Source organism: Aquila chrysaetos, chromosome 10 (assembly GCF_900496995.4).
Source record: "Aquila chrysaetos chrysaetos chromosome 10, bAquChr1.4, whole genome shotgun sequence".
Classification (NCBI taxonomy): domain Eukaryota; kingdom Metazoa; phylum Chordata; class Aves; order Accipitriformes; family Accipitridae; genus Aquila; species Aquila chrysaetos.
The window spans coordinates 6949800-7093978 of NC_044013.1; the positions used below are offsets into that span (position 1 = coordinate 6949800).

Genomic DNA, 144179 nt, shown 5'->3' on the forward strand with positions numbered 1-144179 from the left:
AATTTCTTCAAAAGGCAAGTTAATTGTTAGTGTGTGTTTTAATTTTTGTAGGTGATCCTAGTGAATCTCATGCTTTAGAAACTATACTGCATGCAGCAAGCATCAGAAATCCCCCCCTGCCACTTCTTCCACCTTGTCGAGCCAAAATGTGGTATATTCACGGAATAAAGTTGACTCTCAAAGAGTCCTGAATAAAATACTATGCAGATCGGGGCCTGGGAGTCTGTGCATTACAGATGGGTATTTTTGGAAAATAGCAATGCCCTTCTCCATGACAGAAGCTCCTTTCATGTTTGCTTTGTGTTGTTTCATGGCTGACTTCATCTCCTGACAACTGCTTTAGTCTGGGGCTTTCTGGAGGCTAAAGGGCGCCGTAGCCAGGTGTTGGCCTAGATGTTTCCGACACCTTATGGATTGATTTGGGCTATGGCCCCTCTCTTTCTCTCTCTCTGTGATGTATTGATCTGCAGCGTAACACAGGTTTTCCGCCCTACCTGATTTCTGAAAAGTGAAATGTCACATCTTATCTCGGATCTGGGTCTCTCGCAAAGCTCCGCGATGAGACTGGTACTTCTTTCTCAGTGCGCTCGGCTCAACTTGTTCATGTTGCACAGACAACTGTTTTTCACTGGCAGTGTTGCTTTTTTGTTCCCTAAGATCACCCGTTTTCAGTGCACTTTATTCTTTTTCATCATTCTGGGTAAAAATACCCAATTTTGCATTAAATATTGCAGAACTGTAAGCCACCTTGCATCAAATCAAGAGTATTTGCTTAAGAGCCTCATGATTTACCAAACTGTGTGTTGTCTGTGACTTGATGATCCGTGGGGAGCAGTTTTTCTGATTTAGTGTGTGTCTGCTCATCAAAGATGGATGATTGCCACTATGTGTCATAAAACTTCATCTGACAAAACCAACTCCATAGCAAAATAATGCCATCTCCGAAGGGCAATAATTCTTCGTTTCTCTGTCCCACATGTTTAAGGAGCTCAGGCTAGCTCAGATTTTCTCAAAAAGATTTCTTTATACTTACTCTGTTAACAATGAACAAAGGACCATCAAAGCTTTTGCCAGTTCTTTCTTAGTTTTCAAAAATCTTTTATGAGAGCCTAGGAAGATGGTCTCTAGAAGCTAAAAATCTGTAGGATTTAGACTTCTATCTGTGATAAATAGATGATGGGAATTAAGTGGCTAAATACCTTTGAGGTCCTGGATTTTTAATTAAATCTTAGGGCTGGGGAGTGGATTTTTCCTTTCTTTCGATCTTTTCGTTTTCAAGTCACCCTTGAATGAGAAAACATCATGAACTGAATGCTGTTTTCATAGGGTGAGGTTATTTTGTTATAAAGAAAACACAGCGAACAAAAAGGAAATGCCAGCCTTAGAAGAGACCGCGCGCGTCAGCGGGCGATGCCTGTCAAACATCATCTGATAAGGGGATCTCTATTGAAAAGTAGGTGCGTTGCTTTGCTCACTGATGACAGCTCTCAGGGGATTTGGGAACCCGTGCTCCCTTGAAGACCAAAGCAACGTAAGATGTGCCTACACGACAGACTGCTGCCGTGGGAGTGCAAGACGTGCCACTGATCCCTAACCAAGAGATTTGCACTGGGGAAGGCAGGTGCAGTTATTCTCTTCCCTGGAGTGTTTGTGCTTTTTTAAAAAAACAATTGCCATCTAGTGGGGGGAAAAAAAAAATCATCCTTAGGGCACAGACAAGAGTGAAGGACTTCACATTCTTAACCACAGGGCAACAGCTGGGCTCTCTCTTTTTTATTTTTTTATTTTTTTTTTGGTTCTCTTTTCACAGTGTCGTGTTTCTTGCACTTGTAGTTGTCGCAGCCATAAGGTGCGTGATGCCACTTCTCACCTATAGATCGTACCGATATCTGTACTGTAAGGCATTAACCTGGAAAGAAGGCAATGTGAGGCTGAATTCTTCTGAGGATGGAGGGATCCTTGTTTTCAGTGCTTCTTGGGTGATAATCAAGCCAGCAGGATTTAATAGGCTTTGGATGCAGAATATTCTCAGAGCAGAAGATACAGGCCCCTTTTTGGCGGGATGTTACTATTTAAATAAACAAGACAATTTAAAATAAGCCTTTCACAAGGCATTTACTCCATCCAGTTAAGACTAATGAAGTGCAGGAGTGTCTTGCTAAAGACAACCCATAGTGAGGGGAAGGCTCATTAAGTGGAAAGGTGGCTTTTGCTGACCTATCTATCAAATATCTACAGTGTTAATTTTCTTGTTTGCTGTGTGGCCATGTCTTTAGGGCTGGTAAGGGACAGTTTTGTATTTCCTGGTCTCTAATGTTGCTGTGTACTTTGAGTCCTCTTCATTTTTTCCCTCCTAGCTGTTCTCAGCCTTTTGTTCTTTAAGTAATTGTCTTCTACTTGGTATAAGTAGTCTTCAATTAGTCCAATCTGCAATTATAAAGAAGTGGTGTCAGAAGCATGTCCCTTACACTCTATAAAAACTTCAAAAGCTTTTGTAGTTAGTTTATTTCAAAACTAATTGTCATCAGAAAGAAAAATACATGAAGGCACCTCTCATACAATTGGCTGAAGTAGCAGTACCTGATTTCATAATTTTTTTTTTTTGTCCTTTTCTATTTGGATTCAGTTACTTTACTCCTGCGCAATAGACTCTTTCATTGAAATCTGTACATTGAAAACGGGAATTTATCACAACTCTGTCTTTAAATGGCATTGAGAAACAGCCACTTTAAAAGGAAGGGATGATGAGGAAATTAATCTCAGGCAAGTTTTTCTTGATAAGGAAAGAGAACAGAGGCTTCTGGCATTTATATGCCGAAAATCAACACATGGAGAAAAATGAGTATTCCACACTGCTGTGGCAAGAACCATTTTTCTATTAAATCAAAATGAAGTTCTGAATAAATATGTTTTCCCATGAATATAATACACTAGAGAATACAGTAAAAGAATAGATGACCTCAGTGTCCCCCCAGAATAAAAACGTAATTATTCTAATAAAGAGTACGTTCAGATAGACACATCTTCCTTGCAGGGGTGACTGCAAAGCAACCAAAAATATAAGTTAATAGTGCTGTGTGCAGGTATTCTGTAAATACCAGGCATTCATAATTTTATGGCTATGTCTCCCCATACCTTACCTTTATTCATACCCTTTGTCAGCTTTTGCGATACGCAGCGTTTCTGTAAGGTGAAGATGAGAATCATCTCCCTTCGCAATGAGTTATGCTCAAGACCTAGACCCTATATAATGCGAGGATCTAAAGAATCAATCTTCCAATCGCATTTTAAGGCGAAATATTTAAAAAAAAAAAAAAAAAAAAGTCCGAATCTATCATCCTGACACGCGTTCAGTGGAGCGTTGCTTTTTTAGGCACAACACAGAACAGCTGACTGTGAATTAATCTGAGCGTGGCTTCCTATTGTATTTATTCATCTATTGAGCTGTTACTAAAGTGCTCCTCAGCCCTGAGCTTGAAGCCGCGCCGTGCGCTCTGGCCATGGTTTGCGTTGGTAGGGGTGTGCGCGTGTGTGAGAGAGAAAAAGAGGCAAGCAGAAAAGTTTATGGGCAATTACATCTGCCTCCCTGGGGTGCCGAGGGCTCAAGAACGTCTTTGGGAGAGGAGCTCTGCCTCCTCCTCCCCGGAAAGCTTGCAGGGGTGACGTTTTCAGCGGATCGGCTTTGCGTAGCACCGTCCACGATGCCATGGGAAAGAGTTTTCTACCGCGCTGGTGAACGTTGACGGGCGCTTGCTCTTGGCCTTTGCCAAGAGATCCATCGCAAGAGGAGCGCGGGGAGGTTGGGGCTCTCTGAAGACAGCCTCACAGGCTGGCTCCGCTGTGACGTGCTCACCATATAAACATGCGGAGGATTAGAGAAAGGAATCATTATGCTAGCCTCATTTTTAAGAAGCTGAAATAAAAGCTTAGGAAACCATTGATCTGGCCAAAAGCACACGGGAAGTCTCAGAAAGACTAATCACCTAGTGCCAAGCTCCAGTCCAGGGGCTTAGCCATATTAAAAACCACCACTAAACCCCCAAGACTCTTCTGCAACAGACCAAATTAAAATGTCTGCGTAAGTTTCTTCTGCAGATAAAAGTAATCTTTTCTATTTTGGGGGTAGTGCTTGCATTTGAGTGAGCACAAAGGGTGGTAAGAGGAAGGGAAACGGGTCCCGGGAGGTGGGTAGGGTGTGGGGTGAGGGCAAAGGGGGCACCAGAAAAGCCACAATTTTTACAGCAGCTCCTTTCGGACCATCCAGCGGTGCCCGCGCTGCTGGTGATGCCACCAGAAAGCCCCAGTGGAATGATGTTCCTATCTCAAACCATGGCTCGGCTGCTGTTGTGTGCTTTTCATATTTATGGAATACCTGTCAGCTCCAGCCCCCAAAATAAGTTCTAATATGGCATATCAGGGGTGGAAATAATAGTTGCTTACATAATTGCAATGTTACTGACACAGCTGATGAGTTGATGATGTTATTTGTGCAGCAGTGATGGCATTCAAACCCTTGCCGACTTACAATTACACTGTATGCTCTGAGCCCTAGCATGATTTAAATTACCATACGAACACAATGAAAATACAGTCTCTTGACAAGATAAAGGAGCGGGGGGGGGGGGGAATGGCTTAAAAAATCTCTTTTTCGTGGCTGCAGTGTTCAGTAGTGCTTATTCATGGCTTTTTAGCTTGAACATTTCATTTTAAGAAAGTAAATTGGAAGCGTTATGTTCTGCCTTTTGGACTTGATTTAAAACCTCCCTGTGCCCGCTCTTGTGCTGTCAGACTGCGGTAAGCCACCTTTGGGGCTCTCATTGGGAAATGCAAATTTTTTAAATCAATAGCTTCATTTTTTTTTCTCCCCCCAATAACATTAAATAAGAATCTGTGCGGATGGGAGTAGGTAGAAGGATGTCGTTTGTAGCCAGCCCAAACGTGATTAGTGCTACAGCAACAGCTGTTGTAGGAAAACGGATTTTGGAAAAGACTTGTGACTTATTCCCAAGCAGAGCAATAGCTGGCTACAGACTGATGCTGAGACCGAATCCCAGGGTTATACAGCTGAACCCTGCAGCGCCTATATAGGCTAAAGCAGCCCCGAAGCCGAAGCGAAGAGCTCTGCAGGACTTGGCTCACAGCAGACCATTTGCTACTGGTGTTGCCAGTGATTCACGTGAGGCTCATTTTGGGCCCGATCCCAACCCACGCGGAGATCGACAGCGTTGGGTCGGTCCTTCGCGCTCGTTGGACTTGGGTTATGTTTCCCCACCTCTAATCCCCTGACGCGCTTATGTCCGCGTGGGCCACGTTCTGTGCTTGGGAGCTGGTCGGCAGCGTCGCGTCCCATCTGCAGGGGCTGTGCTCAGCTCTCGGTAGCTGAACTTGCTGCTTGACATCCTTGGAGTGAAGTCCCTTAAATACTCTCCTGAGCATGTGAAACCACGCTTCTTCCATCTACCCAGCTCTACAGTGTCTTTGAGGTCTTTTTCTCAAGTGCCTGGTGACCTGAGAACTTATGAAGACAAATTGGGCTTCAACCTATTTTTAATCCTCTGCTGCTATGACATCTTACTTTCAAGATATCCTGAGTACTTGCCCCCACAGTTACTCCCAGCAGTGCAGTGGGAGCATTTCTACTTTGAATCAATGTCTACAGCCCTGGCCCAGCTAGAGGCTCCTCGGTGCACGACTGCCCATCTCTTCAAGTTCCTCCTGTTTCTTCCTCATTAGCTCCCAATTTCAGGCTGCTCCCGACCCTATTTCTTTCGCTGGATTTTTGTCTCCGTCTTTAGTGTGGCCCCTGTGATCAGCTGGAGGGAGCAGGAAAAAAAGGGAATGGACAGAATGAAGACCAAATGGAAAGAGGGAAGAAATAGAAACGAAAGATACCTTTAAAGCAAATTACACACTTAGTCCACAGCACATCCGTGTGGTACCTATAGGTGCTTTGGGATCAAGCTAAGCGGAGAAGTGTAGGGGTCTGAGGACAGAAATTTGAAAATGAACCGGGTACTCAGTAGAGTTTATTCTGTGCTCTTTACGTTCATATTGCATTTATTTTGCTTTGCCCCAAAATTCTCCTTTGTGCTTCAAATTCTTGAATCGATAATATGTTGTGGCAGGTATCAATGGTGGAAATTGTTGATTTGGGGAGAGGCAGAACAAAAAGCAAGGGAATTACCACCGAGAAAATACCTGGGCTTCTGCAAGAGTACAGATATATAGTGTTGGCGTTTCAACTGTCCACCTTCAGTTTCATACCCATGAGCCCATGAAGGTACCTGGGGAATCAAAGCAATGGGCTGATGCTGGGTCTGCATGCCTAATGCTTAGGGGAAATAAGTTAGGATAGAGAGCTCTCTAGGCTGGTGGCTGAATAAAAACGAGAAACAGGACAAGAAGAACAAACTTGTTTGGCCCACCTGAAGGAAACGACGCTATTTTTTAAGCCAGGGGAATGAATAGGAAGGACAAAACCTCCGTGTGTGTCCTCGGAACAAGAAGCTGCTGACCTCGATGGCACAGCCTTTTTTGTGTTGCTGAGACACCAGCACAGAGCTGCAGCACTGACAGGCCATGTCTCAAAAGTATTTCCATTCTTTTATTCCTGGGGAAAATCAGCCGAATGAGCGAGGTTGTGTCTGCCTTTCCTCAGTGCCACACATCAAGGCATATTTATTCTGACGTGGAGTGAGGAGGTGAAAAGCATAATTAGTGCACCAGAAGTACCTGGATGGACTATACGTCAATTAGTCTGCTCTGAATTCCAGTTCTGAGTTTGCTGCAAGAAGAAAACAATCTGTGGTCCATGCGAATACTGAGGTCATCAGCCGTTCTTAACTGAAATGGTTTTACATCGTTCTCTACGGTTGGGCAGGATCTGTAAATACTTACGGTTTTGGTACGCTTATCTAATGCAGTTTGTCTGCAATGAAAACACAGAGCTCTTTGCATAACTGGCAATGCAACAGGATTAGCTGGAGGGATGAACGAACCGTGGAGGGTCTAATCAGGTGAGGCAATATATGGTTTCCCTTTGGCTTAGGATTTGATTCGGACCTACGGGAGTTTTTGAAAATGACATTATATGGATCCACACAAAGATAAGGAACAATACAGGTCTTGTTTGGAGCATATAAAAATATTTCTAATCCTGCCCTTTTGTACATGTTGTCCGGTGATGGATAAAGGGGAGAGACTTGCTGCTGTGAGCATTCTGCCCTGCTCTCTGGATGCCATCCTGATTGATTCGCTCGCGGTGTGGAGGGATATGTAAGCAGCACTTGCTGGCTGCAGCTGAATTACAATCATCGAAAGATTTCAGTGTAAGGGGCCTCTGGGGGTCATCCAGACCAACCTCCCTTTCAAAGCAGGGCTTTATGGGAAGTTCATATCTCCTTTTCTGAAAAATTTACTGCGTTTCTGGTAATGGCCTATCAGTCGCTTCTGAACTTGCCTGGATGTGTCTGGTTTTGCCCTGAAACACCACAAGGCAAGTCTGTTCTTTGCCCTTCCTATGCACTCATTGGGATAAGACATCCCACATACGGTTCCTAATTCCATGATATGTACCAACTACGATGAGGGAACACTGCGGTATTATCCATCATTCAGCGTGGTTTTGTCCAAGTCCTGATGGGCCACAGATGTCACGAAACTTGTCAACCTTTGCTGCAAGGGGGCCGTTCCAAGGAACAGATGTCCGCGTTTGATGGCTTACTGACTGTCCAAAGGAAGCTTCGTGGCTTATCCAACAATGGGAGAGCTATTCCCGTCACAAGCTAACTTGAAAGCACACATGTCTTTTAAAAGATCGGCATGAATTTGAATACAAATGCAAAATATCAGCTATAGTACCTGCTAAAGAGTTTAGAATCAAATGAGAAAGAGCCAGGATCCTACAAGGACAAACTCCTGTAGGAAAATAACTTTGTTTAGAAAAAGAATATAGATGGCTAAGCAGCAGACTCTGTAAACTGTAACATCGTAAAAGTATGTCTCGCATGGATGCATGTGTATGCATTCTTTATATGCCTAAACATCTGAACTTCCTAAATCTCAGTACAAATTGGGGGAGTCGCTCTCAAATAAGAAACAGGGGCTTTTGGAAATATAGGCAGGAGCTATAAATAACATGTAATGGCAAAAAAGGATCTTCTGGCATACACAATCTATTTTTATTACTTGGGAGCTAGTAGTAAAAGAAGGCAAATGAGCGGCCTTTAAACACGAAGTACCTCTCAACATTTTCCTTTGTCTCCCAGAGCTACTGGCTAAAGCACACTTTGGAGTGAATATGACCAAAGAAACAGTGCTTGAAGGGCCTACGAGTAAGTAGGGATGGCTGTATACAGTGTGGAGGAAAAGCTGAGCGTATGCTTGAGAAAAGCTACCGGTATTTTAATAAGAATAAAACCTCAGTCTGTACCTTCCGTTAAGGTCAGTTAGAACAAAGGTTGCTCAGTATCTGGAAAAAAAAATAATCATGATTTTACTGTTTGTGTGTTAAGTGAAGTGCATTTGAGCTGCTATGGTTGCTTTTGGAAGGGAGTGGGTTTGCACAGTAGCAAATGATCTGAACTGCCACGGGCAGGCCAAAGTCACTTCCCTGCATTTGTTTGGCAATGTAACCCAACTGACTGCGCAACTCTTGCCTTGGACCTGCTTCTAGAAATGTTCATAGCTTCGGATGCCGATGCCAGAGATAAATATGTTGCCCCTCATGCTCCATTTCTGTATTTTCACATGCCTCGTTTGTATGCATTGCCTTTCTTTAAAGAAAGAAGTCTGACAGACAGCTCCGTTGCACATTTCCATCGTAAAGGAATGAGTTCAGTGAAACACTGAGAAACGGTGTTTGCCAGTAGGTTCTTAGCACACTAGCGAAGCTCCAATGCTAAAAGCAGATGGAGGAAAGAGTGTTTGTTGATGAGGAACTGAATAAAAATAATATTGATGCTGGTAATGAATTACACTTATTAACTACCTTACAACTCAGACAGTCCTTTTCTACTTTATAAGCTCTCCTGAAATCACTGTCCAGCGCAGTGTTTGCTATGAGCCGTCTTGTTGACTCATGCTATTTTTCACAGCAGTAACAATACCTGGTAGCAAGTGTTTATAGGGCTGGAGACCCTCTCTGGTAGAGGGCAGCAGGTAAGCAGACTGCTCATTTATAACTGACAGCATGATTAGCAAGGGCTGGGAAAATGTTGATCTAAATCCTTATGTGGGGATTCTTAATGCCCGGAATTGCCTGCGATTTAACTGTCAGGCAGCTACAACCAGCTATGTTATTCCAATGTTTAGGACACTTACTGCTCAATTGCTAGATTCGCTGCTATTTAAAATTATTCCAGTGACTTATCGCACCCTATAGCTTGGTGGAATAGATCAAAGCCTTTTTCATCACAAAACACTCCTTCCCAACAGCATTAGCAGTGTTTTGTTGTAGCTGTTGTAGCTGATGGCCTAAGCGTTATGGGTATAGATGATACCTGTTATTAGACCGACCGATTTAGCTGTGAAAAACCCTGCTTTTATGTACAGAAACTTTCCTTCTGTACATAGAAGGAAACAGCAAACTTAAAACTTCCTACATCTGCTTCAGGCTTGAGTAAAACCTTGTACGCCCGAAAGCTCGCTGTTTCGTAGTAGTCATAGCCTCTGTTTTTATATTGCGCTGCTGGTCTAGCTGTGGTCAGGAGGTATAGCTGTTTAGTGTGTGGTCACTAAATAGCTCAGCTTTATATTAGATACTGGTGTCTGGAGCGTGAGCAATAGGCAGGATGCAATTGCTTCTTCCAGTGAGGCTGAGGGCCAGGTAGGCATCTTGCTGGGGCATTTTTTTTCTTTTGTATGCAAGACACAAAGAACCAGAGACTCACAAGGGCAGGAGTTGATTTTAGGGACCCGGAGTATTGATAACTGCCAAAATCCCATTGTCACCTCTCTCTTTACACAAAGAGCTCTGCGAATGCAGTCACACTTTTATTGTCCCTACAGCGGGGCTGAATTTATTAATGGGACTTTTTGCTCACCTACGTTTCTTTTATATCGCCTCAGATTCAATGGGGCAGATCTCATTTTCTGCTCACACACTCTCCTAAATTCCTCTGCCTGGTCTGAAAACTTCGCTCAGTGCTGGGTTAGAAACCTCTGCCACAGTTACTTCTTGTCCCTCTCGAGGCTGTTGCCGATTCAGAGTTAATCCTTTCCAGAATGTCTTAATATGTTTTCTCTAATCTTAGCACGAAGCCAATCTTTGGTCAACTCTAACAAAAATTTTTGCATTTCTATCTGGTTGTTCTGCTCTTAGTTTCCTTCACCCTCAGTCTACCTGAATCAGTGCCACTGACATTATTTTACTTTTGCATTTGACCTTTTCTGACTTCATTACACATAAGGCGTTACACATTAGACTTCCACTCCTGTTCCAGAAAAATGCGCTTTTCCTAAACTTTCCCATCCTTTGCTTTCCCTTTTCACAACGGGTCCATGCGTTCATGAAACACGCGGCTGCATCGCAGCCCCAAGAAGCGAACAAACCAGGAACGAATTTCCTTCTATTAATTCAGGAATAGCCAAGTTTGAGCGGAGAGAGCGCACCGTACCGCAACGACTTTTGAAGCCTGCGTGCTCTGAGAAGAAGCGCGGTTCCCAGTGGCTGTGGCACGGGCTTGGATGACTTTACAAGACGTTACAAAGTCATATACATCAAATAACTGTTGTAGTAGCCGGCACACCACTATTCAGCAACACGTCCCCTTTCCATCAGCATACTATGAATCTCCCTCCTTGCTCCTCTGGCTGACCGAAAGCCTAGCAAGTCTATGGCCCTTTTCCATGGCTTGATTTTCAATTAAGAGATAATGTCAGTGGAAGAGCACAGTTCATCAGATAGTGTTCCCCTGCTGTTGCAGAAGGCAGAGATGTAGTAAGCAGAGGTCAACTACTGAAAATCTGTGTGCCTGGCTAAAAGATTATATAATATGTCAGGCTAATTTTACTTCATTTCATATTCACATATATTAGTGCAGCTTTTGTTATATACTTATCCTTATGTAAGTTACATCTGTTCTTTTATTCACTCATCCATGTTTGCTCTGCTTTCAGATTTATGAAACAGGCATTCCACTGAGCTCAGCAAATGATGGGCATAATAACTTATCTAAATTGCAAAGTATGTGATGCCCTTGAGGTAAACTCAGATGTGAAGGTTTTATGAAGTGTCTCACATGTGGAAGTGTAGGAAAGTGTTTATTTGCCAACTCCTGTCTCTCCTTTGGCTGTTCAGATGATGTTAAGAGGATCCTATGAAACTGCTATGAAAGCCTAGGGGCTAAATGGAGGAGAAAAGTAGAACTACATTATTAACTTCATAGGGGAAGCAGAGCCATGCTGGCACTTGCACTTATATGGCTCTTCCTCTCTTTGGATGTCAAAAGTTTCTGGTTGATAGGCTCTAAAGTATCTATTTATTTAATGAAATGCCTCTCACTGTAACAATATTGTGAGGCTTTATTAATGAAGTTACTCTTATGAGATAGGAAAGTAATCTCTTTTTATTTCTTTTTTTTTTTTTTTTTTTTCTCTTACGAGACTGCAGGGAAGCAAAGGCCCTAGAGAGGAAATGGGGAGCCTCCCTGCCGTTTTATGTATCTGAGATACTCTAAACCCCTCTGCCTGTCTGTAGCCGCTATGAAGTCCTGCAACGGCCACGCAGAGACCTGGTTCCTTGAGTTACTCAGGGCCAAGCTCTACCACTAGTCCCAGCATTCGTGTTCACGTCAGCCGTCACTTCCATTGTATGGAAAAATTCCATCTGTCGTCAAAGCACCTAGTCGATAATGGCCAGACCCGGCTGTCCCCACCTGCTTAAGACCCAGTGGCTGGACCGAGCTTTGTGGGGCCGAGGTGAATTACCAGATTAGCTCTCCTCGATCTCTCTTGGAAGTTTCCTGTTCATCGCTGCTGACCCTTGTGCATCAGAGGTCATTGCTTAAACAACTGGGCTAAATCAGTCTTGTTAAAATAATAAATTCAAACGTAATTTGAATTAAGCGGAGAATTTGCACTTTAAAATCCAGTAAGCAAAAACAAACTTCTACCTCTGTTCACTGGTGAAGACTTAAGCCTCTTTAAAAGAGAAGGTGTGATGCTCTTTCCCATAACATTTCCTACAGACTACTCTAGGTGGGCTTTCCATTCATAAGGGTGGCTTCAGAGAAATCCATTCTCGTGTAATGCTGACGGTGTGATATTTAAGTACCTTTGCAACTCAACCTATAACACCATTTGGACAGAGCCAGTAACTAAAAAAAAAAAGGAAAGGTGGTAAAAAATTTTTTTAGGAATGCCCGTGGTCCTGAAGTAGACTGGGACTCAGGCCCTCCGTTACTTGCTTGAAAGGTCTTAGACCCAGGTGTCTGTTTCCTGAAATTGCTAATACAAAGCTCACATTTCAGCCAGGGGACTGCAAGGAAAAGTGTCGGTAAAATCCTGGAGAATACGGATTTTGGGAGACTGACCCAGCCCGTTTTTCCTGCCTCCAAGGCATTCTCCAGGGATATCTAGTACGTGGGTAAAGCCTCTGTATGAGGCTGGTTCTTAATCTCCCAACGTAATCTAGGATCCCCTTGTGGCTGGAGAGTCCATAGCCCCGTAATACCGAGAAAGGCATCTTCTGTGCAGTAATGTTCTCTTTTCTCCAGCTAATTACAAGGTCATTTTTCACTTCTTTGTATTTAAAGCTTCCAAAAATAATTAGCCCGTTTGATAAATTAGATTGCTTAAAAACATAAATTTGTCAGTGAATTGGACGAGCAGCGCAGCACCCAAACCACTTGAAGCTAAACATATATTACTACTTTGTCAGTCCTGTAAATTCAAAATTGCCTAGATTAATTTCAAACTAATTTGATAAGCCCTCCACTGTGACAAAAGGAAAAGTGTTTGGGTGTCAGGCTTTGTGCCCTTCTGTGTCAGATTTCAGCCTGAATGAATTTTTTTATGGCTGACTCTAGAATATAAAACTCTGAAAACAGTGGTTTGTAATGGCAATTCTGACAGACCCTTTAACCATTTGGAAAATAGGCACTGCTATAATTCTGCTGCATTAGAGAAAAATTTTGAGTGCTTTCATTAGGTGCAACAGCTGTTTCTATTGCAAGAGCCAAACTTCATTGGTGGTAGCGGAGCTGTTCAGCTTTCCAGAGTTTTGCGTTTATAGCTGATTGTATAAACTCTTTTATGTTCTTTTCACTTTCCAATATATGTAAATGAATTCAATAGCAAAAATACAAATAACTACCTTGTAACTAGATCGGTGTGAAGGTTCTTTGTAGGCTCCCACAATCAGCATCATGTGATGAGCGAACTGAGAAATACTGAGTTTTCTGAAATGGTTCTAGCACAAGTGACATGCGGTAATCCACACCACATCAATTTTTAATCATCAGATTTAATCCTCCTTCCTAGTAATGTGTTAGAGTTCTTTAATCTAGCGTAACATTCTTAATTAGAGCTGATTTAAAAAAACACAACCCAAACCAACAAAAAAACCCCAAGCTCCCTGAGTGTTTTCCTGTCTCCTCTATTTAAAGAGAATTTTTTCCTAAGAACATGCTGAATATGCTGAAACGAAATTTTGGAAAAAAGTAAAGTAGAAAAGTATTTGATGATGCTTTTCATTTCTTTGTTCTGATATAATATAGAAAAATATTTTTGTATTATGAAACAAACAGTGGGTTCTGCTTGGAACAAGATGCCTCAAATCGGTTATCCGAGTTGTCAAAAATGAAATGCAAAACTATGTTCAGAATGCAAACAAATTTTGAAGCACAAAAATTTTAAAATTGCAGAGAGCAGATTTTCATGGATTCAGTAAGTTTTATTCCCGAATATTGAATTATGCACAGATTCGTGTGGCATAATGTGGGACACCAGTCCATTTTTAAATGTTAGCTTGGTTTCCGTTAAGATTATACTGAAAGTAAAAGTATCCAGAGAAATATAAAGGGTGTACATACATATATATGAATACACCGAAAGAAAATACTTTGTTTTACAATGAAATATTAGCCACTGTCTGTTGAAATATGTGGGAATCTTTTTGGTACCACCAACAAACTTTTAATGAGCCTTTAATAGATATTTAGATACCTGCGTACTTGGTCTAACTTACAGCCGCGATCCTTTCTCAACAGCCTCTGAACTGTGGTTGTTCAGAGTTGTGAAAATTGGGCTGGCTATTCAAACACCTAATTGTGGATTAAAATCCTGACTTTGGGAAAAACTTTGGAAAACTGTTTTTGATATTGAAGCCTATTGTCTGAAAATGGGAAGGATAAGTGCTTGGGAAGTACAGGGACTAGGCTATTTGTAAATACGTCATTGACTCTTTGCATTCATCTAGTAATCAATGTTTATTATGTATGGCAGGAAATTCGTATGTAATTGTATAAATATATATAATTCATATCATACGTAGTGTTTGTGTTGCAAAAGATTCTCATATGATCTGTAGGCAGGTGTGAGAGTTTTAGAGACTATCCTGGCGCAATGTAAAAGCGGTATGAATATTTATCCTTTGTTTTGCCTCACGAGCGTTTGAAAGAGATGAAACCCAGCCTGTCTACAATTTTGGGCATCTAGGGTTTGGTTCCTTTCTGAAAACATTCTGTACTTGGAAAACTTTATTAAGAGCACTGATCTGACAGCTAACCGAAGCAATACACCTACTCGGATTTTCTCTCAGAGGAGATGCGTTCTGAAATTTTAATTCAAATCACTTGGAAATACGGACTCTGAAAATACCTTGACCCGCCACCCCTGTGATTTCTGTCAGACATCTCTGTCTTACTTGCTCATCCTGGTTACGCTGACTCAGTGCAGCCAGGGTTTGGGTTTTCAGTATCTTCCCTGAGATCTTTCTGTAAACCCTAAATCCCGAAGAGGGCGAATTTCGAGTCCCGCCAGTGCAGAATTTCAACCCCTCTGTTCTCCTGCCTCCCACCGCAGCCACAACCCAGAGCGAGCGTGCGTCCGTCTGGGATCTGACGGAGCCGTAAGATACAGGATAAGACCGATGCTTTGAACCATTAGTACCATTTTCCCTTCCTGGTGATGCGTTGCTATCCTTTTGCTCCGAAGTGGCTGAATGTCGATGGTGTTGAATGCCCAGAGCTGTGATTTGCTCGGGTTGGAAAGACTTTGTAAAAATGTAAGATACTCCTATTACATCCCAGCCTGACCGATTAGTCATTACATTGGGTCAGATTCATCTGTACAGAGAACCAACACAAGACTCTCTGCATTTCACAAATCCTTTAAGAATTAAATTGACCGGTTGCTGTGCAGAGACTCCAGAAAGGCATTTGCATGTCTTTTACCTCTCACATCACCAAAGCCTTATCTGAGCTCCACTAAGGGACCTAATTTGTTGGGCGGAATTTTATTCCCTAACAGCTCCCCTCCACACCCAATTAGCACAACATCTCATATGACAAAGATGGAAAAGAAGTATAATTATCAGCCAAAAATAAGCTATTCGGTTTTTTTGGTTTTTTTTTTTTTTTTTTTTTTTGTATTAGATAACCACATGAGACTATTAACATGGACAAAGATCAACCATAGGGGCTAAAGCAAATAATAAATACATATTTGTGGTTAGGGCCTAAGCACTAACGGAGTTCAAGGCACGCAGTCAGATTTCAAATGGCACCTACTTTCTTTTCTACCTTTTGAACAGATATGACTCAGGTGGACATTTACTCCCCAAGGAACAGTATACTCTCCTGCCCTTTGCTGCAGGTTTTTACCTTCTGAATTTTATTCCACACACGTCCTTTATCACTTCTTCCTTCAAGGGTGTCCATGGCATCTGCCATTAGTGACTGCAGCTGTGGCACCAAGATAAAAATTATCAGTGTGGAATTCACACAGAAATAACTTCTCTAAATACACAGATTAAAACCTAATTAAAAAATCATTTGTACGCTGATGATTTTATTACTCATCTTTCACACAATGAGCACTGCCACCTCATCTTTGCTTCAGCCATTACACTGTATTATTGTGGATATAAAATACTTAACAATGGGAAAAAATCCGCTGGAAAATTTGTATTTAAGCCTATACGTTTTAATGCAGTAAATGTTTATACTTAGTAAAGGAAGACTTGGGTTGTAAAGAATAAAGGCTCCATATTTCATTCTTTAGCTGTCTGGGATATTCTGTGTTGTACATGAATGCTTTTTAGTAGTTTCTCCCAAGGCTAATGTATCATAATTTAAAGCAGCATGTAAAACCTCACAAGAGGACAACACTAAAGCTGAGATGCTTTTACTGTAGCTGGAAGTATCTAGCTCATTTTCCCTGCTTTTACTATCCTTTTTCTTTGGCAAACCCTCCCTTCTCTCCATCATTCAGCATAACAGAGCATAAAAACAAGGCTGACAATTTCTAGTGTAAACTATAAAAAGAAGCTGTAAGAAAATACTTGCTAATCAGTCCTTACTGTTAGAGGGAAGGCTAAAATTCAGGTTAGTTGTAGCATTGCCTCGCTCCAGACCCTTCCAGGTTAGTCATAGCATTGCCTCACTGTGCGCCCTTCCCAAACACTTGAAAATGTTTCAGTTGCTCTTAATTCAGTAACAGAGAGACAAGGGTCGGATCCACGGCGTCCTTCCGTGAGCGGCCGTTGGCATTGGCATTTAGGAACAAACTGGGAGAAACTTGTATTTAATATCTGTGATATTGCTGTGCTCTATTAGGTCTATTCCAGGATGTTTAGTTGGTGAAAGTGAATGCAAACAATAGGTTTTGATGTCTCTTCCCAGATTTGTTACTCATTACGAGTAATTGGACAGTATAAGAGTAAGCATTCATATTGTCTCTTCTTTCTGTACCTAGATGGGCAGCAGTTTAATATAAGTACATAAGATGATGAAACTTAAAACATCAGTGTTTAGGCTCATCTGCGCAAGATATAAAAATGCTGCCTTGAGATTCAAGGAGCAGATCTGTATTTCCTCAAGTTTACCTTTGCATTCAGGTTTTTGAAGTTAAAATTCTTTGCCTGTGTCCCAACACTGGATAAAGGATGCAGGAATCTTCATTTAAATGTCTCAGTAAATTTGCTGTGGTCAGTTCCAGCCTGCTTTTTCTGTGCTTGTGCAGCCATTAAGTTGAATCTTATTGGGCCAAACATTTGATGAAAAGCTTTTTTTTTTTTTTTTTTTTTTGTCATGCATCAGTATTCATGAAAAACAAAACTGCAAATTTCTGCCTCTGACTTTAATGCAAAAGGAGTCGAGAACCTGTCAGAAATTTTCCATCACAATACTTCTATGACAGATAATCTCCTTCTATGAATCCAGAATAGACACAGCCCAGAGATTAAGGGTATTAAGGGCAGAATGGGCAAAGCACAGATCCTATGTCAAACCAGGCAGAGGAGGAACCGGTCAGGGGAAGGGAAGGATTTCTCCATCGCTTTTCTTGGAGTGATTCTGTCTGAAGAACTGGTCGAAGAGCACCCAGCGGGGCAGGGACCAGGACATCAGTCTGTCACCCCTAAGGGGCCGCTCCGACAGCCCAACCAGGCTGGAGACTTCACTGCTTTGGGCAAGAAGTTAAAACAAGAAACCTTTCCAATTAAAATTTCATTGATATTGATACACACCAGTGAAAAGTGCCCAGCATATGTGCTCTGGTTTTAATTTTTATCACCGAAAGTTTTTCACCAGCTCTATTGGCAGACAAAATGTGCATGCTACAAGAGTGGGCAGTTGGCAAACCACAGTAATTCTCCCAAAGCTGATCATTTTTGGAAAATCCCCTCCAAGGAAAAATGCTGCATTTTTAAAAATATCTTGTCCTCATTTGATTTTAAATTGAAGGAGATTTCTGCCTTTTTAACAAGCTTTCATCTTGATTTATGATGTACAAATATGGTGACATTGAAATCATAAACCTTGGAAAGATTTTCTTCAGGGTTTTTCCCCACTTATATTCAACTCTTCAAGCTAATGGAAATCTTTATTTTCCCAGGGCCTATGAATAAATACTGATCTAAAAAGGCCTCAGTTGAAGTTCTCTGTGCCATAGATTAGGACTCCATCTATTTAGTTACAGGAAGACATTTACACAGAAGAGTTTATAACTGAAATGCCTTTGGGATCCTTGCTGTATCAGTGCAAATTGCCCTATTATAAATTCGGTGTGTTTTAAACTTTATACAACTTCTACTGTATGTGATAATAAACATTTGGCATCTTTAGCATTATCTAACTCACACAATTTAACTGCCTTGCTCGGTCATAAAGTCTTATCTCAGTTTTACCAATGTAAAGTCGGAATGACCTCAGAGGAATTACTTTAAATTTTTATTAGTACGTGTGAGATTAGAATTTGGCCAGCTGAGTTTTCTTCATGGAAAAATTTAGATATCTCTTTAGAAATGTTGCTGAAGAGCGAGAAGCACGTGGAGTCAGCATGGGTGCTGCGGTTCTGACCCCATGGACATGGTGGGGCTGCCTCTGTAGCATCCATTGAGAGCCACTGAATCGCACCAGTACAGCCCAGTCCTGCAAATGTGTCATCCCGCCTGGACCCCGGTGAAATGAGGAGGGTGACAGGTAGGCTGAGCAAGCGAGGATCTTTTGCTCGCTCCCTGGATGGTTTGGGCGTGCAGACCCAACGATGGGCAGCAATGTTCTGTGCTTGATGCAGTTGTGATTTGCTAGGGAAACGGTCCCTACTGGCATAAAAGGAGCCCGTGCCATGCGGGCTGGCGCCATCGGGAAAGGTAAATCCCATTAATCAGTCCCCGGTGAAGTCACTCTGCAAGTTCTTGCTTGCAGTCCTGTGCCTTAACACCGTGGTGCCTGAAGTTTACTAAAATATTCTAGCTACAAAGCGTCTGAGCCTCCATTTGCACACACAGACTAAAGATATATTTTATAGCAGGATGACAGGACAAAGAAACAGAAATGAATGCTGAATTAATACATTTTAATGCTCTGGACAGGGTAGCTGGTAGAGATTTTCTGCCTTTATTCTTTTAAAAAACATTTTCATCTTGGGCTCAGTAAACAAAGCATACGTGTTTCGTTGAAAGATTTACAATCTGTCACTTAAATCTCCCAGCACAGACCCTTGTTCTGCCCAGTCCTACCCCTAAGAGACTGAAGACCTTTGCCTTGGGTGGCCTAGAGCCTCCCCCAAAAAGCTTTCCAGGGAGGTCAGGCTTATGATTACTACATGACAAGATACAGGCAACAGTGTAATAGCCTGTGCCTAATGTGTGATGTATTGAAAATATTGTACCCGAGAGAAAAACCTATCACTGGAACGCGTACCAATAACTCAAGACCCTTTAGCCAGCCTTGAAATGTGGTCCTGCTGAAGTTTAATACTAGAAAAGTTGCATCAAAAGGAGAATGTCTTTTAATAACACAGTTTCTTTGCAATGTCGTTTCCCTTATCTCGAGCCCAGACTTCAAAGTCTGGCAACCACCTCCTGCAGTTGCAGGCCGCTGCTCGTCTTCCCTAAAGCAAGCTGCTGTGAAGCTTTAATTCTACAGAGCTTAGGAGCTTTGCAGGACTGCAAACAAATGTCAACGGGACTGGCTTTGGGAAAACCAGGAGTTTTTAGTGAACCGAAGTTGGATCATCAAAATTGGACTGCATTTAAATGCAGGGACTTTTTTTTTTTTTTTTTCTTTTTTTCCTAGAATGAAATACTTGAAATTTGCACGTACGTGAGCTCCCTCCCCCATCAGAAAACCTGACAGCCTCGTGGAAGAATAACCATACGGTACTTTCTGATTGCAGCTTATTGATATGTTATTAAGCTATTAATGACTCTAGTCTTGCAACAGCCCTGCTAACATCACTGCCCTCATTTTACAAAGGGAAAACAAATGCATAGCAGGTAGACGGGTTTATTCAGAGGCAGGGAGCAAGTGGTAGCTGGAGCCAGGAAAGAAAATCTTTTCTCTCCTTTCCCCCCTCTCCTCAGCTTTAACTAGATTCGGCCTGTTTTGCTGCAGGTGGCTTCTGGTGTTAGATATCTTAAAGTAGCACGATCTGAATAATTGCAATCATTTTCCCAGACTGATTTGGGGAGGTTTGGGGGAAAAGAAGAGGTTTTAAAAATATGCCTACAGATGAGTCATGCTGGTTCTATAAAAGTCTTCCTTGCAGGTGATTAGCACCTCCTCTGACAAGGCACTGCAGCAGGGTTTTAAAACTACTTCAGGTCCACACACACGAAAAATGACTTCCAGAGCAAATTGCAGCACAGTGCTCTGCCCCAGCCCTTCCCTCCCTGGCTCCCTGCCTCTAAAGGCCAAAACAAGTATTAGAAATAAATACTTACCGTTTCGGCATCCTGCTGACTGATGTCCTGCAGGTAGGGAATGGTTGCTAGCTCAGCCATCGCTTGATTAATCACTTGGGACTGTTCCTCGACTCTCTGCAAACGGCCGAGGAAGCTGGCGTAATGCAACTTCTCTATCCCACGTGAACACGCGCAGAGATTGTCCTGTTTTCTCAGCAAAAGCAAGTAGGTTAGAGGAGAGTTGCAGGAAACACACTTATCCTTTGAGTCCTGTGCCTTGAGGCTTATCATCATATACATTTGTGCTGCTAATACTATAAGCACTATGGCATTCAGCACCTTTAAGATAATGCTGCTGACAATCTTTATAGAGGGGAAAAAAAAAAGACTTTCTTGCCACAATCTCTCTAGTAGTACTAGAAAAATAAATATGCAGTCGTAATATATGTGAAGGGGAGACAGCAGATAACAAACATGAATGCAATTTTCTCATTGGGAAGTGGCTTCTCCATAATCCCCTCTGTTAAATATTACCTGACTTTTATGGATTGCTTTTAAATTTTCAGTGAAGTGGTTGAGGAAACCGTGCAGTGTGTCAGCTTATGGCTTGTTTGCAGACTAGGCAAATCCATAGTTTTCAAATATATAACCTTGAGGGACTAAAACCTGCAGAGGTGGTCTCTGATCCTCCAGGCAGCTAGGCACGTGGTAAATTTTAAGCGTGTGAATACAGAAACTCAGCCAAGTGCTTGCATAAAATCTCAGCACCTGCTGAAGTACTTGATGGATGCCAGCCTTACCACCATATTTTCAAAAGTATTCGGGTGCCAAAAATGCAAATAAGCACCCTACTGAGATTTTCAAAAGCAATTTGGCCTAGATTCCTGACGAGATGTAGCCATTGCATATCTGAATGCTCAGCCCTTCCGAGTGAAATTTCCATTCATCTAATCAGGGTTTTGAATGTATTTAAGTGCCTGAAATTCCAAGAATTGGCATCAATTTTCAAAACCCCTTCCAGTATTTTTAGCAGACCTTTGTTCTAGCAGTTACATATGGTGGCACACTGATGCTGCCATTTACATACGCTTCCAGGTAGGTGATTCTAGGTCCAATCGTATATTGAATGGGGTAAAAGGAAAGTTTTGAATGACATTTATTTTTCAATAAACGGTGTCCTGTTTTTAAAATGAACTTCTCTTGGCAAAGAATCTCGATCACTTGTTTTGATCTTGATCTTGGTTTTGCAGAAATTTGCACTAGGCAAGCACCAAGTGTTATTAAAATGACTATCAACATAGTTCTTGTACCAAGTCTAAGAATTTAATAACAATGCTGTTCTTGCTTTCTATACATCTTACTAGAATAATAATGGAAAAAAGCTTAGTTTTCTTTTAACTCCAGAAAAATACAACTAATCCTGGTATAGTTAATTTTACCCCTTTTAATATAAAACCTAATATAATTGTAAAATAGTATGAAGTGAAAGACCATGCGCTGGAGACGAATGGCAGGAATGCAGCTCTAACCTGGGAGCTCCAGATATGAAAACAACTGAAAAAGAAAGAGCTGAGCCAATGAACTGGTATTTCCATTAGCTGAAGGAGAGAATCAGGCACTGCACAGGGAAAAGGAGCTCTGGTCAGCAGTTCTCTGCAGTATTGCAGATAGCTCCACTCAGCTGTGTTTGGAGAGGTTAATTTAAACCCAAGCATCATGGAGCAGAGAAGCCAGCATGGTAGGAGATACCTCTTCTGAGAGAAGTGTGGTTTGATTAGTCTATTAATGAAAATGCCAAGAGCTTATTATTCTTCTCAATAAACATAATGCAGGGCTAAATTCCAAAGAGAGCAAACAACTGAAAAGGGAAGGAGAGATAAAAGACAATGATAACAGAAGGACCATTGTGTATAAATAGGTACAAATAAGACCGGGGTGGCAATCTAGCTTCTAATAATTCAGGTTGAAGGTCTGCAGTGTGTTTCACCAAGAGCAGATAAGGCAGAAAACCTAACTAGTTCTAAGATGGATTTTACTCAATTTATGAATAAGATATTAGGTGACACAAAGGTGTATGACAGCAGGTGATTTGACTTGAGGAGCCAGGAGAGCCCTTCCAGGCCTACCTTCTCATGAACTCCTGTTGACCCACTTCTAAGAAGGGAGAGCAGGACAACTTTCTTAAAAAACTGTTTTTATCATCTGAAGAGTCCTTTTCTGAGGACCTGACCTAGTATTGGTAGGAGACATCAGCAGGAAAAAAGATTTCTGTGATCTATGATATGTGACACAGTCTAGTCAGCATGGCACTAAAGGAAGGAACAAAATGGAGCCTCGTCTCCACCTGATCGTGGGTGTTTGAAAGCCAGATAGCTGTGTCCCCAGGTAGAGCTGTGTGCATTAAAATAAGGAGAAGCAATCAGTTAATGAGAGAGAAAGAGAGCTCTTATCAACATGAAATAGTCTCACAACATTTTAGATGCAGCAAAAGGTTTTTCCCTGCTATTCTTGAAATCCGCCCAAAACCTTTTTGTGTAAGCACTAAGAAATGAGTATATTGAGTCATCAGCTAAGAAAGCAGGTAAAAAATCCTCCCTCATCATGCTGTGTCTGTTGGGGGCTTCTCCAATGATTAAGAAAGTAAAGGCAAAAAAAAAAATTTTTTTCTCTGCTTGACTCTCCAGAAAAATAAGAGAGCATGCCACGTAGCGATGGGAAACAAATTGGGCATTTGTGCCAACATGCACTCTGTGGACATAGCGATGCTATTGAAGTTTATAGGAGGTTGGAAGTAAATAAATAAATAACCGACAGTGGGGTTTTTTTTGAAGGGATTAGAGGAGGTTGAACATTGTCAGAGGTGGCGTTTCAGTCACAATGAAAAATGCTGAAAGAGAAAGTAAATAACTGCCGCTGGCAGGAGAAAAAATTCCACGGGGAGCTGAACCACATGATGAGAATTACATGAACTATAGCCGAATTCAAGGGGCTACTAAGCTGCAGTAAAAAACATAATAAAGTGGCCAAGCAATCAGATGAAGATGAAACCAGCTCAGGTAGGCACAGTGAAGGTTAAGTAAAGAGCAAACTTAAATGGAGACTTCAGTGGAAAAGAGTTGGCTCCTTTAACAAAGAGAAGAGATACACATTTGAGGAATCGGGTAGCAAAGGAACCAACAAATGCAGTATAAGGAGTCGCAGTTGCATCCCGGTTAGAAATGCAGTAACCTATTAAGACAATAAATGATTAAATTATGATGCTGTTACTTTCTGGATGGGCCTCACCCCTATTGTCTGGTATTCCAAGGAGAATTTAAAGAAAAAAGTATAAAACGAGCAATTGATGGACTTTCTCTTGACGCCTTTATTCATAATGCGCAATCTCACCTGGGGTGGGGGTCTTTCCCCAGAAAACTTTTTGCTGCACAAATTCCCTTTGAACTAAAAAAAAAAACAAATCCAAAACCAAAAAAGGTGTTTACCCTCAGAGGCATCTTTGAAAAACCTTCTTTCTAGGAGAGAAATAAGGTCTTGATGCCCAAGGATCAGCCCTGTGACATCCTCATTCCTCTGACCTTGGGATGAAAAAGCACCTACAAAAAGCAGATCAGCCTGTTCTGGGTGGAGCTTACTTGCTACTGCTAAATACCCAGAACTATCAACCAGAGCAAAGATAGGACAGGCTTTCATTGCAAAAAGCAGCTGGAAAGCATGTGAGAGGAGTGAATCATGTGTCCTTTCAGTATTGAGAATTTTGGGATGATACCCCCACTTTTTGCTTTTCTATGTACTCAAGAAAGGAGTCATCCCTTATGCCACTTCTATTTATAAATAAAGTTTAATTGCTGAGTGCTAAAGAAAAAGAAAAGTGAAGTGGCTGGTCAGCCTGGATTTAAAGCAGGATCTGTCATATCCAATACTGTGGCATGTTTAACTGTCAGCTTTAAGAGCACCACTTTGCAAAAGTCTAGAATGCTCCCCAGTAGTTTTTCTTTTCTATTGTAGAGTCTTTACCACTATTTTTCAGCTCAAAATCTGAATGAAGTTGTGCCTTGCAAGCAGCTCTGTGGTGTATTGCAACAACAAGTGGAAAAAAATCCATCATAATGTTTCTTTAATGCCCTTGGTATCCTCCAGAAAAATGTGTATGCTGAAATCCGTATGTAGTAAACACTTTCCCTCTACTTAAAAAACAGACAACAAAACAGCGAGATCTGTAAATGTAAGCATCACGCTGTGAATCATATGGTAGGTTTTGTTCACCTTTATAAGATGAGCAGTCTAATAAGACCCTCTGGCCACTGTTTCTCCTGTTAAGTATCATCATGTGCCAGTGACATGGGACTCTGGCAGGAGAAAGGCAAACTTGGTGTGTACAAAGCAGCAGAAATTACCCCAGTGAAACCACTTGATAGAATAACCACTTGTCAGTGCTGGTAATCTTGACCGGAATACGAGTAGCTAAAAGTCTGACCGATACATATTTTTTAAGGCAAATAAAATAAACTTTGTGTCGTGGCATGTATTTCTGGGTAGATGAGGTTTATGGCGTTTCCCTACCAGCAGCAGATGATGCCGCGCGGGGACCAGACTGCGACATTCTTTCTCAAATGCTTCTTGCTTTACAATACGCAAATGTCCCCTTGATTTAAATGGGACTGGCTGTTCTTTCTGAAGAAGGGGGGCCAATGGAAAATGCTCTGCTTTTTTAACCTTTAGCTTCGCGTCTTACCAACAGTGGTGTGTGTATAAATCATACAATTAACTCTACGTTGTAGAGCTGCAAAGCTGAGGTGGCAGAATTGACTAAGTGTTGCCATAGCTTATTAAACTCCGCTTCAGCACTGAGATGTTTTTGTCAAAAAAATTCTGATTAGGACAAGCGTTTTGGATTGTATGTTTTCATCTGCAAATGGAGAAGAGGGCAGAAAGGAATGTTTGTTCTGTTAAAAAACAGATATATTCTTTTATCTTCTTAAAGGAGGTTGTAAAGCTAGAGTCTTTGTATCTCTGTATCTGAAGTTTGTCTTGCAAAAGTTTTTAATTTAGTTTGTGTGTGACAGAAATACAATGGAATCGTATTTCTGGCTTAAAGAAAACTTTGGAATACTTTCAAGGAAGCAAAAGTGGCCAAATCTCTGCCAGGCCCGTAAAGAGATTTTAATCACCAGTAGCAGAGCAGTTCTGGCTCTGTGCCTATCTGTATTATCAGGTATAATTGGCTTTGTCATTTGCGCTTTGGGTCAGAGGTTCTGTCTTGCCTGGATCATGCGACACTATGAAAACTGAAGGGAAAGTGAATGTGTTTCCACCGATAATGGATGTGGAATGGGCAGCTGTTTGTTCTAACTGAGTGATAATTTCTTCTGCCTCCGGGCTTTCCTCCTCTCCATTAAAGCTCCCGTACTGACCCCCCGGTGGCTGGTTATGAATCTATAGGACCACGGTTCAGACCCCTCCCTGAAAAAAAAGGCAAGTTTGCTGCTGACTACAGTGGTGCTGGGATTTCACCCTGTATTTTTGGGAGCCCTCCTCTGTCTCTGTTTCAGCAAGAATATTTAAATGTATGAGGTGAGGTCTGGAGCTGGTAGAAAATATTACTGTGTAGGAGCAGTGTAAATTCATACAGCTAGTGGGGACTGGCTTGAGCAATCCTAATGCACCACTCTGCTCTCCTCTCTTACATGAGGAGTTTGTTTTCTTTTCCCTATACCCTGGATACCAGATACCACATATCCCTGCTTGGACCACGTGGTCCTGTTCCTCCAAATTCATTTACAGAATAGGGTAGTTATGGAGAATCCAAAAGATAGCTGATTTCAAAACTTTTCTCTTCCTGATACTCTTTAGAGACTGAATAACTGCAATAGAAGACTCCTACCTCTAAAAGCTCTATGTTATATCCAAAGAGAGAATTGTGGGGTCAAAGATATTTTTTAAAAACTGGAGTGTTACTGGGGCTTTTCAAAAGACCCAGGGTTTTATTCTGTATCCAGTTCCCAAGCCACTGTCTGTTTATACTTCTAGCTTCTTAAATGTTCGAAGTGCAACGCACCCAGCAGTAACAGATACTTCACTTTCCCAAAGATGCCACTTCTATTAGTCTGCACATCAATAACCTGGGCTTTTGGTCATCCAAAGCCAATAGCACATGGCTTCAGGAAAGAACTGGAAAGAAGCGGCTGTGTGTTTCCTTGGGGATGTCTGCCCTCAGCCTGCTCCACCTGCCTCCCACCGATGCAGATGCTTTATGAGCGCCCATTTTGGCGAAGCGCTAAGCACCTTTACCTCCCACTAAGCATGTGAGTTCAAGCACTTACTGTGGTTTCGGCAGCTGCTCTCTGAGAGTAAAGGAGATATAGCTTCCCCAAATATCTAGCTAATGTTTCTTCCTTGCTAGGGGTTGCTAAGTAGCAGTTTTTGTCAACCTTCTCTCTGGTATCAAAACCTAAGAATATAAATCCTGTGATTTGCTAAGACACCCCTGATGAGGAAATGGCTCTGATTCCTTCAACATACAGAAAACTGAAAAACTGTTATTGCTGGGGGAAAAGCGTTAACATTAGCATTTACAATCTGGGGAGGAGAGGCTTCTTCCACTTATTTTCAGGAGAATAATTTAAGAATTGCATTAAAACAGTCTAGTCTACATGCAAATTTGATTTTTGACCTTTTGTGCTAATCAAAAGCCATGGTGCTAAAAAGCTGTGTACATTACTGCAGAAAGTATGGAGTAGAATTAACTAATATACCTTCAATATGGTTGTAACAGATTTGAAGGTTATTTCACATACTTCACTACATAGGGATCAGGATCTAAATCACTAGAAATGCTTCAAGTACCAATTATTAACTCTTGATGGAGATCCTGGTGATATGTGTAGTATACTACGGGTATTAAATATAGCAAGTAGTTTTGGTGGTTATGTGAAGTAGGGACATAATATAAAAGGCCATAAAGATTTGAGAAAATTGCATGCAAAGTGATTTTAAATAAACCGAGTACGCTGTTAAATAATTAGGGCTACTTTTAAAAAGTACCTAAGCCCCATCTGAACTCTGTCCCTAATGCAATTCACTGAGCATTTCTGGACACAGGGGGAGCGTGTGCAGAATGAATTACCCACCAAAAAGCACACGTCATTCACAGACGCGCAGACTTCTGCCGCCATACACGCTACACACCAGAAAGTGAATTTTATACTCACAGTTAATTTGGTGCTTCTTATAAAATCCATTACTGGCACGATCTTTTTCCCAGTGTTATCCCAATATCTTTTTGTTTCTTCTTTCGTGAGAGGACTGAAAGGTGTTTTCTGGTCTAGAAAATGAAATAAAAAACACCATATAATGTGTTTATTCATATACATTTTCCACAGAGGATCTAGCAAGATGACAGGTAAACTGGAGGAGGAGAGAGGAGGATGAGGAGAGCTGTCTGGACTGTCAGGGCTGCCGGTCCAGAGAAATGGGTCCCGAGAAGCTCCCCAGCCCCCTTCCTTTAGCAAGGATCATGGAGCTCACCCCTGAGCTATCCCAGCTATTTAGCAAGTTGGCGTACCTGAAAAGATTGGCAGTTTTTTACTTGACCACCTTTCCAAGATTTTTCCAATACGTTTGTTTCTGAAACCCAGAGTCAGTAAGTACCGCTGGGGAGGCAGAGACGGCCACTCAGTCGTCTGCGGCAAGAAGTGAAATCCGTGAGGATCTGGAATAGGGAAATGAAAATAATTTCCACTGTCACATTTCTTCTCAGTTGTAAGATAAGTTACTTTTTTTTGAGGAAAAAACCACAAAGTCTAAGAAGGAGTGACAAGTAGTCCAGAAAGCTTGCCAAAACAAAGGCGGCCAAACCAACCCATCCAGCTATAACTGGGTGTTGAAATTCCAAACGTTGCAAACTTTTGCATCAACAGCTTAAATTTTGCTGATGCGTAAGATGAAGCACGTTCTTTTCATTTATGTACTTTTTGGTGCTGCTCCTCCAAAGCATTAATAACTCAGCACTTCAGTAACGTAACATCCTGATCTTTTAACTGCAAAAGGAGCTGTTTTGTTGTTCCCTGAATTTGTGAGGTTTGATTTCCTGCAGATTTGTGCTTTTGCCAGCACCACCACCGTAATCCCAGGCTTCCTGCATGTTCTTGCTGATCCACCCGGCCGGCATGTGAGAGCCTGTGCTGTGGCTTTTCCAGAGTTTGTGACTGCCGCTGCCAAACTCCCAGTGTATCCATCAGCTGGGTCGGTCTGCCCTGACCTCGGCCAGGACAGATGCTCAGAGCAATTGTATAAACCACCTTTGCTTAGGGAGCCAGACCAGTCCTTTCCTCCCTCCCCTTCCCCTGCAAAAAATAAACCTAGATTGAATGTCAGTGTCACTTTTCGCAAAGGCGTGCTCTGTTTTCAGTGAGCTCTGCTTTTAAGATGCCAGGCTGTGCGATCACAGTGACAAATGGAGAACCCCACTCAGAGCTCTCCGGACTTACCCCTGTATAAATCAAAGCGAGTGGACCTGATATTTCCCTTGCAGCATATTCTGCTTCTGAATGGATTCTCAATTTTGCAACAAACTGCACTGCACACTTGGATTTAAATGTGTATCTGCTCCTTTTCCTTGGCAATAAGGAAAACTTTGAAATTAATTCAGTCCTTACACTCTAGCAGAACTTGGGCTAAAATTGGACAGATGATTGTTACAGAATAGGAAGGTTATTTAAAATAACATGTTCATGAGATGTCTGGTATTTCACACCCACTGTTAAAATGGGGCTTAGCTCATATTTTTAATTTCACCTATGATGTGAAATGTGAGATACAGACCTGCGGGTTGAATGCTCAGTGGTATCACACCGACAATGAGCTAAACTTGTTGCTTGTGATGGTTTTTTTGGTGGGCAGTGTGATTTGAGGCCAGATCTGAAGAGATAAGTTGAGAAACCCCTGCTGCTTTGGCTGACTTCACCTAACGCTGTTGTGAGTTATCTCAGCATCAAGTCTAGGAAAAGGAGCTGCATCTGCTCTGTCTGAGAGGGTTTCCAGGACAGAAAGGAGGGAGGTCAGGAGACGTCCCGCCTGCGTGACACCTCTCACACCACTGCACTCTCAAAACCCCGATACCCATACTGTTTGTTCTCGGCTATCGATCCCATTTAATGCCTAGAAACTTCAGTGATCCCAGCACCTGCCCTCAGAGAAACTTGTGTAAAATTGAAGCAATTCTTTTAACCGATAGATTTTTTTTTTTTGTGGACAAACATATTTGAAGGCAGAACTGGCTCTATTCAATCTGCTTTATAACTGGCTAAAGTACTGTAGGACTGGGATCTTTTACCTCTTCTTTTTTTTTTTTTTTTTCTTTCCCTCTCCTTCTTCCTTTTCCTTATTGGGAGGAGTAAGAAAATGACTGGTGACACTTTCCGAGTCATTCAGTGATTTATGAACACAAACTGACTTTCAGTGCAACACTTGCACACTTTTGCTGCTTATGTGCTCCTGAAAGTCTCATCCTTGCTGTAAATCGAGGGGATTACGTGAAATATGAATTTATCTTTTTTAAAATCAGATTCAGGGAGTTTTATTTTATGCTCCTTTAAATACCAATACTTTTGTCCCAGGAAATTCTCCACAAAGTCACATCAGCAAGTAAATGGTAGACAGGGATTTTAGAACCTCTGTGATAGGCAAGTCCTCATTCTCCCTCTTCGAACAACCCCAGAGCTACTGCCAGAAACCCAGTACATGGGTAGTCTGCAACTTGCAAAACACGATCTAGTTTTGCACTGGTTTCCTAAAGCAAAACAAAAATGAAAAAAACAAGTTTACTTGTGTTAAAAATTTGCACAGTTTTGTGGTAAACACTCGGTCTCCTAATTCCTATTTGTGCTTTTCAAATAGATTTTCTTTTCCTCCCCAAAGACGCAATGTGTAATCCTTTTGGAAGCCTTATTTATCTGCAGCGTGCTGGAGCTCAGTGGTGGTGGAAGGACTAAGCCATCATCTCTGACCTGGGTGTAACTCTTGCAGGGGGTGGGCAGCACCTCAGCCTTTCAGACCACCTTGCTGGAAGCAGCAGTGAGCTACTCATTTAGTTTGTGTGACGAAGATAAAGGCGTTCCAGAATTTCACTTGAGAAATTTATTTTTCCCTTTATGTTTCTCAATCACCAGCTCGAAGCCAAGCGTTATCAGGGTTGACTATGTTCCGAGTCACCAGGTTAATGATAGTTAGAAATGCCTTTTGTCCCCCTGCCTCCCTTTTTGCCAAAATGTCATGACCATTCCTCTTGAAATAAGGTTGTGGTCATCAGAATTTAAACACCTGTTTACTCCAGGAGATGCTATTTGAGTTCACTCTGCCAGGAGATGACAACGGGCTCTGCAAAGCCCTTGTTCACTCTGGATCCTACTTGTCTTCAACAGGCTAAAGGAAACCTGGCTATCTATTCCCATCCCCGCAGCTGAGATGCTCTCAAAGGTGGCGATCAGTCCATTAGTGCTCGTAGAAGGGAGGATGTTTTTGGAAAGCGAAGGCTCTGCTGCGGGGATCACCATCGGTGACCGATGGATATCCACGGAGATGGGAATGAACTTGGGTCTCGCTGTCACCACGATACATGGCAAATCCACCTTTGAACAAAAGATTAGTTGCAGTAATGAAATTCAACAATGGAAACATGGGGCTTCATGGGTAAAAATCATCTGTATGGGGATTTGCAGTGTAAAGTCTGTACTTCGTCTAAGTACTGATTTGATTACCTAAATCATGTATAATCATAGAGCAAACCTCAGAAGTTAATTTTCCCCCGCAGAAGTGTAGAAACATCTGGAGCTCAAGCTCCAGACTCTCTCAAACTCTTTTTGAGTCAGACACACACACGCAAACAGTATACAGTGCTTAAGAGCACGTGAAATCTGCTGTTACCTGTATATATGTGCTCCACGTAATCAGGGTGCTTTTTAGCAAACAAGTCCTTTATCTTGTTTATTTTGTCAGCCTTGACTTCTGTCACACATGGTGTGTACATAACTGAAAAAGATACTTCTCTAGCGATGGCTTCTTCAATCATAGCCTAGAAAAAGGCAAAGAAATGATACATTTCGTGTCGGTTAATGGCTAGTTAAAAAAAAAAAAAGAAAAATAATTACTTTCACAGATGATATTTTCCCTTTAATAATTGCACAGTCATGCAAAGATAACATATTTTAGTCTTGAATATTAATTAGAGGGGAATTTAAATTAGTTCCAGAAAACACTGCCTACTATACTCAGAAAATCAATTTAATGGAGAAAGAACATTTGTAAACAGTTTTCAGTGCAGCGAGCCTATGTCTTCAATGAGGAGAAAAGTATTAGATAAATTATCTTTTAGATGAAAAGAAAAAGTGATTCCATGCTCTCTGAAGGTCACATCTTTTATCTGAGGCTTTTATTCAGTCCTTGGGAGCTGGTTAAACAATACTAAGCATTTGTATTACCCCTTGGGTTGGCATGAATCAGACACTGTGCCTATACGGAATATTAGTCTTAAAATATTGCGTTTAAACACCATTTGCATTAAGAGTAAAATTCACTCCTGCGCAGAGGGCAACACGAAGCTTATGAACCTTGTCATCCCTTAAAAATGACTCGGATGATGCATTGCGCTGATCTGACGTGGAGAGGTGGATTTCACACTCAGTGGACCCCAATGAACTGGTGCTGGAACTGCCAGGAGGAGCTACCAGCCTGGAAACAGCCTTGCTCGGTACTCTTATCGATCAGCGCGAGGGAGGTCGAGCTGCAATCCCTCCTGGGTTGGGGTTTGGGTAAGATCACGTTCGGCGCTGCTTTGGCCGCGTCTGTTGCTAACAAAGGTTTTGTCTTCTTGACGTGGGCCGTCCTTTCTGGAAACTGGGGGAACTGCAAGGCTTCATTAATGTATCTTGGCAAAAGCGTAAACAAAGTTAATAGTGACAATACTAACACAAAGTTAATAGAGATGGTCAGAAAAGCATGAGAAGAAGAGATGTATATTTTTTAACAGGGTGTATGAATCTCCCAGATCACCTTATACACTGCAGTGATTCACAGAAGGTATCATTGTGGGACTAGCTTGGTATTTTATTGACAAGTCCTCACTTTTGTTCTCCAGTCTATCCTCCACCTATGTAAAATTATCCAAGACATAGTGTGCCTCCGTGAGTCATTTGCTTAGCTGATGACTGCTCCCACCAACCCAGAATGGAAGGCTGAGAGTGCCAATTAGTTAAGTATCCTTGTCCTTCTCTTTAATGGCTTTAGACAAGAGGTCCTCTGGTACGATCTTATGCCAGTTTATTTCCATCCTGTTTATTGGTATGGGGTGTGCAGAAATACCATAGAAATGCTATAATTGTTTTGAGCAGATATTGGGATAGGCTGCAGTACGTGCACCCTGAGTGCTCTTACACTGAATACTCTGCCTGGATGTCAAGGGTATCACTGGGGATCTCTTTATGTTTTAGAATACTGTATTAGTCAACCCATTATCCTGCATTTACTGGAATGGAAGCAGTCTGGAGTGGCCTGTATTTAGCCCTGAAAAATTAAAAAGCTTCAAATGTGTGTAATAGTATCATGACCACCTGGGGCAGTAATAATGTTCCCCCCTGGTGAGGAGGAGTTCCAGCTTTCCACGGGCACAGCCGTGTTATCCGTGGTTAATGCCACAGATCTGGAGGTATCAGACCAGAAAATAGCAAGTGTGTCCTCCTGCCAAGAGCTCGGGGGCCCATGAATAGATCCGCGCCCGTTCCTCCCCGCAGGAATACTTACCAGTCTGCACTGATTTATAGGAAAGTGATTTTAGGATTTCATATTTCTATGGACTTTAATTATCTTGTCATTCAGGGCCCTTAGAGGATCAGTAGCAAAACAATGGTACCAATCTAGCTTTCCAAGGTACATTTTTAAAAAGGCAGAGGCCTACTTGTTCAAGTTTTACTGAATTTCATGCGTAAATGTAGGCACAGAATTAGGTCAGCCTGATTTTGTGTGAGATGTTGGGTATTCTGTTTATTTTCTATAGTTTGGCAGCCATTTCCTAATGTGGATTAATATGAGCACGTCAATGTGGTTTTGGGTGTATCCACACGCTTCAGATTTAAAGTACATAGAGCGAGGCAGCGAGATGAAAACGTGAGCGGCTGGACCAGACGAGCTCTGTATTCTGCCTGCAAAGTTCACTTTTGGCTTTATCGTCCTCAAGAACGGTTCAAAGTCATGCCTATAATACCTCTGCATTGCCATGTACCCATGGCTACTCTGCACAGCATGCAGATAGTGACTAGCTCAGAGGGCAATAACGGTAAAATGTCAGCCAACGGGGAAAAGAATAGATCTGTAGTTTCTGGTCAATACTGCTACTGAAGGTATTATTATTACCCAAGAGCATTTTTTTTCCCCAAGCTACTGACCCTGGACATAGATGCTATTTGTTTTATTATCCTCTTGGATTTTTATGGGGTAAAGTCTTTAAGGATATAAAACTTCAGCCCATAAAAACTTTGGAGGAGAAAACTTTATATGATGAAATCCCTAAGGATTTTTCTGCTTAAGCCTTTATGCACTGAAGTCCATACCCGTAGATGAGTATCTGGCAATCTGTCTAGGAAACTGGGATGCTACAGAACATCATCTGTTGTGCCGTACATCGTGCAGCTACTCAAGATATAGTGACACTGTGGAGAGGATTGCAAGGGCTCCAATAGACTTACTTGAAAGTCCTTGCAGAGAAGACAGGATAATTGTTTTTTCTCCCTTGCATGCTTTTTGGTGTCTTTACATCTAGAGGGTCCTTTCTGCAATGTCCTCTCAGATACATCAGAGAGGAGGATGTTGCTGTTCTGGCCTCGGAGTGGAAGAAGCGTCAGGCTCTTTCATGAATATGGGGGTAGCTGCTAAACCGATAAAGATGATAAAGAAAGTTTTTGGGTTGGTTTTTTTTTTTTTTGTGTATGTTGCAAGCGAGGTCTGCAGTGATATCTCATCACATGGTGCTACGCTCCAGCCTTCAATTCCAGCAGAGTTAGAAAAAGTGAGGTCCTTGAGATGACCTTAAACTGTAAGAAAGAGCTCCTCTAGCAATGTAAAATAACGTAAGGACTATGATTGACATGAGCCCACTGAATTTGGTGGTTTACCTCAGCAGTGGACAAAATCTATTGCTTCAGCAAAGATGCAAGAACTCGCTTGAGAAGAGGCTGCAGAGTAATCTGGTGATGGGGAAGATTTCTTTTTGTAGTTATGGGACTGACTCATGCTCTGCTATGTCAGGAGGTTTATATCCCTGTTTTGGAAATGTGGGGAATCAGAGAAAGTCTGCAGAGAAACCATCTGGAGACAAAGTGTCTCAAGGAGTATTTATATTGTCAGCACTTCTATTAAAATACCAATTAATTCCTTCATGAAACACAAGCGTTCCCAAGGTTTGAGGGATGTACTTTGCTATTGTGAGAATTAAAAAGCCAAAAGACATTCCTAAATAACAAACTTTGTCTTGATCAAGGGTTTAAACATGTATTTGACCCAACGCCACACACTCCTCTTCTCTGAACACCTTGGCTCTGCAGTATCCTTACATTCTACCCTATCTAGTAATGTTACATTTCACAGACCTTTTAATAAAACCTAAACTTTAGCCTAAACAATCTTATATTGTCCCTTCAACACCCACTAAAATTCTGTTAAGAGCTCATAAAATGAATAGGTAGATGCACAAGAAACAAAGCTTTCCTGTGCCAACTTTTGATGGCAAATGATAGAACTACTTCAATATTTTTATGAAGCTCTTGCCATTTTGCCTGCTTAGAGCAGACATAGAAGAAGAAAAATGGCACTGTAGCAAAAAATTCTTCATAACAGTGACAGTAGCTTTCCCTGCTACAGTCCCTAACCTTAATCCTCTTTAACTACAGAAAGGTTTAATTTGGAAAATCCAATTATCTTGACATCTAGAATTAGCCAAAAATTTAGATATCTTTCTAGTCCCTTATCTTGCAGCTGCAGTGCACACTCAGCCACTGTCTCATTTACAGTACAGCAGGAATTGATGCTTTTATTGATGATTTTTATTAATGCAATGATATCAGTCAGAGTAAAGCCATTAGCCTCTTCTATGAACTGCTTCCGCTCTTAGGCTGGTAGTTAGAATTATGGGTGCACTGCGGTGCAACCTATGCGCTTTTCTCTATATCTTTCCAACCATAAAGAAGTATCTGGCAGTCTAAGTCTGTTGCTGTTGTGATATGAATATCTTCTCACCAGCATGATCTTCTTACATCATTTTTTTTTTTTTTCTGCGGGAAAAATAAGTAGACAGAATGCCAGAGCATATCCTTTTCTCAATATGTTTGTGGTATGAATAAATCATGTATTATACAATAGATGAGAACTTTCTGCTTATCTGCCATGTAATGCCTCCCCATTAATGTAGGTCACATCAAATATCAGCTTATTTAGGTTCTTAAGTTATTAACGTATTTAAGTCTCTGTGAGATATTTTGTACGCGGGGTATTTTGAAAGCGGATTTGCAGAGCGCCACAGCGATAGATCCGTGTGTTCTGCTGACTTCTGAAAGGCAGAAGTATTGCAGATGGGTTACCTTAGGCTTCAAGATCTGTTTGATACTCTAATAAGTATCTTATGTTTTAGGAGAAAAGAAATCCACGCTTTATATCCTTCCAAAGACATTGCTATTCGTTAAAGAAAACCCCCAGAATACGTAGAGAATGGAAAAGGCTGGAGGCTGCTCTTGAAGCTCCCTGTCCGTGATGCCGGCAGGTGGGAAAGCAGGGACTGAGCACAAAGGTGGAAAAACAATTCTGGTTCAGGCAAGCTCTCTGCCCGCAAGCCCGTCCTCCGGTCTCACAAACTCACGTGCGCGGAGAGTGCCGCGGGATCCTCAGCTCTTGTATCGCTTGCTACCGACCGAGGATCTTAGCCTTTCGTCTCAGCACAGGGAAAAACGTTGAGGATTTCGGTGTTTCTTTGCTATGGTGGAGCGACTGTGAGACCAAGGAAAGAGAGGCTATATTTGCTTCGCAGGGTTGATATTACGACCCAGAGCATCGACACGGCGAGCCCCTCTCACCGCTCGGATCACGGTTTGCTGCCGTCGGTATCCGCCGTGCGTATCCGTACCAGGCGGGAGCTCTAGCTCCAAGCATCCCCGCGGAGGCGGCTCCTGGCCTGGGCCACCTACCCCTGCCCCAGCGGGGACCTTGCGACTCCGCGGGACGCTGCGATGGCAGCAGCGCCGGTCCGGCGGAGCGAGCCGAGCTCCCTCGGACGGTCAGCGTGACTGACGTAACGCAGGCAGGCGTAAATCCGCAATGGGGCGGTGGATCCAAGAACCCGTGAACGGGCCGGTTATCCTCTACGCGAGGCTCTCGGCCAAACCCGCAGCTTTTAACCGGTTTTGTTAATATTGCCCCTTTCTTAAGGATAAGGGAGTTTTCACGGTGAGAAATACCCTAATTCGAATAAGGCAATTCACCGTGACCGCTCCGACCAGCGGGACTGCCCTTCCAGTGCTGGGAGAAGCCTTTCGCCATCACGAGTCCTCAGCAGGTGTCGGGTCAGCTCCGCACGGCTCCCGCTATGTCAGGAATGGGTCACAGTTTAAACGGCAGGGGTTTTTTTGTGAAAGGGGATTATAAACTGTGCTGAGTTGAACAGCTTCGGTAGCCTGGGCTCAGAGAGACGTCTTAACTCAGGCAGGCAGAGCTAAAGGTTGAGCATCGCTGAGTGCTTTATGTGGATGTAGTCAGAGCCACCGGCCAACGCATGGATGCTGCGTCCATCTGGCGATTCAGGCAAGTGCTTGAGAGACAAGGAGTGCCCCTGGCTAGGAAATGCTCCTGGCAGAAGTGTGGGATACTTGCTGTAGGGGGGTTTCAGGGCTTTTAGCCCAAAAAGAGGAAAAAAAAGGAAAAAAAAAAAAAAAAGGAAAGAAAACTAAAATGCAGAAACTAACTGAAGGAGATGTCAGTCCTTCCTAGCACTGAGTTCAACATGTTTTGGGAACTTGACTTAAATGTGAAGAGATGAATCAGACAGCCAGAGATGGTGACTGATGTGGTTAGCCTGCAAAATGGACAGCACTGTTCAAAGGGGCAGCGAAAAATCATGCCGGAGTCATTCCGATAGCAAACTACTTTATGTGGCTGAATGGCTGCTAATTTAGTAGAAGGCAAGTTGACTGTATATAGAGACGTTTCTGAAAAGTGACTTTATCTCTTTTTGTGTGATGTCCTCTGTAGTTCTTCAAGAGCAGATGTGCAGATGGAAAGCCACATAACCAGTAATGATCCTGGGAACAGCACAAACTCCTGCCGGTAGCTTCATCTCCCCTAAGAAAGGAGATGGTATACAAAGAAAGGGAAGACGATAATGAATGTTTAACTTCTTAAGTACCTTTGCAACTCGAGGGAACAATAAGGGCCTGAGAACAGCGCAAAGTGGCTGGTTTTCTATGCTGATTTCTCAGGTCGCTTTTGTAAATCTTAAAGCTCTGTTTTGAGACCCAGTAAAAGCCAGAATGAATTGAAAATTCTACTTGTGAAATATGCACATTACTTCTGAGCTGCCCTGTAGGGTTTTTTAAATGGTCTGGAGCTTTGCTGGCCAGGTTGTTCCTGTAGAACATCTTTGAGACATGATTTATGGGCCTCTGTTAACAGTTAAAACCCTAATTGGGTTGGTATTTTGCTTCATATCGGGATTTCAACAGCTACCAACTACAGTAAGGTATGTGTTCCCTATTACATTTAGCTGGTATTAAATAAATCCATCTTTCCTGAAATTAGAGACAATTAATTCATCTGTTTTAATACTTGTGACATTTAAACTAATAACTTCTCTTAGCATGTAAATATAAGTAGGATTCAAACAACAATTATTCTACCATGAATGATCTGGTACCAAAAAAATAGAAGTAGGTAGAAAATATGTGGAGGTAGGTATTATTAAAGAAGAAAGAATACAAGAAAAATGTTAAATTCCTTGGTTTTGTACATGTAGAATTGTTTCTGGAATGGAAATATCAGCAATAACAACAGCAATAAACAGCTCCCGAATCAGTATAAACATGATAGAAACTCTCTGTTATGTTATTTTATTTGCCTTCTCAATCCAGTTTTCAATTACTCCATATTTTTACTAGTGTACCTGAGAGCGGAACGAAGGTGATTTTTTGCAACTGAGAGTTATGTCTTACAAATAGTGTATTGCAAAGCCAGACAGGTCTGAATCCCTAAAATGGCATACACAGGGAGAGGCCCATTCTACCCTGAAAAAATGTTAACAGTTTTAATTTTAACAAGTTGCTTCAGCCGTGTTGCAATGAGAACATAGGAAACCCATGAGCTGGTCAGAAGCTGCACTGCAATCATTTGGGTACCAGTGCAGTGTCTTAAGAATGAACTGATCTTCCTGCTTACGGGCCAAAATCTTTTTGTTCTTCTAATGTGCAGGATGAGGAAAATCATTGCATCCTAATTTTCCACAAGAAAATGAAAAGTTCAGTGCTTCAAGGCAAGTGTTGTCCTTCAAAATGGCCATAGATACAGAAGAAGGAGGATTAGCTATTGGTTTTTATGAAGGGGGATAAGAGAAATGTTATCTCTTTTCTGCCATGAGAAAATTCAAAATTAATTCTTAAAGCAGCAACAAGCTCCACAGACCTCTGAGACAATACTGACTTAGGCATATTAGGCGCTTGCTTCTGCCTGTACACCCAACAGTCATTGACCTCAATGGGATTTTCCCCCAGATTTGATTAAAGAAGGGACTTCTCTGCAGTGAAGTGTGGCACAGCATGATCTGCTAAAATAGCCTCAAGAATTAATGAGAAATACATTTTCTCAGTGATATGATGGCCAGGCTGCCCAGAGAGGCTGCCTGTCAGCTCCTATCAGTCATTCCATTAGGAGGATTGCAAAACATCCCTGCTGTTGCCAGCTTGGAAACCTCCCGCTCCATAGCAGGACACGGGTCAAGCGTGAGCACGCAGGACTGCTGACGGGCCTCGTCACCGGCTGAGACCGCGGAAGAGGTTTTGGCTACCGAGAGCTTTTTCCTTTTAACTTTCTTGCCTTGGATCGTCACCCCGCAAGGCGTGAGATAAAGCTGAGCTCTAAAGGAGTTGACAGTGTTCATCGCTGCACCGTAGGTGTTCAGCCACCTCGCAGGGCTGGGTTATCATTTGCTTTATTGTGCGATGTGCGTATTGCTTCTGTGCTTGCAGCAGCCCAGATTTTTGAAATGGAAGCACCTGATGTTCATAACGGCAAGGAGAGCGCAAAGCAAATGTCTGAATACCCAAACCTCCGTGTCAGCCAATGCATGTGCTACTGGAAGCTTTCTCTGTGACGCTGAGTTTAGCTGACAGAAGTATTCTCAGAAACACGAGTTTGCGAGCTCCGTGTGCAGCAGCCACAGAGCCAATATTTTCAACGTGCTGAGAGCAGCTCTGCCATGGCTGCGATCTTGGCCAAAACACTGGGGTTGTACTGGAACTAAAGCTAAAAGCCCAGTTGACTCCAGCGCAAATTAGAGGTCTTCATTTGAGCTGTAGCAAACACATATTGGCTACGTTATGGAATTAAGGCTTTTAGTACAGGTGGTTATGGAAGCATACAGGTATGAACCTGCAAGCTTCGAAAAGCCTTCCTGGGGTTCTGTTAGTTCCTGCAATGTAAGCGTTGCTGGTGCAATGGCACTTAGTGTAAGACTTTGCCTAGATGGGATTGACTTTGGAGATAAGTGCATGACGGATGCTAGAGCCCAACCTTTAGTATAAAATACACCTCATGGTTTTCACAATGGAATAATAAAAGCAATTAAATTTGTAGTGTGCTAATGAGTTAAGCCTGAGATGTTTATAAATTAGGTAATAAAGGCACTTTATACTAAGATGTCTGTGCCAGATATTGGTGAAATCAGGCTGTGACTTTCAAGATATTTGCAAAGTTCATGTTCAACAACGTTCGGCTTTTTTCACATTGTAGTATAAGTGTGATATATTTTTGCTCATGGAATGAAACATCCAGCTTATATTGCACAGTTTTTAGCCAGTGGATACAGTTTATAAAGGCGTGAGTAAAACTGGACAGTTTGGAGAGGGACTCCTTCTGTGGGTTGAAATATCTCGTCTATTGTTTGTTTTGCTATTACCGGCTGAGAAATTGCATTGCTGACAACAAATGCTAGGGACCTTACCTGATTATAGTAACAAGTAAGTTTAAACTTTGTCTTGCTGCTACCACTCTGAAGATATCTACCATAATACATTTAATAACTTTCACATTATTATTTATTGTGATGAACTCTATTTAACTCGTCTATTTTTAATCTAACAGCCAATACACAAATCATCCAGTTCATATTCTGTAGTGGGTTATGAAAAAAAGCCCATCCATTTGATTATATGTTAACTTGGAATGTATATTTTCAGTCCGTGGCATAAAATATTTGAACAGAGAAGAAGGCCCCACTTACTGAATAATATTATCCGTTGCAAATTACTTTTTCACCTCTCATCAGCATTATACCTTTATCTCAGAGTGGAATGGAAGGCGGGTATTAATATTCAAAACCAACACAGGGCATTAGATATTACATAGCACTGTACAGAAGATCCAGAAATAGATGATTTACTTTAAAGGGGATAATCAAAGAAAGCTAATCAAAAAGCTAATCAAAAAGAATATTTAAAGTTGCCTTGATCATGATCCATAGGTACATATACAGGGAGAAGATAACAAGTACTGAAGGATCTTTAAGCTTTCAGAGATGAATGCATAATATGAATTGCTGAAAGTTTGGACTGGACAAGTAAGATCCCAGTTTGTAAATTGGGGGAGAAACAGGGGACAACCACGCAACAAATCATCTATTAGATGGATTATGGTAAATATTCTATTATTAAACTATTTAAATGGGGATTGGGTAACTTTCTCAAAACCAGTCTCTGCTTTCCTGTTTTGGCACCAATGTAGGGAGGTAAAGGTGCAATTCTGTGGTGTCTTTATGGAGGAATTCAGATAATTCATCAATATGAGCCCATCTGGCCTTAAAAACCTGACAGTAGAAACCTTGCAGTGTGCCTAAGAGGAGGTACACAGTCACACGGAACAGATTACTGCTGAAGAAGAAGAAATATGTAGAAGTTAATAATGACGAGGGAGCGATTTGAAGATGTTTTAAGAAGAGTGTTGAAGAAAGAGGACTTCTGGCAGTTCGTGTCAGGGATGGAAGAAGTTCAAAGGAAAGTATAAAACCAAAATCAGGAGAAGAAAACCAAAGGAGATACAAGATAAAGCCTGCTCTGAGCATGAGGAATAGATCAGGAGAGAAAAAACCAGTGATTTAGAAGTAGGATAAATAATAAAGAGCTTTGCAGATATGAATTAAGGGCCCGATTTTTTTACAGTAAAGACGTCAGCTGAAGGATTCGAGTGGTCTATACAATGTTTTGAAGCCATGAAAGAAGTAGAAGACAGGCTGTGAGGAGGAAAAGCCTTTTCCAGCAGTTAAAAGAACCACGAACAGAAGAAACAAAAGTAGTCAATGACACACCGGAAGATTATATACATGACCCGCTGATCAAAGCAAAGAGTGACATATCTAATCTAAAAATCTTTCTTCACAGAAGTAAAAAACAAACCATCCTGTTCACCATCTATTCCCTTCCTCCTCAGAAAATTTTGCTCACGGTTGTGAGCCAACGCTAGCGAGTTCTGGGGCAGAGGAGTAGTTAGCAAGAAAAGCGTGCATCAATAGCTGTTGCTTTGGTTACAAAGGCACATGAGCATGTATAGTCGTGACAAGTTATTTTCAGCTTTACACCGTGAAATAGAGAGAATATTAATAAAAAAGATTATGCTACCTCGGCTTGGTCTCTCTGTGGTGGAAAGTCCCAGTGCAGTGTCACACGCTACATCATCCTGCATAATTGTTGCTGTGTGCTCTAATGACATTGAAGTCACCCCCGATGCTGAGTGCACAGAACTCATCAGCTCGGAAGGAAAAGGTTGTTATTGGTGCTGAGGATATATCTTCATGAACAGCGTTTCTTAAGTGCTAGCTATTAACTTGAGTGGGAGCGGTACTGGGCACCCAGCTGCCTCTACTGCGTGTGTGTCAGCATATAGATACCGCTGAATCCTTAGCCTAGCCCACGCTAAGGCATACGCACAAAAGGCACAAAATTGCAGAGCAATCGCTGTCACCCAGTGAAAATCAAGCACGGTGGGGGATCAAACAAATGGTTAGATCTCTACTGACATTTCAAAGCTTCTGCAGACAAAGATGACAGCAACTCGGGTTCAGGAGAAAGGCAGAGAAGAAGTGGGAATGGGGCACAAACAGCATGGTGGTGCCTCTTGGTACTACGGGAGTCCAAGGAGGCCCACGCGTGACCTCTCCGACAGGAAGAGAAATGAGCTGTGAGCCCTGGAGCGAAGCAGAGGTGAACCAGAGTCCTACCACTGCCAAAATCTTTTGGCCCTTGCTATCTAGAAGGTGATGGTAATGGCTGGAAGCGATTCGGTAACCCCACTTCTGTTCTGGTTCATTCCCACCGTAGCCCAACCACAGCTTCTGGTTTAGACGCTATGAGGAGGCACCATGATGAATCTTGTCCTTCAGGCCACTTTTTCGGCCCTGTTACATAGCAGGGCAGTCTGAACCCCTGGGGGAGAGGACAGCTATGACAGCTCCTCTTTTAAAGGTTTATTCTTTGAAGCTTCCTGTCCATGCCATCAAGAAAGGAAGTCAATGGATACCAGTGTTAAGAGACAAAAAAAGACATTCCATTCGAAGAAATGACCCCTTCATAAAACCTGTTTGTGAACTCAAGATTTTAAATGAATCTGACCCAGTGGGGAAAAAAAAAATCAAACTGTTCTGTACAGAAGAAATTCTCTGCTGGAAAGCATATAAGAAAGTTCACAGGCACTGCAAACACTAGCCCAGTGGGTAATTCTCTGAATGAGATGCACTTTGCACTCACAGCAGTACTGAAATTCAGCAGCTCCCAGGACTGAGATTTATCCCATTTTACCAATAAGAATGCAACTAATAATAGTTTTAAAAAGGAAGAATTTACCATGTGAGCGAAGATAAAAGACCAGATTCTGATCTTTATTACTCCGGCTTATGTCAGACATATTTTGCACCACTTCACATAAAGTACAGCTGTCACAGATGTTCTCACAGAATAACCCCCCAACAAATGGGATCAGAATCAGACCCTGAAATTTTATCGCAAGGGCCACGTATTGTTCCTAGTATCATTAAATTCCTTGTACAGACAAGGAGGACCTGAGGGCCAGGTCCATTCTGGGAGGCAGAAGGGTCTTCCAACGCCGGAGGCCCAAATGCCGTACTCCCTCTGAAATGCACTTTGGTCGCATTGAAACCGAGGGGGCGAAGGCTGGGACACCGCTGGCAGTGCGAAGCGCCTGTAGCAATAAGCCTCTGCCAGCAAAGGATGTAGCAAAGCATCCATTCACCTCCAAGTTTATGTGAGAGCTCTCCTCAGAGCAGAAGGGGGTACCCTTAAACTTAAATTTGTGCTGATGTGGCTGAACAGCCATCTCAAATAAGTATCACTCAAAGAGCCGAGTCTCATTGAAGTCAATGGTCTACTCCCCACATAAGTAATCTTTGTAGACTGGGGTCTTACCTAGCCATCCTTCACAGAGCACTTTAGGTTCCTCTGAGACCATTCGTTACAGTCATTTTTTCCTCCCCTTCCGGTTGAAGAGTTTGGAAAGGTGTCAGAGGATTAGTATCATGCAAATTGCAAAAGGGAAGTGTCACTAAGGTAGGAAGACTTCACAAAAAATAGCTTAGGGGACTATGCAGTATCCAGAATTAAATTTTATAGCAGTCCATAAAATTGAAGTATGAGCCAAGGGTTAACAACCTTGAATTTTGCCCTTAAAATTAGTCCAAGAAAATCTGCTTCATTATAAATACCGTAGTACTATATAGTGTCCTGTTGATTGATATGCCCAAGAGCTACCTTTGTCGGCAGTCTTTTAAGCTATAATCCTTCATTTTGGTCTTAATAGTGAGATAGGCACCTCCTTCCTCATTGGGCTATCAATTTTTACCTGCCAATACAGTTTGATGAGCTTGCTTGTATGCTGCTCAGTGCCTCCTGTCAGCCAGTACATATAGTCAGCAATCATGGTGCTCCTGATGACAAAAGCAGAATAAATGAGTGTACAGGGAGAGAAGGATGTATATAGCAATATTTAAAGGAGGTAATATTAAAAGAGTGCAACACGAAGTTTGTAGATTACACATAAGTCTCAGTCTTTGCCCAACTTCAAGACAAGCATTAGTAAACATTTTTTTAGGCAGCTAAACTATCTGCAAGCAAACAAGCCTACATTTTCTTTTAGTAGCTTTTCCATATTTTACTCTGAGCAAATGTTTAATGACTGCCATGCAATATTTTAGTCTGGCTTTTCTTTTTTGCTTCAAAGTATTTGTGGGTGAAATATCTTACGTGTAAGTACATTTCTTCTAGGACAGCGTCAACATGTATAACACCCTGTAGCTTGGCAGTCTGAGAATAACACTTGTCTATGGCAAATTCAGACGCAGTTCACCTTTGATTAACTGTATCTTAAAAAAAACAACCCCAAACTAAAAGTAATCAGCTATCTTGCTACCTAATTGAGTATGCTTTAGTACTCTCACTGTCTGGGACAATCATTGCATTACTCTTTCTAGAGTGAGGGATATTAAAAAACTATTGTGCAATGGATATTAATGCAGAGTTTTAACAGACTTTAGAAAATCAGTTTGCTTTTATGGCTGCCTCTCCACACTGCTCTCCGTTTCCTTTCCTCTAGAGATTCCAAATCCAATTAAATGTGACTAGATGTAATTCCAAATTGTCACTTTAGTCAATTAAACATATAATAATCTTGTGTACCTAATTACTAGCACCAAAAGTTTATTTGTTGATGCACTGCTATCAATGTGTACTTCTGCATGTTCCCCTTATCGTTGCCTATATATTAATTGTGCTTTGACATTACTGTAAATTGAATTTGAAATTTCCCCCTAGTTAAAAGTGTCTCACAAACAGGAATCCCAATCCTGTTGTAATACCCTTTCAGAATGTACTTTCCAAGGCTGTATTGTGTTCTTAATGAGATATAACCAAAAATACAGGGATTTAACAATAAACATTTCAAAGCAGGCCCAGTATCAGGGGGTAACATATTGTTACAAACAGGAACTAAATCTTCCCTTAGATGTTCTCATACAGCTCCCGTTAATTTCACTGGGAGAAAAGCAATTCAGTAGGATCCATGGATTTCTGCGTAAGGACTGGATTTAGCCATAAGCTTTATCCAATGCTCATTCACATCATTGGCAAAAATCCTCTTGACTGCACTAGAACAAAGAGCGGTTTCTAATTGAACATCGTTAGCCCAGCCGGTGCAGAATGAACAAAGGATGAAATCCTCATTGCCTTGAAAATCATTGGCAAAACTCTCATTGACTCCAAATGGTGCCAGGGTTTAATCCCAGGAATGACATATGGATCCTGTGGCTGAAGCAAAGAAGGTGAGCAAAGCATCCAGCTTTGCCTGCTTGACCTGCCGATGGTTTTGGGGAAAGACCTTCGCTGTGTTCTGAGGTGCAAAAGGGAAATAACCAGGCGGCACAAAATTGAGGGAAGACTTGGAATGAATCTGTCGTGTTATTCTGTACCTTTGGTCTACTGGAGGTGGTCTACAAAGCTTCCAGCCCCCGTGGCAATGGCAATAGCTAGTCCCTAGCAGCGTACGTGAGCGGCGGTGGCCTCCTGCGGCCACCTCGTCGGAAAGAAGGGGCTTTCCATCTAAATTTAGAGCACTTCTCAAGCCCTAAAGCCTTGTCTTTTTTGGAGTCAAAGGACATTTGCAAGTGGTCATTTACAATTTGGGATCCTATAGATATTCGCCCCCCAACTGCTGTCATTTCAAGGATTAAAGCCGGCAAATCCTTAACCCCGAGCGTCACCCTTTCGCTGCCTGCCGCTGCGGCAGCACTGCCATGGGTGGAATGCAATCAGTCGATACAGAGATACCCGCAGCGTGCTTTGCCATCCCTACCGCAGGCCGCGGACTGGCGAAGCGAGGATCCATCCCACCGGCAGCACAACACGACATCCAATTTGTGACCTCCCGCTCCTCGGAGGTAGCCAACGCTTTCTTCTCCCAGCGTGGCACTGCTTGCAAAGGTGGAGATGTGCACAGAACCCTGGGCAAACCTGGAATCGGTTCTCGGACGAGTCGCTTCAATTTTCTCTGTTTCTCAAGCATCAGCTGTAAAACGCGGAAGATTTTAGTTGACTGATTGACTTATTTAGTGTGCGAATCCTCCTGGCACAATCTTTTGCTAATTCTTTGCGCGCAAAGTCGGGCTGATCGTGGCAGAGGTCTCCAGGCATCTCTGTGCTCCGGACAAACACCTTTCCTCTTTATTCTTCCTTCTTAATTTGTTCTTATTTAAATAACCAGAAGCACACTTACATTTCCAGCATTTGTGTTGTTTAGTTTTTCAATAGCTGCTTTTATCCCTGCTAGATTTCTCCCATGCTGCCGTGCATTACGTCAGGAATAGCGAGGCACATACATAAAGCTCCTCCGAGCCTTTCGAGTGCCTCCATCCCAGTTTTACTCCTCAGGTCCTCGGCCATCAGGGAGCACACACAGGTCAGGACCGACGCTTGCTACTGTGACCTCGGGGCTTACGAGGGACTGACTTAAAAACTTCCACTTCCAGAAGAAGCACGAGCATTAAGGCTCTATGTGTATGGTCTGTGTCCAACCCCAAATATGCCCAAGTCAGGGAGTCTTCTTTGAAGGCCTCCAAGGCTCAATTCACAGATCCAGAGTGACACATGCAGTAGGGAACTATGAATTTCCAGATGCAGGGACACGGGTGAAATTACGCTGCCTGAATATGGTTACAGGGCTGGGCACTGAAAAATATTTAGAGACCTAAACACTCAGAAACCAAAGGACCGACTGAGATATTTAGGCATGTTAAAAGCCTGGCTCCCTCTGAAATACATGAAGGCATAAAACACTGAGAAGGGTTCCTAACTCTCAGTGAGTACCTATCCCTGTGGCCCATAGAAATCCAGGTAACGAAGACTTTCAGTAAGAGACTGATGAGCCTGTGAGACACTCTGAAATGAGACTTAAGTAAAATATTATTTAAGGAAATAATATTTATGAAATTATTATTCAAGGTCCTCAGCCAGTGACCCAACTCATTAACATCTTTTTCTTCCTCCTTCATCTGAGTGAAAGCCTGTCGCATGCACGTATCTCAAGACACTATACTTGCTTCTATCTCTTTTTTGATGGCTTCATGTCTAACAGTATTTCAGCAAAGCTGACCAACCTTCCTTCAATGATATGGCTATCTGGAGGTTTTCTTCTTTATTTGGTGGGCCCTTCTTTATTTTAAAATAGACTCATTTGCAATAATTTTTTACACTGTACAATGCAACGCTTCCATTTCCTTCAGTGCACTGATGAAGAAGAGAGACATTTGCTTTCCCCAAACTGAGACAAAAATATAAAAAAATGAGGGATGGAATTCAAACTGTCTGACTCTGAAGCTTCCCTTCTTATGTCTGATGAAATTGGCCAGGGAACAGGTAAAGAAGTTAGAAGGAATAGTAACTCTTACAGGTAACTCAGCAATTCAGATTATTCTTGTCATTTCTGTTTGCGCGTATACATTAATCTCTTCTTGTTTGGGTTGGCCCAGTATTACTCACCCTTTCACCTATACTAACTACATGCTGTTTGGAAAAAAGTTTGAAAATTAGTTACAGAACCAGCTGTAACCTTCTTTTCTACTTGCACATTGAAAACATCGGCCCAATCTGCAGAGCGATAAATACCAAATACAGATCAACAAGGGAATCTGTAATGACTAAATTAGCCATCCATTGTGAATTATAGTCAATTTTGTACATAACATTATAGGTGGAATGAAGCATACAAAAGTCTAGGACATACTGTAGAACTGCATTTTTATTAAAGGTTTATGGGGATAATACATATCTTGAGAATGAAGCTGAGTTGCTTTGTTGTTCACTGGAACTCCATAGGTGAAAAGAAGCTTTCTGGTGAGTGCAGGAGGGATGGGTGGGATTAATTCCCCTCCCCGACAGGGATTTAGGAAAGGCAGAAAGCAAAAGTCCTTGAAAGAAGAGATTTCCTGACACTGATATTCCCAGAAACAGAATAAGGGACCACTCCCTGCCCTGCTACAATATCAATACTGTATATTAAATGCGATATGCAGTATTATCAGTTGGGATCAGCTGTTACATCATGTGGAGATTTTGGACAAGTAATGCTGGCCAGCAACAGACCTCGCTCTGATTTGTACCTCTAGAGTGACTACGTAAGAGTTCAACTTTGAACCCTCCTGAGCACAAGGAATGTAAGGTACAAAAGAATGGGAAAATAGCTCCCATTTAGATCATGTAATGCGTTTTCTGGATGAGATGCCATCTTTTTTTTTTACAGTTTTTAAAGATAGTGGGATTAAACTCACTAAATGGTGAAGAACAAAGATACGTGCATTCTCTTTCTACTTCTGAGACAACCACTTCACTGATTTTCAGAAATATTGGCCTCACATTTACAGAACCATCCACCGGTAATTTGAAATACTTAAAACATGCCCGAGTTTCAGGTGCACAGCCCACCAAAGAGCTTTGTCTGATACGAGAACTGAAGTAGTTCTGACAATACACCTTCAGGAGCACCTTAGGGCACGTCGGAGAAAAACGTGACACTTCCTTCGTTCAAAACGTGAGGCTTTATATTCAAATGGTTTTTTTTCCTAGTTGCTAGTTTGGGCCAGTATGAACTTCCATAACGTAACCAAACCCATCTGGGTTAATGTAGTAAGCCTGGATCCAAAGGTGTCTCGCAATATCTGCTCAATCTGGCCACTTGGTGGTGCAGAATAATAAGATATATTTCTATACATGCAAGCGAGGAGCACGCCCCGGATCCTAAACCATCTCCAGAGATGCACAGGACTTGTAATAAAAGAGTCAAAGGTAGCTTTTGCTGCGTGACAGCTGCTGACACTAACAGCCAGCGTACAGCCAAATCCTTCGCAGCAGCCACGCAAGTCTGTGACAAGAAAATGGATGGGTACAGGTATAAGAAATACGCAGAGTTTTCTGGAATGCACCAAAGTGTTACCTTTCCAAAGAAGACAAGAAATTAGCATTGTTGCTAAGTACTTATGTGTTCATTTACCACTGTAAATACTGGAAAATATAGGAGGGTGAGACTCAAGGTCAGCTCCTTAAGCCCTGGCTGCTCCCCTTGAGCTGCACGGAAAGGCAAGAAGCCCTGAAGGGGAGAGGAGGATTTCTCTGCAGATGGCAGAGCTTTAGGAATAATCACAGCCTATGCACATTAGAGTAACTTTCACTCTTCTGTGCTGTTCAGCCCCAATTGCTGCTAAGATCAGGAGGCTGATAAGTGGCAGAAGATTACCTTTGCTCCCCACTTCAAGTGGTCTGACCTGGATCTGCAGTAAGTGGTACTAATAGGCGGCCTCGGCCCCTGCCCTGTGCTGTTAGTCCTGTGCAGACCCACGGTTTGGGAAGGGTAAGTATATTTCTATTTTTTTCAGTCTAACAGGAACTTTAATATTCTGATTTAGATCAGCTCTGATGCAGACACCTGGGTATTTGAGACCTCTAATGCAATAGTACTGAGATACAAGATGCAAAATAAACCACTGCTCTCTTCTGGATGACCTTTCTTATTTTCTTCTGAGATTAGAAAAGGAAAGTGATGTTTGTAACTGGAATAAGTAGGAGGTAGTCATTTTCATGCAATTATCCTATTTGAAAAGTGAACAAAATAATGACAGTTAATTTTTAAACCTCTCCATATATACTAAATAAATGTAAACCCATTACTTTGCTACGGAGATCCTTGGAAACCATTAGATGATGAGAGAAAAACAGAACTCCAGCATATTGAGCAGAAATGAAATTGCTAATGTCAGGGTTTGCCTGTATATAGACTAGCCCTAAAATGGGGCAAAAAGTTAAATTATCTATGTATAACACTTTGACGTTGCTAATTCCTTCAGGGGACTGGCTAAAACTTCCTTTTAAACATTTCAGCAGTGAACTGGGAAGCTGCTACGAAACTCTTCTGTCCTGCCAAACCCTTCCAGTTTGGTGATGGGGTACGCTTGCTGTCTTTGCTGAAGTTTCTGGGTCATTAGCCTATTGCTAGAAAGCGGAAATAAGTTTCCCGCAAGGAAAATGGCACCTGTGTTCAGAATACATTTATTATATTTATTATTATCTGTCCCATGGTTGCATGCAGGTAACAGCTTTCTGCGTTGTATTGAGATTGCTATGCAGTGATAACAAATGTTTCTCATTTAATGGCAACTGCCATGTAAGGACACAGAAATTGTTTTGCAAATGTGAGCTGAGCAATGCGTGGGGAAATGGCAAGTCTTTTAAAACGACGGGGGATGTTCAAGAAAACAGGTCGCGAAGCCCAGCGAGATCTTGGGCTCTCCGTGACCTGGTACGAAACAAGCAGTAGTCGCGATGGATGTGCCGTACAAATCCCAGGAGGCATGGAGCCCCAATGCCTCTGTTAGCTTCACAGCTGAGCGAGCCGTTTGGAGAATGGATGGGATAGCCGGGATGAACTCTGTGTAGCAGTGATGCAACGAAACTTTCGGAGGTACGCGGTCCGTGCTTCTTCTGCACCCTAGCTGGTGCTCGCTCTGCTCTCTTGTACCTGGTTGTACGTCGTGCTCCCTGGGTTAGGGATGTGCCTTGTACTGTCAGTGTTCGGATTTACTTTTGGCAGAGGGGGGAGAAAAAAACCTAGTATTGAAGGCTGCCTGCCTCTTGCCTCTGATGTGACCCTCTGAGGGAGCTCTTGTCTGACACCTGGACAATCTCAAGTGATAAAGAGTAACGCGTGTGGCACAGAAATAACAGCAGGTAATTTTAAATGCAGACTAACATCGTATGTTGGTGTCAAATTAAATATCGGGCCGCGTGGACTTCCCTTTGGTCTTTGACTGATCCCAGCCCTCATCAGAGCTGCTTTCCTAGATCCAAGTTATGAATCGCCCCTTTCCCAGCATTACTCCAGGGCTCCCAAAACCAGCAGAAGCTCTGCCATCCCTTTGTGGGCAGGGGGAACCAGATCCGGATTTTTTCCTAGTCCTGGGCAACGTGTCCTCCCCCTGCAAATGCACTTGCCCGCGGGGCTCAGCAGTCACGCTGCGGGCAGGGGGGGCTGCACCCCGGGGCAGCCGCTGGGCTCTCATCCTTCCCTCAGCTCCCAAAGTCCCGGTATAAAAAAGAACCCTCCGTGGCTGCGGTGAATCGCGGGGCCAACGGGGACTCTCCGTTTTGATGGGTGTGGGGGGGCTCCGTTGCTACGGCAACGGAATTTTTTTTTTTTCTTTTTATAGAATTGGATTTTTTTTTGTTTATTTCGATTTAGGAAAGCGGAAACAACTAGGACAGGGAAAGACTATAAACTTCCCTCTGTTTTTCCAAGAGAAAATTTTGGCAGGATGCAAAGGCAAGGTAGCACAGCTGCAGGTGCGTGCAGGAGGAGGCAGTCGGCTGGTGGCTCCTTGAGCCGATATCCCCAACCCCAATTATCTGTAGCTCTTTCCTTAGTACCAAACTAGCCCGAATTATTCACCTAGCTTTCTCACACTACATTTTCAAGTCTGACTAAAAGGGGACGCTGACCTGAACTCTTGCAGAGGGCTGAGGTTTACCACTTGCAGACCTAGTTTGCTTTTCAGCTGGTGGGATTATCTAGATTAATTTTTTTTTTTTTTTTAATAGGAATGTCAAAAAGCTGAGTCAGCCATACCAGAGCTATTAAGATCCTAAAACTTCTTCCTCCTTAAGGATTGCTTACCCCTACTCTATGCAGTCAGATGAATATGAGCTGTTTGTTCTGGCAGAGGGACAGACAGTCTGTTTTCCCCTACATGTATACAACTAATTTCAAGTCACTACTGTTCTAACTGGTGATAAAAGAGCTATCTTAAGCTTTTCACAGAACACAGTGACACTGTTAAATCAGCACAGCATTTGGATTAGCAGAAAGATGAGAGCTACACAGCTTAATGACAAAAAGGGGCAAAATCCCTTCTGTACTTGAAACTCCAGTTTCAAAGCAAATGGGTGGCCATTATTTTTCTTGAAGTTACAAATTTTCACCTTACTACTGATTCAAGGCTATTCAGTGTCAGCAATAGCCTGTTCTATTTGAGTAAAGAAGAAAAATTGCTTTCATGCCTTATTGCTCATCTGGTTAGACCTTCTCCTGCGGATGCGTAACAGGCAGCTGTGGGGTCACAGCCCCTGGGCTTGGTGACTTGAAGGACGCACAGGCTCTGATAACTCTTCTTTCAGGCTCATCCTTGGACGCATGTTCCCTTTCTAGCACTCTTGTCCTTGAAAGCAGGGGCCGGTGGTTTTTCTGCTCTGTCCTTCTGGTATGGACCTCTGTGGTTCTTTTGCGGCTTACGCGTCTCCTTGTGCGTACATGTCCCTTATCTCACCCTTCCCTAAGGTAGCAGTCATTATATTGCCCGGCAGGTTGGGTTCTCCTTGGCCTTCTCCAAGACCATTTTCTCAGTTTTGGGACAAAAGTGAGCCCAGGACCCTTTCCTGAACTTTCCATTCTGCTTATTAAGTGATCCTTCCTCAGCTGTGACCGTGTGTCCTTTGGCAGCGTACTTCCAGTAGCTGCTATTGGAGGCTGATCCTAAGTCTAAATGCCTTCTAATGCCTAAAACTTCCCAGTAACTTCCAGACTAAATTTATATATAAATGCATTTATGCCCACTTGTTCAAGGGCCAAGATGGTCTTTCAACTGAAATAGCTTTTCTCCCTTCTGAGGTTTAAATCTTTACTGTGTTTGTCAAGAGTGTTCTTCTAACATCAGAGATACCAATAGAGGAGAAGTATATTTACTAGCTGACGTCCTAGTGAAAGTGGTTGCAGCACTTTGGAATTCATCATTTGCAGATGCTGTGACCCCACAGTGGTGTTTCTAGGATTGCTTTACAATGCCAAATGGCCTTAGGCTGCACTCTACGTGGTGGCATCCTACCGCAGTGCTATCCCGAAGGAATCGCTGTGAAGCTGACAAAATTCAGAAGTGATGCAGATATGGGCATATCAGGCTTAATGCATTAATTCAGACGTCCTTGCATTTAGACTGCTTCGTACGCTTATTCTCCTGATACTGGGCTGCATTAGTGAAAACTGCACACAGAGGAACTTGAGAGATGCTTAAATTGCAGTTGACCCGACTCTAACCTATGACTTTCTCCGAACCAAAGAATTCGGTCTGGTACGTCTTCAGAGACAAGATCTCAGGGGATCTCAGCTTGACAGGTAGGCTGGGTTAAATGTGATTATCCGTGCTGCTTGTGCCAAGCAGAACTGTTCACAACCAGCCACTCCTGTTCACGTACCCATACAGTGTTCTGGGTGTATTTAATGGACTATGCAATAACTTAAAAATCACACGAGGGGGTGGGAAAGCGAGGGATACTTAAAAGCAGAAAAAGGAATAGAGCGACCTTGTTCTTGCGCAAAAAGCAAGCAGAAATAAATGACGGCTTATGCTAACAAAACCCAAGTTGGTATTTCCAGAAACTGCAACTGAATATCTGTATGCCACGGACTGTCTGTAACGAGCAGAGTACATTCTGTACCATTAGTGGGGTTCGACTAAGACCAGTGACTCCAGTCAGATGACAGAAGTAGTGCTAAGCTTAGTTTAACACAATCTGCAGAAGCAGCTCTGCACAGTTGCTATAACACTATGTTAAACTAGGCTAAACTCTGAATACTGCTATAGTCACTGCTTTTGGAACCACTCTGGATTCAGTCTGTCAGAATGTTCCTCTCCTTTACAAAATACATAATCTCATTTAAAATCATCTAGTTGCCCGAAAGCTACTCAATGTGGGGAAAAAAGGCTGACAGAGTTCCCTCCTGCCTGCTGATGTAGTAAACTTGCTGATTGCTTATCTGCAGTAACACCAACCACAATTTTTTTTATTTTTGAAATCATATTTATGAACACCTTCTTGGTTCATACTGTCTTCTAAAATATGGGCATTTATATGTACTGCTTCTTAGGAAAGATCAGTTTCTGAAAGTGTATTTTTTTAAACTCTTATTATTGTTGATATTTTTAAAAATCTTCAACCTGACTTCAAGGGGAAAGCCCTCCTTTCCCTGTCCCCCCCCAGCACCCCAAACAATTCTCCTTGTACCACTTCACCTGTTGGGATACCACTGAATTTTGGGGTTTGAAAATATCCTGGGCAGGATTCCCCACCTGTCACAGCAACGCACTCTCCTAACGCAGCTCTAAAATGTCTGGCTGATCAGTGGACCTCAACTGTTGATGATTCAGCAGATGACAATTTCTCTCTGAATCAACACCCCAACAAGATTTTAGGGAGAAGAGACTGTTATCAGTGAGATATAAAGGGAGATCCGGGAGCTATCACAACACTTCATTGTTTTTCAGCAAAATGTTTCACTTCCTTAGTTTGAAAGAGCTTTGTTTGAAAAGTGAGCTGTGTTTTCAGGGGAAAAAAAAAAAAAAAAAAAAAAGAGGGTGGGTGGGTTTATGGTCAAGTGAAATATTCCAGGTTTATCTGAAATGATATTTCTGAAAAAATTTGGAGAAAACTGTTTCCTTGCCTTGGGGAACCAATTTCTTCTCCCTGACCTGATATGTGAAGGAAAAGTGCTCGTCCTGGAGTCTTTGGCTCAAGTCCAACACAGAAAATTGAAGTTCGTCTTCCCAAATCCTTTCTGCAACTCTGTTTGGATAAAGTCTTCTTCCACTCCCTGTACAAACTGTTTTGCTGCTATTTTAATAGCTTCAGAGCTCTGCCACTGGCATCCATCTTAAATGATGAGCAAAGTGACCCTTTCAGTTTCTTGCCTAATTCGCACTGACTGTTCTGCCATTAGTTAGCTAATGATTTGTGAAATATTTTGTGATATACCTTGTGGTCTTCAGCTGAACAGTCCTCTGTAAGTGTCTAATATTAGTAGTAATGGTGATACATACCAAGTCACCATTGCGTTTCCTCAAGCATTTCTTTCATTTAAGCAAGTTAAGTGGTTAAAAACTTCTGCTGCGTGTTGAAACTTTTAGGTTTTGGCAGTGTTAATGCAAGCATACAAGCAGAGCTTCCTCTTGCAGGCTTTCCTCTTGCCAGCAGTTCCCGTTCACACCAGCACACAGGCTAAATTTTGCAGCATACCACAATGTACCCTGAGATCTTGATGAATTTTTTTTTCTTTTTTTTTTTTTTTTTTTTCTTTCCCCCCCCTCCATCCGCTCGGAGCACACCTGAGCCTCTGCCCAGGGTTACGGGGAAAGCAGGGAGTGGAAGATGTTTGTGTGCACGTAGCTTTTGCCCCAGCATGGCCCTGGGACCTGATCAGGGCTCACCCCTGTAGCCAAGAATGAGTAAACGCTCCTACACACATTAGTTTAACTGCAACTAGGGACGTAATTGGGATTATTCATGTTACGCCAACTGGGAGGATTGGAGCTCTGCTGCATGTGAGATCATATACACAAAGCCAACGCAAAGCTCCCACTGATTTTGGAAAAGCCTGGATATAAGATGATATCCTTACTACTGAGAGCTGGAATGAAAGCGCTATAGAGAAACCATTAGAAATCCATGAGCACCAGAGTACCTTGCGGCTTCAGAGTATCTCTCTAAACACCTAAACGCAGCAGCTTGGCGCAGGTGGTTCCGGAAATAAGCTGGATTCAGGATAATGCTCCTTAAAAAGATGAGAGATGGACAAGTTAAGATTTCTAATTTTTAAATCATTAAAAGCTACTAATAATCAAACCGTGACTGACGCATGCTGTATACGCTTATTCTATACAACTCAACGCTGTACGTCTCAAATGTAATATGAACCATCGCTTTCTCTCTTGACAGCTGTGATATATGAACAAGCATTATTAACGTTTTTATTGAGGCTATATCATAAATGCAGTTTGATTAGGGTTTTGTGTATTGTTCTAGAAAAAAAATTCCTGTAGTAATATTCTATATTGCCTTTCGCTTGGAGATAACGTAAGCAAAGGTGCTACAGTACAACTTCTTGTTAACCCTTACTTCCACAAACGTGAGTGACAGTTGTCTGACCCATCTACTTGGAAAAACTGCATCTAGAATGTATTTTAATGTTAACTTGCAAGATTTTGAAATACTTTCTGTACAAGTGATAGGTTCTACGTGGGTGGACCTTGGCATGTTTCTTAGACACATAATTTAACAGATGCAATTCCAGGTGTAACAAATTACAGGCTTTAAGTCAATATCAGGAAAAGATGGAAAGGTAAAAATAGCATAAGCTAAGCAGTTAGATTGGCAGGCCAGGGTAGCCTTCTGATGTGAGCAGGGGGATGGCAAGAGTGACAGCTTCTTCTACAGCTAATTAGTTCCACTTGCGAGATCTCCAACAAATGACTGGCTTCTCTGGTCAGCACTTCTCCCAGAGTTTGGAGAAAAGGTACATATAGCATGTTTTAGGATGCAAAGTTTAATATTTATCATTACATGCATGTTTTAGGAACTATTTAACGGTAGCTTACAACATCAACAAAGACATTAACACTACATTCTATTACAAAGAAAATTTGCAAACTGGCTTCTGTTCCTTTTGTTTTGGAAAAAAAAAGTTTGAAAAACTTTGTTTTGAAAGTTCTGAATATCATGTTAACATTAAAACTACTGCTTTTGTGATTTCAGTCTACTAATAACCACAGAACTAATCCTCTTCATAACCAGATAATTTATTAAAGTTTATTCATAGTCTTGAAACTATGACATAAATATTTATGTAAACCCATTCAGCTATAAATTCACATTTATGGAAACACCTAGTGCATTTTAGAAGGCCAATAACTATCTTTTCTCTGTGTGTTCAATGTTTATGGGCTGTATGTCTGTGGCCTTCAGAAGGAGCTTTCAAAACAAGTTAAAACCTAAAGGTATCTCCAAGATGCTGTAGACTTGTGAATCAAATTCACTCTGGAGGCACTTTCTCCAAGGCATGCAGAAGAAGACCTAAAGCTCTGAATGGTTACATCTACATTTGCAAGTAATTAGATATATAAGGAGTGGATCAGTAGGTCAGAGAAGCTAATGTTGATGCTCCTACATCTATATTGTAGATAGCTGGGGCTTTTATTTCAGACTAGACTTAGTCTGTTCCCTTAAACAAAATCTCCCCGTACATGTTGCTCAAAGCTGTCTTGAAGGTCAGCCGATGGTTTGGATTCCTGTGCCTTCATTAGGTGCTGCTTGTATTTTGTGCGCAGCTCATGCAGAACGTACAGGTAGTTTTCTCTGAAATTAATCTATTTCGTGAGTGCCAAAATTGGTCTGTGAATAATCTAGTGTGCGTGGAAAATGGAGAAAACCGGGTAAAGTGCATCACAATGCTCCTATTGCGCCAAACCAAAATGCTAAGGTAGCTGTAACCAGTGATGTTTCTGTTCTGGCGGAGTAAAGCTTTGCTCTGTCTGAGCAGAGCTGCGTTGTGCTCCGGAGATGCAGCTCTGCTGAAGACCAGCCTAAGGTGGTATAGGAACTAGGAGGCATCTCAGAACCATGCTTTCCCAGTCCAACATTGGAAAAATGCTCAGAAAACTGTATGGAGAGAAAGCATTACCCTGCAGGAACTACCTCTCTGGGGACAAGGTGTGGGGGGAAAACCAGTGACGAATGATGTCATGTAACTTAAGGCATTACTGGAGGAGGCGCAGACCTTAGTGACTGGGGGCACATCTAAATACTGAACTAAAATACAATGTACAAAACCGCATGGGATGTTAAAAATCAGTTGCTTTTAATGAGGGGAACAAATCACTCTTATTAGTAACAAAAAGGTAACACTAACAGCAAACATGGTTCAGATCTGAAGTTTAGACAATACTGATGGTCACCAAAACTTAATTTAACCCAAAAAAAAAGTCATCAAAACATCAAATACTATCAGCATTTAATGCTTTGACCAAAACAGTAACACTTTACATAGATGGCAACTGGTACTTCTGCAAGCTATTTTAAAGGAGATTATTGCTGCTGTAAACTGTAGTCAACCGTTGATAATAGTAATATTGATTATTTTTTTTTCCCTCTCTCTCTCCCCCCCCCCCCCCCCCCCCCCAAGTTATTGGTTCTACCACAGCCAAGCAATAGCGCTATGAGGGGAAAAAATTAAAAAATCGATAATTCCTTGGTAGTTAGCAACATATTTTCTGTAAGTCTTTGAGCAGGATGTGCTGTGATAGGCTTATAATAAATATAGAACTGTGGCAGATTTTCATAAAATTAGATATCAGTTCTCCATTTTCCATCTTGAGTTTTTACTAGTCTCAAAAAGATCAACTGCTTCTCTCGATCTATAAATTCTATACTGAAAAATATTATAGCATGCCCTAATAACTTGAGCAAACATCAGAAAGCTACCTTTGACTCCTGGCAGTTTGGTTTGATGTTGCTAGGCTCTCTGTAGCCTATATACTAGAAATAATTTCTGCTCTATTACTACTCTACCCAAAAGTAGCCCTTTGCCGTACTGATGGAGCTCCAGTTTAGCAGCCTTTGTGCAGAGCAGTGCTAACTTAATGCCAGGCGTGCTCTAAAACTGTGTAGAGCTGTCTCTTTGGCTTTTAAATCTGCCTCTGACCTGTTTCAGGCGATTTTGGTGAAAAGGGGAAAAAAAACCCAACAATGAAAATAGGAAGCAAAGGAATCATACAAACAAAGGTTAAAAGGAAAACCCTAATTCCAGGAAGTTCTCCTTCAAATAGGAGCAGATGGGGGACCCATCTGGCCAGGCAGGGATGTGCCAGGCTGTGCACACTGAGAACAAGTCCATGCTCCAAGATCCACCTCCAGCCATGAGCAGTCTTGATACTAGGCTGGTTAACCCAGTAATTAATTAGGAGGGATGGGTTTCGGGAGGGAGGCTTGAAAGAAGAATTAGGAAGGGAAGGTGGTGGACACGCCGGCTGCAATGCACTTGGGACAATCTCTGTATGTGGTGATTTGTGCGTCGGTCCTTTCGTCTTTTTACTCGTGTGCCTCTCGTGGGAGCTTCAGGTAGAAAAAGTAGTTTCGACAGGAAACGTCTGAAAATGGATAGCTCTTATTTTGCACAGAGAAAACTTCTAATCCGCAAAACTGCAAATAAAGTCACTACATCTGAAGATTAAAACTTGTGTTCTTGCCAGGTTTTGCCCTCATCTGTCAAATGACTAGGCTAAAGTAAACTTGAAATAGATTTTCATTTATTTTTCATCTTCACTGTAATCCAAAGACTGCCCTGTTAAAAGCCTTTCGTAAATCATTTGGTCAGTTTTTCTCAACAAAACAGTCCTTAAGTAATGCCGTATATCAGCCTCTTTTTTGACATTTCCGTTTTTTCATCTTGACATCTTCTCTTAAAAATAATACAGTGTTTGTCCTATTATCTTTTTTTTGAGACTGTGAGGAGGGGGGAAGAAGGCATCAAGTCTCTCCTCATCATAGCAATTGGAGTATGCGAATCAAAGATGCACACGTTAGTCTGTGGTTTTCGCTCCAAGTTTTTCTTTCAGTCGTGCCGCCCGGTGTTAAGAAAACAGGTGTGGCGAGAAACTGGGATTGCTCCATCAAAACTGGCTGCTAGAAATCACGTTGCCTTTTCTCTGAGGTGCGCATTCTCTATCAAATTCCTTCCCAAATGCAACGGGGATTTAACTCGAATCTGACTGACATGAAAAAGTGCCTCTGCTACTATCCACCACATCATTTGTGTTTTGGCCTTTATAGGCCAAGAAAAGTCCAAGAGATGATTCTATAGATGAAACGAGTGAAAAAATACATTTTACCACTAAAGCAGATAAACTCATTTTTCTTGCTAGTACTGTGAGTAAAAGCTAGCTTGTTGGTAGAGGTGCATGCAGTTATTCTTTAATTAGACTGGCAGAAGCTTTTTCTTAGTTGCCCATGCTTTCCTGTGATACGGTGTGGTCTTCTGTACAAATGCACTTTAATAGTCTATTATAATTGACTATTAGAGAGGAATTAGGTGGTTTGGCAGAAGTAAAAATTCAGTGCTAAAGCAGTATGTGCCTCTATGCAGAGAGATGTAAAGCCAGCACGGATCGGTATGGCAGGGCGCTGTGCTGGCACGTCCATACGTTGCTGGTGCTGAGTGAGCGTACAATTGTAGTTGCTGAGGCTTTCTTCAGCACGACATTAAATACAATGTCAGTGCAAGTAATGTGTCAACTAGTATTCTGCAGAACCATGTATTCGGCTGCTGTGGACTAATACAATGCTTTTATCTTCAGTGAACACTGTCAATCAGCGCAGCTGATGATCTAGCCCCAATATACTTACAGACGAACCTGACAAATCCTGTACAATTACACTGAACCTCAACTTTCTTTTTCCCTTGTTTCATCTATATGGCAGGTAGCTTATTCTCTGCAGTGTAGTACTAGTCTTACATCTGTTTGAGTCTGCCGTGCCTCGTTTTGTGATCCCAAGGGCTGGTTTAAGAGTTCAACTCTACTAGAGGCACTCAAATTCCTGAAACTCAAATTCCTGAACCCTGTAGTAGCCAGGAATCAACCTCATCATATTTTCCTGCAATTTGCCTGTGCAGCTATGTTATGATTTTATTTAAGTTTTATTTGAGGACCTCATGGTGGTGCATTTGCTTGTAGCTAACTTTTGTATTCTAAACCATTTCTCCTCCCGGTGCTGTTGTAGGGAGCTAAGAGGGATGTGTCTTGGATACACAAAAACTTGCGGGCTTCCTTACTCTGTGTGAGAGTTTACCAAAGCTGACATCCTGAAGAGGAAAAAAAAACCTCCCTGTTGCAACAAGCTGGTGGAAATATTTGGTAGGCTTGTGAAAGCAGGCATGCAGAAGCGCTTTCTCCCAGAGGACAAGCGTGCGGTGGTTTCAGTGCTAGTGGGCATTAATAATTAAAGGAAGGAGGAGGGTGTCTGTGGTGAGAAGATCCACCTGAAGGGATGTGTGAGGGAGGTTGGGCCTTTCTCCGGAGCTTGGTTTCGGTCTCTTGGTGGCTGGACAGGTTCAGACCCATCGGTCGGTGGGGAGTTTTCTTTCTATTGCCACCAAATGCCTGGCTGTGACTGTGCCCACCTTGCCCTGTGCCTGGGGACCTTTTACCCTTGCATGAGTGCTCTGGTCCCTGAAGGAAGGAGCACCCTTCCCTTACTGCCCTGGCCGCTCTTTTTAAAGAATTGACGTGCAAAATTAGATAACATCTGTGTTAGAGAGAAAAAAGCTTGAGGACAAAGAAGCCAGGGCCACTTGGAAGATGTAGCTACAAGAGTAGTCGTACTGAATGCTGCTTATCAAGGCAAATCTGGCAGAGTCCAGAATGGGTAATCTGATAAATCATTAGGAATCCCTTCTAATATAGTCATCACTGAACCAACCAAACAGCTGCAAACAAAGGCAGAAAAACTTCTGCCAAACTTAGGTGGATCAAGGAACAGGACCAGATCCTTTTACACTGAAGGAGGACACCTGACTTGTCTTTGTGCAGTTGCATTTTTTTTTTTTTTTTTTTTATGTACAACCAATCAGAAATACATGCAGTTATGGCTTCTATGGGTGAGGACCTTCAGTGCACAGAAGAAAACATCTCATGAAGTTTTCATATCTAAACAGACAGGAAGGGAGGAAGTGTGGGTTCCCAAAAAAGGTTTCACATGCCTTTTGTCTGTCAGTAAAGTGAAATATAACTGCCATGCTAAAAGGTTTTGCAGCAGCAATTTGCTTTGAATTGCAAGCATAAGATAAATGTGCTATACAGGTCTCGATTCCTCAGCTGTGAAGGTGGTAAAAAGGAGAATGTTCTCTGGTCCAGAACAAAAAGATATTTAGAAAGATCTTGTTTCAAAGCTCCCAAAACATCTTGACACAAGTGGAGATACTCTGCGTTCCCTGTCTTGTTTGCATAACGTACTGCCCACTCACTTTCCAGCTGTACAAGTATCACTTTCTTGACCACCAAATTTTCTGATGCCATTAGGACTGCTGTCATGTATCGCAACTCTTATAAAACAGTTCAATGTTGCTAGTCTTTTTCCTTCCGTGAGGAACCGTATTTCTTCCAGGTCACTACTTCCCCCACCCCCCCAAGGATGCCTTTCCTTAATAGGATCTCAGCACACGTTATGTAGATAAATGTTTTTGCAATATAGCATCATCAGAGTCAAGGGGAATATAGCCTTTGACCTCAGTGGAGGAAGTCTCAGCCCATAAAATAGGAACTATGTCACTGATATACCAACCTGGAAATAACATATGATTCAGAGTTGAGAATCAGAATCCAGAGAAAACGCTTCTCATTTTAAAAGTAATAAAAAGTTGATGTACATAGAAAAATTTGAAATGCTGCGTGAGAAGGAATTATTTTTTAAGACTACTTCTGGTTTATATTATCCAGAGCATCTCAATGGAATAGCTTTGTATTAATAATATCTCATCTATTATGTATATTGCAATATGCCTAACACAATTGCTGAAGTAATTAGGTGCTGCTAATTCTTCTCTTTCTTTTCCTCCCTTTTCTGAGGAGGTAAAGAGATTAGAAGAGTAGTTTAGAGCAAAGTATACATTACACTACAGACTTCCCACAGATCAGCAGCATCAGCCATTATGTTTCTCATTTTTCTATTTCTACCTAAAAATCTGTTCTCTTGATCTCTTCCTCTAACCTGTCTCCATTTTAATGCCCACTGACTGCACTGTATCATACCATCGTTGCATTATTTACTGTTGATTATTTAATATTTCACTAGAATTCCATTCTTCAATTTACTTTAATATAGTGCTCTTTTAAAGGTGCAGATTAAGGAAGCTAGGGAATGAAGTAGCTGAATATTGAATTTTTAGTCTCAAAGTTCTGAATTAATCTGGATTAGAGAGTCCTGACTTATCCTGTCTATAATACACTGACCAAGTTTTGAGATGCCTTTTTTCTGACAGATATTGCATAAAGCTTGATCATTAATAATTATTTTAAGCCTTTTGTGTTTGAAAAGTCACTGGGAAAAATGCAAAGGATTTGGAATTAAATCTGTGAGGCTTCAGCTGTTGTAGATTTTCTTTCCCACTGTGCCTCCATAAGAGATTCCCTCTGTTAAGTCATCACGAAAGCAATCATGTACTACTTAACAGAGGTGCTATTTTCTACTTCATATGTCTCCCTATGAATTGTGCGAGAGGCATTAGAGGGCCCTGCCTTCCACTGAACACATAAAAAGGCATAGCAGAAAAAGCTTTACAGATTTATTACATTCTCTATGCATTGCCTTTCTGGGAGGGAGGGAGAGAATTGGCAGCAGGTCATGCTGCGGAGCAGAGCCTGCAAGGACACAGGAAAATCTTTGCTAACCCCCAAAGATTTTGGATAGCTCCGTACAGCAGTCCTCATTATCATGAACATATCTTTCAGGCATTACTTAGAGGTAATGTTAAAGAAACATGCCACAATGTCTGATTCCTCTTCCTCCCCTCAGCTCTTACGTCCACGATTTCCAGATCGAGGGAAGGAGGGCAGGGAGCGAAGCCCAGGGATGCTCTGGGAGGACGCAGGTCACAAACGTCCTTCCAGATGGCACTTCCCAATGCACCTCCCACCACCAGCCGTGGGCTTCTTATGGCATGATGGCAATCCCATCGGGAAGAGGTGTGACTTTGCTGGGCAGCCTTGTTCCCCTGCTGAGGAGCTTATTTCCAGAGGAGTCCTACGGCACCAGCAGCCATACTACAGCTGGGCAGGGAGTGATCAGAAGTAGGCAGAAATGAAACACAATGCTCTTCGTCACTTGCTGCCGGGTAGGTGACGTTAACCTCTTCCACATTTCCTAGTGCTTGATCCACGGACAGGATCTCCACGAACAGCAGTCTATGTTTAGGCAACCGGATCAAGCCACGTGCCTGTCATTCTTCAAATCTTGTGTGCCATGAGGACCATAGCAGCTGAGAAAGTGCAAGCGCAGCGGCAAAAAACATATTTCTAATAGAAAGGTTCTGTGTTTGTATTCCCATGTGCAAACAGCAAGTCACGTGGCGTCATCGCAGATTTATTTTGGCTTGCTTGGAGGAAAAAAGCAAAATAACCAAAGAAACTGTAAGGGGATATAGAGTCTCATCGAGAAAGTTGTGTATATCATGTCTTGAAGGATCCTCCATCTTCAATTGTCATGGAGTTCAGCATTGCGCTCTCCAATTTCAAACAAAATTGAATCTTAACAGTTGCTGGGTTGTGTACGTGATGCACTGTGGGTTGTTTTTCCACATGCGCCTGCAGCTTTATGGATTTCTCTGTTGGGCCTGGCCCTCTGAAGAGCAGGCGTAATTGGGGGACTGCTCTGCTGAAATGCTATGCTCTGCTTCAAGATTGTTTTCATTTGAGGCAAAAATTCAACCACTGACATTATTAGGCTGAGCAACATAAGGCCTAAGTACTAATCTGAGGTTTCTTAGTCAGTTCTTGACTTCTCAGACCTTCACTGTTTTGCCATCTGCTATAATTGAAAATTGCCTTCTGCAACCAAAGGGAAAATCTAATTTCTCAGCAAGCCATATGGGGTTATTAAGATCATTAAACCCTGGTATGCCATAATGCCTGGGCCAAAAGGACCACAGGGCATGTAAATATTGTGTGATTCATTTTATAGCTTCAGACTGCAAGTTAGGAATTATTTTGATGGCTATCTTATGATGAAAATGGTGGTCAAGTAGGTGACTGCAGATGTTGCTTGGTCAGGTCGATCCGTGGCACGTTTGTTCAGAGCTGTGACGGATGAGAAGTGGTTTTAATGGGGTTTGATCGCAAAGGGTAAATCTTTTGTATCCGCCTGACGAATGATCAGAACCCGGCCGGTGTCCTCAATTGTGCCAGTGATGCTAAAGGCAGCCTTAAATTTTGATGTTAAGAAACCGGAGAATACAATTTCCACTTTTCAGGAGGACCCAGACGTGGCTTCTCATACAGGATCTAAAGCTGATGATATAAATTGTACTCCCTTTCCTTTATTAAGAACGGGAAAGCGATTCCCCTGAAGATGCCTGTTCTTGAACACTTTAAAACTGAACTGCTGGAATTTTTCTCTATTTCTTTGGTTGTGACACTTCCTAAGATTTCTTTCTAGCAAAACCCACTTCTATATATTTGATACAACTGTGTGTGAGAATATTAAAGCTGATTTTTGGTTAATAAGGCTTCAGAAATGAATGCAGGAGCTGTGAAATTTACATGAAATTAAAGAAAGAATAGTTCAGTAAATGCAAATAAATGCAGAAATGAATATTTTAATTTGGATTCATGATTAAAGCCAAAGGATTACCAGCAAACCATTACAATGTGGTGATGACATAAAAACTCAATGGGAATAAAAATTTCATATGCACTAGTTAACTGATGGCAGTAAGCTATTTTTAGTAGGAGAGCTCAGAGTAATTTATTTTCTCTTTTCAAAAAAATATAGCTATTGATTGTATTTCAAGTTTTGTCTATGTATTAATTATGTCTCAGAATATATTTTACTGGTATACTATTGTATCAGTTCCTGCATTTCACAATGTGACAACTATGGTCAGTAGATTTATTCCCATTCTGCAAGTTATTAGAAGAATTATATTGAAAATAGGCATTACTGACTGCCACTTTTCTTTGTGCTATGTAACTAAAGGAGTTAAGAACAAATTGTTATAATAGCATATTAGAAAAGAAAAGTGAAGGATTTTTCCCTCCTTCAGGTTTTCCAGTGATCTCAATCTGACTGCATTTATTTTCTCTGTAGGTCATGGGTTTCTTAGGTCATGGTTTCTGTTTTAAGACAATTGAAACCAAAGCTTGTCTGACTAGGCTTTAGGTTCTGTAGCACTGGGGTCAATACATCTTGCTATTTTGAAATCAAGATAATTTAAAGGAGGTAAAGAAAAGTATTTCCTGTTCTAGTTATATTGATACTGTCCAAAGAGCTTCCTTATTTTAGTGTTCTTGGAAATCAAAGTTAGAATAAGAGAGCTATCATTACCATTTTTCCAAAAGTTGTGAGTCCAGTCAAACTTTATATATATATAATTTTTTTTTTCTTTTCTAATATGGTCTTTGAGAAGCCATGAAAATATGTGGTTGGTTTTTAGTTTGCATGCGGAGTGCATTCTGGGATTTTTCTTGTTGGGTTGTTTGGGTTTTTGTGTGTGTGTGTGTGTTCGTTCGGTTTTTTTTTTTTTTATGGGAATCTCATGGTCTTCCCCACTTCCTATGCTTTGGCTCACCTAACAGAATACTCCACCTGAAAGGAATACAGGTTGTATCCATGCTAGATGTGCCCTGGGAGTGCACATAATGTTCTCTAACCACTCATGGGCGTTCAGGCTGTCAACCCACAATGGTGCTTGGAACTAGTCTGAAGGATGCACCCCCCCAGTGTGTATAGGCTCCAGGTAGGCATAGCTTTACAGACAAAAAATGCTTGGGAAAGGTGTGGGGATGAGTAGGGACGGGAGACAAAGACCTCGTCATTAAGTCGGGATTCTCAGACTTCCCGTGACTTTGCGTGTAGCTAAATGAACTTTCTGCCATGACAGCATTACATTTCTATACCAACACGTTATTCTTCACCACTGTCTCCTGTGCATTAGGCATAAGCATGTGCCTCCTCTTTTGTTGTAACTACTCTTTTGTAGTTACATTCGTTTGAGATGATTGTATGAAAAATCCTCCCCCTGCGCTAATTGCAGTGTCCATCTTAATATCTCTCATACAAGGGAAAATATGGATGGAGACCTCAATAATGAAGTGTTGCTGGCAGTACGTGCATGCGCTTAACAGAAACTATCGTTATGCCTGAGTGCTAATTAAAGGCAGCACAAACCCAGCAAAATCCTAACTCATCTGAAACTAATGGGAATTTCATCTTCACCGTGTGCAAGTTTTGTTTCTGGCCTCTTTATGCGTTGCTGGTGGTGCTGGTATTTGCAGTGGATCACAAGTGAGCCTATGAGGAATTATGTAATGAAAATAATTTGAAGCCATCCCTGACCTAATCTGGCTTGAAAAAGATCAAGAGCTCTCATAATATCATTACTGTCATATAAGGCTGAGCATGTTTATATTTGTCTAGCTTCAATTTTAAGGGTGCCCTGAACTATGTACGTGACTCACCTGCAATATCCTTACCTACTGCATTGTCAAAGCAGTAAATGTATACATGCTTATGGTGGCTTAATGTCTCAAATTTTGAGAATTAGTTCAATCTAAATGTCAGTGCCATGTGTAAGTTGTGTTTTATAGATTCCTCTTATTATTAGACTGATTCTTCCTGCACAGGATTTATTCATAGTCTTTGTTTAATTTTTTATTTCAGTCTTAACAGTGTATCTAATCAATATTTATTTTTACCTGTGTGAATGATTCAGAGCATCATCAAGCTTCCTCAGTTTTAAGTAGCAGGTTACAAGCTTTGTCTCAATAAAACTGGCGATACTGGAAATATCTTCTGGAGATGGCTCAAGGGTATCATCTGTAGCAGCACCTTTACTGAAAAGCTGTACAAGAAACAAAAATGTTATTTACTAATGTTATAATACACCTTTTGTTAGCTAGAAATGCTTTTTGTAACTGATAAATGGAGAAAACTGACTTCTAAGTAAAATATACCCTGACTTTAGTTAAAGTTAGCGCTACAAAAATCGGTACAAATACATGTGAACGTAGTGTAAAATGCAGTGTCATCTTCCCAGAAGGGATAGTCAAGAGAGCAGATAATAAGCTAAAAACTAAAAAGCGCTGTTAGGAAAGCAACTGTATTTTTTCCCCATTTTCAAAAATACAGGCTCAACTTCAGGCTCCCCAAATCCATGGCTGTCTTGAGATTGAAGTCAGAGGAGGAGTCTCAGACAGCTATTTACTTATTTCAGTAAACCAGTGGTGAACTCTGCCGTAGGCTCTGCTGCCTTTGTCCCACGGGTAGGACAGCGGAGAGTGATACAAGGCAAGGAAACCAGAAACTCTCCCCCTCATTTAAGGGGAGGGCTTGTCCTTCCAGAAAACTGCTGTAGAAAGTGAAAAGGATGAGATCAACCATCTTTCCCATCTTCTTGAGCCGTATAGAATTTAGCAGAGAGAAACATATTTTCTGTTTAAAAAAAATACTTTTCCTGATAGATAAATTGCCTGCTGTTCATCACGGCCAGTGACTTTCTCATTAAATAATGTTCTGTTTAATAATGTGCATCGTTAGAATTAGATAACCCACAAGTCCTTAAAGTTTCAGACAGTCCTCAGCACTGGCAGAGCGGCAATACTGGGCAGGACCACCATCGGTCCTCAAAGATTTCTTTTTTTAATCTACAGGCAACCTGATGTTGTAATGCCAAAGAGTAGTAGAAATTAGCTTTTAGTTCTTAAGAAAATTGAACTGTAAGCAAATAGATTAAGTTTAAGAGCCTTGCCTATAAGGACAATAACCATATAGTGGTACTAATGAAAATGCAATTGAATGTCCTTTGCTTGGATAAACATCCCTAACAGGATTGTTTAGTATGCAATGATTTCATCTGACTAAGTGACTTCACTGTGAATCAGCTTTAAAAGTAGATTTCTAATAAAGATTAACAAATTAATATTTATCTAGGTTGTGTGCTTAAACTCTTGGGTCACGCGGAGACCAGTGCTCAGGAGCCTGCAGCCTAACATGGACGAACGCAGCCTCTGCTTTCAATGGGGTGTAACCAAGGGACTCTCATTGAGTCCAGTTCTGCCAGTCACCAAAGCTTTAAAATGGGAGGAGAATCTGGCCTGTTTCTCTAGTCCTCATCAGTAATGGGTTTAGTTATAATAATTAGTTTCTTGTGTCTAGATAGGTAAAATCCAGTGGTTAATCTTTAGGAGGTGCAATGTCAATTTAGCAGTTTGAGATCTCTTTAGATTAAACCTGTCAAGACAAAAAAAGCTCTTCTATATAAGCATCTTTCTTCCTGCATGTGATCCTTAAAAGCAAGAAGGATTATAGACCCACATCCACACTCAGCACCTACGAAGCCAACCCTATCTTTAAGATTTTTGTGTGTTTGTTAGAGATCAGCTCAATTCTTTACAGGCAACAAGGGTCATTCAAGGAAGTGTCCCCCTAGTTCAGGTGTGATAAATATTTTTTCTTTCACATCCTTTCTCTGCTGAGCAAAGTTACACAGTGTATATAATAACTCCATACATTTAAGATTTTCTATCATCTTGTTATCAGTAGAAGTTATAAATCAGAGAATTCATCACTTTTAACTTTGCTCGTGGTACCGTATATATCTGCTGAAGTGTCTCTATGGATAAGACATGCTATATGTAGCTAAAAGACCCAGAGAATTATGTTCACATCAGTGAACATAAAAGTATCATCAAGTTTTTCTGTAATAACACTTTTCAGCTGAATTGGCCATGCTGTGACCTCTGTTAAATTTATGGGAATGAGAGACTTGAGGCTACTCTCTGGACTTTCAAGTTCTTGAGTGATTGTGAGAAGAAAAGAATCATTTAGGGATCCTTTCAGTATAAAGTGCTGCAATTCAGAGTTTCCTCGAGTCTTACTGCTGATATGAAGAGTTATGTTTAGACCCGTGTAACCCCTCAGTTATCTTTGACAAAAACCAAGACATGAGTCTCCGTAAACCGTATCTGAACAGATAAGGATTCAGAAAATATCTTTAAATACAGTGAAGATTGGGTTCTGCCAGGTCTTCTCTAAGACATCTCAGAGTAAGAGTTCAAAGAAACAAATAACTCGATCTTTAATCTCACAAAATCAGAGTAATATTTTAAAGGGATGTGCCTGTGTTTGGGACCATCTAGGTTGCATACTTTTTAGGTCCAAAACTCTCTCCTGACTTTTTCTGTAGCATTTCTGCAGTGGATCAAGGTGTTTTGAGATAAACCCCTCCACACTAGTTCCATACAAACAACAGCAACGCATGCACCAAAAGTAAGATTCAACTTAATGTTACAGAAATGGCTCCTTCTGTACTAAGCAGAAAAGTTTATGAATATACAAAATAGCCCTCGTGTCTGGTATTAGTGAGATGCACAATTAAATTTATCCACTGGCATAAGGGACTTTTTTGGAAACAATATAGACACCAGTGGGAAAGGTTTCTGTTGGGCGAACCATCTCAGTGCAGCCCGAAAAGCACATCGTTTTCCAAGTTCTGATGGAGATGACACCTTTTGTGTGTGATTCTCCACCCTTTACGGTATTTTGCTGGCCTTTCTGGTAGAAGGACTTGGCTGTGCAGCAGGAGGAGGACTGTTGCCTTGTGTTGTGCCGTCTGCCACCGAATATTGAGTCTGACTGTGTGATTTTGGGGGGTGAGGGAAAGACAGTGCCAGAAAGCACCTGAGAAAACTCATTTGGGGAAGTTTCCAGGGGAGGAGTTAGGCAGGAAGGAGTCACTGAGCTGGGATTTTGCAGCACAGGTGGGGATGTGGAGAAGAGTTGTAGAAAGACTCACATCTGAGTTTCAAAGGGGAAGAGAAAAAGGAAAATTTCCTAGGGATCCAAAGGAGCCTCTGTAGCTACAGATTGTTGTAACTTTGGGAAATCCTGCTGGACTGAGAGCAAGGGAAGAAGAAAGGCTGTGCCGTGCACAGACATAATGAGCAGGGAGGAGATTTGTTTGCAATTTTCTTGTTTCACCTAGCAGAAGTAAGTGTTCTCTATCTTGCTGCAGTCTGGTAACACTACCTCTGAAGACCAAAAGGGCCGTTGGTGTTTGTGGAGTGCTTTCAGTAAAAGGTAAAAGCAGCTCCATCTCGCTCCTCTGAATACCTTAAGGTCTTGCCACAAGGACATTCAAATACAGATTTGGGCCTGGAGAGGCAGTTACATTTTGTACCATTGAGGGTTTCTTTTTCCAGAGCTATGTTACAGAATTTTACTTTAATTCCAAACTGGGAAACTTGGGAGTACATCTTACTTATGACTTTGGTGAGCTTTTGGTCTGCAGAAATCTTGCCAATATTTTAAAGGTTATAGAGGCTATGAAACTGAAGCAAACAACTTAAACTTTTGAAGCTTTACAGCCAATCTGGGGTTAAAAACCTGCAATGTACCATTTTATGTCCTTTACCATAGCTAGCAAATCTAACAGTATTTTTTACTTTCAGACTTAGTCTACCTGAGAGTACTCCTGTCAGTAGATAGGAATATTTTTCCAGAAATAATGTTTAATTAAAAAAAATCCTGCCAAAGGGTATATTTTCATAGGGGCCCTTGTTACAACTGGAGACCATCGTACAGGTTTTGTGTATATGCATCTTTTAGAAGACAGCAGAGTTATCCCATTCAAAGAGTTACCAAGTAAGGAATGAAACGTAAGAAACGAAAGTGTTACCTGCATTTTTTGTATTAGTAGTGAACTGACACTAATGATGCTATACTTTCACTGATAAAGGAGGTTTCTCTTGCAACATGCAGGACCCTATAAATATATTGCTGAAACCACAGTCGTATAAATGCTTGTGATAAAGTACTTTGTCAAAGGTCACAGAACAAGTCTGTGACACTGTGAACTTAGCATAGATCTTGTTGTGGTATTAAGGCTTTAATTTTGGCAGTAGCAAGCAAGGAAATTTTGAGCAAAGGCCTCCCAGGCGTTAGCAAATAAGAAAGAGAGGAAAAGATCCCCACAAACCCACCATGGCTTTGGTAAAAGACTGGTGGAAATGCTGATCATTAAAGTAGCCTCCTAGTTGACATATTTGTAATTTGGAAGAATAAAATTAGAGCTCTGGTGACCTGTACGTTGGTGCATTGGAACTGCTTTCACTGAAAACAAGGTGAAAGGTTCAGGTGTAAGAAACTGGCAATGGTAACAGTTTACTAATCACTACTATGGGTTTGGTGTGTGTTAAATTCAGGAATATGGTTTGCCTTAAAGAAGATGCCCAATAGATATCCATCTATGTGTGTGGATATAGATACATATTTGGTAGCAAGTTTAGCTCGGGAAAAGAAGAAAATTTGGTCAAATGGTGTGTGGCAATGAGATTCTTTGGCAAATTCCATGAGATCGCTTGTGCTTTCCTCTGCCAGACTGAAAGGGTTAAGAGTTAGTTTGAATACAGCAATAACCTGCTAGCCTTGCTGGAGCTGATTGCTTTGCTTTTTTTTTTTTTTTTTTTTTTTCCTTATTAGCAGAGGAATGTTTAATCATGCCTCTCCATTTTAAAGATAACTTCATGGTTTTCCCTGGAGTGACTTTTAGAGTGGTTAATCAGAGGGACAAACCTGAAAAGGCAAGAAATATTTAATTAGTGCCTTTTCTTCTGACTAGCCAACAGTCCTAACCAGACACCTTCATTTCAGAGCCATCCAAATAATCAGCCTGGTAATGTCACTGCATTGCACATCAGGCACCTGGCAAGTTGAACACTAACTGCATCCCAGAAAATGTCTGCTAAGGAAGGCTACTTCTGAAAATAACTTTCAAAACCTGATAGCAAGCCTCACACAGGACTGAAAGCAAACTGCTTTTTGTATATTGCACTGTAATCCAGTCCTTACAACTATTAGGCACTGTGAAAAATACTGCAGGAAACCAGCATAACAAAGAACCAGTTAATGGTGGTTTTGTCTCAGTAGAGAGAGAAAAAAAAAAAAGTCAGTATAGAGAATAAAAAGAGAGAGGATTTTCTCTCAATGACATGATTTCATGCAGCATAACTTTCTAGCTTCTATTCAAAGTCATACTGACATCTTGGTATGCAATTTCAGTCAGCAGAGCAGGAATTGTATATAAAACCCCTGTCTTTATTGTTAATGAGATTTGTGTAAATAACTTGCCAGAAAACATATTGAAAATATATAATTCACTACTAAATATGAATGCAGATGTCAGGTTAGAAGAACTAAATTTACTAGGCTTCCTGCAATGTGCTCTGCGATGGATAATTCAAATAATACGTACGTATGATATTTTTGGCGTATTAGCTGCTCTATGCAGAGTTAGCACTGGATTCTGTAATAGCAATGTGTGTGCAGGGCACATTTGCTATCTCGGGCTTATTATTGGTTACGCAGTACCGACTGAGAGGCAAATACACCTCGGCTATGCTAAGTTATGAGAAATGGTCCCTATTTCTATTCAGAAGACCCCTGTTTGCCAGAAAAGCACAGATCTGGTGAGTATTGACTTTACCAGATGAACTTAGCAGGCTGCTTGCCCTCGCCGTGGGGTCTTGTGGGGTGGGATTCAGCCTGCTCTCCCCGCAGTTCCGCTGGGTTTATCTTAAACCCTGCCTATGTCTAGGCTTAAATTCCTTCTTCAGCTAGAACCAGCCTTTCTGCAGGAACCAGCGGTACATGGAAAGGATTTGGTGACCAGGTGGGCCAGAATGTTAGAGAGGTTCAAACCTAAATTTTATCTTCCCCAAAGGCTGACGTGGAGATAGGGTTTGCACCTCTGTCACTGTTTTGGCCTTTTTTGGAGACAAGAGCTCTGGGCAAAACTAAGATTTCAGGTGCCCACCAAATTCAGAGGATATAGCATTTTAGTTTGTGCTCATTTCTAGGTGGATGCTGCTTTATAAAAATAAACTTGACGTGAATCTTTCCCTCCCACAGAAACTAACGATGTTCCCTGCAGCAGTCCTAAGCCAAAGTCATTCCTGTTTATTGGCCCAACTTCAGATAAAGGCTTTACCTCCCCCCAGTGCAAACTTAAGGGTCTTTCTCATATTGCAAATAATTTGCTTCGGAAGCATTAGATCAGGAACAAAGGTTTTAGGAAAATATCATGCGTTTGACTTCAGCTTAATCTGTGTGCTGTGCTATAAATCTGTGCCTCTCATTACCAATCCCTGTTTTATGGAGTGTTCCCGTTATCAGTACTGCCAGGGTGAGAGGAGTAGTCACAGAAGCAAAAAGAAAAAAACCAACCCCAAAGCTCTCTAATGAAACATATATTGTGGAATCAATATACTACAATAGTTTCCAAGGAACTTTATATTCTGTACAACATAGGGATTTATAGATTGCTCTTGTAATACAAAATTTGTCAGTCCTCCACTGTGAGTCCATCTAAGATCAAACCAAACCGAGGATGGTGTAAATATTCCATGTGAAAACCAAACAATCAGACAAAAGTCAGAACTGATACCAGTACCTCCTCTTGACAGGCTTGTAGTTCAAGATGCCTATTGGACTTTGAAGCAGGAGCATCAGTCTGTTGGTAGTGTTCACAGGAGGAGCTGGCCAAAACGAATGTTTTTTTTGGAGGCAACTGTCAGCTGGTGTGATGTGACTATATTGTAGCAAGATTGAGAGCTGTCACGATTGCTTGGAAAAAGCAATATAATTTCGGGCCAACTAATTTAATCCCTTTGATGCCAAGAGATTTGCTACTGCTAAGTCCAAACACAGAGATATCTCACCAGCACTTTTATTAAGGCAAACTATGTGAAAGGTTCACTCCATTTTGACGGTCAGGATTATTAGGGAAAAGCAATAATTTGCTGAAGCCTTATTTTCATGCCATTTCTGGATATGACATTAAAGCTAGCTGCAAGGCCAGCTCTCCCCTCTCTCCCCACCTCAGGATGCTGTGGATTTAGTAAACTCCACCAAGAATCCTCTCAACAGTATTGTCAGCATTAGAAACATAACACATATCCATGCCTCAGGAATAAACAGAAATAAAGCTCTTCCCTAAAGTAACCTAACCAGAATTCATTCCCCCCTACTTTTTATTGTTTGGTTCACCTCTGTAAAGCTTTTCAGCATTTATATTCATTTTACACTGTCAAAAGCTGAACAGGAGTAAGATAACAAATGGTTCTGGTAGCAGCTGTCACCACCTACTGTCTGTGTATGCCTGTGTGAATCTCTAAATGGAAATAAAGTACTTTAATAACACATTTTCTCTAAACTGTCCTCATGGATAAAGTTACTCTCAAATCAGTCCGTGAACACTTTCCAATTCGGTGCCCGCTTCAGCCTGTATCTCTCTCTCCTCTGCAGAGTCTATGTAGGTATGCAGCAGTATGATTTAAAGACATTTCAGAGAGAAAATACTTTAACAGCACACCTTGGGTGACTGCCGCTTGCCTGTATTAGCTGCCTTTGGTGCTTGAACCTTCTCCTAACTTCCCTAATTTTCTTGCTATAAATTAAGCCGATTGTCCATCGCATTGTTGAGCTGGCTCTAGCCAGGAAAGCGCCCAGAGCCACAAATTAAACCCGAATCGCTCTGCCCTCCCTGTTCCTGTACGATACCTTCCAGGAGCAGATGGCAGCTGGGAGGATAAATACCTCCAATTTCTTCGGGCCCTGAACATAAAGGAAACTGCACTTTGAGACGGGCTCTAAGGCACTGCTTTATCTTGAGAGAGGTGAGGTAGCGTCGCGCCTGTGCCTTTAGCTGTCACTGGGTACCGCGGTGCCTACGCTACGTACGGGGAGAGCTGTGGGGTTCGGGCACCTAAAGAATTTTAGGAGCCCAGCTTTCAGAGAAGCCCTTTATGGATCCAGCCGGCAGTGAGATGCCCTGAGCCATGCACCATGTTGACAGTTGAGCAGAAGTCTGAGCCCGTGTCTTTCAAGATGGGCTAGTGCCTTCTCCGAGGCTGTCCCAAGTCTTTTTTTTTTTTTTTTAACTCTTTTTCTCTCTTTTTTTTTTTTTTTTTTTAAATTTTTTTTTTTCCCCCCTTTGTGTTACCTACTGAGGAATCTACCACACGGACCTTGTCTCCATTTTTCAGTGACTGTAAAACATGTGGTTTGCTTGTGTTTAGGCCAATGAGGCTTTTGATTGTAAGTGACAAGTGGTAGGTGATTATTTTTAATCAAATATACTGCTTAACATGTACAAAGTATGGAGAAACTATTTGGTGCTTTTGAGCACCTGTCACCTCCAGGTAAATAATTTAATAGCATGTGAGGAAGCCAATTAGAGTTAATTAGAAATTGACTGATCTGCTTTGGCACCAAAATGATTGGAAAATATGGCCTGTCCTTTCTGGAATAGGGATTTTGCTCTTGTACACACACGAGTGAGGAAATATATTGTTTTATGGTCAACACATAGTATTCCTTTGAGGAAAAAAGTACTTTATAAGCCAGATATGTAACAGCAGTTCAGGCAAGAAGAACAGGGGCACGAATCCTTATAGACAAATAGCTGTGCAGTTCCTCAGCTTTATTTCATGGTGATGGCCATGCTGGAAATGTCTAGAAGATTAATAGATTCAAATTCAGTGATCAAAAAATGGGAGCATGTCCAAATGGATCATTATAACAGATTCCCACTCTATCCCACAAACCAGATTTGAACCATCTGTAAGCTTCACATTCCTGGTCTAAAAATCTTCTGCAGCCGTAAAAGACTGTAAGTATCAGTAGGAAAAAAAAAAAAAAAAAAAAAAAAAAAAAATCAATTTCTTGGCTTTGCAGCCTAAAAATATAGCAATGGGACTACAGGGAGAGAAAAACTGCTGATTATCAGGGCTTTTTTTTTTTTTTTAAAGCAAGTTAAATGAGTAGGCTGTATTTAGGAAAGTACTTTGTTATTAGAGGTTAAAAGAATATTTCTAGAGCGTAAAGTCAGCATCTCATGCTCAGGCTTTGGGGGATCAGTGACTGTCATCTTTGATGTTCTCTGTCCAAGACCTAGTGTACTCCCAGGAAGTTTCTAGAGGAGCTATGCTGGTGATAAGGATAGATAAATTATGAGTCTGATTTTTAGCTCCAGAAAGTTGGTGCTAAAAAATAAATATTTAGCCTTTCACATGCTCTCCCTTGAGGACTTTCATGGTGTTAAAATGTGTCTAGTCCTTGCACAGCTCTTGTTGGTGAGAGGGGATAGGGAAAGCTCTATCAAGTCCCATTCTTCTAGCCCTTTCATTCCAGTGGATGACCAGGAATTCCAGTCTCCATGCTCCATAAAGCAAGGGATTACACTTTGTTATACATCGATGGCTTCTTGGACCTCTACGCCCACCTGCAAAAGGAGACGATGTTGGGGGAGGCAGGGTGGGCAGAAATGGGGCTGTGCCCCAGTCTTTCTGCAGCAGCTAGCACTGACCCCATGGTCACAAGAGAGAGCACATCCAAAGATCCTAATCCTACAGCGCTCCACCAGTGGACAGACCACTTAGGATGAACCTCTTTTCATGTAGGTATTTGTATAGGAAATACTAATTTTTGGCTTCTCATGTAGCGAAATTGATGGGAGGCTTGGTTGAACCATGCTGCCTAACTCTATATTGGTACGTAATTATGTCCACGAGGCACCGGTGGCACAGCCGCTTTCAAAATATTAGCTTTTTGCAGATATTGTTGCCTGGAAGAGGGAGCGTGGTCTTGACAAAGGCTTCTCCGCAAGCGGTGAATCACAAGGCAATGAGCCACAGGAAAGGTTAATCTAAAAACTCAAGGTGCGCAAAAAAGATGGCACTAATGTTTATCTCCCTGCCATAGGAACGGTGCCCATAATAGCCATCTGTGGAAAATGGAGATATTCCAGCTCATGGAAGGCACCACAACAGCACTCTGGTGAATTAATCACATGCTGTTTGAGGCCTTCACCTCACACACGGGATGCATTTCATGTCTCTGAGATATTCTATGCCGAAAGCTGTGTGCTGAGATACTGTGGACTTCTTTCTGTGCACAGCAGTTGTGAACCTTTCTCATTTATTTTTTAATCGCAGGGGAGGATTATTTTCAGAACAACAGGGTCTGAAATTTAAATGTGTGCAGGTTTTAAATAGGCTGATGTTTCTGAAGTCTTTTATGCTCTCTGATATTAGGAGATTAGTTTGAGACAAGATCTTTCGATCCTCATAAAGGTTTAATGTTATTTTGTAGCTAAGCTGTTAATAATTGGCTAGAGATTTTATAGATATACGAATATGGTTTCCACTGAGGTTTTAAGCTAAAGAGTGATTTCTCATACCCTTCATATCCCAGCCCAGATGTTCAAGTCCTATTTCCCTACATTCCAACAGATGGATGCCAAAAATTTAGGGAAATTTACAGTGTTTCTCAATGTAGTATATATAATATACTGTATTACTGAGTTAGGAGGTAGGAGAGCAAAGACTATTGCCCCAATTTCTTCAGCTATTTTCCTCACTAGTAACAGAAAGTACTTAATTCTTAAGCTCTAATGGTGAGAGTTCTCCAAGGGAGCATTATTTTTTCCTCTCCCAGGCCAACTGTAATGCAGTTGACTAACGCTAAGTCCCTCCTGATTAATTTAATGGTAGCTAAATAGTGCAGAAATAGCGAGAAGCCACCAATTCTTCTCCTGATAATACTGCCTTACCGATGTCTGCGGTAATCAGCAGCATGCTGTCCAACATATAAAAGTCTCTAAATTAAACAAGCATTTCAGTTTTCCTTTCTGACTAATAATTTTCCCTTTTTTTCCTCAAATCCAATAATTTCAGTGCTAGACTTTCAGAACTGCCTGTTATTTGCATATCTGAAAAACAACACGATCTAAAGAATGATAATATGACGTGAACATATAGATGGATCTAGAAAAGACATTTCGGCTTAAAGAAGAGCCAAGAAATGGATGATATTTGCAATACATAAGGTAACTTTAGTGATGCTATTCAAATTTAACGCTATGCACACGCTTTTCTGTATCACGGTGTCTAACTCAAAACGTTGTAATGTCAGACTAAAGCATTAATTTCCTTAAAACTGAAAAATGTCTGTAAACATTTTGCACCAGAAACTCTAACTTTGAATTTCGGTGACCTTTGAGCTTATTACATAAGATGGGTCTCTTCACCCACATGAAATGCAGATGAATTTTTTGTTCATTTCTTCAAAAAGCAATGGGCAAAACAACCACACTTCCAGTCTCAGCAGCTTAAGTTTTCTGGTTTTCTCTGCACCATGTCCAATTTGTCTATATCCAAACAAATAGACAAATTGGAGATGATGCAAAGAAAAGCAACAAAAACAACACAGAGGTTTAGAAAATGAGACCTGGGAGGAAATACTAAGAGAGCTGAATTTATTTCATTTAGAGAAGACTGAAGAGAGAGATGCTAAGAGGTTGCAAGTACAGAGAGAGTAGGGTGGTTAATTGCTCTTCATGTCAAATGAGGATACAAAAAAAAAAAGTTATGGGCTATTTTGCAGCATGGAAGATGTGGAAAAACTTCCTGTCAGCTTGCTGATATAGATGAGAAGTCCCTCTTGCCGGAGATTTTTAGAAACAGAGTACAAAACTGCCTTTCAGGGGTATTCTGGTTTTTGCTTCTGAGGAGAGCTGGATTAAGAGGCTGCTGAGAAGCCCCAGCCCTACAATTCTGTGATTTTCCAGTCACTCTGTCCACAATCCCAGGAAGGAATTCTTTAATCTCTATTTATTCTTTCACCAGGATGTCTATTAGCTAGCCTTTCCATTTCATCTTAGGAGCAGAAAAGTACTCCTTTCCTCTCAAGTGACAAGTGTTTTTGTCCCCATCACAGCTCATTTCTGAATGTATGGGGGGAAAAAAAGCCTAAAAAGGATGGCACTCTCCAATTTCACTCACTCACTGCTATAATATTTATTGTTTTAAAATAAAACGTCTTCAGTATTGTAGAAAAAAACAGGAGTAGGCTATTTGCTTGTCAGCTGCAAACCCCTAATGTTTTACAAATGCTTTTGAATGAAGTTTGGCTGTACAGTGCTGAAACAAGTACAGTTGGACCCTTTTTCAGGATGTCAAGTGTGTAGCTGAAGTGGTTGGGGTCAGAGTGGAGATAAAACGTTAGAGAGTCCAGAGAGTCCAGCTTGCAAGTCCTCTATTCTAATCACCAACCATATTCCTGTAAAGAATAAAGTGTCTTTTTTCTTGTTTTTTTTTTATTTTTTAATTTTATTTGCAATGCAAACACTAGCTTTTAAAATCCTTACAGCTACTAAGAGCGGGTTTTTGCATCATGTATCATGGAAAAAGTCAAGCCCTCATCTGCACAGTAAATGTTAGCAGCTGGGTTAATTGTGAGGATATAGGGTGTCTTTCAAGTTTTACAAGACAGCTATACTCTTGGAGATACTGTTTTCAAAATGCTCTAATGCTACCTCTTTGAAAGCAGCCTTTGGCTGTAGAGTGCTACTATTTAACAGGTTTAACATTACTAAAAATTGAGAGGCTGATGCCATTATTAAATTTCATTCTGCACACAAGCAAACAGTTTATCATAGTCTGTTCCCAGCAATTGTAATCCAATTTTTGTTATCTTACATTGTTTAAAAAAGAGAGAGAAAGATACTGTACATCAATCTGATAAAAATTTTTAAATAACTGGTGCTTTTTTGTGATTATGTTGGTTTTATAGCAGCATTATGGAAACACGACAGGGTAACTAAAATCTGATTACGTCTAAGTCCTTGCCCATTATGTGATTATTATGAACCATGACTTCTACTGGCACATTATGAATTACATGGTCATAATACAAGGGATTTCCAATATAATTAACTGAGATTAGCAGCACTAGAGAAATCTGGGAATAATGATACAACTCTGAACAATCAGTTTTACTGTAAATGCTGCTAGCTCTGGCTTCCAGGAAACAGGACGCTGGTGGATGTAACCGTGACCTACCTGCTGGGCTTTCCTACACCTTCTTTCTCTTCCCTCCCCCTGTGACATTAATTGCAACCTTGCCAGAGTGTTTGGAACTCTCCCTTTTACTCTTTTCTTCTTATATTTTAGTGATAAAACGCAAGGCTGGCTAAGATTTTAATAAACGTCAAAGGTCTTTAGATACCTCCTTTTGGGGGGGCTCAGCCTGGAACTTGGGAAGGGCTCTGCTTTTGAAAACATAGAAATAACTACTTATCAAAGAACAGATCCGTTTAAGACAGCTCAAGTTTGAGCACTTAAAGGCAGAAAGTCATGAAAATCACAGATTAGTTTCAAAGATCATAGCCAAGGTCATATTATTGCTTTAGTATCTCAGGCAGGCAAGAAGTCTTTGTTTCCACAAAAAAACCAGCTTTTGGACTCTTAGCTGCGGAAGAGAAAGCCATCTGTGTCCAGAGGGGGTTGCTCGCTACTAGACCTGTCCTTTCTCATGCAGAAAGAAAAGGATTTCTACAGACATCCAGTGGCCATCTTCTGGCTTTAGAGAAAAAAGGGAAACAGTGCATGATGGAAATGCTGTAGGGAAAAAGAGAGACTAAACCGGACCTTTTGTTTAACCAAAGGATTAAACATTTCACCCAGTAGTGCCTGGACAGCTGGGGTAGAGTGGGAACTCCCCTGATTATTGAGATATCATTGCCCCTGATTGAGCTGGGATTAAAAAGAGGAGCAATTTTTTCACTCTGTGGGGCTTAAATTTCCTCCCTACATAAATACAGTTGAAGGCTTAGAGAAAAATACAAAATCACCTGAGATTTTTTTGGTTCAGTCCAGTGCCCCCCTCCTTCTATGATTTATTTATAGCTCTTAATTTTCAGATTTCACATGAAATTGCATCTCAGGATTTTTATTAAACCATACACATCCCAGGTTTGTGCTCCTTGTTCACTTTGATGTTATTACACCCAGTCAGTACAATGACAGCCTTTAATTTACTTTGCTATGGTGATCGTACTTCTTTAACCCCATACCTCCAGTGCTGTTGAGAACTGCTCCACTGCTGCTTCGTAGTTCTTCTCGCTGTAGGAAGTGCTGGCTTCCCGGAGGGTCATCTGAAGCTGTTCGTCAAGGTAGGGCAAAGCACTGCTATTAGGTGTGCTCGGAGCATCTGCTTTTTCAGAATCACGACACGCTGATTGTGTGCTTGTAGATGCCACAGGCTTGGCAAACTCGAAGGAAATCTCCTCCTCGTCGGTGTAGACCAACTCCATTTCTATGTCCATTAGGTTTTTCAGAGGAATATGAGACGGAGGTGTCGGGATTAACTGATTGCCAGTCTCTAACGTTGTTTCCTCTTTTTCCACAGCTAATTTATCATTGTTTTCTGATTTCCTTTTATGGCTTGCTCTCTCTACGTTATCACTTTGTTTTTCCTTCTTTTTCTTTGCCATTTGTGTTCTCTCCATTATATTTTCTGCTGCTCCATCCCCAGGGTGGTTTTTGACCTCTTGCAGTGCTTCTGGAATATCTTTCAACTTGTTTGCTGCTACATTTGACTCCTTACTTCTATGCATTTGCTGAGAGGTTTCATTCTTGCCATCCATGCTTATGAGATTTTTTTGGAAGTCAGTGTTGCTTTCTGATGCCGTAACTTGAGCAAAGAAAGAGTACTAGGAGAAAATGTAGAAAAGTTAAGAATACTCAAACGTTGCAAGGCCAAAAAAAGCATGCAAATGCTTTCTCCGCTATGCATATTGTAGGCATGACTATGAGAGAAAACTCTTCAGTAGTTAGTACCTAGAATATCAGACTCGCTGTAATTATTTTCTCTTTCTTGTGTAAACCTTTAAGGCCCCTTAAATATTTTTGATAGCTTTTGATAATGGATGTTTGTTTATGTAAAGTAACACCAGGGTACCAGTTTGTTATATCTGCAACAAGAAGGGAAAATCTGGCTTTTAATCAAAAGAAAAACAACCAAAACCCTGTGACTGATTGACTCACGTTGTATGTTGTTACGGAGCGCGAAAAATCACCGTGGCCTGATTTTTGAGAGCTGGTAAGCACAGTGACCGAAGTCAGAGAGGGGTCTTCAAAAATCAGGCAGACTGGATATACTCCAGAGGGGCATGAGCTCCAAGTGGGGTCCCAGCTTCCACTGCATTTGAGCCAAATTCAGATCCGGATTTGGGTTTCAAAGCTATTTCTTATTGAACTGTCTGTAAAGGACACTGGAGTGTTGCAGCTAAGCAGCAACCCTCTGCTAGTGGTTAACAGCCTAACTCTCAGTTCAGGGAACCAGTGGGGCATTCAAACTGGTACAACAAGGTGCAGAATCAAGTTCATAAGCCTCTTCTCGACACCAGTTCCCGTACAATAGGAAAGGTGACTTGATCTGCACTGTAAACTCATAATCTTGCTCAGATTCAAAGGAAATGTTGATTTTCATCTGCCTCTGCTGACTTCAGAGTGAGAAGGTGGAAGGCACAGGTAATTCTTTTCTCAGTTTTTCCATCAATTATGAAAAGTTTAATTGTAAATAGCTTTAATGATGATCGTATTTCAGAATGGTTTGTTAAGCATAAGCACTCAGTCTTTGACCTTGTGTTATTGTTCAACAGACCTCCATATGTTTAGCACCAGTTTAATGGACTTAACTACAGGTACAGATTGTACACAGGAAAGATACATAATAAATGCATTTCTGTTCAGCCAGAAACAGATTTTAAACAATAAGCGACGTGTTGATTTTTAGTAAGGGCCCTACAGTATGCACTACTGCACTGGTAAAAGCTGCCGGAATATGTCCTGAATGCTGTGGTAGGGTGAACCTTTATTGTTTAGGGCAATGGGCATTAGGCAATGGGCAGAAATTTATAGAAAGGGGTAAAGGGAAGAGGCGAAGGCATTTTAGGCCATAGGAGAAGTTGATACTGGATTCTACTGTAAATAGGGTTTCAAATCTTTGTCATGTTTCCCCCCCCTCCCCTGGCTAAGCCGAATTGCAGCCAGGACCATCACCAGCCCTGAAGCAGGGAACTCGTTGATTTTGACATTTGTTCACTACCTCCAGGCTGAAAACTTTACTGTAGCAGAACTGCCTGTGGAGAAACTTATTCCTCCTTCCACGACTGCGAGAGAAGGAGCGAGAGGTGAGGGGATAATTGTGTGATTTAAGGTAATTTCAGCAGACTTTTTTCAGCAATGTGCTGAGCAATCACAACTCCTACTGAGTTCAATGGGGATGGAAAACCACTGGCCCTTCCCAGATAGTGCTCCGCACTTGTCAGAATAGAGCTCAAAGGAATCATATTTATAGCAAGCTATTTTGAATGGCAGCAGTAAAGCAGCTGGAAAAGGCTAATGTACTTGCATCTGGCAGCAATTTTACCTGTTTGTAAGACATTCAATCCCTTTTTAAAACAAACCATAGCATAGCCTAAAGATTGGAAGCCGCGTTTTTGAGTGCTGGCTTCAGCACTAGCTAATTTAGGAAATTATGATTTATCTTTGCTGTGCAGCAGAGCAGAGAGACTCCAGCCAGTCTCAGCACCAGCTGAGGGGATGAGCCTGACGATCTTGGTGCCATGTCGTGCCAACATAACTGTCACATACGGGACCTGCGATGGACCTCCCTGTGGCCCCGCAGTATATGGCTATACCATGTTCTGGAGGGGGAACGCAGGACTTTCACAGCCTCTTGGGTGGGCTGTTCACCGAAGGTCCTATAGAACTCTAGAAAATGAGATTTGAGTGTCTACATGAGATACAAGTTTTCAGGAATTTTCCTCTGAGCAGCCATATAGTACTGAGGAGCCCTCAAGGAGAATTAGTGGACTCTTCTCCTCACCAGAAAGCTAACAAAGGCAAAGCCCTATATCTGATGGGAGCTGATATCAGTGTGAATGGGAAATTGGCTGGACCTAACTGTTTGCCGTGAAACTGTCTTAAGAATTTTAAAATTAATTTACCATGGAATAAAAAAAAAACAGAGCACAAACTGTGAAATACACACCAGTAATTCTTCAATCACTTATGGATATTTCTCTGGTGGACAAGCACCTGAAATGAACTTTGCTATATCAAGTGGAGTTATACTGTTCCTATTGTATTTTTAGGTATTCAGGCTGATTAACATGACTTTGGGTTGTGCAATGGAAGCACGTTATAACTCAGGCAAGCTCATTTTAATCACTGCCTCAATAAAAAAAAAACACTTCCATGGAAAAGCTTTTAGAAAATCATTATCCTTGTCAGTTAAGTATTTTCCCGAGACTTTGGTTAAAATGTCTGGTTTTTATTTTGGAAGCGTTTACTGTGAAATGCTTCTAATGAATCACTGTGCAAGGGAACATAGATAGACAATTTAGCGCTATCGTCAGAAGGAAACTACTCTAAATTTGTGAGCTCTCAGGAATGATCTTCCTGATCAGTCATAAGCAAGCTCAGCTTTCTGCATATTTGAGGGTTAATCTTTGCTAAGAGATTTCTGTCCATGGCACTACCAGCTGCTACAGCTAAGTATTTTGTTGGCTCTGTCGGTAAGGAAACTACATCTCTTCAAATAGAGAGGCTTACGTGAAAAGAAAAAAGGCAAAAGGAACGTAAGATCATTTATCTTGCAATATCTTCTGGTTTTGCCTGTTGATTTCCCAATATATCTAAGAAAACCTTCTTGGGGAGAGTGGCCTGCCTACTAGGTAACGTAAACTTCTTTATGTGTATAATCTTATGAACCCTATTACTTATGCTTTTTGTTCTGTATCTAGTTTGATTCTGCTTTCAACACCTTCTCCTATTATCTCACATCAGATTAGAGAAGAACCTGCTGATAAATCACAGTGGCCCTTTAGCTGGCACCTAGTTGTTAAATTCTTTGCCAGTTCTTTGATGAGCCCTTTTTTCTTCAGAATTTAAACTTTGATTTCAACCAAAAAGGCTTTTGCCCTTACAGTTGTGAAGTAAAACCTTTTTAAACACCAAAGACCGCAGTGCTATCTTCCTGAATCTACATATAGCAAGGTAGAACCACTGGGCTACATTCAGCATTGATTTAAGTGGAGTGACAGGAGAGAGGAATTTCTTCTAGTAGTTCCCAGAGGGGATTAAGCTGCCTTGAAACTGGACCTTTACATTGCTGTTACCAGCTCTTTGGGATGTGAATTCTGTGGGGCTGCGCTTCAGAAAAAAGTCTGTTTCCCAATTTCAGTGAACTCTTTCAGTAGACAGCACGAGTCGCTGTTTCTGAGGATCACAGTTGCCTTTTACAGCACAGGCTATGGAGGAAGAAGGCAATTTAAGGAGAGATTCCCCAGTGTTGGCCTGCTGGATGATACCCTCGCACGGTTTGGAAGGCTAGGGGGAAGATATGGCAGCTGGGAAGCAGAAAGGGGACTCGACAGTTACGTTTCTTACTCTGAAGCAGGTTCCTTACACTGACCATTCGACAGCAGTCCAAGCGGACCCATGCTCTGACATGGAGCATGCCCCATAAAAGCCTTGCTAAAGCTCAGGGAAAAATCAGGCGTCAGATCTGGAGACAGCAATAATTATCCCTCCCCCCACCCTGATTAGAACTGGCAGAGATTTCTGTTGTCACTGTTTTGTTTTGTTTTCACTTCCTCTGCAGCATAAGGTACAAGCTGCCTCGCTCAGGATGGTCTGGCTGTACCTCATCTGCCGTCCCAGAAGCTCTAGTCATTAGTGGTCCATCTGTATTTTGTGCTCTCTGCTGTGAATGTTCAACGCTGCACGGTTTCTAGAGGATAACAGCACAACGTTTTGCAGCCAGAGCATGACTGTATCTGCAACACACGTGCATTTTGTGCAAAGATACCCCATCTGTCTTTCAGTGAGCTCACTTGCGTACCAGCAGCCATGTAGTTGTCTTAGCCTGATACCCCACCATGGCTAATTCACCCTGCTAGAAGATACATATAATGACAACTGCCGTATTGGTATACTACCTAAACAGTGATGCAACTTTTCCAGAAAGTTATAGGAACCGAACTCTTTCATCTATAATAGTCTTTTTCTCCCAGAAGGCCGTTTGAAACCACAGGGCAGTCATCTGCCACAGTTCATTTCAGTGCAAATGTTGGAACAGGCAAAACTGCATCCAAAACTATGGAGCAAGTATAAGAAAATTATACCACTGGTACCTGTACAAGTGTTATCCCACTCCTTCAATGTCCTCTAGTACAGACAGAGAAATATAGTACTATAACAAAACACATCCAAAGCCCCACAACAGATAGGTCATTAGCTGCCCTCCTCTACAATAATTTCACTTATATTGAATTCCAGATATCCTGATCCATCTCTAAGGTGAGGATGCTCCAGTTTTATCACTTACAAATGAAGAAAGATTTATCTGTATTAGATTTACAGACAGACTTTCTGAATGAGCATGTGCACCGACAACAGCTATGCTGAGATCTGAACTGGAGATTTTTCCAGTCCATCTTTCAGCGGGATGACTTTTTAAGCACTTCCTTTACTGCTGAATACCACAAAGGCTCAGACAATCTATTGATGACGAAGGTCAGCACCTTCTTAGCAGCCCATAAAGTGAGTCTCTCACAATCAGGTTTCAGACTTTTTAAGGTTCTAGCCATTTCTTTAGGCAATGAAGCAGCCTAGTTCTTTTATCTTGCTATTTTTATTGTTTGAAAGCCTCAGTCACATCTGATCTTCTTTATTTTTAGTTTTCTTTGGGGGGAAAAAAAAACCCACCTTAATGTATCTTTTTTTTGTTCACTACTCTTATTTCTTTGTGATAGACATAAGTAATGGCTCATTCAGTGCAAAATCAGAACTCCTTACATTTTTCTTGCTGTGAATAAGGGCACACTTGCCATTATTACAGCTGCATTGTCCACATTGCTGCAGTAAAGGTTTTGTCAGCACTTCCACTCTAAACACTATTTTCACCCACTGTATTTAACCTGTTTATAAAAATAATAATAATAAATTGGGCTCTGGGCTGAGATTTGGCAAGTTTTTTTTACGTAGTAGTTTGCAGGGATTTAACCATATTATCCTAATTGCTCTTTGAGGCTGAAACTCACATATTAATTGTTTATGTGGTGCTGAGTACAAAAAGCACTAATCTCATTAGGCTATGGACATAAGAGAAATATTAAACTGTATTAATACTTACTGTTTACAGCTATCAGATAGTTCACTAGGCACTCTTCTGCAAAGACAGTAAGCTTAAGCTTACTGTTGTTCAAAGTAACACAACTCCAATTCTTTCTATTGCTCACGACAGCTTATGGAAGTTAACTAAAGTTGAAGGTAAATATGACAGAAACAGAATGTAAGAAACAAATCCTGGTTAAAATACTTAATGTGTCTTTAAGGATAATGTGCAAAAAGAAATAGGAATTACAATTAAAATAATCAAGAGAAGTTTTCACAGGATAGGTTAATAATGTGGTTGCCATTCCTTTCTTGAATAGTGCTTAAATGCAGGAAAGAAAGGACAGCATGAAGATCACTGTCACGCGTCCAGGAATCCAGGAATCTTCTATGAAATAGTTGGGCATTGACTAGGCAAAAATAGAAAATAGATAAATCCCTGTTCCCACCAACTTTGGATAGTCTTGAATAGTAACGGGATCTGCTTTCTCTCCCTCCTGAATCTTTTCCCTTCTTCGCTCTATGTTTTGTCTGTTTTACCGTTCCTGCTTGCCTTTCTTGAAGTAAGGATATAGATACCCACGGTCCTATGGAGCTAGCTTGAGTGGTTTAAGAGGCTGCTTCTCCCAGCTGGTCAGTACTACCCTTCTCTTCTACTGCTGCAGCTCCTAGGGCATTTCTGTGCAAATTAAAACAGCTTAGGGTAAACAGATTCACAGAGGTACCTGGGATCTGAGCTAATCCATTTCATTAGGCACTGAAGCAGGCTGGAAATATATACCATGAGCTAGGAGTGCCCAATATGTCAGCCATGGGAGAGGGGAGAAAGAGAGGGGGATAGGCAGAACTGGGAAATTTCCGCTCTTTCTGTCTTCTCCAGCGAAAGCCCATCATACGTATTTATTTGGTTTGTTGGCTTAGCCGAGATTGCGCGCTTTGGCACGTGACTGCCAATCTATAACCAGCGCTAAGGCAATTTTTTTAAGCTTTAAGGTAGCATCTTCAAAGGTTATAGTGCTCACCGAAATGGGTAAGCCAATCTCACAAGACAGCTAAAACGAAGCTCTTAATATTTTCCACTTCTTTGGGGCTTCTTGCCCTCCATATATTTTTTGAATTATTTTTTTAAAACTTTATGTTGTTGAGTATCACAGCAAAAGTTGACCGCCAACAATTTAACACAAAATTAAGCACCTCAGTTAACTATTTATTGCTATAGAGATGCACAAGGATCTTATTAACAAGTTGTTTGAGTAAAATTAGAGCTGTAAAAGGACAGGAGGCTAACAACTACAATTATAATTCAAAATCAGGAAGGAACCATTATCTCCCTAGCAGCATATCTGAGGACAGTGAGGCAAAGCAAATATAGAAAAGCATTGCTGATCATAACCTGGAAGAAGGAAAAGGGAGATTCAGTACATAGTGAGGGTTCAGGATATGTGGTTGGTAACTAGTGCGAGTAAGGAAAAATTGGAGAGAGAGAAATTGAGGATGTTTTCTGCATATGCTTTTTAGGCACTGTGTAACTGTCTTCCTTACACTCCCTCCTAGTGAAATACTTCCTCTAAAAGTGTGGGAGAAAAATACTGAGAGACAAAAGAGACAGCAGGGAAAGCATTTCAGCTCTGCGTAATGATGTCATCCTATTAGCACAAAGCCCTGCATTGTCAATTAGGAAAAAAAGGTCAACGCTGTGTCTGACGGGGATGTGAAGCCTGGCCAGCCTTCCTCGATTGGATTCAGCAGCTCAGCACTGCGGGAGCAGAGCAGTTCATTTTCATAGCTAAAGGGCTACTGAGAGGAAAGAGGGAGAGAAAACGGAAATTTTAAAATGGTAAAGGTTTCTACAGCAGGCTCCTGAAAGTGGAGTTGTGAGAACAAATAATTCCTCTGTGTGAGGAACAAGGATGTATGTGTGTGCCTAAGGTATAAACAGACCAGTGAGCTTAGGGTAATCCCTAAATGAAAAGGAATGCAAAGATTGGTCCTACAACCGAGACGTTGTGCTGAAAAAGCTTGAGATTTTTTCTTTTTTTGTTGGTACTGCAATATTTCCTAATTCTGTTGGGAAGACAAGAAAGCAATTTTTGAAGAGATTACAAAGCAAACGTCCAAGTGTCCCACTTGCTCTCATTCTGAAGGAGATGAAGAACTATTGATTTTCTGAAAAGATTGCTTTGAAATGGTGGGAGCTGAGTACTTGTAAAGAACGAGTGCAGAGGGGCAAAGTTTGGTTTAGGAAGGTTGCCGCAGACTGTGCTATGGGCTTGATTAGGTCTGCCACCATGCTATTAAGAGGTCTGCATCTCAGAACTGCTCTGGGCAGCCCTGCCTGCAGGATGAGGTAGGAATTCAATGAGAGCTCACAGTACAGAGAGAACTCTCTTTCACTTCACAGAATAATCACATTCCTGTGGGACCAGGCCCTAGGAAAGCCCCAACCTAAAGGAGACATTAGCAGACCTCTAACGACTTCCATTACCTATTGTGCAGTACACAAAACATATCAGCTGTCAGATCCCCAGCAAAGAAGGTGCCTGACACCTTGCAGGGCACTTAGATCAAACACATAGCAAGAGAGATGTGGCTGAGGATACAGATCCTTTTCTTGCTCTAGTTATACCAGACAAACCGGTTACCATGATTGAACCCAACTCTAGTTGCTGGTCACCACCCCAAGGTGGGTGTCTCCTTACAGTCCCCTCAATTCCGCTCGTTAACTCATGTTAATCGAAAAGAGATGTGTTAGATGAGAGCTACCATTTCATCTGTTGGTGTTTCTCTTCACCAAATGCAAAACTCCACAGCTACCTCTTGTGATATTTTATATGGTAAAAAGTTAGCTGCAACATTCAAGTTCCTGACTAGGACCACCCCATTTGAACAAAGACAACTTTGGTAGCGGTCCTTCCTTTCGGTCACACTATGTAACTAGAACGAAGTTGGGGTGTGCAGAAACTTGGCAAATCAGTGCCAGAGCTTCCTAAGTCACTAATTTTATTGGACACTTAGTAAAAAATCTAATATCTTTCTTTCTTTGCCTAATTCTTTGCTCTAGTAATAACACAAAAAAACTCCCCAAATCAAAGTTAACCCAAAGGAGCAACAGGGAGAAAAGGAATGCATGAGAATGGGAAGAAAAGGAAGTCAGCAAGTAGGGTTCTGAGAAACTAAGAAAAGGTTTAAAAAGGTCATCACATCAAGATGCAAAGTGAATTTTAGTGGGCTGAGGGGCTGTCTTCCTTCTGAATGTCCTTCCATATTGCTCCACTCCCCCGTAGAGGGAATCTCCCTATATAGATGTCATTAACTGAAATTCCTTTTTCTCATCTTTTATTGTTGTGGTTTTTATTTCTTTGGTGCTGTTGTTCTTTATGACTGTTGTATCTGATTTCCAATGTAAGAGTAATAAATGGAAGAAAAAGTGTAAAAACAGTACAGTACAATGCAGGGTGAGGGAACAAGGGAGCAGAGAGCGGGTGCTGGCAAGTCCCTCCCGCTCTTCTCATAATAAGGATGCTCTTGCAGTAGGGGTCTGTGGAGACCACAGCCGAAATGGGAAATCTTAAAGACCTAGTCCACATCTCCCGCTGGTATAAATTAACATTGATCTGTCCCAAAGATTTGAGCAAGTCTGGAAAGATGGAAGCTAATGAACCTTTCGACTACAAATGGGTTCCTACCATCAGAAATTCATCTTTGTGAGGAAGACTATGCAAATGATATACCTCTATATCTCAGCAAACAAAACTAAATTCTCTTTTGCCAAGTTAGCTACCACATTTCTATGGCCCCAGCAGTACAATTTGTCTTGAAGCTTCTGCTCAAGTGACCCTTAAAGGCAGTTTTGAAATTCTTCTGCTTGGGTTATGGAGGCTAATAAAGAGTCTCATAACTGGTGGGAGGGCACTGAAGCATTCATGCATATGAAATCATATGTACGTCTATAACCTGAGATTTTTCTGATGCCGTGAAAAGAAATGCAGAACTACTGGTGCTTAATTATCTCAAACTTTCAGAGCTGTTTCTAGACTCGGGTATCCCTGCAGTGAGTGATGGTTAAACAGGATGTTTATAAAAAACCCAAACGAGGTGGAGAGGTTTGTTTCCAAACCAACAAGGCTTTTTATTTACCTTCAAGAAGCTGTCTTAACAATTACTGTTTACTGAAGGTAAGGGCTAACCTGAAACCTAGAGCTGGCTTTATTGAGTGGATTATACATAGAGCAGTGAAAACTGTGGCGTGCACAGGAGCAAAAAGAGGGAGAAAGTTTTCTGGTGGCAATAAAACCTGTTGAAATAGCCAAAGCATCATCATCAGGGACTAATCTGGTTTGGAGTCTGCTTGATTAAAAATAAGAGGCAATAATTTTCTTATGGCTCCATAATTCAATTGAATAAGTTGGTTTGTTATCTAATACTACTCTGTCATACAGAATGATCTGTATGTTGAAAGCCCTGTTCAGGCATAAACTAATTAGTTTTTCATGGCATAACCAGTCCTGTGAAGTGCTGTGCTTCTACAATGTAAGAGAAATTGAGGAAACACAATAACCCACAGGCTGAGTCTGAATTTCCCATTAGATATGTAATTAAATATTATGAGTCGCACCGGGACGCAGAGATATTAAACGAGTTAGCCGTAGATGTGCATCGTTCCCTCTTTGGCTCCTAATTCAGAGCACAATGGTGGCAGCTATCGTTGACCCATCCTCTAGACTCCTCTTCATACCACCACTACAGTTGCCTTATATTAAAGGTATACCTCCAAGGGATTCATCTTAGATACAGTATTTCTGCGGTAACGCTAGACAGAATGAGGCAAAATTCAGGGGTCAGAATATACAATAAAGCATTTGGATAGTTTATCGATCCACCTCCTTATTTCACTAGCCGCTTTAGCAAATACTCAAGTTATGCTTATTCCATTTCTCACAGTGTGGAATAGCGAACTTTAAATATTCCTAGGCAAAAAAAAGCCTGGGAGGAAGGAAAAAGAGAGAGGTGGAAAGATAAAAAATTTACATGACACCAGGTGAAGCACATGTCAGTAATCGGGGGATTATATTAATTAAAAAGATATCTTAATACTTTCCAAAGTCATCATTACAAACCTAGAAAATTTAGAGTTAGGATTTCTGGAGGTTTTTTAACCTGTGTATTATAACTATGCATTTCACCCTAATTGCTTTGTAATTTGACATGCAACGGTTTAATAGTGGCAGCTGAAGCAAATCCACTAACAACTGAGAGCTAAAGCATGCACAGATGAGAGCTCCTGACAGGCAGAGCTTCAATTCAGCAACTCTGTACAGGCAATAGAGCTGTAACATAAAAGTTAGCAGGAGAGAAAAGGTTGTGAAAAAGGACTGGCTGAAATAGCTCAGATTAACATTCAAGGCAGTTCTTTTACTTTGACAGGTTTTAGTTTCTTAGGACGGCTTTTGGTTTTAATTTCTTCTTTTAGCTTGGTGTCTTCATTTACCGGTGAAGAAATTGCCTTTTGTGCAATTATTTTAATCTCTGTGAATGTTTATTACCTCTGCTGCATTATTTTTGTCAATATGAATTTTAACCTTGAAGTGCTACAAGAACAGCAGGGAAATTTTTCTTCCTTCCCTTGATGAATAGAAAGGTACATGGCACAAGTTCTAAAGGTACAAATTTCCCATTCAGGATGCGCGAGCGAACCTGGTCTTTTGACATGCTTATATGTAATGACACAAAGCTGTAAGAGCAGTGACAGCCAAGGGAAATCCAGTGGCGGTTGCGAGCCCCTGAAAAAACAGCAAAAAAATCAGATCCAGCGGTTGATTCTAACATGTTTTTGTTCATTTTATTAAATGTGTGTTTGGTTCTTGCCTTTATTTCCTATAAACTACACTGGGACTGGAGCCAATGCTGTCACAGACTAATGCTGATTCTGTAGCCCATGCTTTTGTAACCTTTAAGTTATACTACTCTAATGTTTTATTTTATGACCTTCCCGAGGAAATTCTGCAAAGCTCCAATGGATGCAAGATATTGCAACCTGAATATTAACTTGTAATAAGGTGACCGAACGTGTTACATCAGTGGAAAGGGAATTATATCAGTTCCTTTTATCCAGTTGATTTTGCCAGGAGAAACCTGAAGCGTTTGGTATGGTTACACCTGGGATGCAAACATCATGTTACGCGCTTTGCCGTTAGTAGAGATCTTCCAAGGTGTTCTCCTAGCTCTGAAATTGAGATGTAAAGAGGAGCGGGGGTTTACAATTGCTTTTATGTCCTGAGTACAGGTCACTTTTAGCCAGTAACCGAATCTATTGAATTAACAGGCTATTGTACATTCAGATTTGGGAGGTGAATGATGATGCTTTGCTGCTTTGTATCATCTGCTATTGTAAATCTCCCTGGGAACTGTTCTTCTGAAGGTCTTACAAGGTGGCTATGAAAGACTGAGTGATGTGACTTGTTCACGTTGGGTTTAAGTCACGTGTAAAGCTTTGTTTCAAAATTATTTAAAATTGTTTTTACCTAATATCAAGCTGTCCATGAAGGAACTGACAAGAACCAAGGTGTCAGTTATCCTCCCCAGACTTGAAGGTTAGGATACGGGGCGAGGATGGTGGCAAATCCCTTTGGGGTTACCAAAATCTGGGTTTAGCCAGGGCGCAGCACTCTGCTGCTGCGATTCATTCCTGTCACCCTCTGTCTGTCGTGAAAAAGGAAGCATAAGGGTGGGTGCTGGGCTTGCACCTTCCTCCAAACCTACCTGCAAGCCACACGACAGACGGACATTTCGAGGTGGCAGCCCACGAGTTCCTCAGCTCCTGCCCAGGGGCGTAAATATCTTTTTAAATACCAGAAGCACGAAGATGCTTTTGTACACCCGTATACCTAACTGTGAAGTGTCTTTCCTCCTTTTTGATGCTGTGTTTTCTTCTTGACTGTTACCGCCTTAATGTTGACCAACCCTGAACCGTTCATTTGGAAAAAAACCCCAGTATTTCCTGCTGTCAGAGTGACTCTGGTTTGCAGAAGGCAGTAAATTCTAGGTTTTTCATTTGTGAGGCTAAGTAAAGCCATTAAAGCTTTAACCCTCAGTTATTGCTAGCAAGGCATCATTTCAGAGGATGCTGGAATTAAGCTAATAAATAAGTAAGGGGAAAAAAACCCACAACAGAAAGCTAAAGGCAGGGACTTTGAGAAGGGCCTGCTTTGCATCCTGGCTTCTGTGAATTCTTGCTGCAGCTGCTCCTGCAGCTGCATTATTTTCAACATCAATCTGGGCGATGCTATGTAATAGCCTCGTTACAGAGGGACTAAAGAGCTAACGGAATCCTAAAATCTTCAGACTTTTTATAAAATTTACATTCTGAAATACCATATTTAAGCTATTTTTCAATGTTTGAATTTAAATGGGCACAATTAGAGTTGATTTTTATTTTGTTTTTCAACTGGTAGTTATTACATTGAGCAAGTATTCCTCGTGGTCACGGACCTGCAAACACACACATGCAGCATCTTAATTTTATAGGAGTGAGTAGTCTCGCAGAGTCGCATAACATTAGACATGCAAACAAGCAGTTACAGAACTAGGGCTTATATTTATGACGAAGAAATGTGGAATACAGCAAAACATTTTACATTGAATTTTCTGCATATTCTTTCAAAACAGTAATGATACGTGGAGTTTCCTCGTTGTTGGCCTTACCATTTCAATCAGTTGGTAAATGCCCTAATGACTTTGTTAGAGCGAAGACGAATCAATGCAAAACACTTTATAAAGGACTCGCTTTTACACATGTCTGGAGATTGCCCAGAAAATGTGTCAGTAGTCACATTTGAATACTATTACCACAGTATCTCATCTATATTTCCTAAATAGCTTTGCAAGCTGGGGTATGGATATCCTGGCAATTTGCAGAGATATAACTAAGGAGCTTTTAAGGTGTAGGCACCCTAAAGGGAACATATCTAATAAAATATGTTTTGTATTATTGATTCTATTGTGATTTATTAGACTTTATTAATTAGATTTATTAGAATAAATTAGAATTTATTGATTCTAATGTAATGCATTACAGTAGTATAATTCCTAAAACCAGTGCAAGTACAAAATGAGCAGTATGGCCACCTGAAATACAACAGACCTCATCTTATTTAGCAGGCTGCTTACAACTCGGCTTCTAGAAGGTGTACAATTAGGTGACAATCTCAGTGTTACTTTAAAAAAATTTCTCTAGCCATCATGGCTGCAGGAAAAAGCTTGGAAATATAACTCAAGTATCGTGTAAAGGCTCAGGAAATAAAAGGAAAGAAGTCAAAGAATGCATTTGTAAAAAACAAAAAACAAAAATACCATTTTTATCTAGCTAGATGTTCCTGGTTGCCTGCCTGAGGATGTATAATGTTTAAGGTTAGCAATACTGAATGACAGAGGGAGGTTTTTATTGGTTAGGTACTGTAATAAGAGCAACTTTTTTTTTTCCCCATTCTAATTATACTTTACGTGCATCTTTTTGGTAAGTGTGGGCAGATCATGTGATTTCTGTGCTTCATGGAGCTAATAAGACTTCACTTCTTTTCAGTGCCGCCTGGATCAATTTACTAATATTTGTGAAACACAGAGGAATTAGAATGATGAACGTCCTATAAATAAATAAATGTATCTCCATTCATTAGCCAGGAAAGCTCTGTTTTGTTTCAAGAAGTGATTACTGAAAACGCTTTACCATGTATTTTATCAGCAAACAAGATGACATTAAGTGGCAATATGTTAAAATTAGTTGCCTGCCATTCTTTTAACTTTACTGGAAAAAAGTTACATTTTCTTTTCAGATTGTATTTCCCCAAGTATAAAACAGATGCATTTGGATAAATAGATTTGGAACATATTATTAAATTAAATGAAGAAAAGGAAACATAATGCAATAAAATCCAAGTATCTGGAAAAAAAAAATTTCTTTTCACAGGCCTGGAGTGGAAATTTAATGTTCCTTCTCTACTTTATCCTAGTATGAGGATGACAGGTATTCTATCATCTTCCAAAGTACCATCTGAGATGCCACTTCTGATCTGAACAAAAATGGGTGTCCATTCATGGAGAACCGATTTCAAAATCCAGTTAAATGTATTAAATCTGTTTCTACATTGAGCACATTGTTTGTGCTTAGTACATTTATTACTATTATTACAATAAAATTAAATGGCGCCATGTGAGGTCAGGTTCCTATTACACTTCTACATATCCATTGTAAAAGACTTTTTTAAATAGACCAGGCAGAGGAAAGAAATATCCTTTGTGGTAAAATGGGGATACAGAAATGAGGCACAGAGAAGTGAATCCTACTCAGAGACAGACGTACAGGAGACCCGTGGCAGATCAGCCTCTCGCTTTCAGGGTTCCTGCAGTTGCCTTCCCTAAGTCCCATTTAAAATTGGTACTGAGCCAGCCCAGCACAATTGTACTCGCCTCGGGGGCTGTTGAGGACCATCCCTGTTGGGGAAGTGAAGCACTGGCTCAGTCCAAGCCCGTGAGCTTGCTGGAGCGCACGAGCACGCTATGGGATTGCACGGCTGTCCTTAATGCAGTTGGTCCTAAATACTTTACAGGATGCCCCAGCTTAGTAATCCCAGCTCAGCCTTTCCTCACATCCTTGTGAATACTTTCAGCGCAAAATTTGGAAAATGGAAGAAACTGAACCTGCTGGAAGGTGTCTTACTTGTACATAATACCAGAAGGGAAATCCGTATCCCCACAACCCTTCTTCTACCGCTTGCATCTCAGACCATTGAATGTAAACAGAGGTCTCTTCCCACCTTGGACCACTGGAGGAGGTATAGTCATGCTCCTCAGGACCTGAGCTCCACTGATGTATGGGGTTTAAAAAACAGCTACAACAGGTTTAGAAAAGGGTTTTCAGTAAGGTCCTTATTCATTTGTCAAGAGACTAAATTGCTGAACACGCTTAAATCGGAGTAACTTGTTAACCTTACTTTCTAAAGAAATTCTGCAAATGTACTTAAAAAATGCAGTAAAATATGAAATCTCCACTGCTTCTAACCCAGACAGATAAACCTTGTAACTGCAGGCCACAAAACAGAGCTGATGGAGGAAGACGCACAGGAGTTATGTTCACAACTTGCAACACTGCAAGGGTTCAACAAGCATTTTGGAATAGAGTTGGAAATGGCATAAACCCCACAGAGAACAGTCTCATCCCAGTGCCAAGCTATACTCTTAGGTGCCGAGGACTAAAGAATCCCATTACCAGAGGGAGAGAAGTGAGTAAGAAACACAAAGCAAAATCAGCACAATTAATCAAGTAACTATGATACAAAATCGCAAAACAGAGCAAATGTGCCATGTTGCTAAAAAATGTTGTTTTGCAGAAAAATGAATAAATTTACTTTCAAGCCAGGCTTTTTTTTTTTTTTTTTTTTTTTTTCCCCAGTAGCTTCAGCCCTGTTGCTTCCTCTGCATGTTTGCTCCCCCAGGTACAACTTAGATATGGCATCTAAATTTCCCCACTTTAGCTATGCAGTTGAGGTGAAACCTAGACAAATGAATCACTGCATCCTATCCGCGCTTACTGATCTTTTGGCTCAAAAGTGCAGAGCAGAGCAAAACGATTATGGGGAAAAGTGCGGCAGGGCTAAAGCAACAAAAGGGGGAAAAAAATAAAATAGAAATGCCTAGGGATTCAGTAAGAGGGGAGAAGCATTGAAGATCTGAGGAGGGAATAGAGAAATAAAGGAAGATGGTAGGAGCGTGAAAAATGTAGTTAGATGATGAGTAGGACTAATGACACCGATTTTGCTGGGCCTTTATAGCCGGCCTCTCTGGTGTCTAACAACGTGCAAGCTCTGATCGGAGCTTTCCCTGTGGTTGGAGTATTCACAGTGTCTCTCCCTCATGTGAATTTTCCTAGTGTCTGTTTAGGGGGTTGTTGATGATGCAGTAATTTGGAAATAGGATCCAGGGAGATCCAGATAAACAATAATTAGGCCTTTTTCCTCAAAAAAAAAAAAAAAAAAAAAAAAAAAAAAAAAAAAAAAGCTGTAGTCATAATGAAATGGGACTGGAAAGAAGATGCAAAATGGAAACAAAATTGAAATAAAAAAGGAGAAGGCCCTTCTCCACCCGAAGGCTTCAAGGCTGATTTTTTTAAAACTTAAATGACTAATGGGAGAGGAAAAAACCTGTGGATGGAGAGAGAGCGGAGAGGGGTTGAGATGAGTGCCAAAAAAGATCTGTATTGCCAGATGATATCCCCGAGTGGAGATGGCTGAGATGTAAAGCGGTTGATTTTAGGTGGTAGAAAGAAACAAGGGGTTTTGGGTAGGTGGGAGAGGAGATGGTTGGAAGAAACCCATTGCGCTCTCTGGAAAGTCCTGAGGCTGGACGGTAAATTTGGGTGAGGCGAATTAAAAGAAAAGCTGCTCCCTCGTTAGTGCCACCCCATTACGCATGAAGGCAATAGAGGAGGAGGTGTGGGTCTCCTCTGCGATGGCCAGGAGCCCTCTGCTCCCTCACGGGACTGTCCCCTCTGCAAGCACCAAAGCTACAGCCAGCTCGGGAAAAGCAAACTGTTAATACCCTGTTATTCCTCAAAGGGAAACATTCCACATGGGATAACCCAGGCCCACCGAGACCCCTTCTGTGCATGGCACAGAGACAGGCAGCTTTCTCACTTACCGGCCAGGCTTCTGTCTGCTGCTGGCAGCTCCAGCGCCGGGCGGAATGTGTCGGGGTTCGAAAGACAACATTCCAGGTGTCCTTGGAGACCCCACCACCCCGTGTCCCACGCTCCCCCATGTCCTAGCTGCCTGCTGTCCCTGCCACCCCTGCATCTTCACCGCCCTGTGTCCCTCGGTTTTCTCCACGTCCCTACCACCCGATGTCCCCAGCATCTCTGTGTCTCCAGCCTCTGTCCCCACCACCCGGTGTCCCCTACATCCCTGGCACTCCCCCCCCTCGCCACCACCCGGTGTCCCCCATGTCGTCAGCATCTCCACATGCCCACCACCCCTCGTCCCCGGCCACCGCGCTGCCTGCCGCCACCCCTCCACCTGCACGGCGAGCCCCCAGGCTTGGCCGTGACTCAGTGACTAAAAATAAAGGTGACAAATCCGTGCTGTAAATGAGTCCTCCAAGGCTAAGTGGCAAATCCAGCCCACCCAACTTGCACTATTTATGATGGGTGATGGCTCTGTATGGGGTAACAAATTTGAAGCTCGTCATAAACTCGGTTGAGGTTACTACTCTAAACTTCCTAGTTGGCAATCAAGATCTGATCCATTTTTTTGAAAACGCTTGAACAATGTGCATCTTAGTATAGCAGAAACGTGAAACAAAAAAGAAGCAAGAATTACAAAAGGTGAAGTAATCAGCGGGCTTATTATAGACACTGTCAGGTTGCTCACGTCCCCTGATTTAAGTTAAAAAAAGAAAAAAAGTACTAGTGCAGATGGATTGCTCATAAGATGTATTCAAAGTTGCTAGTCCAAACAGCATAATTTTTAAGGCTAAGCATTCCCTATACAGCAATGTTTGAACCGAATGCTTTTTATGGATGCGATTAGTTCGTATAGTTGTGTGATTATGCACATGGGATCTGATTCACAGGATTGCTTCTTTCTTCCTTGACAAAGGATAGATGTAAGAAAAAGCCTAAAAAGGTTTCTGCTGGTTAAAAATATTCATGAAAAGTAAAACTTCAGGTTTAGAAAAGCCACATAAGGAGAAAAAATGGAGTTTCTAGATCTTTTGAAATTTCTACTGTGCAAAGAGTTGTAGTGTTTAAGGCTCATAAAATAGATTAAGAGTCCGGTGACATATAAGAGTGGATTTTTTTCTCTGCTCTCTCTTTGGCTATATATCAATAGGTCTTCTAGGCAGAAGAAAAGTCTTGCTGACTACATCAAAGATTCCGTACTAGGAACAGACCTTAAAAAATAAAAAGTAGGCCTACTTGAAAAATGTTCGTCAGGTATTTTTTAGCGGAGATTTTGTTTCTTCCCTAAAAATACGTACCCCCACAAAAAAATCTTTTTTTTTTTTCTGAAAAATAAACAAGTACAAGCAAGTAGTTATGTTTGATTAAAAGCCGACTTGTCTGAGAAACAGGCTGCAGTGGTCTCTGTAAGACATAGCCCGAGCAGGGAGTGGGAATTAAATACAAGGACACAAAGCATTGAGACCACACCTTTCACGAGACATTGAAGCAAAATTCTCAAATCACAATGCTTTGCTTTTCATCTCCAAAATGGCTTGTCTTAAATACTTCCGTGAAAAATTGCAGGTAGCCAAAAGCAGGCAGGGGAGGGCTTTGGAGGTTGGCCAGGACAAACGGCGAGGCGCTGACTTCCACCACGGGCAGCCTTTGGACAGGAGCAGCCACGGCCCTTGGTGAGATGACTCAGTCATGTTGCTGCTACGTCCCTTTGAAAGCAGTAGAGAAAATAAGCATTGGCATCACATACTCTTGCAGATCTTTTCTGGTCAAAAGCTGGGCTGCTACATTGGTTTTTGAAAGTATGTCTTTTATAGTTCTAGGATGACCACGCGGCTCTTCCGCCTTTGAAGAGACGCAACGCAACGTCCATGTGTTCAAAGGTAAATGTGCATATGGCCATGGTTCATTTTGGGAGGTTCTGGATATAAACCGTAAAGGGCCACAGGAGAAGTCGGTGCTTTGGGAACTGGAGAGAAGATGTACTGGACAGGAAGGGTCACAGATGTTTCCTACCAGTCTGTTTGTTCCCTTTTCATTGCTAACTGGGGTAACTTTTGCTAGGCGATTTCCACGCAGGTACTTGTTAGCTACAGACCATACACTAATGGCAGCTTTTGTTTGGACTAGACGCTATCCCAAAAGCCGCTGTAAGAGGCTCATACTCAAGACGCCATGGAGTTACGCAGCTACTGTTAAATCCTTAGGGAGGCAGTTACCTCTCTGGTACCTGTGCCCTTCATAAAGCATAGGCTCTAGCATTATTGGTAGGTTTGCATGTTCCCATATCCAATAACTCTGAGTAAGTGACGTATTTAGAGCATCTGTCATAGCATTAAGAACGGGTTTCTGCCATGCTGTGGTGATGGAGAACATTTTGTGACACGCTGGAATTGAATTCCGCTATTCTGAACATATCCTCTGGCTTTGGATACCTCCGCGCTTACTTTCTGCAAAACACGTTAATTTTGGAGGTCTATTTGTTTTAATGCCTTTAACTGCCTACGTCATTCCTGAGAAAGGATGAAGCTGTGATATGTTGGCATGTTAGTCTAAAAATCAGGGTAATGCAGGGCTGAGGTGAAAATGAGGAGTATCACTGACACTTGGGCCAGTGTTGGGAAAGGAGAAGCCCAAGGAAAAAAAGCAGCTTCTCTCTCTGCAACTGTTTAAAAAATCACGATAAAAAAGACCAACAGAAAGTTGGAGGAATTTAGGCCTTAATGCAGCCGGGCTCCTGCTCCTCCCCTCCCTGCTATTTTTAAACAAATTACTTTTAATATTACCTAGACATTAATGTTTTAGACTGGGTACTATTCATGCTCCATAACTGCTTTTCATAAATGTTTTAATGGGTCCAGGCCCAATTCCACTGAGGTCAATTAGAAGATTCCAAATAAATCCTTCCTTCCCCTCCTCGCATTAGTATGCAGCTTGTAAGAGGGCTGACATTGGTCTGTGCTTTTATCTTAAAATAATCCAAAAGATGATTTTCCTATGGGAAGAACTATCACTATATAATTTGTGGGTGGTACTTAAAGGGATGTTACCCAGGTAAAAACACTTATCTTTAATTTAGGGCCCAATTTTCAGACATGCTGAACACAATTCTACCTGAAGTTAAATATAGGCTTTGATGGTCAATATCTCTGAAAACCAGAACCATAATTTTTAACATATGTCATTTTGTCTCAGGCTTCTATTGTCCAGAATTAGGTTTAAAGTAGTTTGGAAGTGCATTTCAATGTGTCCTTTCTGCAAATATTGCAGCACAATAAAGCGGTATATTACGATAAAATATGTTCTGTTTTATTTATGTCTTAACTTCATGCCGGTGAGTATCTGACTTTAATGAAATTCATTTTTAAATGGACCTCAAACTTTAAATAACTAAAAGCATCTTTCTTCACAACAAGAATATAGTAGGTCTTTGGTCTGATATGCCATAAAAAAATGGAGGATGAGCTGTAAAATACCTTGGGAAATATTGATTTTTTTGTTTGTTCATATTATGGACAGCTAACTGGATAAATACTACTATGGTTTGGTGCAGAAATCCGAGTTCAAATTTCTGTTGTACCTCTGAACTTGCAGCATGGTCTGGGGCAAATAGTTTACTGAATAAGGCCCTAAACCTTTGTGCTATACATACTTAAGTGTCTGAACCCCAAAGGTCTAGCTTTAATCATAACTACTTTGAGAATACTCCTTTAACGCTCTTTAAATGCAATTTTTGTAAGTATTTTTTGGCATACTTTAACTGCAGAGTTTCACTTTTGTCTAGGATGTTTTACGAAATCGGAAACGATTTCTGGTATTTGAAACCAAGCTTGAAATTGTGCTGAAAACACAGTTCTTACAGAGACTTTTCAGCTGAATTAATTACAATACAATCAAGCTGTGGCATGTGGGACAAGAAACATCTGGTGATAACCTTGGCTGATCTTACTGTAGATTGAATTCATGAGTCTGAATAGTTTTCTGGACATATTGATATAGCCATTATGTCCTTTTTCAATTTACGTACTTGTGATGGCTTTGGCCATCTTGACAAAAAAATCCCACACTTAGGTCAAGGACTCTGGAACCGTTAGTTTTCAGTGAGAAATTACTTGTGGACTCATTATACGTTTATTGTCTAAGGCTCCTTGCAATAGGAAATCTGTTTTGTGCATTAGCAATGTACATCATTAGCTTTGTATATTCCAACTGAAACTATTAGAAACACATCTTCCTCCAAGAAGAGAACTTGAAACAATTCAACAAAAGAAATAAGAAATCACGCTGTGCTATTCTTTTCATTGTCTTCCAGTTATATTATCTGTGTATGCATATATGTACTGAGGAAATTTAATGGCTAAAGAGCTTCAAGATAATTCCAGCTTTTTAAAAGCAAATAGAAAAGCATCACTCCGTGAAGCTGAACCAACCATACAGCACTGGAAAGAAATCCACCTATGCCCAATACAGAGCTATATTGCCTTTTCTATTGTCAGCTGCCCTGTTTATAAGCAGAATGTCCCCCCTGCAGTCTGGTAGCATTCTCTGCCCACTCTGATGAGGAGTGAAGGGTGGGAAAATATGCAGGGCAAATGAAAGCCAAGCTGCTTTAAATGAGGATGTCTTCTGAGTGCCAAAATACTTCTGGTGTTTTAAATTTTATAAACATATAGCTCTCAGACTTAGATTATCTGAAAATTGAAAACAAAACCAGAGTAATCATGCACACGAACATACTAAATCCCATTGAACTTTCTAATAAAATAAAAAATCCTGACACTTGCTGGAAGAAATATTTTCAGTTGATACGGCCTCTCGGACGATAAGGGACAGCTTCATCATACTGCTCTTTTTTTCTGCAACTGCACCCTTGTGTCCACTTCTCCTGAAGCATGAAACCATCCTGACTTGGGCAGATTCCAGCTGCAGCGTCGACCGGCACTTTACAAAGAAGGAATTCTGTGAAATGGGTCCATTTGGGATGTATCTCTGGTCTTTCTGCTTCCTCGTGCATGGCAGGTTTACAACAGAGTGAAGTTACTCCATAGCGTTAGGAGCCCAGCTTCGGCCTCCCCACGACGGCTTCCTCCCAGCGCTCTGCTGCACAAGTCGGTGCAGAACTGATTCACCACGTGTGTGCTTTTACAGCTTACCTGCTGCCCTTCTTTTTCTTCCTTGGCACAAAAACCAGCAGCTGGGGTTCTGCAGAGGCACCAATTTGGATGGAATAGGTTCTAAAAGACTATAACAAATATTACTACCTGTTTGCAATAGGTGCCACACATTCTTTGCGCTTTCTAGAGGAAATTGGAAGGGGACTGATCTTGGCTTTGTATAGAAAATCTATACAAATATTGTCTCTTCTGCCAAAGAATTCTTTTTTCTTAGATCTCAAGTCTTAAATTTCTGTATACCCAGATTTATGATGCTCTGCCGCTGTATTTATTGTAAATTGTAAGAGTTTTGCTTAGTTGCAGGTAGCTACAGGGTTTTAACAATCTGTAGAATTTGATCACTGAAGCACTGTTTAAATAAGGAAAAAAAGTCTGTAAAATCCTTTTGACCTTCATGGCATCCACAAATAGAGCAAACTTGTTTTACATGAGATTTTAGAGATACTCAGGGCATATACATTTTAAATTATGCAGTCAGTCCAAGACAAAACTGGTTTTCCCTGCATATCAGATACATCCAGACACGTATTAAGTGTCTGCTGAACCTATAAAGAAATATTTCTATTCTACTTAATAAATGTGGGCCTGATTCTCTTACTTTCACCGGTATAATTTCCTTGACTACCACAGAACTACAGCTGCATCATGTCTATGAAAATGATAAAGCCAGCGCTTTTGTTGATCACAGTATGTAGCCTAGAGATACGAGGGAGACTTTACTTAAAAGTCTCATGCTGGTTACATTAAATCTTGGTGCAAAACTGAAAGTTAACATTTTAAGAAATGTGTATTATAAATAGTTTATGAAGAACATTTTTTTCTGTTTAAGCTACTGGTATTCAAGGCTTCATATGATTTGTGAGATTCAACATAGAATTCCCAAATATGGTGTTAATTTTTCCCTGGGGATTTTATGTATTTATGTATATGCAGCCTGTTTTCTTTAGCTGTGTTTGAAAGCTATTTCACAGTACAATGAGGTCCTAATTTTTACAGCCAATCAAAGCTGTGCCTTCCATGTAATCAGCTGTTTGCTTGTATAGCAGAACAAAGCAATGGCCTATGAAAAATTAAGTTGTATTTATTTTTTTATATAGTACTCAGAAGATTAGGTATATGAATCACATAAACCAGAATCTAATTAAATTATCAGTTCCCACAGCAAGTTCTGCATCTTCTGCAAATACATCTGAAATTGTATTAAACATATCCCTGCTTATGAATTCCCCGAGCTAAAGCTTTTGATGTTGCCTGCTAAAATCTTAGCAGAAATTACAAAAATCCAAATACTAACAGGGCAACTGAAGCCACCTGTTGCTTAAACAACAGTATTTTTCAGTGATAAATTCTGACTCTCAAGGTCGCGCTCCTATTTGACTACCAACAAGTATTTGCAAACATGGCAGGCTTTTCTGCTCTTACTGGGCTCATGTCTGGCACAAAAACGTGCAGCACCAGGGAACAAACTAATCAAAAACCCATCCAGATTTTTATGTGTGTTTGTCAGCACTGCATTTTTTTTCCCCCTAGGCCAGCGGGATTCAGTGTTAAAAAGGTGTGTTTGGTAACTGAAGAGGTTGTTCTCCAAATGGAGAGGAAAAATGTCTTCTGAAGCAACTGTTCTCTTGTTTTCCTCCTGATACACCTCACAGCTAAGTACAACAGCTTTCCTATCTGGTTTAGGTCTACTGTTCAGGTTTGGAATTTGCTTCCCCTTGCAGTGTTGAGCCAATGTCAGGAGAGGACAGCTGCAAGAGAAAAGAAGAAATTCTTCATGCATTTCAAATTCTTGAAGTCATTCTCTTTGTATATAGTTAAAATTTCTATACAGAAAGTACATTCCAGTCATAGGCATAACCTGAACATGAAACCTGGTAACAGCAGCAAATGTTTCTCAGATAGACACATAACTGCTGGCATGCCTGTACAATAAATGATGCTGAGACTCAGTATCCCGTGGACACACTTAAAAGAGACTTCATTTATAAAAATAGTTACCTTACATAATACAGCATATAAGCATACTTGTCTTGTTGACCAAAAATTACATACAGATTCGGAGTGTTCTTCCCTCTTTCCATTCATCTTAATACAGCAAAATTTAAGCTGCTAGTTAAGGAACTATCTGCCTTGATATGGCATTTGCAGGTATCAAGGAACTATGTACCTGCACACGCAGGTTACGAGCAGCTCACAAACGAGCACTGTGGAAGATAAAGTGATACAGGTGAGAGCCCAAAGGCCAGGCTTCAAGTTCTCATAAATGATACTGGCATACCGGATTACTCATGTTTAGCCAAGACATAGAAACCAATGGTAGTTCTGCAAGTAATGGTAATTTGATTGCTCGTGATCATTCAGATCATTTGAACATACCTTCAAAGAGCCTCGTCTTGCTGCAAAGATAGTTTGGGTTGTAATTCAAGGGCTGCCCCGGATAATGTTCTGTCTGCTGGCAAAACTTTGAATATAAGTATGCTGCTGCTGTTAATTTGATTTGGCTGGTTTCTCAGAGAGTGTGAACTAAAGCTGAACTTACTATTACTCATCAGTGGCTAACACAAGCACTTTACAACAAATAGACTAGCTCCTTTTGAGCACATTTCAGGGATTTCCTTTGTGTATTCAGAAAGGACAGGCAAATTATTTCAAAATTAAATGTGTAGAATGACCCAGTTTATTGCAGCTTAAATAACTGTGGAACACATCTTTGAGAAATCCCAGATCCATAGAAAAATACATTACCTGCAAGGGTGTAATAATGCTGAAGGGCTGGCTATTTTTCCTAAGCTAGGCTAATTCAAGAGAAGTAAAGTGAGTGGAGTTCACTTGCATTCTCTCTGTAGTATAACATAGCCTCATCTGCCTGTGGTCACACAAAACGTCTGTGATGGGGCATGAAAGTAAATCTGTAGCTTAGTCCCTCTGTAGCATCCTAACCACTGAAAAAGAGAAGCCAGCAAAAAAATAGAGTAGAGAAAGCAAGTAGAGAAAAAAGGAACTTCCTCCCTAGTTATCTCCTCACTTTATATTTTTATGTCTTTTATGTTTTGAAGTCTGTGCAAAAATTTTTCCTTGTAGCATAGTTATCTTCAACACCAAATAATCTGATATCCCACTTATCTGCAATTTTAGAAGGTTTCGTGCACCATATTCATATCTAGCAATTGTTTGAATGATGACTTTATCAGTTGCCAATATGTTGTGGTCTAACCTGGCCGGCAGCTAAACACCACACAGCCGTTCGCTCGCTCCCCCCTCAGTGGGATGGGGGAGAGAATCAGAAAGAAAGTAAAACTCGTGCGTTGAGTAAAGGCAGTTGAATAGGACAGAAAAGGAAAGGGAAATAATAATAATGATAAAAGAATATACAAAACAAGTGATGCACAGTGCAATTGCTCACCACCTGCTGACCGATGCCCAGCCAGTTCCCGAGCAGCGGGCCGCCACCCCCCGGCCAACTCTCCCCAGTTTTACTGTTCAGCATGACATCATATAGTATGGACAATCCCTTTGGCCAGTTTGGGTCGGCTGTCCTGGCTGTGTCCCCTCCCAAATTCTTGCGCACTCTGTGCTGGCTGGGCATGAGAAGCCGAAAAATCCTTGACTTGGTGTAAGCACTGCTCAGCAACAACTGAAACATCAGTGTGTTATCAGCATTCTTCTCATACTGAATCCAAAACATAGCACTATACCAGCTACTAGGAAGACAATTAACTCTATCCCAGCTGAAACCAGGACACAATATTTGTTCATTCAATATGCAACAGAAAGTAATCTTAGCTCAAGGAGTTCTTAAAAATATTTTCCATAGAAGTTAATGCCTGAAATACATGAAATAAAGTTCAGTATAATTAATATAGTAAAAGTCTCAGTCACCAAAAGGAAATTGCAGAATGTGGGTGTCATACTGCTACCTGTTGCCTAGCAATGTTGCATACGTGTGGCACAAGATTGATAGATATCACCCACTCAGATCGCTGGATTCAGACCTTCACCGCCGAGTTGTCAGGTGGAAAAACTGCCAAGAATCAGGGAGAGAAATAACAGATGGGAAGAGAAGCATCACGGAGTAACTTCGTCTCAGTGTCCAGCGCCATACTACCCAAAAGAAAGGGGATGTTAAATTTTATTGAGTCTGTTTTTCCAAAGGTCTATGTAAATATGTACACGTATATAAATATATATATAAGAAAACTTGCTTCCTAGCTAGGTATACCTGGGTTGTGCAAGTTGAGGTAATGATATCCTGAAATTAAAATGGCAATTCAGTTTCATAATTTGTAGTGACTCACGCTGCATTACCTTTAAGTAGGATGAACAGAAAATTCTCTGATATTATAGATAATTATAATGTTATTATAGCATTCCTGATAGCAAATGCTAAAGTTAAGATTAAGATGCAACACAGCATTTTAAGCAACTCATACCTTCTCAAAATACACTTTTTGCTAAAATTTTCCATGATCCACTTGGCTTCAAAGTCAGCTTTTTCTGAGAAATCTTTCTATGGAATTAGTTCTGCCATTTTTGAACCGAGTCGAGGAGCCTCCATATGTTCTATTTTAAATTCTGGACTTGCATAATTCCAAAAAATGACTAAAGATAGAAGCCTCAGACCTGACAGGTTTTATAATTCTCATTAGAGGAAGAAAATAATCTTGGTTTGAAGAAAATTAATTAAGTGTTTAAAAATAATGGCACCCAAGACTATTTCCCGCACATGCACAAGGACGGTCTAAAGACGGTTTTTCAGGCCAAAATGGTTTTAACCACTGTTATATATGAAGGCATGCTCTTAACTGTTTACATGTTTAAAGTCGTTACACTTGAGGAAAGCCTTATTTGTTTAGCCCCATCCATTAATAAGGATTCATTAAAATAATACGAAGCACCAGAAAAATCTAATTATAAAAAGACCAAACAATCAATCCAATAGAGCACGAACTGAACAGCCATCTGTTGAACAGTCCCATTTGCAAAGAATTCAACATCCATCTTAGTCGCGGAAAACGGAGGAGCTAACAACACAAAAGCCAAGGAAGGCACAGTAAATACTAATGAGTAAGACAAGTAAAATAAATGGGAATTACAGTTGATCCTAATGCCCATGAAGGGCGCGGATTGCTTTTTTTTGGGAACACAACGGCGGACCGTTGATGGATGCTGAAGAGAATGAGGGTAGCAGCCCGGACGAGCAAAATTCACCGGATAATAGAGAGGGATGTGATAGCATGCAGCACATCGGGCTACTGTCAACAGCAACCTCCTCTGGACCCTACGGCGTTAGAGCTGCACCAGCTCCAGCGCTCAGCCTGGGCTCGGTGCCTCCATGATATGATTACAAATATCTGCTCCGCAACTCTTTTTAAGGTGGAAACGCTTCCCTCATGACCCGCTCAGGAAAGGGCTTTCTGTGTTCACAAGGAGTATCTTAATTGCATTCCGGTTTTGCTGACATTTGGTGTTGTTCAAAGCGCTTAGGTAAGATTTTCAGAAGTATCAAATGACTTTTAAAAACTACAAGTATCAGTAAGCACTCCGCTGCCTCCCAGTCAGTTCCTGAAACACCCACGCAGCAGTTGTTGCTCACTACAGCCAACTCCCACACTGAGTTTGGGACTTGGGGTCTCTTACACAGTGCCTAAGACCCAAGCAAGGCAGGTGCATGTAAAGCTATTTAGAGCTAATTAACAGAAAATGCCAAAAGGAGAGGTATTTTGGGCCTCCGCCCTTCTTTAAGGTTGGGCACCTGAGCCAGCTGGGCTGGTGGACCGGCAGCTCTCCTCGTAAGGATCAGAAGCCCAGCTCTGCTGTTGCAGGTAGGTACCTATTCTGTTTTTTTGAGAGAAATTAATAGATACCTCTTTATTTTCTTTTAAAATATAACAGGAGGAAGCAGTCGTAGAGTTATTCCCTTTTATGTAATCTTCTGGCGGTAGAGTGGTTGAAAAATGAAAGATTTCAGTTGTTTGCATGTGTCCTGAGTGGTTCAAAACTGTCTCTTTCAGCATGTGTTTTTGACTGTGATGGAAAATGAGGAGGGTCTGTCCTCTTTGATGAGATGCACGAGCTTTGTGGCAGGGAGTGAAAACTCACGGGCTTGCAGAGAGAGCACACGGGAGAGTTAGGAAGCTGCAAAGAAAGAGGAGTCGTCGTATCTCCTACCCTATTTTTAGCTAATACTGGTGTAATGCAAATTGTTTTCAACAGCCGTGAGAGTGGTTTTAGATACCGTAAAACACAGAAGTACAAAATTATGAGAAAGAGGGCTTGCGGCTCTAATGAGAGGATTTTGCTGACTTTTCTGCACTGTTTCTTGACCTCGACATGACATTTGTCTTTTTTTATCATTAATATGCATCTTCTTGGCAGCTGGTGATAGAAAATGATGGCTTTTTTCCATGTGACAAAGGAGAAAGTATTTCTTTTCATTTATAGCGAAGGGAGCAAGGCAGGAAGCCTAGTTTTCTTCCCACAGCAGTGTGGGCATCCAGAGAAAGATGTGAGCTGGAAGGCTCTGAAGAGTGTGTGCCGTTACTCTTGATCTTCTTGTGGGTCTTCTAGTATTACTAGGCTGAATTCCAGTTTGGCATTTATATTCCACTCAAATGTTGTGATAACATTTACTTTGAAAAGAACCAAAGTAAGGTAATGGACCACTTCAATCTCGCTTAAGCCTATTTAAAGATACACACCTTTCCAGCGTGAGGAATGTAACGTTTTAGCTCCGTTCTGACTCTAAGGAAGTCTTCTCTCAACTAAGAGGGTGGAAGGGTGCCAATAGCAGCCCTATTATTTGGCAGGCAGGAGGTAACCTTACAGTAAACAGCTGTCAACTTCACAGTCTAGCTGAATTTTAATGGCTCAAAGACTAAAGAGAGTTATGATTTTTGCCTGAACCCTTGGGGTCTGGGCTGAATTACTCAGGGCTACATTTAAGCTATCACGTTGGGGTCATATGACTTGTCTATATAAATTCCTCAAATGTGCCATTAAAATGTCAGTTCTTAACTTAGCTAGTACTATAAACCACTTCAGCACAGTTTAAATCTTTGATCAAGTATAAAACAATCAAAACAGAATAAAAGGAATATTGTGTGGTTGGAGGCACTGTCACTTTTAACCACGTGCGGGTATATGCCCTTGCCCCCCATCTTTTGGGGTTGGTCTTGTTCTGCATGCAGTGGAGAGTGAGGCTTAGCCCAGGTAAAACAATAACATTATTTACTAGGAAACTTACAGAATTTGGCCTTCTAACTTAAATTCAGTGTGTCAATGCCAATCCCTTTCCTTCTTCTTGAATGTCCATCAAAATAGAAAAAGGATTCCCAGACACTCAAAATATGGACAGCTACTTTAAAAAGTACCTTCGTTTTAAAAGAAATACTTATGAGTTTTATCAGTCTCAGAATATTGATGAGGATTGGAAAGCAGAAGGGACCGTAACTTCTAAATTAGGCCAGTGGCAAGTACAAGTGTGAATCACAACTTGGAAGAAAAAAAAAAAAAAAATCCCCACCATTTGGAGATTACTGTGCTGAAGCAGTGATTTATGACCATTTCTTATGCATAAAGAACGAACATTTAAAACTGTACTGTAATTCTGCATTAAGGCTAGTACCTTCGGTTGCTGCTGTGGACTAGGCACATGCACTTACCTATCTGTCAGTGACAGCAGACAATTAAAGCAGTAATTTAATTGGGGATTCTGGAGCAAAGAGTGCTGGGACGAATATTGATACCTTAATGAAGGATCAAGCTGTGGTAATGGATCCTAGTAGTAATGTGCAGCATGACGAGCTAGGGTTTTGATTTGAGGAAAGTTATAGAGATGCAAAACTATGAGTCAGTGGAAAAACTATAAATTACAGGTGACTAGCTATGTGTAGTTTCAGAATCAGGCGTATTTGCCTGCACCTGACATGCCTCATGAATATACACCTGTATGATATTGATATTTTTCTTACAGATTGGAGTAAGGCTATGCATTTTCTAACAGTGCAGCTGTGTACCAATGCAGTGTCTGTTACAGAAGGCGAGGGCAAATATACTCTGCTGTGCTTATGTTTTAAGTTGTAATCTTTATATTATTCTGTTACTTGTACTCCATAGGAGTCAGAAATCCTGCAGCACTTCTCAAAAAAATTATACTGCAGTGCTGATGAGTGTATCTTCAAAATGGACGTTGTTTGGAAGATAAACTTGTGCCCTGCAGAGAAGATAAAATGTAGATTTATTGAAGCAAACAACAACAAAAAGCTGTATATTGGATTTTGAGTCCTTTTTATATTTTAGGGTCTATAAAATCAGGCTCCTTGCCCTTTATATTGCAAGTCAAGCAGGAACAACCGTTGAAAGTTTTCTTCATCACCCATCTTTTATGTCCCCTGTAATCAAGCATATACCAAATTCCAGGGTGATTTGAAGAAAAATACCATATTTCTTTACTAAAAACAAAGCAGAGAGATAAAATTGCTCCTAATGCCTTATCAATAACAGTTTTCTTTTGATATCAGTGGAAGTTCATTTTCTTGATATCTCACCAAAGGCATGGAGGCACTTTCAGTACATTCAAGTTTATTTCCAAAGACTTGTGCCTCTTCACTTAGGACTGGATTTATTGCCTCTGCAAAAATGCAGGTAAAACAGTCTTTATGCTGAAGAAAAAGGCAAAGCAGGAGGATTGGGTAGAGGTGCCCATGGAAAGAATACAGAGCAACTCTTCCATATCTACTCCTCAGTCCCCTGGCTGAAAGCAGAAGCTATTATGGCTGCATTCCCATATATTAAAGTATAGCGCTGCTGCTTTCAAGCAATTACTTACACTTCACGTGTCCTCGTCCCTTTCCTGGCCAGATCCAAATTCCCCACTGTGCTGCCCTGTGTGGAGCCATGATGAACCTCAGTGTTCTGTGGAGTTTGTTGTCTTAAACTGGATGTAATACATAAATTGGAGTCAACACACAACATTGAACTGTCAAGCATTAGTTGGAAGTTCAAATATTGAGAGCTTAGCTTACTTATTGCCATGGCAATCACTATTCAAAATATTTTTAGCTTATACTAAAGGTACAAAAAAGAAGGAAAAGCAAAAGGCATTTGAAATGTGAAGTACAAAGACATTTAAAAAATATTCCGTATCCCTTTGGTGAGGGGACCTTTTATAAGGGAACCCTGAGTTTGACAATCTTGGATGATTAAGCTTGATATTAAGTGTCTTCTCAGGGACAAAGAAAAAAAAAAAAGGTAAGTGCAGCTAGGCTGGTGCTGCTGCTGTTCATAGTCTGATCTTATTTTTATGAAACGACTGATCATGGCCTGAGCGTCATGCAATATCTCTGCCTTAGATAACTCTCTTGGCCCCTTGCCACCTCCTCCTATCTCCAAAATACAGAAGTTAGCAATAGATATTTTAAATCACTGCAGTGCTCAGGGGTTTAATTAATAGTTCTTTATAGAGAAGTCTAACAATATTTGTCAATATTTTTGCTACTTGCACTTTCTCATTGAAAGTTCATAAAAGAAAGATGACCACCCCCCCCCCAAAGTATTATGTAATAAGGTATTTCAAAATGTAAAAATAATTAAAAAAAAAAAAAAAAAGTTCCTGCATTCCTTGTTACAAGGTCTGTGAAAGATACTGTGATACTGTCTAAGAGGCATGATAAAGGAGAAATCTCTTCTTAAGGATGTCATAGGGGATAGTGAATAGATGCAGGTAATTACTTTTTCAAATGTCTAATGACCTTTTCACTAAAGCCCAACGAACCTCTATCATGCTCTGTTGCTTTTGGTAGAATATGTGATCTTCATGCATACGGATGCACAAAAAAACGTCCTTGGTTTTCTAATAGAATAATATAATTCAAGAATTGGCATTGTAGTTACTATTTTTTTTCCAGATGTTGGAGTGTGAAGTTTGAGAAATAAATGGTTTAAGTTTGCATTAGTCAGACTGGGGCCAGAATTTGGAATGTGTGGTGTTACTATATCATCTGGCATGAACACAGTGAGAATTGATAGATGCCAGCATGAACTGTAAAGGCGGCATTGATGATAGAAGCAGATCAACAGGGACACTTGCACCAATGTGATTCTTCTGTGGAGACACAAAACAGTGACAGGTGCAACATCAGCAGAATTGAATTGTTTGTAGCGTGGCAGCCAGGAATATACCTCAGTTTGCTCAACAACAAGAAGTGTTTAAATAAAAAAAAAAAAAAAGTAGCATTCCAAAGAAGATAAAAAATACTTCATTACAGTTCAAACAATAAGCTACAATGCTGAAACATCTAATTATAAAATGAACGATAGAACTTTTGTGTTATGTTGTGTTTAGGGACAACCTGGAGACTCTAGAGTTCTGAGACAGAAAATCAAACATATTGAGGGCTTTTGCGCTCCAATTCTAGGGGAAATGACAGTGCCTACTGTTGCTGTCCACGTCGTGAAGAAGTAAGTCTGTTGATTAGGAGGCACCAGTCCCTGCCAAAAAAATATTAGAGCACTTTCTTATGTAGAAGTATCAGAACTACTTAGTGGGTTCTGGCTAGACCATTTGTCTTTGCATTCAGGTCTGGGGTAACTGGAAAAAATATAGGTGGAGTCAAAATGTCCTGGCTGAGAAGAACAATTTTACTTGCTACTTACGTTAATCACAATATGTTTAGGCTAAACAGCTTGACCATGACTCAAGCGTGTGGGAGAATTTCTTAGAATCACATAAGATTAGTATGTGGTTCCTTTGTTCTGGCTAGTGATATATTCATGCTGGAATACACAGCAACAGTATAATGCTTTTCACTTTAAAAAAAAAAAAAAAGAAAAAGTCTCTTACTGCCATAGTTCAGTGTTTAGAAAGAATGGGGAAAACCCCCAAAGGATTTCTCACCTACTTGGAATTTGCTCATTAGCTTTTGATTCTTGCATCATGCAGTGAGAACTGAAAAAACCTCAACATAAGCCATTTTGTGGAAAATGTAGAAGTGAAGCATTTCCTGTTTTAAATACATGAAACCAAACTGGAACCATTTTCAGTATTTATATTGAGACCGGGAAGGCAAAAGGTGTCTTGGCTGAATGGTTCCCCTTTAGCTCTCTGTTGGAGAACTATCTATAAAGACTCTCTATAAGGTGGTGATTTCTGGCCAGAAGAATGAATTGAGTTAATAAACTGAACAGTGAGGTAAAGAGTAGTTTAGAGTCATAGCTAGTGTGAAAGCCCTGTTGTTTCTTTAACTAAGGTATTGACTGAAGTTGGATTGCTATAAATCTTCCTGCAAGAAATCTGTATGTATACAAGCTTGAAAATTAAGTCTAGCCTGTTGTGATTGAGACAGAAAAAGATCTGACTCTCAGAACTTCACTGGTCTGTAAAATAACTAAAACATTTGCCAGGAAGGAGAAAGACAGTGTGATTTGATACACATTTTTAAAAAGAATATTGAAGTTATACTTCCACTTAATTGAGACATTAATCCTAGAAAATTGGCTCCTACATGTAACCTGAAACCTATATCACATTCTTCTACTTGTTTTCTGATATCACCAATTGAAAGCATATCACAGAAAATAAATCTGTTTTCTTGTCCAAAATATGAGCAATTTCAAGAGAAAAGACTGAGCCAAAGAGAAATCTGAAGGAAAAAAGAAAATCCAGTAACCGCAACAGATAAATAAAATGACTGCCTCTAACTAATAAACTGGGAACCTGAGTACTGTGTTTGACAATAATATAGGAACTATAATTTGGCTCACAAACCTCTCAAGAAGTAGTAAAAACTGTTATGTGTTTTCCTGATGAGAAGCTGGGCATGTTGTTGACCTCATCATTCTAAGATGTTTCTTCTTCTGTGGATATTCAGAGCACACAACACTTCCACTGAAATCCCTTGTTCTGACTGCTGAAGTGTTATATAGCTATTTTCTTGTACAACTGAAGCTATGCAGAAGCCAAAGCATAGATCCCAACCATGCAGTCATAAAGGGTCTTGGGGAAACATTCAGACAATAAAATGTACACGGCAAATACTGAATGCAGCGGTGAAAAGTGGTCATCCTTCTGCTAGTACTCCACAGGCTATCTGTAAGTGGCCATTATGAACTACCGGTAATTTAGGCAACGGTTAGTTCACTAACTAGTAGGATAGTCACCAGACCACGCTGTTGGACTAGCAGGTTCCATTTAATGGCTGCATGCATAGAAATAGGGTTCTTGGACAGATTTCTAATTGCAATGTAATTCTTTACAGAATGTATACTGTTACAAGCACAAGCTTTTCTCATAAAACCAGATCCAGAGGACATAGACATGGACAAGCCAGTCATCGCAATAACTGAATTTCAGGGCTGAGAGTTAGAGATTTAGGTGCTCTAGGCAGAGTTTTAGCTTGCAAACTTTAAGGATGTTGCCAGTTAGCAATGCTGTGCAATTGCACCCTGGGGTTGGTCAGGCTGGCAGGAGTGTCAGCTGAGGAAGGAAAGTTTGTGGTGATGCTGGAAACAAAATTGGCTCTTTCGTTGCATTATAATGAATTATATAATTTTGCCTGGCACATGGTTTACCTTTGATCCACCCAGTTGCTCATGATCTTGGCCCAAATCTCAACTCCTCTTTCTCTCCTATGACTTTGATTCTCCTTTATGATTTCGTAGAGGGAAAGGATGGGTTTCTTTCCTGGTCATTTAATGCTGGATACTGAAAAGTATTCAGGCACCTAAATTTGCAGAGAGATTAAATGTGTTTGCAACTCTGGCACCTAGTTTTTCAAGCTATTTTAAATTGGGAAAACTCCTTACTTTTGGTAAAATTTGTTATGTCTGCCTTTCAGGAGGAGACACCTGCTTTGATTTTATTGTTAGTTGAGGTCACTTAATTCACATTAAAGTATATGTGCATTTACTTAATTTGCATGCTGTGAACTGCCCCAGGGTTTCAGGACCAAAGCTTTAGTGGATAGACATTTGGGAAATTTTCTGTATATTTCAAAGAAGCCATGTCAATTTATATTAGCAGAAGATTTGGTCTTTAGTTTTTTTCATAATGGAATATCTGATCTGAATCCAAAAGGTCCATAAATGACATCCCCGGGTGGGGGCGGGGTGTCCAAAGACATCTGAATCATCCTTTCCTGTCTATATCTCTTTATGCAGAAGTATTTCACTAAACATTTCTCTAAATGTGCATGGAAAAATTGAGCAGCACATAGAATCTATAGTGGAAAGACAGTTGTGTATTTTCATGCAGAATTGATGACTAGTTATGGGAGGCAGAATTACCAACTCTAGAGAACACAGATGTTAACTGGCATAATGCCCTCTTGATGCAAATAAATACATTAGATGCTATAAAAGATTTTAAAACAGGAGAGCTCATCTTGGCAGGAGATATATTTGCTGGATTTGTGCTATTCATTTTGTTTTATAGAATTGCTGTGGAATTGGAATAGACTATTTGAGGAGCTTCTAAATGCACCAGTGGAATGAGACTTTAAATTCATTTTATTTCTAATGTTTTTAAAGGAAAAAAAAAAATGCTTAATTTGTGCATAGACACTTCACCTCCCTTAGTACCCAAAGGGTCTGAGCTACATGCCTGGTAAACTAAGCAATGACATTATCACAAAGTGATGAAAGGCTGGACAACTGTTCAAACATGCAGGGTTATTAGTGTGTCTGGAGCACTACAGAGGGGAACTTTCCCTTTCCGCTCAGAAGCTGCGATATTTGCATTCTTCCTCCATCATTAATATTCTTTATGATCCAAGTCTCACTGTTATCCCTACCAAGCTTTCACCACCTGCCACTCTCTGCAAACCCTTCCTTTTTTTACCATGTGATTATTTGAATTTCTTCTAAGTAAAACCTGACAGAATATAATGAGACCTGTCTCCTCCTACAGCTCTGCTCCTGCCCATCACAAAAATGCGGGAGGTTTTTGTGAGTCCATCTTTACCTCCTTTTATAACCAGAAGGACATAGGCGTCTGTTTAGGGCAACAGATTTTAAGGTCAAAACCCTGTTGCCGTACCCTGGGAAGCGTTGCCAGGGTAGTTTAAGGCAATGCTATGCCCCGTTGTTTGCACTGGATTTTTGTTACACATCCTTTTTATTAAGGCAGCGGAAGGCACCCACACCAGAACTGCTCGCTTCGCTACCAGGACATTGGCGCAAGCCCACCTAGAGAGGGCTTGAAGAGTGCTGGAAGGGGTGGACGCTGGTCTGCTTTGTTACAGCGTTTCCCATCTTTGAGTCTTGCCATTACTTTGTGATGCTCATTAGTGAGAGAGGAGAGTGAAGGGCAGGAGGGAAATGGGAGCCTTAGGTTGTTCCCTTTCTCCTAGGTGGCTGTCACATTCTATAGCAGCTGCTTTTATATCTTGAAGTCATTTATTTTTTTTTTCCTAAGACATGTCCCTTTTAACTTCCTGATCTCATTTTTCAAGCATTTTGAAGCATTTTACCACCTCCCTTTGTCCCTCCTGTTTTCCCTGATGTCAAGATAGCTTTTTTTGTTCCATGCTGTTGTTTTATGAAGCCTTTGTCTCCTTATACTCATCTCTCTCTCCTCTACATGCTACTGTGAGCTCCCTTTACTAGTGTCTGCATTTCTGCGTCACATCAATCTCGCAATCTGACACATGCAGCCGCTAAAATAACCTGTGCATGATGCATACGACCCGAAAATAAACATTTATTTCAGCATTAGGTGCGTCATACCTGCAAATAACCTCGTTTATCTAGACACGTTTATTTTAATGCTTATTGTATAAATACCAGTATCTCGGCGTACTCTACAATACCATCTGCCACTTGCTCTTGTATTATGCATAATTTAATATAGCCCTATGTTACTCCAATTTTTTATGTTGCCAAGTTCGTACATAGCTACATACTTTGACAAGGATACAAGTGTGTTATAAAGATTACAGAAAATATTACACTGAGGTTTAAAGTGGCGCTTTTGGGCTAGAGAATGTTAATTCAGACAAGGTATCTGACACTAGCAGTTGCACAATGTGGATTGGTGCAGTATTTTTTCCTTACTTGTTTTGAATCTTCTCAATAACTTAACCAAGGGTAAAATGACAGAATTGTATGACAAGAAATAAAAGTATATCCCACCCGCTCACCGATTGGAGTTTTCAGTTCTCATCAGGCTAGAGAAAACTCAGTTCGTGTATTCAAGTGAATTAACCTGTAACTTACTGGATTGCTGGAGTGCTTCTGTGGACCGTTATCATTGACAGGACACTGAAATAGCTACAGTTGATCAGACTGTTACTGTCTTAGTTCTTGAAGAAGCCAATATGCGCAGTGAGGAGATGCAAAAAGTGCTGCAGTAAGCTGTCATGTAACCAGCATTAGTTTCTCCTGATTCCATGGGTTAGTTTAACCTTCGGAGCCTGAGATTACTTTTACCTTTGTTTCACATGCCAGGACTAATTTCAATTAATTCCAGATTGTTTGTAACATAATTATGTTATAACCATATGAACACTTTTTGAAAAAAATCAAAATTTGCAACAGCTAAAACTTGGTGCCTGTTTTTAAAAAAGCAGCCGGTATCGCAAGCGTAGCCTCTAACTGTGAGTTGTTTCGATCGCTGCATGCCCTTCCTCTGGGTTATCGGTTCTCTTCACTAAGTTCCCAAAGACAGTTGTTAGAGGATGGGAACGTGGTGTCAGGTAGTCCCTGAGGACTAAAAATAAGCGAAATTAAATCAGTTCCTGCTGACTTGAACACCTCGAACTTCTTTAAATACCCTTTTACCTCTCCACGGGTTCTGGCCTTGCTGTCCAAGGCTGTAGCTAAAATCCAACAGAGCTTCGCCGATGACAAGACTGCTGTAAGTCACAGCAGAGCACTGAGCCCTCCTGAGAAATGCCACCCCCTGAGCTCACCAGCTGGCTCTTTGTAACATGGGTGATTGGGCTTTTCAGCAATACTTATGCAAAGCCACCCTCCATCAATTCTGAAACAATTTGTGCTTGATCGCTGGTACTTTTTCATATTTAGGATAAACCAGTTCTCATTACCCCCATTTTGCAATCACAAATCCATTTTTGGTCAAAGTGATTTTAGGGGAATTTGAGAACATTAGTTCTAATAATAATAATGAAAAAAAGCACAAAGTATTTGATTGTTAAAGCAGTGGCAAAGAACTACTCCTACCATTGACACAGAAAGGACTGATTGGTCGCAAAAAAACCCCTGTATTTTGTGGAACTAGGGAATAAGACGTCAGTATTCCTACCCTCATTGACCTCAGTAAGGCTTGCACTTTTCAAGATTCCATTAGTAGGTATGAGTCTAAAAAATACTTTAGCAAATTCAGTGCCAGCTAAGCAGTAGGTAGGTTTGGCTCATTTCAGAGCCCTGATCTTATTAAAGAGAAGCTGTATATAGTGAGCAGATTTTTCAGACCGGAGCATGAAAACTCTGGATATTAAGGTGCTCGATTGCGAATTACAGCTGGCTCTGCTGTTGCTGTCCTAAATGTCTTTTCCTTTAATAAAGGTCCAGAGCCCTCTGTTGCTGTTCGCACTCCGCCTCAGATCTAGGGTGGATTTTAGGCACGACTGAGAGAGTGTCCAGAAAAAAAAGGTACTATCAATATGTAAAATTGAATTATGGTGCATCTAAAGTGACTGGGATGCGGTGTTTTAGCACAGCTGTTGAACAGGAGTATTTCTCAAGGAACCTGATTTACCCTTAAGACATGGAACAGTAATGACTAAGCTTAACTGGAATAATGTTAGTATAAATGTAGATAGAGCAAAATGGCCTAATGGTGGCTTCCATAAATGCTGAACTCGTCTGTCCCCCTCCACATTTAAGTGTGATTTTTGGACGTGATGCAGAGCTTCTCAAGTGAAGAAATAAAACACGCTGCTTTTATAAACTTAGCTACAAGTTAGCATCTTTTAAGGCTCTAAATTACTCTGTGCACTGTTAATGAAAGCTGTTTAAGTAAAACTGCACAGAGCATTGTATCTATAATGAAGTATCAGAAATTATACCTAAAAGTAAAAAGAACAGCAAAGTAATTTTCCTTATTGTTTTATCCCCTCCATTTGCTTTCTGAATTCTGCACTTGAAATTAAATTGAGTCTACTCCCAAAAGGCAAAATACAAAGATCATACGCACAAGGATCATGAATGCACTGTGCTGGAGTGCCCTTTTGTGGGTCCATGTTTTACATGTCCCTTTTACATTAATTATTGAGTTCTTGTATCACCTATTCATGATCATTGTACTTCTCAAAGTAGAGAAAAAGAGAAAATCAAAGCAAGATTTCCAGCTTATTTGTGGTTTTTGGTGATCTGCCCCGATATACCCCCTCTCATTTTCAAGGGGCTGTCATTTACGTAGAAGGTACTTGAAGTTACATTCTGATTTTGTGTTAAATAACTCAGGCACAGGAGGTAGGGTAAGGCATTTAGTACCATGTTCCTCCTGGTCTTTAGGTGACAGAGGAGAGTATGGCTGGTGTACATTGCAAGGGTCATACCAACAAGTTTTGCAGAATCAAAGGCAGGCTGTCTCTGAATTTTTCCAATAATCGTGATTATTTACAAATCTCAAAAATTAGAATTTAGTCTGGTTTTGATAATTGGCAGTTGCAGCCTGCTTTCTACAGGGGAATGAATCTCATTTTACTTAAAATAGAAAGAAATTTGTTGTTCTCCTGCTGTTTTTGATAGGGTGCTTGACTACTCTATAGCCCTTGTGGGAAAATATTTTGCTTCAGTTCTATTTTTATCTCCTGTTTGTTTATTTTTAATTACTACTTCAGTACCCTGGGATTTACCATCGATCTTCATCTGCCTACACAATTATCCTTAGCTTGCTGAAGGGTTTGTTGATTTTTTAAGTTATATGTGCTCTTTTAACACTTTTTTGTGTGTGCGTCTAACTTCTTGTAACAGGAGGATTCTGTTTTACTTGGAGGAAAGGTGGATTAATATTACTGGTGTTATGAGGGTGTAACACAAAGGGAAGATGTTGTCTGAACACCATTGCTGTCTTGGGGTGATCGTCTTTGTAACAGCATCCCGGGGGAACGTGCGCCATGGAATGAGGTGTTTCTGCCCCAAGGTTACCTAGGGAACACTGTAACATAAAATGTGGGAGGTTAATGTCTTTAGGAGTGTTTTAAATGCTCCGAAGTTCTTTGCAAAGCGACTCCCACTAGCTTGAGAAATATCTCTTAAATTTATGAAAAATTATTCTGCAACTTCACTGGAAGAGACAGTTTCTACTTCTCACAGCACTGGAGTGTCTTCTCTCTGTGTAGGTTTTGCAGTATCGTTTAAAAGCTAATTCCGCTGTTTTGTTTTAAGTTAATAAAGTCTTATCTTCAATAAGTAGATCAGTGTAATTCAACTGATGTAACCTAATGTTCTGTCCTAAAATTTATTTTTCTCCATCTCTGAAGAAATTACTTTTCCTATATAAGCAAATGGGGAAAACATTTTCTGTCCCAGTTAAAACAATATCGGCAGCAAAACTCCAAACTTTTCTTCTGCTCTGAATGTCTTTGGATATCTGTTAAAGCTTTCTGATATGCTTCTTCCTAGCTTTTAAATACCTATTGTACAAATTTGGCTGGTGTTGAAAAGGGATGAACTGTGAACTGTAGAACGTGCTGTTTGAGCTGCTGAAGGAGACTCCTGCACCCAGGTGGACCTTCCTGATGGCCAGTGCCATTCTCCTCGAGTTCGTCATGTTTGCCCACGTATTTACTGGAAGGAGCTTTTGGCTGTGAATGTCAGCTTTTGGATATTAAATAGTAATAACTAGTAACTTTGTGAGTAGTCTGAAAGCTGCTCTGAATGTCTCGCATTTATTTGCTTTCCAAAATTATGGGCTGAACAATTTTGAAGAAAAGGTCTGAAGAAGGTTGATCATTGAATCATCCTGTAACATTCAAGAGAGAACTGTAATTATAAGCAGTAGAGAAAAATCTATAGAAAGGAGATAATTTCCCATTAAATTCAATGGGGCAGTTGTCAGCTAATATAAATTGGTGAATTTATTGACTTCAGTGGAGCCTGCTTACACAGTATGAGGATTCAGCCCTACCAGTTTTTGAAGCGAGTTCTGTAGAACCCATTTTATGTCAATTGCTTTCATTTTTATTCAGTTCGATGTGACTAATTATTACTGTTCCTTCTGTGAGAATGGACCAAACGGCTCTTGTCAGAGCCTTCTGCTGAAATGACTCACTCAGGAGAATGATGAGTAGTGACAGATCTTGCAACTTATCATTGAGGACCAAGGAAATTTGTTGTCATGAGTGGTACCCACACGTGCTGGAAAGCTCAAGTCACCGTTAGGCTAACCCTGAACTTGGTTCTCCTGCCTCACTGTATTATGTATTGCCACAGAGCTACAGTCTCACTGCAGGCTGTAAAAGGTCAGCATGCTGTGCAATTAATCTAAATTACAGGCACATTTCAGAATATGCCACATTGCATAATTTTAACCATCATATAAACAATTACTGTAGTTCAGGTAGAGTTCACTTTGAAAGTTTCCATTGGCCTTAAGTAAAGAACCTTTAGTTTTGTAAGGGAAACAGTGACATAAGCCGCTTTATTTTCTCTAGCATATGAAGTCTGAAACAATTACAGCTCACCCAGTAAATCCATTTTCCCCTCTTTCTCTGCAATTCTTGGATTTCCTTATGTTCCCCTGACTCGGGGGAAAATACTCATTAGGACAAGCACGTACAGTTCCCCTAACTGTATCAAGTTTGAATTGCTGAAGCTGGTGGCTGGCGTAGCACTTCCACAGAATTTGTAAGGAAATTTTTAAAGAGAAGCCAAGAGCTGACCATGCAACTTATCCAGATTTTCATCCTAAACTAGGAAGAAAAAAAGAAAAAAGTTGCCTGTCTCCCTTCTCCAACATATTATTTGGAGTAAGATGCTTTCTGCCCCAGGCATGTACTACTTCAGACTGTGCTGAAGGGGTGCACAGCACTTTAAAAGCCATTTACTCTGCCAGGGCATGAGCCTCGATGCCAGAGGGAGAGTTTGTATGCTCGTCTCTTGGAGCAGCAGTACTGGGAGGGGTGGCTGTAGGAAACGGGGTGATTGGGGTTTGCTCAGGCTGGTCCTTTAACGGTGCTGGTAGCTGAAGGACAGCTTCAGACTAAGGCTGTTGTAATCTCTACTGAACGATGCAGCAGTGAGCTTCAGTACCACATCAGCATTTCTGAATGATGATATTTGCCTGAATTTTCTACTTTTTTCACTCCCTTCTTGGCCCCTACTTGGAAATATATATGTTCCCTTCAATTCTAAGGGAATTGAACTTCCCTTTCAATTAGACCTATTTCACAGATGGAAAAACCGAAGATGGAGAACCCGGTGCTACAAGGTGACTGCTACAGTCGTGTTATAGCTGACTTTGCATTTGCAGAGACACCGTAAAGCAGATTTCACGCTGCTGCCACCTTAGTGAATGGCCCATGATAGATAACACCTCGCATACGGGGCACTTGGGTTGAGGTACGGGATGAATGGCCCCAGGGCACGCACCACAGATGCTGAAACGCGTGACCGCGGCAGCCTGTGGTAACAGGGTTGCTGGATTCCCGTTTGTTGCAAGATGTGTAGAGGACAGGGTCTGAATTGTTCTTTTCAGGCCCCATGCTGTGTTAATGGCGGTGAACAGCTGAACTCGTGTGTTGCTGTTGCAATTCTTTCTTCAGCAGTATTTCCCCATTCCTTTACCACTATACTATATATATTACCATTTTATAGATGTCATTCCTTTCACCAAATATCATACTTAAGAATGAGAAACTGAGGTGAATAGAAGAGGTTTGTTTTCCCCTCTGTGGGAGGCAGAGCACCCTTCCCTTTCCCCCAAAACACAAACCCTCAAACTCCAGCAGTTAAACCGCAATCCAGAGCACTAACATTTGGATTTGGAAGCATTTTGCACACACAGATGGGGCTCTACAAGGTGCAAAGCAGTGAAGAATGTTGTAAATTGTCGAGTCAGGTTAAATTTTAAAAGTTAGAAGGGGAGGAAAAAGAACTAAAACGGAGGGAAGTGAAGGAAGAGGCTCCAGATGTGGGTTGGATGGGATCTGACTGTATTCCAAAGTTTCTTCAAGGCAAGTGGGGAAAAGGCAGGTCTTCAGGAAGCATTTTTGGGGAGCACTGAAGGGGATGAGTTAGGGACAGGGTGTTTTGGAGGCACCTCCCACCCGCGAGAACCGTCTGTCGGGGAGCTGGAGGCCTGTCCCACCAAGTCTCCTTCGTGCCTGCACGGCGTCGATGCGGCGACTGGATCGAAATGGGAAAGCAGGAGGGTACAGGGGGAAGGGGGGGATGCTGCCAGGGCCTGTAGCCCATCCTGGGCTTTGTGGGGCCATGGCTGGCAGGACTGGAATGACTCCCCTTTGCTCCCCGTTGATGGGGTGTGGGCCAGCACGCCTGGCGTGGGGTCATTATGCGGAGGCTGAGCAGGTTCCTGGCTGCCCCCGAAATAGAGGGAGCCAAGGGCTCCCTGAGTCACCTCTTGGTTTTTCCCCAGCTCTGTGTCCCAAATGAAGGTGTAAAGTAATTGGCAGTCTGTCCCTCACACCTCATTTTAATACTGCAGTAATTCCATTTTAGACAAGCTGTGTACTTTTATCTTCCTGAGGGATCTCAAACAAACTTTTCCGCAAAACCTTTGGAGGTCACCTTTAAGATCGGGGTCGGAGCTAATTTTTGTGGAGTGGAGGGAGAAGGATGGGGAAGCGGTCTGGAATGGTCTCAGTGGCTTCAGGGGGACCTCCGCGTGTCCTGGTGCACAAGCATGGTGCACAGCACAGACCATGGTGGCAAGTGCAGCTCTAGTCATGCAGCAAGTTCAGAAACTATTAAACCACAGTTGTAACGAGGCAATATTGTAAGAAAAAGAAGGAACAATGGCCCACGCCAAGGAGCTATTTTTCCTCTCAAGCTAGGAAAACTCGGTGGACTTGTTTCATGCTTACAGTGATGAATAAATTTTTCTTCCCTCTTTTCTTTCTCCTGGTGTTGCCCCCGTGTCTTGCATATCGGCACGTTGTGGAGGCGTTGGAGCTTGCCTCAGCTTTGGGCTTGGTGTAGGGTATCCCTTAGTGGAAGCCATACTACGGTTGCGCCGTACCCTATCCCCCATCTCAAGAGTCAGTCTGTCGTGTGATCTGGTAGAGTCTGGGGAGATAAGAAATGTAAATAGGAAACGAACTGCAAAGCTACCAGAGAGATGTGAAGCGGGGATCAGATGGCACCCCTCCCCCAAAAAACCAACCCCAAACCAACCCAAGAAACCAAAAAAACCTGGAAGAAAACTCCAAAACCATTTTGGTTTGTGATGTGCAGGGGGAGGAGGAGGCATTATAAACTTAACTGTGATTCAGACAACAGAAGAGGCAAGAATTATGTAGAGCAGAAGAGAGTTTAAGTTGGAAAAATGTGATTGAGTTAAGAGGAAGAAAAATTCAGGCTGCATCTCATGAGAAAATAGACTAATTGTGAAATCCTCTACTACACTTAGATCTGGGCCCGCTGGGAAATAATGGAAAAGACTGTTTCTCGGCATGTAGAAGCCCCTAGACGAAACACCAGCACTTTAGGAATAGGTTAGGCATAACCGCAATATAGTTCATCAGCAGCAACCCCATTCCTGCACTGACAGGAAAGAACTAGCTAATTTATCAGTAATAAGTTTTTTGTGTATCTCTATTTCCATATGCTGAGGACACTGAGATTGCTGATGAAGGTTTTTGGTTACAGAGGTGATTTTACAAAGTGAGAATTTATCTAATAAGAACAGGTCTAAAACTAACGGTTCATTTTGCATAGGCTGCCTGGCAGCCAGCAGAAAGTAATAGCTATTTGCCTCTACTCTCAGCTTAGGCTAGTTTTGAACTACTAAATTAAAGGCAAAATAAAATAAAAGGTATTTCTGTAAACTGTTTGGTCCCCCTGGGAAGGATTTGCAAATGCACTTGTATTCATCACTTAGAAGGTTTCCTGTTGCTTACAAATATCTATTTTCTTGAGACACCTTATTGAAAAAGTGGCTTAATGTTTTTTATCATCCACTGTAGCCTGTTTTCAAAGCACAAGACAGTATGCATTTTGAAAATATTTGTTCACAGTATTGTTTGGCAAATTTCAAAATGCATCTAAGGTTTAAAATAAAAAAACCCCACTAACCATGAGTGTGATATACAATCGGATGCAATTTCACAATTTAAAATGATGTTTCAACCCCCCCTGTCCATCCTAAATATGTCATTTGTGTATAGCTACTGCCATTTCTATATCCATTTATTTGCAGGAAACAATGCAGCTCAGACTTTTGCTCAGTGGCTGCCTATACCTTTCACTCTAGGTAAATATGGTTGGCTTTACCCCCAATGTTAGCTGAAGCACTTTACGCCCTCAAAAGATCCAGGGAAGGACTGTTTCTCCAAGCTCACTGTGTTTGACATTGACTTTTAGTCTGGTTTGAGCTGGAACTTTTCTTAATGCTCTTTATCTCGGTTTTCCATCAGTGACATTTCAAAGTTGTTGCATGAGCTCAAGCCGATCTTACCGCAGCTAAAGGGAATATTCCATTTTCTCCTCCATCTTCATTCCTCCACCTTTGCCCTCTGGGCTTATCTGCACAGCTGGTGTCAGCTGTAGCTTTTACCTCTACCTATCCTTGAGTCGGTTCAACTTACTAGGCCAAAAAAAGGAAGAAAAAAAAAAAAAAAAACCCAAACCATCAACAAACAACTTGCAAAAAGATGGATAATTTTCTGCTGGGTTTGTGAGTGGAATCAAGAAGACCGAATGATGCCAGAGCCAGGCAAGGTCTGGGCTGAGCAGAGTGAGCCTGGAGGGAAGGTGGGGAAGAAGACCTGCCCCTTTCAGCAGCAGAGAAGCAGGGAGCTATTACCTTGTCTCAGCCATTCTGGCTCACCCTCCTGAGATAAACATGCTTTTTTACCCAACAGGGTTGCTGTGAAGATAAATTGATACATGTTCAGGACGTATTCAGCCAACGATTAGGGAGGCAGTATTGCCCCAGCCAAAGGTCTGTTTTCCTTGTTTTTAATTACCAAATACACTTTCTATCAGATTAAGGATTTTAATGCTAATTTTCGTGTCCTTGTATACGTTTGTCAGTTGCACTGTTGAAAATGGAGGTGTATAGCTGAAGTAAACAGCTAAATGAGAAATACAAAATTATGGTCTTTAGGGTTTTTTTATCAAGAAATGGTTTATACAGAAATAGAGAAGTATTACAGTAACTGCATAGAAACTTGCCATAGAAAGCTTATCACTGAATTAACATGCAAATATACATTTTATATTCACATCAAATAAGTGAAATCATAATATTTAGTTCTGTTAAGGAGCTTTTTCTGTAGAATTCTTGCCCAGAGTACAGACAAGACAGAATATTTGCTGTTTCAGCAGCCAAATGAAAGACAAGTACCGAATGATTTTTATTACATGCTGTGTTTTAGTGTGTTGCCTAAGATGTATTGTCTAATTTATGTCCATTTCACATCATCACTTATGCCTGTAATATAATAAAAATGAAATGTAAATTTCCCAGTACTTCATATTAAATATATTTTCATTCATTTAAAAAACAACAAACAAAAAGTTATAACAATGTGTAAATGTTAAAAGTTTGTTCTTTCTGGCTAGGATTTATTACTTGTTCATTTTCCATAGGGAAATAGCAGGAAGAATAGGAAAAGGAGACTGGGAAATGGCATACTGCCCATTCTTTTACCTTTAAAATTATTAATCAATTTGAAGAAATTGAACTGGCAAAGTTGACTGAAACATTCTTGTGCATATTTAGCTCGACTGATATGCAACAAAAATGTACTGAATTTGTGAATGTGCACTCAGGTAGATAGTCCACCTCTGTTTTGACCAAACAATGCAATTTTTGATCATGAAATAGCACCATCCCAGTAATTTAAATAACTGTGTAGGTCATATCTACATTCCAAGAGTGCTCTCAGCGGAGGAGGGCTAGCATGATCAAGTTTAATTACAAAAGCAAAGCAAAATTGCTATGTGCTTGATCCAAAGCCTAGTGAAGCTTATAGGAATCTTTCAACTGGTTTCTTTGCTTCTGTATGTTATCCATTATTAGGACTGAATCAAACTTGGTTTCTTCAAGCTTAGCAAATTTGGGTGTTCAGTAATATTGGCAAAATAAGAAACAAGCTGGTGAGACAGTAGTTTTTCCTCTTGAACCCCTCTACAAGACAGCTTTGAAAAAATTGTGGTGTTTTTTCCCCCATTTTTGTCATAGGGAAGTTTCAGTTCAGTACCCTACATATTTGTAAACCTAACTTTGTGCGTCTTAGACTGCAGGACTCCAGTGTTTTCGTGCCTTACTGGTTTTGGCCTGAGGAGTAACTCTATTGAAAACCTTGGTGCTGCAGAGGCATAAGGAAGAGTATAAAATTTCTAGACTGTATAATGATGTGTGAACAGGGCAAGCTAGACTTCACTTGCAGGGCTGACACTTAGAAGAACCTTGCCGTAGATGTGACGTCTATACTGCATACCTGACTCGGCCGCTATATAAAACAGCAATAAAGATAGTTTTCAACACTGGCAGTTCTACAGTCCATTTTCAGAGGAGACTCCTGCTTCAAAACACTTTACTGATACTGAGCAAAAAGAGGTAAAACTTACTGTGGAAATGCTAAATTTGGCTTCTGATTACATTGTACACAAGTGTCCGTGGAGTAAATGAGTGCTTGCCTTAGAAGACTTCTAATTTACTTCTCATGCAACGAGGGTTTCGCACGTAAAGATAAAATAAGACTAGTCTTTATGGTACATTCTGATGATAGCGTTGGAACTAGGCAAGACAGTTCTCATAGACTAGTGGTCCTCTGTGGTAGACGCCTCCCATTTTTTTTTTTGAAAGAATTGCTTGATTTTAATAGAATTTGGTATTCTAGGTAATATATAGGGGGAAAAAAATACTGGGACTACATTCTATTTAAAAGAACTGGCTAAAGGGTAGACTAAATTTAATTCACAACAGTTGTTGTTCATTGATAAGTTCTGAAATATTTCAGATTCATCTTGATCTCTTTTAAATGTTATGCATTTTAACATGCAGGAACTGTTGCAATTTTTATAAGCAGTGGCAAGCAATACTTATAGCTTGCTTTCATTATTTTTTTTAAAGGAATATGTGACTACAGGACAGCTGCAGATATAAACAATTACTTCACGCTAGAAATGTCTGCATGATCTTTCATGAAGTAAGTCTTGAAAGTGAACTGTAATAATGCAAATAATTTAAAAACAGTTTTCAAGCAAGTGATTTCTTCCATCATGGTTCATTCTAATAATAATTTTCAAGCATTTAGAGAGTCAATTTATCTTAATTTTAGATTGTTATTAAATTAAATGATGAGAACTCTGAGTAGGATGACTTTTACTGTCTAGAGTGTCACAGGAGAATGTAATAGTCCTAGATTTGAAATGTTTTCATGCTATTAAATGACTATGTTAAGGTATCATGGAAAACGAGCAACTAATTTATTTTAATCTTTCATATTCTTTCAGCTGTTTTTCTTCCTAAGTGTTTTTAAGTGACAAATGAGAATCAAAATCTGCCATTGATGCTTACTTCACAGTTATATAGAGAAGACTCTTAATCTATAGCTGACAAAAAGCAGCTTTCCTTTTCCATAACGTAGTTGCATTTCTTTATCTCAGAAAGACAACATAATCTATACAGTTTAGTTCTGTGTTTGTTCTTGTAAATCTCTGAATATAAGCCTTTCTGTAGGCAGTGCTTTACATACGCCTGTCAAATACAATTGGTGTTCTGCTCACATATAGGTCTCGATTTATGTGCCATTTATTCATCATGTGCCTCCTGGCTGTGCAGCCTGTGTATAAATTACTAACAATTATTGACTATTTGATACTTTGGGTCATATTAGTGTTGTTTGTAGGCTGAGCAATCTCTGTCTGGAATTAGAGACTCTGAATGTTGCAATTAGCTTACAGGAGCAGGAAATACCTGTATAATTTTTCCTTGCTTCTTATGTTCCTTTTTAGCTCTGTCATGTTTAACTAATTTTTGCTACGCAGTACATAACTGTGCCAAACTGCAATGGAGAAGGTTCCCCTCCCCAGCCTCCCGTGTGGTATGAGGCAAAACGTAGGTATACCATCTGCAGCATGCTTCAATCAAATCAACAGTGTGTGCTATATCTTCATCTTAGAAGCGCTGCGACCAGAGTCTCCTTTCATAGTGAAAGAAAATCAATCCTCCATACATGAAAACAGTTAGTAGTGGTCTTACTTGAGCTTAACTTATACTGAATTATTCATGGTTGAGTTATCCAGGGAGAATATTACTTTCGTAGTAGACTGCTTCAATTGCTTGTCTTGTTTATTTTCATTGGGGCAATTTACTTGAATAAGGACTGCAGGACCAGGTCCTGTATTTGCTGGACATAAGAACATTTCATACTGGCTAATCCACCAGGTTGTGGGATTTTTCCTTCTTTTTTTTGTGTGTGTTTTTATTTTGTTGTTGTTCTTGTGGGGTTTTTTTTTTTCCTCCTTTTTTTTCCTCCTGTTTTTGTGTTTGTTGTAGTGGTTTTTTTTTTTTTTTTGTTTAGGGTCCCAGCGTGGGATCCCAAAGTGAATGCTAGTGCATTTGAATCTAGATGGCTCCCCGTTGACATGCCATCTGCAGATGCTCATGTAGAGTATGTTTTAAGCAGCAAACACCTGGGGTGCTATATTAAAAAATGCTCAGCATTTCAAAATCCCAGTGATGAAGTGTAATATGCTCTTGATATGCCACTTGCTGTTAGAACTGTAAGCTGGATCCTGCTAAGTCCTAATGCCTCCTGTTGAAGTGAATGATAGCAGAGAATACTTGGGACTTGAGAGATGCATGACTTACAGGTGTATTAAAAGGAGTTTAACTCTGTCAAAACTCCTTTTATTTAGACATAGTCATTCTAGGCTTATCTCCTTTGCTGTCTCTTTGCAGGACTACAGTGTAATACCCCTAGAGCAAGAGGATGAGCAATCGTTGCTACCAGGCCTTTAGACTCATATGACACTCCTTATTTTAGTGATACGAGTTTGCAAACATTCAAGCCATGTCATTTAATGGTGCCAAGAAGTTTCAGCAGAACCGAACAATTTTTGATGGCTATATTCCTAGAAGCTATGCTAAGGCACATGGAGGACAGGGAGGTGATTCGAGACAGCCAGCATGGCTTCACCAAGGGCAAGTCTTGCCTGATCAACCTAGTGGCCTTCTATGATGGAGTGACTACATCAGTGGACAAGGGAAGAGCTACGGGTGTCATCTATCTGGATTTTGGCAAGGCCTTTGACATGGTCCCCCACAACATCCTTCTCTCTAAATTGGAGAGGGATTTGATGGATGGACTGTTTAGTGGATGAGGAATTGGCTGGATAGCTGCGTCCAGAGACTAGTGGTCAACGGCTCAATGTCTGGATGGAGGTCAGTGACAAGTGATGTCCATCAGAGGTCTGTATTGGGACCAGTACTGTTTAATATCTTCGTCAATGACATAGTAGGATCAAGTGCACCCTCAGCAAGTTTGCAGATGACACCAGTCGCGTGGCTGACATGCCCAAGGGACCTTGCCAAGCTGGCGACATGGGCCCATGTGAGCTTCATGAAGTTCTACAAGGCCAAGTGCAAGGTCCTGCACCCGGGTCGGGGCAACCCCCGGTATCAATACAGGCTGGGGGATGAAGGGATTGAGAGCAGCCCTGCGGAGAAGGACTTCGGGGTACTGGTGGGTGAAAAGCTGGACATGAGCCAGCAATGTGCGCTCGCAGCCCAGAAGGCCAGCCGTATCCTGGGCTGCATCAGAAGCGTGGCCAGCAGGTCGAGGGAGGGGATTCTGCCCCTCTGCTCCGCTCTGGTGAGCCCCCCCTGCAGTACTGCGTCCAGCTCTGGGGTCCTCAGCGCAGGACAGACATGGACCTGTTGGACCAGGTCCAGAGGAGGGGCATGAAAATGGTCAGAGGGTTGGAACCCCTCTCCTATGAAGACAGGCTGGGAGAGTTGGGGTGGCTCAGCCTGGAGAAGAGAAGGCTCCAGGGAGACCTTATTGCAGCCTTTCAGGACTTAAAGGGGCCTTATAAGAAAGATGGGGACAGACTTTTTAGCAGGGCCTGTAGCAATAGGACAAGGGGTAATGGTTTTAAACTAAAAGAGGGTAGATTTAGACTAGATATAAGGAAGAAATTTTTTACGATGAGGGTGGTGAAACCCTGGCCCAGGTTGCCCAGAGAGGTGGTCGATGCCCCATCCCTGGAAACGTTCAAGGTCAGGCTGGACGGGGCTCTGAGCAACCCGATCTAGTTGAAGATGTCCCTGCCCATTGCAGGGGGGGTGGACTAGGTGACCCTTAAGGGTCCTTTCCAACTCATACTATTCCATGATTCTCCACTAGTAAAAGATGGGGAGAACCTACAAAGAGCTATAAGAATGTAGTATGTGTATAATAGCAACAAGAAATACCATTATCTAACTTGATTTTTATAATATTCCATTTAATGGCCAAAAATGATAAAAATGAAGTCAGTAAATATTGAAGTCATTTTCAGATTAATTCAGAGAGAAGTAAATACAATTTGGGTCATGTTGCTTTTCATGACCCCCAAACCCCATTCAAATAAGCACTATGGATTTTAAAGATCTACCACATCTTTGTTGATGTATTATTGATCGTGGTTAGTCAGCAGTTCAGCTCTTGTTGTTCACGACTGCCTAAAGCAGTAAGATCACTTGTTATTAGCAGATTATATTGTTCACGTATTTTCACTGCCTTTTTTTTTTTTTTAAGGTATTTTTACTGATTTGCGTGTGTGTGTGACAGAGGGAGGAACTTTGAATTAGTTAACATCGCTGTTTCCAAGTATTGAACAGTAGCGTAACAGTCTCTAACTGTGTGTCCTTATATATTTGGCTTATATGACTGATAGATTAGGAAGCAAAATTCTTCTTTCTGGCGTGTGTAGCATGGGCCATCTAAACTCAGGGCTTGGTTGCACTTCCTTCCCAAAGACAATAGGTGTAATGCTGTTCAGGATCCCTGCCCTCCCTTCCCTGCCCATGTAGGAGTCACTGCACAGTCCCTGGCAGACTGCAGAGCAAGGAGGAATGGTTCCTCTGATGCCTGGTGCTATTTGTGGAGTTGTGGAACTAAGACACCAATATCTTGATATTGGGCTGGTCACTTAAATAATAAAATTGAGACAGCATCCTGATACACTTCACAATCTGCTGCTTATGATATGAATAAGTCATTTTTGTTGAGGAAGTAATTTATACATCTGATATCACAGAACTCATGGCATTAATTATTTGGTGTTAATGATCTGTATTCATGATTGAAGAGGGTGTTTGAAGTTCAGAAATGCTGTACTATTAGTCTTGAGATAGAAGAATAGAAGCAGTTCTAACATACACAGGTAAATCATTTTTCCAGAGCTATTCCATTTTATTCCACCTTTTGCGACAGCTAGGTGTAGCATGTGTCTCCTTCAATTCCTAAAAATTATGAACTGCCTTTCTGTTTATTTTTAGCCAATGATTGTGTGCAAATGTGCTACTGATACTTGTGAGGAAATGTCTTTGTCCTGGTTTTTTTAGACACATCTAATATTCATCATGTATATGAGTTAAATTTCACCTGCTTTACTATTCAATTGGTAGGAAACATACAGGTCTATATGCTAAATAGGGAAAACTTCCCCTCTACCATGCCAAAGTGTTGTGACTGCAGCTTCGGAGATTGATGCAAAATGTATCATATATTTGATATTTTCTAGGGGAATTTTCCAGCTGTGATGCTGGTATGGATTTAAAAAGAAGAAAAAAAAAGTGCACCACTTGGGAAGCTTTGGTGGGTACTTTTGTTGTTTGTTTTTTTGGTTGGTTGGTTTTCTTTAAGTTTCTGATTTTGATATCTTAGCTGACAGTTTGCTGCTTAACTTCGCTGTTGTTGGCTTGTGGAGCTTTTTTGATCAAAGTGTTTTCCTTTAATGAGGCTGGGTGGTCTCTATTATACTGTTGTAGTACTAGTTAACTTTCCAAGTGTTACGAGCTTTTTTGCAGGGATGTCGTTTGGGTTTTTCTTCTAAAAAACATTATTTGAATAAGTAAAACTGCATGCACTGAAGTTACTCAACCCTTACGCAGCATTAAATGAAGCAGTTGTTGTTATTTGAGTTATGAACTCTAGGAGTAAATACAGCCACTGAAATGTTGGCAGCCTCCTGTACCTGATTGTGCTGGAACACTGCTGTAAACAATAGGTGCAAGTAGCAAAAGAGTGGGTAGACAATCCATGATAGTACGTGCAGAATTCTTCCTTTTCTTTTATAAAACACAATATAAGCGCTTGGATAACATGGTATCTCAGCAACAACTTGACAAGAGACGTATAATACATCCTCAGAGAATAGAGGAAACATCATTTGTCTCCAGTAAAGGTGTTTAGCATTCTGATCCTCTCTTAACATAAATTAATTTGCAGTTATACTAGCAGTGTTTTTACATACGTATTTTGCATTTGCATCAAAGTACTTCCCACTCTTCAGCAGCACTTGCTGCTTTTCTGAGTATTAACCGTTCAGAATGTGAGTATAGGTTAATGTGCTGTATACCTTAGGATCAGCTCTGGTTTCTCTCTTACATGGTGTACTTAGTCTTCAGGGGATTAAACATGTTCTTCATGAACCAGATGAAAATGAATATTTATTAAATATTGTGTCAGGATATACTTTATAGAGAAAGTGCAATATGTTATTTGAACAGTGCATGGGAATCTGAAGAAAACTCAGGGAAGCCTTTTATTCCAATAGAAAGTTTGTGCATTTGTATAGTTATTGTTTTCAGACTTGGGTGTGCATTTTGAAAATAGGTACAATGGAATAAACCATATTAAGAGAAACAGATTCTTACATAGTCATCTTTTTTAATAGATGACAGATTTATAAGCAGAAAAGTTGCACACTTGGTTCCCAAATGTATCTTGGTCATGTGACAGATAAAGATACAGTACGCGGCAATTACTACAGCCTGCTCGATGATCGCAACATTACAAAGAACAACTTTTCCTTTGCTTTCATGTTTTTTCCTAAAAAGCTATTTGCTGTTTTTAGTATTCATGGGCTGTACAATAATGATTGATCATTACTGAGTATTGTTTCTAAAGCTTTGTGAAGATTAAAAATGCTAGGTCTGGTGGTTTGATCAAAAAATACGTAAACATTTACAACAATAAAATGCTATTGTTTTCTCACATCTGTAGCAGTATTTATAACACACTGCATTGGTTTTTTTGGAGGGGTTGGGGGGGGAGAAAAAGAAAAAAGAAAAAAAAAAAATTACTCCAAGGCCCAGACTTTTCTTTGCCAATTTTCTACATATGTTTTTGACACTTAGAGCGTGGCAATAAGGGACATATTTCAAGACAAGCACAGAGACTGACTCTTCATTAAAGCTATACCTGCTGTTAACCTCAATGGTACTTCACATGGAGTATTTTTAGTTTGATTCTATAGCCAATTTACTTGCATTATTTTCAAGCTGTGTAGCCAATATTTCAATAGATCATCATGAATTGACATCTTCCTTTTTAATTACAACCTCCTTTAAGTTTCAAAGTGTTTACATTGATTGTGTAGCCTTGTGAAATAAGCAGCAGAACTCAAGCACATCTCTGAGGGCAACAAGCAGAAAGCTATAATAAACACACTTGTCAAGCATATGCAGACAGAAACGGGAACATGCTGGTGGGGAATATACGACCTGCTATAACTCTTTGTTTGAATGTGACATGTGCTTATCAAGATACAGAATAAAATAATTTTGCACATAGAATCCGGCAAGTAAGGATGCAGGGAAAAATGTCTTCATCTTTTGAGGCTGTTGCTCTCCAGCTGCGTGGCTGACCTGTATCCCTGTCTCCCAGAGATGAAGAGGTGCAGCAGGAGTGGGCAGGTGCAGTCAGTTTAATCGCTGCAGTTTGTTCGGCTGACACTTCTGGAATTGTAAAAGATAATCCTGGCTGAGGGACGTCGCCTGCCTCTTTCTAGCATGGCTTATGTTAACAAGACAGAAACTTACTGTAGGCTAGGTCTTCACCTGTTGTAGTTCAAGGCAGCCAGCATTGTTGTCAGAGGCACTAAGCCAGCAGAAAGTTTAAATCTAGAATTGGCAAGGGAAACAGGGTAGTCGCTGTAAAATCATCCCAGCTCAGGTACAATACACGTTTTCCTTCCTTCTCCCTTGGCTCTCTTGACGATGAAGGGAAAAGGGCTGCTGGAGGTCTTCCTTTAGAGCACTGCCTTTGCTTGCTGTTTCTGTAGGGGCAAGTCAGGAAGGTAACAAAACCAGCAGATGAGGTTAATGGAACTTTTAAAAGCATTGCTAGGGGATAGATGTGACTGTGGAACGCACAAGGAGTGTGCAGCAGCCCTACCTGTCCCTTGTGCTGTGGTGGGGATTGCATGGCACACTGGGCCACAGCTCTCATCCTCCTGCTGTAGAGATGCAGATGAAATTTCAACAATAATAAAAGGTGAAGATACTATTCAAGTATTATGCAAATAAACTATTACAAGTGTGTCATATTAGAATTGTATCCCCATTTGGATTATGTGATTCAACAAAAGAGAGACAATCCTCTGTGGAGCCTAGTGGAGGGCTTGGGATGTGATTCATCCCAACTCCTTTAGGTGCCTCACTGATTCAGCTTACCTCGGATTTGAACAAACCTTTAGGGTTGGCTCTTCCTTCCTGTTTGAATAGAGGAGGGTCTGAGGTGAGTAGGCTCCTAATTTAGGGTTCTTGTTAGGTGCCTAAAGCTAGTCAGGATCAGAGCTGAGCAAGCTAAGAATAAACAGCAAATGACTACTCCAGAGCTTGGCTTGGGCAACTGCTGGAGCATCAGCCACACTTGGAAACAGCACCAACAGATTGAAGGGGTTTGGCCTTCAAAACTGCAACAGATTGAAGGAGTTTGGCTTGGGAAAGCTGTAGGAACAGGAGCAGCAGTTTGTGAGACAGCCTGGCTTATGCAAATGTAGAAACGGCAGCAGCAGGTTCTGATGGGATGTGTTGCTGGTGTATCTCCAAAAATTTTTAAACTGGCTGCTCATGTAATACCAGGGCCCTATCACCTATATGCTCAATTTATCACTGTGCCTTGGAACTTTTCCATCAGAGTAGTAGAAAACAAATGTTATCCTGCTATATAAGAAAGAGAGAAAGCAAGCCCACTCAGCTTATTATTTACAGACCTATCTTGCTGCTTCCAACTCTATCCATAATAGATAATGAATAAATTGGTTCACAAGCAAGTGTTTAAGTACTTGGAGTTAAACAACATACTGAATGATGCTCAGTCTGGATTTCATTCTCATTATTTCACCGTCATTGCACTAAGAAATAGTTGGAGACATTTTCTCTGGTCATGGATCAAAGTCTATTTATAGGTGCAGTATTTATTACCCTGTCGAAGTCCCTTTTGACATGACTGGTCATCCTCACATACAAAAATTCATTTGAAATCAGTTCAAATAAAAGAAATAGACAATTGGTTTTGGTCACATTTGCCTTCCAGAACCCAGATGGGTTGCATTAGCAATGAACTGTCACGTATGCAATATAATACTAAGAAGTCTTGTAACTGGGCACCATATTGGCCGTTATATGTTCATTAAAAGCTGTTGTGCATGTTAATATGGTTAAAACACATATAGTGGGGCCAAATAGCTATTAAAATTGAAAGCAAGCCAGAAACCAGAGCCTCATCTCTTACAAACACAGCATTTCATCTTTTTTTCCTGTATGCCTCTAGAGATATATATACACACAGAGATATACAGGAACAGCATCAGTGGAGTTATGCTGTAGAAAGCAAAAAAGCTAGGAGGAAGGAGAGCTTTGAGCAAGGATGAAGTACTCTAGAGTGACCTTAATTTTTTGCTCTCACCAGTATATTAAACCGCCAAATATCTCACACAGTTTTGTCACAAGCAAAATTAATAGAATTGTCTTTATTTGATCAAGAGTATATAACTCACAGAGCAAAAGAGAATATTGTTTTATTCTGAGGCTTGACATGTGCTGCAGCGGGAACATTCAGCCCCACTACCATTTTCTGAACATCCAGTAAGTGTCCTTTTTTTAGAAAATCCCTACTGTAGCAGGACTCTTCACAAGAAAAATGTTCATGTGAATGTCACATGGACAAGTCTTTAAAATCTTTGATTCCCAAGTGATAAAAGAACCTAGCCACCATGATTTAAGTTTTGTTTTGGTTTAGTAGTGATACCCGTTCAGTTAAGTTTGCTTTAGGTCAAAAATGGCCAGCTGGGAACCATAAACTCATTTGAATGGAGGAGCAGACTGGTTGTGGGAGATCTGGCATGGCTTGTGTCCATCTCAATGCCATCACTTCAAAGAATTCCTAAATCCTGTAGAGGAGAGCAGCAGTGATGCTGCGGTGAGAAAATGGCAAGGAGGGGAGGAGAGGATGTCTAAAGTCCTCTTACTCTCCTCCCTCTGCCAGTAAATTTGTACATACAAAATGCAGGTATTGCAATGTGTGTTATGTAGACATATCCACAGTAAGGTCCATCAGAGTGACTGCTGAGCAGCTCAGGCTCTCGTGGTGTCCAAGCAGTAGAAGTCATCACTAGGCAAGGACTGGAAATGAAGATGTGGCAAGTCCATTCACCTCGGGGTGACTGTTTGTTTGAGATAGTGAGGGGGGAAAGAGCCCCTTGTGGGGTTGGGGCTGGTTTTTTTTGGGTTTTTTTTTTTTTTTAATGAGGATTACAGGTTTATGAAAAAATAATTCCATTTCGGACCCTTAGACTAATATTTCCTGTTGGCTGGCTGTATGCTGTCGTAGGAACCCAGTGGATGGCTGACAGTGAGGGTACAGACATAGTTGGAATTTAGGCTATATGCACTTGTCCATGATTTCTGAGATGAAGAATGGACACTGCCAAGTCATGACTCTTACTTGTTATTAATATATATATATATATAGGATTAATTTTAAGCATTAGGAATTCTGCTTGAAAGTCCGAAGACATGTGACTTTTAAAGTATGCATATTGCATTTCTTTTCCCTCTCTTCCCCTCACACACATCTGTAAAGCAGGGTGATGATAACAGTGTATCCTGCAAATGGACTGCTATTAGATTTCATTTCTACCTTTCTTTTCTTGTTCTTTCAGGCCTTGATTGCAATGCAGACAACTTGCAAATAAAAGGAAATGCCCTTGCAGGTTCCTTTGAACTTTTGTTTGTACTCCCTTTGACTTCCTTAGGTCCAGATGCAAAGTGAGAAAGCAAGATAAGCTGGTGGCTATGCTTCAGTAAAGGGCACGGGAGGAATCTTAGCTCCCTCTCCTCTCCTCTTGGACAGAATAACTGATTCTGTGCCAAGAAGGAAATTAATTCTTCTAATACAAGGCAACAACAAATTATTGTTTCCAACCACAGAAGGCAGAAGTGAAGGGAAAAGCGTGTCTCTGAAGAACAATGTTTCTTGGGATTGTGATTGTATTGTGTTTCTTGGGACTGTTCCTGCTGGTGAAATAGGCAGTCCTCCCTTTTCAGAGCTGGTATATAGAGTTGTAACTGAGCCATAAAGAGATCAGGCTGCCGCAGCTTAGCAATACACACACCTGCAGAAGAGCCACGTGTCACGCTGGAATCAGCCGAAGCTTCGCCTGAATAAAACATCCAGGACCAGGTCGCTGTGCTTAAATAATTTGGACTGGTGGGGTTTTTTGGGTGTGGGTCTGTCCCGCCGCCCCCCCCCCCCCCCCCCCCGGTCTCCCCCCCCAAAGAACAGACAGGTGATCCCTTTTAATTTATCTGTGACTTGAGTTTGGACAGAAAGGATTCATATGAGCAGATGCCTGATGAAGGAAAAAGGGTCAGATTTGACCAGGAAAGACACAGGAAAGACACATTTGTATCTTTAATTTGCTGATGGAAATCAGTAGTACCTGGTATGTTAGAGTCTAGAATAAAAGTGGAGACATCTGTTGATCTGTTATTTGTTCCTTATGGATTGTGATGATACTGAGGGGACAAAACAAGAGGTGTTGTTTTTTGGGTTTTTTACTTCATTTTTTCCCTTTGAATTCTCAGGCTAATTCAATAATACTTGTCATGATTTGTAGGTTTGTGCTTGTCTCCATTCTTTTTTTGTCTGTTACTGAAATATATACGCAACTGTAATGGATTTCTGTATAGAATATGCATCAGGCCTCTTGCTTTGTATTTTTATTCAATTGCCTGTCTCTTTAGGCATCTACTAGGAAAGATTTCTTCCTTCAGACACCTATACCCGTTTGTTCTCTAAGATTCCATAATGAATCTAGTTTTGTACTATCTAGAATTAATATGAATTGTAGACAAGCTTTGTCAGTTCCTCCTAGTTACCTTCCCTGCAGTTGTGGTAGTTTGCCTTTGATGTCATAAATGTCATAAGCTTAAACACCTTAAAAATTCATTCCAGGGAGTTTATCAGCTGAACACTGGTATCCTCTGTATTTTTACCTAAGTTACAGAGTCAGCTGTGTGATTTATCTTTATGGCATGTTCTGTACTTGTATTCTTTCTCCAGTGTGCTGAAAGGACAGTATTTATATCTCAGTAATTAATTAATGGTAAAGTGTGTTTAATTTCTTATTGAAGTGTTGGGTTTGTAATTGATGGTGGAGTATTTTGATCATGGATGCAGATGAGATCAAGCACCAAAAAGGGTCTAAACGCTTGTTCAAAATCTATTCTGAAAATGGATTCCATTATTCTGAGGAATCCTCATGAAAGGCTCACCAGAAGGTGAAAAATCTCATGCAAGCTTTGGCATGGAGGCATTCACTCTTGCTGTGAATGGGTCAGCAGGAAAGACAGAGCCGAATAGTTGACCAGAAGTCATGCAGAGAAGAATTAGTGGGTATGTTGTAACTTTGAAATATTTGCTGAGTCACAGATTCCCTTTCAGGTAAAGGGAGACTATTTTGACTTTTTAGATTGATGTCCCATGTAACAGAGATGAATTTCATGCAGTAATTTTTCAGTAAAAGGAATGATTCTTCTCCGCTAGCTGAAGAAGGGTTCTGTGTATCTTTTCTTTCTGCAACTTCCCATGCTTTAAACAGTACTGCTTTTCTCTGCCATCTTTCTTCTTGTTAAAAAGTCTGGCCAATAAGGAACATGTGTTCTCAAAGCAGACTCTGAAAATATGATAGCAGGGCTTTGCTGGCAACAAAAAGAAAGAAAAAAATGGAGAAATAGGAATTGGTTATGAAACAATCCTTTGATACTGGCAAAGTGGAAGGGCTCTTCCAGCAGGAGCAAAAGATGGACAAGTAGTATGATATATTTTTGTGTCTAATAGAATGTTTCGCAGTTCCTCATGAAATGGCTTTCTCGGGAATAGTATAATCCCACTGCACATTGCAGTGGCTATACAGACTGTATTTCTGCTTCAGTACTGTATTTTTTCCTCATTGCTCATGCCTTTGTGAGAAGTTCACAGTGCTCCTTTTCATATATTGAACTCTTTGCATACAGAAATTTTAAAGCAAGAAGAGAGGCTCAAAGAAGTTTTGTTTCAGCGGGACTTTCTAGTCTGTATGCCTACAAGAACACTAGTGCTTAGAGAGATACCTGGAATTTTCATGTGAAGCCGCTGAAATACGACCTCGGGAGAAAAATCCAGACCATATCTTCCTTCTTTCAGGATTAGCAATTCCTTTGTATACAAATAAACTTCATCTTTCTCAACCAGTGAAAGATCCTGGGTTTAAGGGGTTTGCGGAATGGACTCCGGGAATGATTTCTTCACAGAACAAGTTAATGCAATGAGATTTCAAATTTCTGTGCAAACT

At 41.0% G+C, this 144179-nt stretch overlaps 1 protein-coding gene across 1 annotated transcript; it reads right to left on the minus strand.

Moving 5' to 3' along the window:
- Positions 1 to 2098: 2098 nt before the first annotated feature.
- On the minus strand, positions 2099 to 82756 carry SPATA16 (spermatogenesis associated 16). Its single transcript, XM_030028369.2, has 10 exons — positions 82184 to 82756; positions 67968 to 68113; positions 56192 to 56281; positions 44492 to 44576; positions 31271 to 31418; positions 27912 to 28058; positions 27559 to 27671; positions 20390 to 20554; positions 15825 to 15905; positions 2099 to 2427 (listed from the first exon to the last, which is right to left on the minus strand). Exons 1-10 carry the CDS (start codon positions 82754 to 82756, stop codon positions 2311 to 2313), a joined length of 1665 nt encoding a protein of 554 aa, XP_029884229.2. The 3' UTR covers positions 2099 to 2310.
- Positions 82757 to 144179: the final 61423 nt, after the last annotated feature.

Coding starts and splice junctions, on each gene's coding strand:
- SPATA16 (XM_030028369.2), bottom strand. CDS start 82,756: ATGGATGGCAAGAATGAAACCTCTCAGCAAATGCATAGAAGTAAGGAG. Junction 28,059..31,270: donor CGTGGAGCACATATATACAG/GTAACAGCAGAT, acceptor TCCCTATTCCAG/ATCCTCACGGATTTCACTTC. Junction 20,555..27,558: donor TAAGAAGCACCAAATTAACT/GTGAGTATAAAA, acceptor CTGAGAAAACAG/GACAATCTCTGCGCGTGTTC.